General features: G+C 43.8%; 6 protein-coding genes and 1 long non-coding RNA gene across 7 annotated transcripts; 6 read left to right on the forward strand and 1 right to left on the reverse strand.

Moving 5' to 3' along the window:
* Positions 1-2,075: 2,075 nt before the first annotated feature.
* Positions 2,076-54,545, forward strand: LOC130070090 (neoverrucotoxin subunit beta-like). The gene is made up of 3 exons (XM_056234376.1): positions 2,076-2,166; positions 14,860-16,581; positions 54,004-54,545. Exons 1-3 carry the CDS (start codon positions 2,076-2,078, stop codon positions 54,543-54,545), a joined length of 2,355 nt encoding a protein of 784 aa, XP_056090351.1.
* A 7,850-nt stretch (positions 54,546-62,395) lies between these two features.
* On the forward strand, positions 62,396-73,242 carry LOC130070566 (ras-related protein Rab-19-like). The gene is made up of 3 exons (XM_056234991.1): positions 62,396-62,649; positions 64,069-64,252; positions 72,943-73,242. The coding sequence occupies exons 1-3, from the start codon at positions 62,467-62,469 to the stop codon at positions 73,215-73,217; spliced, it is 642 nt and encodes a 213-aa protein (XP_056090966.1). The 5' UTR covers positions 62,396-62,466; the 3' UTR covers positions 73,218-73,242.
* A 397-nt stretch (positions 73,243-73,639) lies between these two features.
* Positions 73,640-96,186, reverse strand: terfa (telomeric repeat binding factor a). Its single transcript, XM_056235179.1, has 21 exons — positions 96,017-96,186; positions 95,299-95,394; positions 95,111-95,235; positions 94,460-94,552; positions 93,647-93,787; positions 93,334-93,458; positions 91,500-91,850; positions 91,307-91,387; positions 89,363-89,443; positions 88,173-88,253; positions 87,362-87,442; positions 86,936-87,016; positions 84,406-84,486; positions 84,243-84,296; positions 83,674-83,739; positions 83,456-83,536; positions 82,297-82,383; positions 76,701-76,790; positions 76,545-76,618; positions 76,021-76,052; positions 73,640-73,934 (listed from the first exon to the last, which is right to left on the reverse strand). The coding sequence occupies exons 1-21, from the start codon at positions 96,135-96,137 to the stop codon at positions 73,776-73,778; spliced, it is 2,181 nt and encodes a 726-aa protein (XP_056091154.1). The 5' UTR covers positions 96,138-96,186; the 3' UTR covers positions 73,640-73,775.
* A 964-nt stretch (positions 96,187-97,150) lies between these two features.
* Positions 97,151-100,912, forward strand: ckap4 (cytoskeleton associated protein 4). Its single transcript, XM_056235189.1, has 2 exons — positions 97,151-97,673; positions 99,873-100,912. Exons 1-2 carry the CDS (start codon positions 97,323-97,325, stop codon positions 100,884-100,886), a joined length of 1,365 nt encoding a protein of 454 aa, XP_056091164.1. The 5' UTR covers positions 97,151-97,322; the 3' UTR covers positions 100,887-100,912.
* Positions 100,913-103,298: 2,386 nt separating this feature from the next.
* LOC130070418 (uncharacterized) lies at positions 103,299-105,593 on the forward strand. The gene is made up of 2 exons (XM_056234799.1): positions 103,299-103,762; positions 104,486-105,593. The coding sequence occupies exons 1-2, from the start codon at positions 103,449-103,451 to the stop codon at positions 105,390-105,392; spliced, it is 1,221 nt and encodes a 406-aa protein (XP_056090774.1). The 5' UTR covers positions 103,299-103,448; the 3' UTR covers positions 105,393-105,593.
* Positions 105,594-125,879: 20,286 nt separating this feature from the next.
* Positions 125,880-127,251, forward strand: LOC130070748 (uncharacterized). Its single transcript, XR_008803916.1, has 4 exons — positions 125,880-126,128; positions 126,427-126,555; positions 126,808-126,948; positions 127,139-127,251. It is a non-coding gene; the product is annotated as an uncharacterized LOC130070748 (long non-coding RNA).
* A 5,530-nt stretch (positions 127,252-132,781) lies between these two features.
* On the forward strand, positions 132,782-142,589 carry LOC130070099 (mucin-1). Its single transcript, XM_056234388.1, has 5 exons — positions 132,782-132,869; positions 137,988-141,201; positions 141,263-141,723; positions 141,804-142,042; positions 142,146-142,589. The coding sequence occupies exons 1-5, from the start codon at positions 132,782-132,784 to the stop codon at positions 142,563-142,565; spliced, it is 4,422 nt and encodes a 1,473-aa protein (XP_056090363.1). The 3' UTR covers positions 142,566-142,589.
* Positions 142,590-144,179: the final 1,590 nt, after the last annotated feature.

A 144,179-nucleotide genomic window follows, 5' to 3' on the forward strand; every position in this document is an offset into this window, starting at 1 on the left:
ATATCAAAGCAATCCGATTGTTTTTTATAAGGAATAGTATCGAGGATAAGTTCCCATGATATAAAATAGAAAGTGCTTGTTTATAAATGAGTGGTAAAGAAGAAAATCAAGGATTAATCACACGTGCATATAGACTATTAATTTTACAGGCTAAAAAATACAGTGTTTGGAAAACTCTTAATTTAAAAAACAATGAATGCATTTCATGCCAATCAGATTTAGCCCCACCCACAGGGGAAAATCGGAATATCAAGTGGTTTCTCTGATTGCCGTGCAAAAACGAGAAAACCAAAAATCAAGTCAAGGAGTTGTTTTCTCGTTTTTTCGTTTTCATATATGAAAGCAAAAACAAATGAACGAACGATACCCGGACCAAACACAAGACACTTCTCACATGCGACGTAACAGCCGGCTGCGGATTATGAGGAGTTTAAATCTCAACAGTATTGCAGGAAGACTCAACATGGGTTAGGAACAAAAATATGTCTTTAGACTAATCAGATGCATTAGGGATGGCCCGATACCGATACTGGCATCGGGTCGATACTGTCCTCATATACTCGTCGTACTCATAAAAATTCGCCGATACCACCACGTACATTTTGCGAAACGAAACTGGCCGTCGCGAGTACTTTGTCGAGGTGAACTGAGGCATAGGGACGTGCACTCCCAACGCAATAGAGTGCGGCGCGGCGCTAGATCTGATGGCCGAGTGCGAGCGCGGGCAGTAATGCACTCACTCGTGTGTGCGGGTTACGGGAGAATAAAACGATTCGCGGGAGAATAAAACGATTCGCGGGAGAATAAAACGATTCGCGGGACTCCCGCGAACTAGAAATATCTATGAATAAAACATATACAAACTGATAGATGTTTATTCATCTGTTGCAGAAAAGCAACAAGAACAACTAAAACAAAATAGAAACGATTTATAGGCCGGAGTTTCTATTCATAACATGTTTGCAGCGTTGAGCGATGTAGCCAATCACAGACATATGTGTTGAGTTCTTGAACGCAATGGCCAATCAGAAGCATTTAAGATACTGTAGACTTCCCTCACCACTCAAAACTTTTTTGTTTAGTGCTGAATTCTGTATGCTGGCAAATCCTCTGATTATATCAAACAAAGTGTGGATATTATGAAAGATTCATTGTGCAGTCAGCTTTATTGATAATAACAGAGATGTGTGAGATCGCGATGAACTGTCAGCTTTTAGGAATTAGGCTAAGTGAGTGCACTTTGCGCGCATTCAGTCATGCCAGACCATGCACACAGTCGCCTGCTTGCTTTTATGTTAAATTAACAGTGGTTTGTGTGTTACATAAATGTCTAAAAGTAAATAATAATGAGTAAAATAATAAATATTTTACTCATTATTATTTACTTTTAGACTTGTTAAAACAAGCAGAGAAGAAAATAAAAACAGTCTTCTAACCTGTGTTCTAAAATAGTCTTCTGCCGTCTTTTCTGTGAGCCTATAGTTACTTTTGAAATATCGGTATCGGCAAGTACACAAATGTAAATACTCGTACTCGTATCGGTTTAAAAAAAAAAATGGTATCGGGCCATCCCTAAGATGCATATGTAATTTCACCACAGGTATTTTTTTTTTTTTTACATGAACAATAAATAAAGTGATCGGATTGAAGTGCGCGTTTTTATCTCACTGAATTGATTTTTAGACACACTGCACGGATTTACAGAATTTTTTGCCGTTTGCACATTGAATTATCATACATTGCTTATTTTCTTTGTTTTAATGTCTATTTGTGGTCATGAGGAGACGACAAGCACATGAACCATAATGCTGTGCTGCTTATATTTTTCAAACCGTAAAAACACCTCATTCCACGGCAGAAAAAGCATCTGTGGATGAGAGTCTGAAACAAGGACAGGCAGGATGTTGTTCTGCTACACTTCACAGACGATAGTGATATTTTAGTATAACAGCATTTTACTTAACAGCAACAGCAGCAGCAGTAACAAGTAAAAATAATTTTAGAATGATAAAGTAGTCATTATCAATCTTCAAATGTATAAATATCCCCATTGTTCATTGTTATTTCTTGCAGGCATGGCATCACAGACCATTGATGTGGCAGCTCTAGGAAGACCTCTGTATCCTGGTATGCTGTATGACTGCCGCAAGGACACCTTCATTCCAGGTGCCGTACAGTAGCTACTTAAATGTTTTTTATTCTCTTTTTCACCCAAATGTGAATCAACAATGTGGTAATTTAGAGATTTAAGATAAAGGACACAACTCAGTGTTTCCTCTACATTCATTCTGTGGTGCCCGAACTGGACATAACAGGTTCAGTCGTTCCTGATCTGGGGTATTGAAAGGTGGAGGATAAAAGGCCTGCAGCACTATTGGGCCCCCAACATTAACTGGGACCTTAGGAATATAACCCGGGCTAGGGTAAAGAAATGCTTTCACCACACCAGGTGCAAATTCCAGAAATGAGGGAGCAACCGACAGGGCATGTAGATCTCCAATTGTTTTGATAGAAGTAATAGCAAGGAGAAAAAGAGTCTTTAGAGTGAGGAATTTTTCTGAAACCTCTTCAATGGGCTCAAAGGGAGCCAAAGCCAGACCTTCAAGTACAACAGCTAAATCCCAGGCTGTTGCTCTAGAGTGCAGTGCAGGTCTCAACCTCAATGTACCATGGAGAAAACGAGTAATAAGAGGATCTCTCCCAATAGAAATACCCCCCATAGGGGTGGGTGTGGTAGGCAGATATAGCCGCCACGTAAACCTTTAGGGTGGAAGGAGATAATCTAGCAGAGAAACTGTAACAGTTCTGAAAGAATGTTCTATTTCTTGTGCTGTAATTCTACTCCCCACCTCAAGGGGGAGCTATGGGGGGAGCTATGGAGGTTTCTTTGGGAAGGGCTATCCTTTTAAGAGAGACAAGTAAGAGTGTTTAGAGGGGTACTGGCATGGCTTTGAGTGTTTGCTCAACTGAGCCGTATGCAAGTAACCCTATTATGAGGAATCTTTTTGGTTCAACAGCTCAATGTAAGTTGTATATATTTTGTAGTTCTATGTTTATTATTTGTGTAAATTGCATATTTTGATTTGTATTTGCCTATTTGTTTAGAGGGTTCTCTTTTGGCTTCATTCAATATGAACGCTTCATCTGGACTATGTTGTGCTCTGATTCTACACCTTTGTTGATTACACGGACTGGTTCTGGTCATGATTTGAAACACTTTTTGTTGGACTTCTACTCCAGGACTTCTGATGAACTTTTGGATTATTGGAAATGCTCGCTTCTAACCTGAACTGCTTGTGGTGTGGTGAGAAATTGACTATATTTCTGCCTGGACTCAAACATGTGGTGAACTGAAATGTTCTGACATAATGAAGTGATGATTTTCTTTTTCTTTGGATGCGATGATTTGCTGACAATATTGCTGTTGTGTATATATCTATATAGTTTGGGTTTTCTCACAAAAATATAAATACACTTAACTGGCAAGATGGCGGCGCGCACAGTCGCAGCGGCCAGGAGCTCCACAAACGTGCATGTTTTTTTCACTTTTCTGGTGTTATTGTGTATTACGTCGCACTTTTTAAGTACAGCGGCACTTCAGTACAGCCGCACTGAACTTTTGAACTTGAACACTGGAGTACAACACCTGTTAACCGAGCACTTCATTCCTCTCGAGATCACCAGACCATCTACCGGGCTCCCCGCAGGAGCAGGCCGACGAAGAAGGCGCTGTGAGCGGCGGCAGAAGAGGGGTAAGCGAGGGGGCGCATGGACTAGGCTAAAGGCTAATCCGTTTAAACCACCGCTCCCTACAATCTTCCTCTCAAACGCCCGGTCGATCCGTAACAAGATGGATGAGATCCGGTTGCATATAGCAGCAAAGAGGACTATTTATAACTGTTGTTGCATGATTTTTACTGAAACTTGGCTGAACAACACCACTCCGGATGCTGCCATCGAGTTAGCGGGACGCACCACCTACCGAGCCGACAGGACCGCAGACTCTGGTAAGAAGATCGGCGGGGGACTGTGTATCTATATTAACAACTCTTGGTGCACAAATATCACCATTATGAACAGACTATGCAGTCCAGAGGTGGAACTTATGCTGCTGAAGTGCAGACCGTTTTATCTTCCGAGGGAATTCACTGCTGTTTATATCTGTGCTGTTTACATTCCACCGGACGCTAATGCTAAGCTAGCGCTCGCACAGATTTCCAACAGCATTAACAACAGCTTGGTAGCACACCCGGACAGTGTTTTTGTCGCCGCTGGGGATTTTAATCATGCTGACTTAAAAACTGTTCTTCACAAATTCCATCGCAATGTGAAATGTGCTACGAGGGGAGATAAAACGCTGGACCAGGTGTATACTAATGTAGCAGAAGCATACAGGGCCCAGGCCTACCCCCACCTGGGTCTGTCAGACCATCTCTCTCTGTTGCTACACTCACGGTACACACCCAAGATCAAGAGCACTGGGATCACAACCAAGACAGTGAGAATGTTTTCAGAGGACGCTATCCCTATGTTACAGGACTGTTTCCACCACACAGATTGGGATGTTTTCAAGGGGCAGGGTACGGACACTCGTGAGTCACTGGATGAATACACCTCCACTGTCCTGTGTTACATTAACTTCTGTGTGGACAATGTTACATCTTGGAAACATTTCCGTGTGTATCTCAACAGGAAACCGTGGATTACACACGAAGTTGAACAACTGATCCGGGCTAGGAATAGAGCGCTGGGTTCTAAAGATCATGACTTATACAGCAAAGCCAGGGCTGCATTAAGGAAAGGAATCAACACTGCCAAACAACAACACCGGAGGCGTATTGAAGCCTGTTTTAATAACTCTGCAGATCCCAGGCAGGTATGGGAGGGCATTAGAGCTATCACGGATTATAAGAGTAAATTAACATCTCCCTCTGCTGATTACATCTCAGCTGAGGATTTTAATCTCTTTTATGCCCGTTATGACAGGGAAAACACTGATCCAGTGCTGCCCCCCCTCCTGTCTATTGACCGTGCACCAGTCCTGAGCAACCATGAAGTAAGACGGGCTCTCTGCAGCATTAACATCAGGAAGGCAGCCGGACCGGACGGTGTGCTGGGCCGTGTGCTGAGAGACTGTGCTGCGGAGTTAACTGACGTCTTCACTGGAATTTATAACACCTCGCTATCCACTTCATGGGTTCCTGCCTGCTTTAAGGCAGCCACAATAGTCCCAGTCCCCAAGCAGTCAAATGCCAGCCTTTTAAATGACTATAGACCGGTAGCACTCACTTCCATTCCTGCTAAGTGTCTTGAGAGGCTGGTCATCACTCACATTAAAAGTGTAATACCATCATCACTTGATCCACACCAATTTGCTTACAGGCGAAATCGGTCGACTGAGGACGCCATCGCCATCGTGCTTCACATGTTACTGGAACATCTTGAGCACAAGAACACCTACGCAAGACTCCTCTTCGTCGACTTTAGCTCTGCCTTTAATACAATCCGGCCGTTTAAACTCCGAGCCAAACTGCACCACCTTGGCTTCAACAACTCGCTGTGCAATTGGATTGTGGATTTTCTGACAGATCGAACACAGAGGGTTAGAGTAGGCAAGCACTTGTCCTCCACCCTATCAATCAACACCGGGGCCCCCCAAGGGTGTGTGCTTAGCCCTTTGCTCTACACTCTTTTTACACATGACTGCTCTGCTTCTCTCTGCTCCAACCTCATTGTTAAATTTGCAGATGATACAACAGTGCTGGGATTTATTAACAACAACAATGAGGCAGATTATCGGACTGAAGTGCAACATCTAGCGTCATGGTGTGTCAAGAATAATCTGTCCGATAAAGGAGATTATCGTGGATTTTCGCAAATGCAGACCCAATCACTCCCCTCTCTACATAGGAAATGAAGTGGTGGAGAGGGTGCCATTTTTCAAATTCCTGGGAGTAACGGTGAATGAGGACCTGTCCTGGGGAACCAACATCATCTCTGTGATAGGGAAGGCTCAGCAACGCCTCTACTATCTGAGGCAACTGAGGAATGCCAGGATTCCTAAACAGCTGATGGTAAACTTTTACAACTGTGCCATCAGCAGTGTTTTGACATATGGATTCTTAGTGTGGTATTCCAGCTGCACTAAGGCCCATCAGCAGGCACTCCAACGAGTGGTAAATACAGCTGGAAAAATCATTGGGACCACTCTCCCGAATATTAGTAACATCTATGATAGCCGTTGTTTGAAGAGAGTAAAGCGCATCTTGCGGGACCGGCATCACCCGGCCCATCATTTGTTCCGTCTGCTGCCATCAGGAAGAAGGTACAGGTCTATTGGTGCCAGTAAAACCAGACTGGCTAACAGCCTGTACCCTTACGCAGTAAGGCTGCTTAATGATGCCCTTCCCACTCTCTCCCTACCCTCCCCACTTCCTTCCAATGGACAGTAAACTATATCTCATCGTAAAATAACTATGAACTGGACTTTGCATTGCTGCATTAACCATATCCATCCTGCTTAATTGATATTTTCCTCACTGCCCCCATCCCCCTCCCCCTCTCCTCCTCTCATGGACAGTAAATCATACCTCTCTGTGAAATATCTGTGAACTGGACTTTGCATTGCTGCATTACCCCATCCATATCCACCTCTGATCATACTCTCTGTTTTTGGTTGTCTCTTGTTTTGTAAACCTTTTGCTGCTATTATATACTTTGATGGGTCATGTTTACACGGGGGATATTTATTTATTTATTATTATTTATTTATTAGTGCACTTTAAGATACCATGTACGGTTGTTATATGCTCCGAACACAATTTCGTTGCTGTCCTTTGGGATAACAATGACAATAAACTAAACTGAACTGAACTGAACTGAACTCTACTCTTGGAAGAATGGATCCCCTTCATTTAATATGTGATCAAAACAAGAGTGTTACAAAACGGTCTTGCAAAAAATCGAGAACTGAGCCAACAGGGCCGTCAACAGGATCTAAATGACGTACACCACACCAGGTGGAGAATAATTTCCATTTCAGTGCGTCTTCTCGTGGAAGGGGCTCTGGAATGGAGAATGGTCTCAACGACCTCAGTCGAGAGACCGGATTCTTTGAGCCGGGCCCCCTCAGAGGCCAGGCCCACAGTTTCCACAACTCCGGTCGAGGGTGAAATATCGTGCCCCCTGCCTGGGACAGCAGGTCCCTCCTGAGCGGAATCTCCATGGGAGAGCCGTCCAGAAGAGACATTCGGTCCGAGAAACAAATTCGAGTCGGCCAGTAAGGGGCTACTAGTAGCAGATGAGCCCCTTCCCGGCGAACCCTCTCCAGAACCCCCGGAAGCATAGATATTGGGGGAAATGCGTACAGGTGTAGCCTCGGCCACACCTGCACCATCGCATCCAGTCCGAGAGGAGCTGGCTGCGTGAGGGAGAACCACATGGGACAATGGGTTGTATCTGACGATGCGAAAAGGTCTACTTGAGCTCGACCAAACTTCTCCCACAGGAGCTCCACCACCTCGGGGTGAAGTTTCCACTCCCCGGGCCTCAGCCCCTGCCTCGACAGGATATCCGCTCCCACATTCTGACGCCCCGGACATGTACACTGCTCTGAGAGATAGCAACTTCCCCTGGGCCCATAGGAGGATCTGATGGGCCTGCTTGCAAAGGTGACGTGACCTCAGACCCCCCTGATGGTTGATATAGGAGACCACCGATGAGTTGTCCGTGTGGACCAACACATGATGGCCTCTCAGGTCTGGCAGGAAATACTTGAGAGCTCGAAATACCGCCATCATCTCCAAACGATTTATATGCCAGGAACGTTGATGGTCCTGCCAAAGACCTTGCGCCGAGTGGCCACTCATGACCACCCCCCATCCCGTGAGGGAAGCATCCGTCGAAAGCGTGACGCGTCGACAAGAAGCCCCCAACACTGGGCCCTGGGCGAGGAACCAAGGTTTCTTCCACATGACCAAGGCACGAAGGCATCGCCGCGTGACCTTGATCCTGCGGAACGGATTTCCCCTCGGAGAAAATCCCTTGGTCCTGAGCCACCACTGCAGGGGTCTCATGTACAGAAGGCCGAAAGTAATTACGTTGGATGCAGCTGCCATGAGACCCACCAGTCTCTGAAACTGTTTTACAGTGAGTGACTGGCCTAGTTTCACATTCTTTACGGCTGTGAGAATCGCAGAAATACGTGCAGGGGACAGACGTGCCTGCATAGTGGTCGAATCCCAAATTACACCTAGAAAAGTGGTCCTCTGAGCTGGGAGGAGCACACTTTTTTTGGTGTTGAGCCGCAACCCCAAATTCTTTATATGGGACAGAACGACATCTCGATGACGAACTGCCAACTGCTCTGACTGAGCTAAAATCAACCAATCGTCGATGTGGTTTAATACGCGAATGCCCTGGAGTCTCGAAGGAGCCAGAGCTGCATCCACGCATTTTGTAAAGGTGCGGTGTGATAAACCTAGGCCAAATGGAAGAACCCGATACTGGTATTTCTCGCCCCCGAAAGCGAACCTCAGGAACTTCTTGTGATGAGGATGGATAGATACATGGAAGAACGCGTCTTTCAAGTCTATTGTGACAAACCAGTCCTCGGACTGAATCTGTGATACAATCTGTTTGAGTGTAAGCATTTTGAACTTGAGTTTCTGAACTCTGCTGTTTAACTGGCGCAGATCTAGAATAGGACGCAACCCTCCATCCTTCTTTGGAACAATGAAATAACGGCTGTAAAACCCTGACTCTCTGCTTGGAGGAGAAACCCTTTCTATAGCTCCTTTTTGAAGAAGTGTCAGTATTTCCTGCTCCATGACCAAAGCCTGTTGTGAGTCCAATACTGTAGAGAGGACCCCTTGAAATCTGGGCGGACGAGAACCGAACTGAATTCTGTAACCCTTTTCTATTATGTGCAGGACCCATATAGAAACATTTGGCAGAAGTTTCCACGCTGCCAGAAATTCCGATAAGGGAACCAGCCTCTCGAGACTGGCCTCTGGATTTGATTGAACAATCATTTCGGCGCCCTGAAGCGGCGAACCGGCAGGAAACAACCGAGCTGACCGTTCTACAACCCTCCTCAGAGGATTGTACGGGGACGCTGACACCTCGGTGCCCTGAAACGGCGAACCGGCAGGGAACAACCGAAGTGGCAACGCTGCGACTCTCCTCGGAGAATCGCCCCTCGGAGGGCGCCAAGGAGGGACGGTTCCTCGGAATCGTTAAATGCCCCCTTGCGCCACCTGGCGGTCATTTCGCAAACGACTTTGAAATGCGACTATTATTTTTACCGTGGTGGATTTGCTGTGGCACAAGTCGCTGCAGTAATAGTCATTCTGGTTGAGTACCTACTGTGGCTGACGCTACGGAAAAGATTAATCTTTTCGAGATATTGAAGCCAAAAAAATTATCCTTAATTTTGTATTCATTGTCAATGCAGTGCACCAGCTAGCAGACCTAGAGCAGGCTGTCTAGCGTGCTCATAGGCTGCCGTGCGGGAACTGCAGCAGCCTACCACTGAGCCCGGCATGACGTCGCGTCCAATGAAGGGCGCTCGCGCCTTCACAGCGTCACAGCCTGCCAGAATGGTCGTGGCTTAGCGTATATAAGAGGGGCTCGGAGGCTGTTTCTCTGGTTTTCATCGACTGAAGCGAAAGTCGCTCGTGGCACGAGCACGGCAGGTTACGCAATACCCTCTTCTAGAGAGAACCGAGGTTACGTTAGGTAACCGATACGTTCTCTTACGAGAGGTTCTCTCGTATTGCGTAAGTTAGCTTACGCTACGGGAACCCTTTGTCAACGCTGTGCGCGCCAGCATCCACTCCATTAGTCCCCGAGAGTCTCGGGGAACAGAAATAAGTGGGAAAAATAGGCGGCCAGCATAGCGGGCCGACACATGTTTAAGCACCCTATGGGAATTCAGAGCAGCGCAGCCGGTCTGGCATAACAACCCATTATAGTGCAGCTTAACCAGAAGAGCTTAGTACGAAACAAAAAGCTGCTCCGAGCGCCTGAAGGGGGCGGAGCGCGCAATGTAAACCTTCAGCGCTCTGACAGGGCAGAGGAGGTTAATATCACTCTCGCTATCGGATGCTGGCAGAGCCGATAAAATGACCTGTGCTCTGAAGGGAGTGCCAATCACCTTCGGGACATAGCCATGCCTTGGTTTGAGGATGACTTTAGAGTCATTTGGCCCAAACTTGAGACACGCAGCGCTAACAGAAAGCGCGTGTAAATCCCCCAAACGTTTGACTGATGACAGTGCTGTCAGAAAAACAGTTTTGAGCAAGAGGTATTTCAGATCCACAGAATCTAACGGTACGAAGGGATATGTTTTCAGGGCCTCCAAGACCAAGGAAAGTCCCAGATAGGAACTGACGGGGGACACTACAGACATGTTGTCTGAACGGACTAGAACATGGTGGTCCTGTAAAAACAGGAGGAAGCGCCTCAGCGCGTTCTCGACCGCCAACATTTCCAGACAGTTTATGTGAAGGAGCTTCTCCTGGTCTGGCCATAGGCCAAAGGCCGGTCTGCCCTCGAAGAGAGCGCCCCAACCTGAGTTGGACGCATCTGTCGAGATGACCTTTCGATATGAGACAGCTCCCATCATCATTCCCCGCTGATACCAATCGGCCGCTAACCAGGGCTGCAGAGCTGTGACGCAGCTCTGAGTCACTCTGATTCGTTCGCAGCCGGCAGTCCAGGCCCAGCGAAGCTGGAGCACTGCCGCGGCTGAGGCCATATAGCCCAGCATCCTCTGGAATGTCTTCAGAGGAACCATACTGCCTTTTTGGAAAGAAGCGGCTAGGTGACGAACACGGCGTGTGCGCTGTGTCGATAAATGAGCCGTCATGGCCACAGAGTCCAGTTCTATTCCCAGAAAAGAAACTGACTGACTGGGCGTTAATGAGCTCTTGGTCCAGTTGACCGTGAGACCCAAGCTTTCCAGGTGACTGAGAAGCACTGTTCTGTGAGACAAGAGTTCCGTCTCTGACTGTGCCAGAATCAGCCAATCGTCCAAATAGTTAAAAATTCGCATGCCCTGATTTATCAAGGGCGCGAGGGCCGCGTCCATGCACTTCGTGAACGTGCGAGATGCCAATAACAGGCCGAACGGTGTATTGATATACCTGACCATCGAAGGCAAATCTCAAGAATGGCCTGTGACAGGGTATTATCTGAATCTGAAAATAGGCATCTTTCAGATCGAGATAAATAAACCAGTCCCTCGGGTGAACGTGCGCGAGGATTTTTCTGGTTGTGAGCATTTTGAACGGTCTTTTCACAAGCACTTTGTTTAAATGTCTCAGATCTAAAATAGGTCTGAGGGCTCCATCCTTCTTGGGTACGAGAAAATAACGGCTGTAAAAGCCTGACTAGCTCAGAGAAGGCGGTACCAGCTCTATGGCCCCTTTGCACAACCGCTTCGCTATTAGTAGATACTTGTGCTACTTCCAAATTCACTGTTGGCGCTGTCCGAGCTCGAAAGCCCGGGGGACGGCAATCGAACTGTAGCGAATAGCCTTGTCTTATTGTGCTCAGCATCCATTCTGAATCCCCTGGGATAGCTTCCCATGCTTTTATATGTACAGCTAGGGGTCGAATGGCCTCAGGGTTCTGATTGCCACACTGCGTGGGGTCCCTCGGTGCTTGAATACGGCGGCTCGCTTAAAGCGGTAGCAGGCTGTTTCATACGTGACGTCCTGATTACTGAGAATGGGGAGCGTTTTGTGTACACTTTGTGATGCGCGAGCAGCGCCCTGGGCGAAGCGTTTATTAGTAAGCGTGAGCGCTTGAGAGCGGGCACAAGACTTACATTCATGTGTGATGCCCTGATCGCCTTGGATGGGGAAAGTTTTGTGAAAACCCTGTGACGGCTGTCCGAGCACGACCTAGGGCGGGCTCCCTGGCGTCGCTGCAAAGGCAGGAACAAGTTCATGGCCTGCGTGGTCTTCTGTACCTTGGAAAAGCGGTTTACGATCCCGTTCACTGCTGGGCCGAAGAGACCAGTAGGGGAGAGCGGCGCGTTGAGAAAAACGGCGCACTCAGACTCCCTCATATAAGCAAGCGTCAACCAGAGGTGCCTCTCTGTGGCGGTTAGCGCGGCCATGCATCGTCCTAAGGCTTGAGCTGCAGACTTGGTAGCGCGAAGGGAGAGATCCGCCGCGCTTCTCAGGTCCGTGACGGCAGCTGGATCCCGACCTCTCTCGTCCCAATCACGGAGGAGATCGGCTTGAAAGATCTGAAGCACAGCCATATAGTGCAGGGCGGATGCGGCCTGTCCGGCGGCGGCGTATGCGCGGCTGATAAGGGCAGAAGTAGTCCTGCAGGCCTTTGACAGGAGGGCAGACTTTGAGCGCCATCCAGCGGAGGGCGGACAAAGGTACACTGCAACCGCCTCCTCCACAGGGGGAATAGAGGTGTATCCCTTCTCGGCGGCGCCGTCCACTTGGGAGAGCGACGCGGAGACATGAGACTGGAGCCTCGCGGAGAATGGAGCATTCCACGATTTTGCCAGTTCTGTGTGGAGTTTGGCAGGATGGGCGCAGACCTGGAGGCGGGCGCTTGATGGCGGCGACTCTGAAGAAAGCTGCCGTCGAGTCTGTTAGGCGCGGGCTCCTTAGGCGGCTACCACTCGAGGCCGAGGCGGTCGACGGCCTGTGAAAGGAGGCGCATCAGGTCGGCGTCCACTCCAGCACGGGTACGGCCGGATTCCTGGATCGAGGAGGAGGCGGAGTGATGAAAACCCGACCACTCCTCGCTGTCCGATGCCAGGATAGAGCAGATCTTTCGTAGCGTCTCCATCCGCCTCGTCATCAGAAACGACGGCAGCGCGGGTCGTAGCCGGCGGCTGCGAGTCCGTGAAGGGGGGCGGCGAGGGCGAAGCTCGAGGAAGGAACTCCGGCGAGCGTTTCGTGGTGGCCACAGGCTCTGGGGGCCTTTAAGAACGCGCTTCTTCTTGCTCGGTCCTACGAAGGGCGGAGTGACAGCTTCGGGTTTGAAAGCTTCGAGTCGAGCCCGCAGGGTCGACATCGGAAGCTCCTCGCAGAGCTCACAGCCTCCTGACGAGAGGGTGAGAGCTGCGTGTTCCTGGCCCAGGCAGAGAGCGCAGATCACATGGTGGTCTCCGGCGCTGAGTGGGGCTCTGCACGAGCCGCAGGAAGTGCGAGGCATCTTGAAAAAGACGTCTCGCGCTCTTTTAGAAGGTGGGTGTCGCAGAGGCGTACACACAGAGAGCTTTGAAAAAGGATACGTCACCGGATAGCGTAGCTCGCACGGATGGCCGAAGGCGGTGATGACCGGCTTCCTCAAGGGCAAGGCGCTGTCCTAAGCTGACTTTTCGCTACCTCGAACGGCGGCGCGGCTTATCTCGGATCCAACGATGCGAAGAGCTTCGCTGAAGAGATAAAAATCAGAGAAACAGCCTCCGAGCCCCGCTTATATACGCTAAGCCACACCCATTCTGGCGGGCTGTGACGCTGTGAAGGCGCGGGCGCCCTTCATTGGACGCAACGTCATGCCGGGCTCAGTGGTAGGCTGCTGCAGTTCCCGCACACGCTAGACAGCCTGCTCTAGGTCTGCTAGCTGCTGCACTGCGTTGACAATGAATACAAAATTAAGGATAATTTTTTGGCTTCAATATCTCGAAAAGATGAATCTTTCCCGTAGCGTAAGCTATACGCAATACGAGAGAACCTCTCGTAAGATAACTTTTTCTGTTCTATCATACCGTGTTTCTACTGTACCGCCTGTTTTGAATGTCAACATTACTGTACATGTGGACATACAGTTCCCAACCAAGAAATTTCGTGTAAAAACGGTGGATTGCATGTTTTGCATGCAAATACCTGTAAAACTGAAACATCAAAGTCTATGCATATTTTTGTTTATGTGTTCTATTTTGAAATGAAGAGTTAGTATATATTTAACAAAATGTGTTTTTGAGAAGAAAATTATCCATTTGACCAATTGTGTTTTGTAGGTGTTAGTTTTGTGTTAAGAGTTTAGAAAAAGTATCTGAAGTATGGGTAAGCGCTTGTTAGCGATTGAAAAAAACTGTAATTGCGATTAATCATAGCAAATTGTGCAATTAATTAGTTAAATTGTATATGTATGTGTGTATATATATATACTGTATGTACTTGTTTTTCATAAATGTATTTTGTAACAATACAAATAGCAAGGTGGAACATTTTACCATTTATTTGTTCTCTTCACTTAATGTTTTTTTCACTTTATATAGAATATAACATTCTCTTACTATGGCACTTTATATCATTGCAAATATATATCTTGCGTAATTTGTTTTGATGGAGATGTTTTAATTTTTCAATTCTTCAGAAAGTGGCCTGTGTGTGAGTGCTCGTGATTCTTGGGTAAGGTTCAATGGGAATCACTCATGGGCGATGACCCCTCCCCTGTGGAAATAGGCCTGCCACCACAGCTGGAAAAAATCCTAGAGGAAACACTGCAACTATTAAATTAGAAGTCTTATAGATACAAAATAGGCATGTTGACTTGAACAGTACATTGCGTCCTCACACGTTAATATTCAACAATATTTATGATCTCCTGCATTGACACTATTATATGAGAACTGAACTGAGCTGGACGATGACGTAACGTTTTTTTTTCCAGAGCAGCTATATATATATATATATATATTATCTAAATTAATAACTTTTTTTACAACAAAGATGAACCATCAATGAACTTACTTAAGCTGGACGATGGCTCTATTTTCTTCTAGAAACAAACTTTGTTGCATTATTTTCCTGTTATTACTGTAAAGCTGCTTTAAAACAAACTTGACTTAACTGTTGAAGCTATTTCTCATTTCAGGTGTCACTCTGTGGGATAAGAAGTCACTGACTGAAGATTTGGACACCCGTCCACAGCCCATGACAGATGTGAAGTTCAGTAGCTCCGACTCTCTCTCTAGTAAGTCCAGTCTCCTGGATGTAAGTGATTCCCTGAAGGCCAGCTTCTTGGGAGGGCTGGTGGAGGTGGGAGGATCTGCCAAGTTCCTGCGTGACACCAAATCCTCAAACCAACAGTCCAGAGTTACAATGAATTACAGTGAAACCACAAGATTTGATCAGCTCACTATGACTCAGCTGGGACAGATCACTTACCCTCAGATCTTTGACCAGAAAACTGCAACTCATGTGGTCACTGCTGTACTGTACGGTGCTCAGGCCGTCATGGTGTTTGATCGGACATTTTCAGAAGATGAAGTTAAGCAGGAGATTGAGGGAGAACTGAATGTCATGGTCAAGAACATCCCTAAATTTTCAATTGAGAGACAAGGAGCTTTACAAATGACAGATGCTCAAAAGAATATGGCTGAAAGCATCGCCTGCACATTTTATGGTGACGTCCGCCTTGAGCAGAACCCCACCACTTTTTTGGAGGCCCTAGAGGTGTACAAGAAGCTCCCCTCTATACTGAAGGAGAAGCCAGATAATGCAGTTCCAATAAAAGTCTGGCTCTATCCTCTTTTTCTACTGGATAAAAAAGCTTCTCAGTTGATGAGAGAAATCACCACACATCTGGTTTCCAACACTCAAGATATAATAGAGGGGCTGGGAGAAGTACAGAGGACATGCAACGACCTGTCAAGACAAACTCTGGTAAATGTTTTCAATGACATCAAAGAGAGGCTACATTCGTTTCAGGGTTCTCTTAACATTTACAAAATGGTTCTCCTGAAAGCAGTGGCCAAGGTCTTGCCTGCTATACGAGGAGGAGAGATGGAGCAAAATTCACTGGAAGACATCCTGAAGATCCACTACAGCTCCCCCTTTAATGCTGACATGCTAAACCAGTGGTTAGATCATGCAAAGGCTGAACTTAACATCTTGAGTTCTCACACCGAGATGCTGGAGGAAATCAATACTGAAGACTCAAACCGTCTCAACACCATCCTCCTTGATCCTAATATTGATGTTGTGATGTGCTTGACCTTCACATCTCTGAAGTATGAAGACTCGTATCTTTCAACCCTGAAGAAGTTTCTGGAATCTGACGAGTTTAAAGAGCTAGACGTGGGAATGAAACACAACTCTAGCACGTTAGTATCAGAAGAGTGGCTCAACAATCCTGGTGTCAGCTCAAAGATGAGAGATAACTTATCTGTTTTCAGAAGTTCTTCAGAGGCTAATAAAGATGAAAAGAGATATCGATTCATTATTTCTGCCATCTCCGATCCCTCCAGTCCAGGCTCCTCTATCTATCTGTATGAAAAAGGGAAGCTGACAGACACACAGTTCCAGCCCGTGTCGAAGCCTCCCCCAGCAGAAGTGAAGAAGGTCCTGGAGGATAGTGTGTCCCTGAAACTACAGAAGTCCCCAACTGGAGAAACTGTGCAGTTCAGAGTGGAGTACCAGCAGGTGAAAGCAGATTCTGGCGCTGAGGAACAGTGGATTATAATAAACACTGCTGATGAAGACTTTACTCTGACTGGATTGGAGTCTGGAAAGCAGTACTTGATCCGCTACAGGATAGTGGGTAAAGTGGGAGTGAGTGAAGCCAGTGACACTATCGGCCCCATACAGTCTTTAGGTGAGTGTTGTATGCACATTTCTTTGCATTAATCTTTATCAAAAAATAATAATATATATAATATATATATATATTGGGCAACGATTAATCGTGATTAATCGCATCCAAAATAAAAGTTTGTGTTTACATAATATGTGTGTATTGTATAATGATTTTGTATATATAAATACACACACATGCATGTACATTTTTAAGAAATATTTGCATGTTTATACTGTATATATATTTATACATAATTTATATGATATATTAATATACATTTTTCTTAAATATATACATGCATGTCTGTGTATTTATATATATATATACGAAATAATTATACACACATATTATGTAAGCACAAACTTTTATTTTGGATGCGATTAATCGTTGCCCAGCACTAAATACCTTCACACAGTCAATGTTTGTAATGGCAACCATATTTCCTAACAGATGTGGCTATAATTAAACATGTAACATGTTGGAAAGTGTTTCCCATTTGACTGTATATATGAAAGTATTATTTCATTCGTTCATGTTGTTACAAATGGCGCTTATCCAGTGCTTAATTTGTAAAGTGGGAGGTCCCGGAGCGCAGAGGGGGGGTGGATCCGGCGACTAACGGTACAAAAAAAAAAAAAGCTACGTAGCTTCTCTGACTAAAAAAAAAACCTTAACAACGCTGTGTGTGTATCAGGGCAAAGTTTATTTTAATTTCAGAACATGCACTACATGTGTGCAAAATGTAAAAAAAAAAAAAACGTTTTCACAAGCAGCAAGGGGGTCGCACACCGGACGAGAAGCGCCGCGTAGGACAACTCGAGGTATCGCACACCGGACGCGCACTTTCTCAGTTTATGGCCAGCAATATTGTTATGTTTAAGGACATTATGGAATTAAGATAATGTCTGTATTATGTTACGATTGTACTGTACAATCGTTGCTAGTCTGCAGACTCTGAAGAGCGTCCGTTAACTGAATTAATTGAGAATCTCACCTGAAAATCCGATAATATAGGCAATTTTCATTCAAGCAACTGATTTCTGTAAATTAATGTAAAACTAAATGTATATTGTATGCAGCACAGGGTGAAGTCAGACAGTATTTACATTAGCAACGCCGAATGGCGCTGCCGGTGTGTCTACATAGAGAATAATGTGTTAGAATTTTAAAGATGTGGCACTGCACGATGCTGCGCGACGCTTCTCGTCCGGTGTGCCGAAAATTCACCTCAAAAACGCATCGAAACTGCAAACACAAGATTTTTGTGAAACTTCAGTGGGGATAAAGACTAACAAGACAGATATCAACATTGAACACTACACAAACAGTAATTATTAATTTTCCATAGTGACACAGGAGGTGCCGGATCCAATAAAAAAAGGTTCCGGATCCAACGTCGGAGGTGCGGGAACGTGTTCCGGCGTGTTCCGGCTCAAATTAAGCCCTGCGCTTATCCACTGCATGGTACGGCTCGGTTCGGCTCGGTATAATTCGACTCGGCGCGGAACAGTTCGGCTCGCTTCAATTTTCCACTGCGTGGTACGACTCGACTCGGTACGACTCGACTTGGTACGGCGCGGTTCAGTTCGCTTTAGCTTGGTTGCTTTTCCACTGCAGTTAGTGCCGCTTCAAAGTGGGTGGGACTGATCGAGCCGTACCGTACCATGCAGTGGAAAAGCGGCAAAATAGTCCTTAGAGGCGCAGAGTATGTTATGTATTTGATGTCTAATGTAGGCTACTGTTCTTAATTATATGCCATTCACAATAAACAATACAAAACCTTGAACAAGTGACATGTACATTGCTCTGTATGAAAACCAATCTGACATTTAAAAATATAGCTGACATAAAAATAAAATAAACGAATAAACAATAACAATAATAAACAAAATCAACTTAACACACAAAAACTGTTGACTCTTAAGCCCACTGTAGAAAGACCTCAGTCATCCCTGAAAACAAAATTATTGATTAATATAAATAATATATTTAACAAATGCAAATCTCATTATTTATATTCTTTGATAATAATCATTATTAATTACTCTTAATAAATGCAAAGCATACAGAAGTTCATTGTAAAGGAAGTAATTGAACTGACCACAGGAAAATAAAATCTATAAATTATAAGTTATGACAACAAATTCAAGCTTCAATGCAACGTGATCTCATGAGAATACTTATGTATTTTTACGTAAAGTGTAGTTCTACCACACGTACATTTATTTATGTTTTAATACACAGAGAAACGTATAATACTGATGTATTTATAGCACTAATTCGTAATATATATATATATAAATAAAAACTTTACTGATATACAAATTTTTACGTATTCCTATTTATGAATATAAAAATAGTGCCATTAATGTTTTGAATCTATTGCATTCAATTGTCTTATCAGTTACGTTTTCAGTCACATTTATTAATTGCAGTTTACTCATTTACTTAATAAGAAATAACATTTCGCTCTGTTTGTGACTTCTGCTGCAAAATCATTTCGGATTATTACATGATAAACAAGACTACACTTTAAAACCTTAAAATGAATAACGTTTCTTTAATCGTTTAACCATTTTGTAATATTTTAAATTGTTTGCCGTAAGACATAAAAGCCATTTTCTCCTATAGAACAATAGTTGACAATAGAACCATAAAACACACCTGTACGAAAAACCAACAACGCCCCCTTGAGGTATCTTTATGTATGTGACTTTGTTGGTGCTTGTATGGGCATGGACATGGACAAGTCAGGGCATTTCTGAACCAGTATCAGAGGGCAGTCTATATACACAGACTGACTTGATTTCTTGACTGCTGCATGTTTATAGTTTCCGTGAGTGATTGATTAAGAAGTAAGTTATCTGTTTTACATTCTATGCTGTTCAAACTTTAATATTCTGTGTATTCAGTTACTGTCATCCATGAACTGTACTAGTTCAAATAATAATTTAAATAATAATATTTTCGTGTAAATTGCATGCTGCCCAAGTCCATGTCAAGTCATGTTGGAGCTAGTTTGATACTGTTTAGTTGTATATGTTCTGCAGTATAATTTAAATATGTAAGCTACATTTTTTTATGCTATATATTTAGATTCTAAATTCTCTTGAATGCAACTTGCAACTTGAAGTGTGATGGGGACACTATACTGAAAGAGCACCGTCCTTCGGATGAGACGTTAAACCGAGGTCCTGACTCTCTGTGGCCATTAAAAATCCCAGGATGTCCTGTGGAAAAGAGTAGGGGTGTAACCCCGGTGGTCCTGGCCATATCTGCCCCTTGGCCTCTGTCCATTATGGCCTCCTAATCATCCCCATATACTGATTCACTCTGTCTCCTATCCACCAATAAGCTGGTGTGTGGTGGGCGTTCTGGCGCACTGTGGCTGACGTCACATCATCTAGATGATGCTGCACACTGGTGGTGGTGGAGGAGATTCCCCCTTCCATGTAAAGTGCTTTGAGTACCCAGAAAAGCGTTATATAAATGTAATGACTTATTATTATTATTAACTTGAATACTCTTTACTTAAGTACTGCGAACGTATGGTTTACAGATACTACCTAATATTTAACATTTAATAACGTGATTTACTGTAACTTCTGTTTTGTATAGTGACTATTCTCGTTATGCTAATCTAAATAAAACCCTTCTGCTGGGACACTCTCACTTGCTCCAGTTTCTCTAACCGGAAACCCCCACCACCATTTCTACTAGTGCTTAACCGAACCCTCTGAGTGTCCCATATGCTTGTATAACACCAAAACACAATATAAATTCACAAAAGACATCCATTTTATTCACTCGTTGTAATCCAAATCTTTAGAATCCATACGTTTGCAAGAAACAGATCCAAATTCAGCCCTTTATCCAGCGATCTTCAGGCCCTATCTTACACAATGCAGCACCAAGCAAAAACGCAAGGTTATTGCTAGTTTCAGCCCGAGGCAGATTTCATTTTCACGTCCTGCGCCACGTTGTTTAAATAGCAAATGCATTTGTGCGCCCATGGGCGGCTGGGCTGAAAACGTCTCGGTTACCATGCTTGCTGTACCTTAGCGGAGGACTGGACACCGTCCGGCTCCTCAGCGTAAAGCATATGTGTGTGCGCTCGCTTCCGCTTTATACCCGCACTGGCAGGCGGGGCGCGGAATGCAAGTCTTGCATGCCAATGTTCATTGGCTCGTTTTAATTCACTCGAAGGCAATTGGTCTCCCTAGCGTGATCCCAATTCATTGGAAACTCCTCCGTCGAGACGTAGGAGTTCCCGAACGAAAGGGAACCAGGTGTGTGTTCAGGCGCATTGTTGGCGCGTTGCTATTTTGAGGAACAGAAATAGACTGAGCCATTGACCAACCTGGTCTAAAGTCAGTGGTCCAGCATTTTTTATTATTATTTAAAGGCGGGTCCACATCGCGCGTACACTCTGCTTATTACTCACACACTCTGCTTATTACACAAACATTTTGCTTATTACACACACACTCTGCTTATTACACACACACACACTCTGCTTATTAAACACACAGGGACGCACAGCAGCACACAAACATGCCAAATATTTAAAATAAAAGGATTACAATGTAAAAGATTATTATTGTGTACGTAAAGATATGGAGGAACAGGAACCCGGCTTGTCCTGTAGATGGTCTGCTTGCGCACTTTAACCTTGCGCACGAGCAGATCCGTTTGCGCTCTGGAGACGCGTTCGGTCTTTTCACTATCAAATTCCTCCATGTAAATAGCTAATCTGCTGGCATTTAAATGGAATGAGGGATGAGACTCTGATTGGTTTAACGCACGTAAATCCCAAAACACACCCATTACTCATTAAGAGAATAGGGACAAACTGTAATTGTCAAACTGTAATTATAAATTACCTTTAGTATTATTTAGTGATTTTATTTGGTAAGAGTAAAGTGCTTTTATTTTGAAGTCTCCGCACAAGGCCTTTTGGGACGCTCGTGAGTGAGAGAGTCGGAAAGCTAACAGCAAGTGAAGCACGGACAATTTAATGCTCCGATAAAAGTGTTAAGGTTGTTATAGCGGTTGTTATAGTTTTGTGTCTGTATTTTACTTTGGTGAACGTTATGTTACATCTGCGCATGTCATTGTATGTTCATATTAAGTTAATGTGGTCTTTATTTTCTCGTTATACTGTATGTTTAGTTTTCTTACGAGAGGTTCTCTCGTATTGCGTAAGTTTAGCTTACGCTACGGGAAAGATTCATCTTCTCGAGATATTGAAGCCAAAAAATTATCCTTAATTTTGTATTCATTGTCAACGCTAGACCTAGAGCAGGCAGTCTTGCGTGCTCATTGGCTGCCCTGCGGGCATCTGCTGCAGCCTACCAGTGAGCCCCGCGTGACGTCACGCCCAATGAAGGGCGCCCGCGCCTTCATAGCGACATAGCCCGCCAGAATAGGCGTGGCTTAGCGTATAAGAGAAGGGGCTGTAGGCTGAATTCCCTGATTTTCGTCTCTTCAGCAAGCTATTCGCATCGCTGGATCTGAGAGAAGCCACCGCCGCCGTTGAACAGCGAACAGCCAGCTTAGGACAGCGCTGAGGAAGCCGGCCGTCTTCGCCACCTTCAGCCATCCGTGCAAGCTACGCTATCCGGCGACGTATCCTTTTTACATTGTTATTGTATTTTCATACTCCTAAAAGAGCAGCGAGCGTCTTTTTCAAGATGCCTCGCACTTCCTGTGGCTCGTGCAGGGCCCCGCTCAGCGTCGGAGACCGCCACGTGATCTGCGCTCTCTGCCTGGGCCAGGAACAGGCGGAGCTCGCCCTCGCGTCCGGGGGCTGCGAGTTCTGTGAAGCGCTTCCGCTGTCGACCCTGCGGGCTCGACTCGAAGCCTTCAACCCGGAAGCAGTCACTCCACCCTTTGTGGGACCGCGCAAAAAGAAGCGCCGTTCCCAGAGACAGCCGGAACCTGTGGCCACAGCGACGCGCTCGCCGGAGAACCTCCCTCGAGCCTCGCTCTCGCCTTCCCCGCCTCCCTTCACCGACGCGCAGCTGCCGCTCACGAGCCTCACTGCCGTCGCGTCTGAGGATGAGGCCGAAGGACACGCCACGAGAGACTGCTGCTCCATCCTGGCATCGGATAGCGAGGAATGGTCGCTAAACGCCGCCTCCTCGTTGATCCAGGAATCCGGCCGTACCGCGCTGGAGCTGATGCGTCTGCTGACGCAGGCGGTTGACCGACTCGGGCTCGAGTGGTCGCTGCCGAAGGAACCCGCGCCGAACAGGCTCGATGGATGTTTCCTGCAAAGTCGCCGCTGTTCAGCCCCAGCAAGCAGGCACGCTCTGTTCCTACCGGAGCTTCACACGGAGTTGACAAAGTCGTGGAACACACCCTTCTCTTCGAGGCTTCAGTCTCAGACCTCCGCGTCGCTCTCCCAAGTGGACGGCGCCGCCGAGAGAGGATACACGGCTATTCCTCCTGTGAAAGAGACGGTCGCAGCGCACCTTTGTCCGCCCTCCGCGAGATGGCGGTCAAGGTCAGCCCTCCCGTCCAAAGCATGCAGAGCCATGTCCGCCTTAGTCGGCCGCGCATATGCCACCTCCGGCCAGGCCGCGTCTGCGTTCCACTCCATGGCTGTTTTACAAATCCTGCACCATGACCTCCTCCGTGAATGGGACGAGAAGGGCCAGGACCCAGCTGAGGTTACAGATCTTGCCGCGACGCTCAAACTGCGCCACAGGCCGCTCTCGCGAGAGACAGAGCCAGCCTCCGGCGCGAACCAGCACCCAGCGTCCAGCACAGCCTCAGCCTTCGCAGCGACGCCAGGGCGGCCGCCCTAGGTCGCGCTCAGACAGCCGTCACAGACCGCCGCCCCCCAGAGGGCCTCGGCAAAAGATCACGCTGAAGTCTGAGCACGCGAAGCCATCCTAACCAAGAGAGAGAAAAGACGCGCGCGTCCCGCTGCGGCCGGACCGCCATCAAAGGTTATTTCCCTGACAGTCCCCTTCAAACAGGCTACTGCAGTGGTTCATTTGGCAGCCAACGAGCCGGTTCATTTACCCTCTCGCCTGCATACAAACGCCATTTTCACGGCGACCCAGAGAAATCTCAAAAAGAGTATAATGTCTGGTCCAGCTCACGCCGTTGGTGTTTTAAGTGTAGTGAAAGTGCCCACGCCCCAGTGTTCACCCCTACACACAAGCACATCAAATCTCGTGTCACTCACAGAGCACACTCTCATAAAGCGCAGAAAAGCCGCTCGAGTGTTGAATATAAGAAATGTGTCCACAGGTCTGTGCCCACTATCTGCCCGCTCTGTTACACGGTCAATAAAACAGGTTATGAATGTAAGTCTCGTACCCGCCGGAGAGCGTTCACGCTTACTAACACACACCTCCCTCCGGGCGCCGCCCGCGCGTTTAAATGTTATCACAAAACGCAGGGCATTGATAACGCTCCCCATCCGTTATGATCGGGGTGTCAAATACACTTGTAAGTCTCGTGCCCGCGCACACGCGCTCACGCTTACAGAAAGCTTTTCCGCCCAAAGCACTGCTCGCGCGTCAAAAAGTGAGAATAAAATGCTCCCCATCCCTTATGATTGGGACACCTCACATAAATCAGACGGTCTCGGCTTTCAGCGAGCAGCCATTGCCCAGAACCGAGAGAGCGCGCGCCACGCTTTCGGCTCCGGCTCAGTTTTACAAGCCCGCAATGGCGGCGATCTGAACCCGGAGGCCATTCGCCCCCTAGCGGCTCACATAGCTGCGTGGGAAACTATCCCAGGGATTTCAGAATGGGTTCTGAGCACAATAAAGCAGGGCTATACACTTCAATTCATTCGCCGTCCCCCGCGCTTTCGAGCCCGGACCGCGACGATAGTGAATGCGGAAGTAGCACACCTACTTCACGCAGAAATAGCAAAACTGCTGTGCAAAGGGGCTATAGAAAAACTACCGCCTTCTCTGAGCGAGTCAGGTTTTTACAGCCGATATTTTCTCGTACCCAAGAAGGACGGAGCTTTCAGACCTATCCTAGATCTGAGACATTTGAACAAGGTGCTTGCAAAAAGACCGTTAAAAATGCTTACAACCAGAAAAATCCTCACGCACATTCGCCCGAGGGACTGGTTCTCTAGATCTGAAGGATGCCTATTTTCAGATTCAGATATTACCCCGTCACAGGCAATTTTTGAGACCGTCCTGCCGTTCGGCCTGTCTCTAGCACCCCGTACATTACGAAGTGCATGGACGCGGCGCTCGCCCCCCTGAGAACTCAGGGGCTGCGAATAATGAACTATCTGGACGATTGGCTGATATTGGCACAGTCAGAGACGGAACTGTTATCTCACAGAGCAGTGCTTCTCAGTCACCTGGAAAGCTTGGGTCTCACGGTCAACTGGACCAAGAGCTCATTAATGCCCAGTCAGTCAATTTCATTTTTAGGAATAGAACTGAATTCTGTGGCCATGACGGCTTGTTGACGGCTTTGTCGACACAGCGCGCGCGCCGTGTCCACCCCCTAGCCGCGTCTTTCCAGAAGGGCAGCTTTCTCCCTTTGAAAGCGTTTCAAATGATGCTGGGCTGTATGGCTTCAGCGGCAGCGGTGCTCCAGCTGGGCCTACTGCGCATGCGCCCGCTCCAACGCTGGTTGAATGCTCGCGCGTCTCGCCGAGCCTGGGTTTCTGGCGGCCAGAAAATCAGAGTGACTCAGACCTGTATAGTGGCTCTGCAGCCCTGGTTATTAGCCAACTGGTACCAGCAGGGAGTGATGATGGGAACCATCTCTTATCGGAAAGTCATTTCGACAGACGCGTCCAACTTGGGTTGGGGCGCGCTGTTCGAAGGCAGACCGGCCTTTGGCCAGTGGTCAGACCAAGAGAAGTGTTTTCACATAAACTGTCTGTAAATGATAGCGGTCGAGAACGCGCTGAAGCGCTTCCTCCCGTTCATACAGGACCAACATGTTCTCGTCCGCTCAGACAACATGTCTGTGGTTTCCTATGTAAACCGTCAGGGCGGTGTCAGATCCAGAAACCTCTGCAATCTGACGGAACGCATCCTTATTTGGTCCCAGATGCACCTGCGCTCGCTGAGGGCGGCGTATGTGCCTGGCCATTTGAACGACGGCCCAGACAAACTGTCCAGGGACAACGTTCCCCCAGGGGAATGGTCCCTGCACCCCCAAACAGTCCAGAAATCAAAGTCCTGTCAATCAGCGCGACGTGTCTTGAGTTCGGGCCGAATGACTCTAAAGTCATCCTCAAACCTAGACATGGCTATGTTCCAAAAGTGATGGGCACTCCTTTCAGAGCGCAAGTCATTTCACTGTCGGCTCTGCCAGCGTCAGACAGTGAGACAGACGTGAATCTCCTTTGCCCGGTCAGGGCGCTGAGGTTTTACACTACGCGCTCCGCCTCTTTCAGGTGCACGGAGCAGCTGTTTGTTTCGTTTGGTGGGCGCACCAAAGGTCTCGCTGCCTCGAAACAGACTCTGTCCAGATGGATAGTGGACGCTATAGCGGTCAAAAGGTCTGCAATGCCCTCTGGGCATCAGGGCTCATTCCACTAGAGGCATGGCCTCATCGTGGGCGTGGTCCAGCGGGATTTCTATCCACGACATATGTGTAGCGGCGGGCTGGAGCTCCCCATCTACCTTTGTCAGGTTCTATAACCTAGAAGTTCCCGCCCTGTAGGCTAAACCTCTGTCAGTCTAAGCGAGTTGTGCGTTATGCCCAGACATATCATGCTCAGACCACTCTCACGTGACTCAGCTCTCCTGGTTGAGCTGCACTAGTAGGGATGTGCTATATGCTTATACAGACCAGTGCTCTGCTCTGTATTCCCTATGTGTGCTTATGTACGAGTGATGGCCCACGTGGCTGGCCACCTTATTTTTCCACTTATTGGGTTCCCCGAGAAACCTCGGCGACTCATGGGTGGTTGCATGGCGCGTACGGCGTTGACAAAAAGTTCCCGTAGCGTAAGCTAAACTTACGCAATACGAGAGAACCTCTCGTAAGAGAACGTACTCGGCTACTAACGTAACCTCGGTTCTCTCTAGAGAGGGAACAAGTATTGCGTAACCGGCCGTGCTCGCGCCACGAGCAACTTCGCTTCAGTCGACGAAAACCAGGGAATTCAGCCTACAGCCCCTTCTTTTATACGCTAAGCCACGCCTATTCTGGCGGGCTATGACGCTATTAAGGCGCGGGTGCCCTTCATTGGGTGTGATGTCACGCGGGGCTCACTGGTAGGCTGTAGCAGAGGCAGCCAATGAGCACGCAAGACTGTCTGCTCTAGGTCTGCTAGCTGCTGCACTGCGTTGACAATGAATACAAAATTAAGGATAATTTTTTGGCTTCAATATCTCGAGAAGATGAATCTTTCCCGTAGCGTAAGCTAAACTTACGCAATACTCGTTCCCTCTCTAGAGAGAACCGAGGTTACGTTAGTAACCGAGTACGTTTTCACGGTGGACTGTGAGAATAAGCTTCAAATAAACCTGTAGCAAGAAAACCACTTGTGTCTGCCAGTGCTTCGAGGGAATTACACAAACTTTTTAGCGCCGGGAGCGCCGACACAAAAGTGGATTTGGACACGCCCTAAGTGAACTTGCACCCTGCGCTTTAGACCATGCGCTTAGATCGTTACAATTAGGGATGTCACGGTACCAAAATTCCAGTAGTCGGTACCGATACCATTAAAATGTTACGGTTCTCGGTACCAATTTCGGTACCACAGCAAAATCAGTTTGAACAATTTTAATAATTTATTTAACTATTTGAAAAAAAATATATATATATATATATTAAATTCAATTCAATTCAATTCAATGACTTTATTATTTATGATGGTAAATTTGTGAAAGGATTGAAGGCTACATGCTGTTTAAACGAAAATATTGATGATATTGAGAAATATTGCTTGTAAAAAAAGTCAAGTGAAAAATAAGCAACCCTTTATGCACACATTATTATTATTAGTAGTAGTATCTTTAATTAATGGAGACGTAGTTAAATCTATTGTACAGTAGCCTAATATAATTATTTCTGTCAATTTCTTTAAGTTAAACCAAACTTTTAATTTGACGGGTTGCCGTGAAGACCTTTGAGTTTCTGTGTGTGTATGATATGACGATAGTTTTTCTCAAATGAAACGGTAAAATGCTCATGAAGTGACTCTCGGAGATGAATGGAATCATGAATCATGTCATCACATCGTGAGGCAGCAGAGACTGAAAACAGCGCGAGCGTCACGTCGTGTTTCTGTGTGTGTGTGTGTGTCTGTGTGTGTGTGAGGTAAAGTTAACGTTTAATGAAACCGCGTGTCTGCGCCGTTCATTCACACAGAGACAAGCAGAACATGAATGGTTCATATTTAAATAGTCTTTTTGCAGTTTAATATACACAGACACCACATCAGCAGCGCCGCTGGTCGCCATGTCTCAGCGCTTTCATGAAGAGGACGCAACTTCACGCCCTTCGTGCATGCGCATCCAGAACCGGGTTTGACTGGCCGGGTACTCGGTACCACCGGGACTTGGTACCGTGACGTTTACAATTTTTTAGTACCGACTTGGTACCGAAGTACAGAATATTTTGACAACACTAGTTACAATAGGGCCCTATATCTCCATTCTCAGCAGCGACCGTAAACATCAAATCCCACGCTCGTTATGATTAATTTAAACTCAAAAAACGGTGCCCTCAAGAAGCGTTACCACATGTTTTTACAGCATTGATCATTTGGGAAATGTGTACGCCTTCACGGAGTGAAGCCGGATGAACATTTTCATGGATAAATAACATAAATTCTCCTCTGTACCTCATACAAAACTATGATATACCGCCAGCAAGGACTGCAACTGCAACGCATCGACATTTGGTACCACTTTAGACATTTTCGCAATAAACAAATATAGTCATTACACTTGTCTGTCTGTTATGTTTTTCTTCATAACGTTACATAGTTTGAGGAAATGGTTATGGGTTAGGGGTAGCGGCCTAACCTAGTGGCTCAAAACATCCTGTTAATGATATAATGTTACTAAAATTGTCATTAGGATAAACCTCTTGCTGTCTGTCGACGTGCAATAAATATCGAAAGTTACGTACAAACACCTGTCTGTTCTACTCATTTCAACTGACTTGTGAAAACTGCTAAAAAAAATCCAAATTCTTTGACATATAGCAACTTTTTTTTTAACAGTAACGCAAATAGTTACTTTCCCTGGTAACGAGTTACTTTTATTATAGAATAATTCAGTTACTAACTCAGTTACTTTTTGGAACAAGTAGTGAGTAACTATAACTAATTACTTTTTTAAAGTAACGTTCACAACACTGCTGAAGAATTAAGAGCATTACTCTGCTCTTTCGTTGTATGTAATTTTGAACAAATTGAACAGGTTTGTCTATTTTTGCAAGTCAAACTCATGTGCCCTTTAGCAAGACACCTAAGCAGACACCTTTAGTCTTTAGCAGCTCAACTTGTGTGTTGTGAGACTTCTTCATCAGCTCTTGACATGACACAATCTCATGCTCACCATTACAGGCAGGACAGAGTTTTGATGAACTGTTTTTGGGCACATTGGATACTTGCATTGTGCTTTGTTCTTTGGCGCAACTGCTACTGTTGTGGCGAAACTGCTCCCTCTGCTCTTCTGCATGGAACTCATTGGCTTGCTACTGTTAGCGGCTGTTTTTGGTGACCTTCTGTTTGAGGAGCCGTCTTGGAGCTTACCAAAGACTGGGTCTTGTAGAATCCTGGCCTGCCTTTCCAGGAAGAGGACAAAATCGGCAAACATGGCTCTTGCTCCTGTTCGTTCCCTGATGTCAAAAGCACTTTGTAAGGCACCTTGGAGATTAGAAGCCTCAGGTTTAATGGAAAGTTCAGCTCATCCATGTACCTTAAGGTACGCATTACATTACAGCATCCATGGAGGAAAAGAGCATAACTGTACAGAGCTTCTCCATTGTCTGATGGGATATTATTCCAATTTAAGGCTTTATCCATTGTACCATTAGTCATTTTAAATTCATCTCCAAAATAAAGTTCCAATAGCCATTTTGCCTTTGCATACCATCTATCTGCATCCATATGAAGGCAACCTCTGACCAGCTCCTTAGGTTGGCCAGAGGTGCATTGTTCAAGGTTATACAGTCTGTCTTGGCTATTGCTGGTGTTTTTCTCAATACAGTGTTCGAATGCCTGCATAAATGGTCTGAAGTTCAGAGGTTCACCGTTAAACATGGGTAGGTGCCTAGTTGGAAGTAAAGTAATTTTCTGTTGCTGTGCAATAAGATCAACAACAGCACCCAGGTTGCTGGTATCTGAGCTTAAAGGCGCATGTGGAAAGGAAGTACATGCAGCTGCTTGACTGGTCAGATTCAATTGTAAGGTCTGACTCTGAAAAGGCCTTTGTGACCTCCGCGGTCTTGTATCCTGTATTAAAACCTTTTGCAATGGTATTGCAAAAGGTTCTGGTATATGCAATTCTGGCATATTCCACTGATGAGGGTTCTGGATGAACATGTTTCTTGATTCTGTCATAATTGCTCTCCAGATACGCATTCATGCCATCTCCTGGCAATTCTGAAACTTCTGTCGATATGAGTTTAGAGTTCATAGATTCAGCATTAATGCTCCTTAACACTCACACTTTTGCATTAGCTGCAGCCAACTCTGTTTCAAGTTCAACTCTTTCCATTGCATTTTGCACTTTAATTCTTTCCATTTCCAAGGCGTGTTTTTTCTTCAGTCCTTCAGTACGTTGCAATAAAGCTCCCTTTTAAATAGAGCTCAGCTTTTAAACGTATGAAAGACACTGACGAAGATTTTGAGGCAACACTGGCACCAGACCGTGAAGGTTCTACTTTACTGGCACGTGCTGCCACAATGGATATACTGTCTAGAAAATACACCACAGTTTGGGGTTCATATCTTTGAGCACTCTTCCACATTTCTACCTCATTCAAAAATGTTTCAAAGGTTTGCATCTTTGGTTGGTACCAATCATTATTGTCACTTTTCCTTTCCTCTTCCTCATACAGCACTTGCACAGATTGATGCACATCTTTAAATTCGTCCAATGACACATGGAGCTGTTCAATGCCTGTGTCAATGGCTTCAATATCTCCACCTTTTAATAATTCCTTTAATTCATTCATTCTTCGTTTACCCACGCCAAGTTTTCCTCTGCGTGTTGTGTAAAGCTCTTTAAGTTTGTCATCAGCCATATTTTAGCTTTTTTGAGAACTCTAACCTGTTAACATGAAAGCCGAAATAAAAACGGCCACGCAGCTCTCACGCCACGCAGCCAGTGTGTCCCTGGCTTAAATAAATGGTAAAGTACATAACAAGTTTGGGAAACATCTCTAAGACTCAATTCCTACCCACCGTGAATCCATTCTATTAAGAAACCAATTTATCATATTTTTGGGCAGACCAAAAATATAACTGGAAGATAGGGAGTGAGACCCCTCCTAGTTCCCTGGGTTTCAGTAAAGTAGAAAATTTGAGTCTTGGCTTTTTTTATTCCAGAGGAATTTTGATATGATAGAATTACATTTTTTAAAGAAAAGCAACAGTCAAAAAGCAGGGCACCTCGACACTTGGTTAGGTGGAACCGGGGATTGAACCACCAACCTTCCGGTTTGTAGACAACCTACATGAACCACTGAGCCACTGCCGCCTGTAGAGCCTCAGTTAAACCTCTGGGGTCTGAGGTGTTTTTGGGGCCCTTGAGATGTTTTGACATGCCCTGACATTTGTGCTTATTTCAGCTACTTAAAACATACTATTTGCCAACATATAAATTTGCTGTATTCAGCACAAACTCTGCTACAATAATATGTGAGCAAAATGGATGTACATGTTTGCATTTTATAGAAAATAAATATTATGCGTGGTTAGTACGTTTTGGGGGAAAATAATTCACCGCAATAAGGCCATTTAACACATACTGAATAATTGTCCACAAGACTTTTGAGTTACTATTCTTGTAGGCTAGAATTTTTACTTCAAAATGAAGTGAAAATCATTCTGACCACTCTTTCACAAACAACAATATAATGATTTAAATTTCTTGCGTCAGTTTTTGGGTCAGCCCTGCTATATGCGTGGGAGTGTGAATGGCCATGAATATTAATGAGATTTACACCTGGGAAGACTAAAGACACTCCCCCAATGGCCCATCAAGGTGCTGTGAGGCAGCCTGAACTAAGAATGATTCACTGATGAATAAAAAGTTAAAAAGAACAGCATTTATTCAATATAGAAATCTTTCCTAAGAACGTAAAGACTTAAAGTCATTACTATCACATCCTTTCAAAAAAAAAAAACATAAAAAGACCAAACTTGTTTTTTTATATATAAAAAAGTGGACTGCCTGTTGCTTGCCTGCTTGTTTGCCTTGGCTCTCTTCGGAACTGGTGGATGGACGTGTTCATTGTCACATCTGTTATAAAAACTAAAAAAGCGTGAGCATGCTGATAACACAATCAAATAAACTGTATTATTATCATTATCCATCACTAATTGCCATGGATAAAAAAAAGCCTACTTTTACATTATGACGATGTAAACACAATTAGGCTAAATTTCTTCTGTAAAATATTACGTCTGTGCACTTACTCAGTATGATTCTCGATCACACTGAGAACTGAACGACACCTGCGTGTCCCTCTGCGAGGTGCTCGCGAAGGAGAGCATGATGCAGACACATTCCTAAAATAAAATAAATAAAAAAACTGTTAGCATACATTATCCAAAGTAAACTGATGGACAATTAATGGGTATGGATGCACAATGTATGTATATATCTGTTGATGGGCCATGGGACGGATAAATATCTGTTGATGGCCCATATAGACCGCACACATATAGTGATAGGCCTACACGCAATGAACGGATCGTTCGCGAACGACACATCACTACATTTCAAACATTTACACCTGCATTCAGTTATTTAGGCATGATATAGTGTCATAGGCTAACCAAAACTGAACATTTAATTATATAAAAAATATATTGTATTTAGACCTTACCGGAGCCTGAAATATTTCTCGTTATATAACCTAAGCAGTTATTCACAAACAAAATACATTACGCATAAGGCACTATTTTAGCATAAGTAGCCATAAACCCATTCATTTTGGCGTCACTTTGACAGCGAATAACTTTACATCTGAGGCGTCCAAAGACTATTTATTTCTAAAGAAACACGACAATGTATAAAAGGCTCCATTACCTTGTATCTTACGTTATGGCCCCGTAGAAGCAGTTTTTGTAAAAAATAGGCTAACGATTGCATCATAACACGCGACTCTCTGTCGCTCAGTAGAAAAATTACCGTATAGACAGGAGGAGAAGCTCGCGGGCGATCGGGGGACATGGAGGCATAAAGTCGAGGGAGAAGCCCATAGAGAGTCATAAAATTGCTCCTGCTGCTCACGCTCTCAGCTCTGTGAGATTCGGAAGGGAATGATTCAGATTTCTCTCGTCACAGCTACTAGAAGACGTGCAACTGACAGGTTGCTCACGTCACATCTCCGTGGTCAAGCTCAGTCCGTGGTCAAGCTCACAGCGGTCTATGGGGTCGCTGTGTCCATCTTATATGCTGTCTATGGTAAAATCACAGGCTTCGCTTATCCCGTGCGAATGCGCCACACGAAATTTCTAAATCACACAAGGTTTCCAGATAATACTAATCCAGTGCGAATAGGGCTTAAGACATATCTGAGAATCGAAATATCATATTTCACAATAAGAAGACAATTGTTCAAGCTAAAAAGCAAACACTGTAAAAAAAAAAAAAAAACGTAAAATAACGGTAAGATGTCTGGCAGCAAAGTTGCCAACCACTTACCGTCAAATTACAGTAAAAAAACGTAAATTATTTTACGGAAAAAAATTTTGTGTTTTGAAAACGGATAATTATCGTAAACATTTTCTGTATTTTTACAGTCAAACTGCTGTAGAAAAAAAAATCTCATAAAAAGCAAAATTCATTTTCTTTTAATATATAGTTTTTCTGTGTAAAATAACAATGAAATTATGTATACAAATTCAATAAGTACATAAATTCAAATACAAATGTTTGTAAATTTACAGCTTTAATTTTTATTTATACAGATCCAATTTCACAACTTTGACCAATCTCTAATTAAGTACTTAATAATAGCAAATTTACAATCAATTTCTGTTAAATTAACTAAATGTATGAGTACAGAATACCTGCACATTTACAGTATTAGTAATTGAACAAACACTGAACGTCAAGATAAGTGATTGATAGAAAATACAAGCTTAGTATATAATTTAGAACATAAAAATATCCACATTAAAAGGCAATTGCTGTATACCTTTATACTCTAATATAACTTATTATATCAAACCTTTACAATTACATTTTATCCAAAGTGACTTACCAATTAAGATAACAATAGAAGCAACATGTGCAGTGACAAGTCCCAGTTAGTCTAGCACAGTACACATAGCAAGTTTTTTTTTTTAAACAAAGATTTAGTATTATTGGGTCAAGTGTTTACAAAAAAGATGGATCTTTAGCAGTTTCTTGAAAATGTGTTGAGTTGCGCCGGTCATTCCACCAGCAGGAAACGTCTCAGGTTACGACTGTAACCATAGTTCCCTGAGATAGGGAACGAGACGATGCGTTGATGACGCTTTGGGAACGCCTCCAGCGTGAATGCGTCTGAGGCATCTATGTCAACTAGTCCAATGGAAAGAATGAGCGCCACGGGCGGGTGACGTCATGACCAGGAAGAGATAAAGCGCATCCGGTGCAAACCGGCATTAGCTTCGAAAATTGCCGAAGCAAGTCGATCGCAGGGATGCAGGAAGTATGGCAGGGCGACGCATCGTCTCGTTCCCTATCTCAGGGAACTATGGTTACAGTCGTAACCTGAGACGTTCCCTTTCGAGGGAACTCGCAATGTGTCGATGATGCTTTGGGAACGAGAATACCCAAAACGCCAAACTTTCAAGTACCTGAGTGTCAGCCTGTTGTCAACTAAACACTAAGCACCTGGGACCCTGGGGCAGCATCCAGGTCCAAGCTGTAAAACCTCACGAACGTGAGCGGTGAGGACCAGCCCGCCGCATCACAAACGTCTTGGAGAAAAACCCCAAATAATAAGGCTTTAGAAGCCGCCATACTCCTCGTAGAATGAGCTCTGACCGCCAAAGGACACGGCTGGTCAGAGTATTCATACGCAAGTGAAATAGCCTCGACTATCCACTTACTGACCGTCTGCTTAGAAGCAGGAAGACCTTTCTTGGGTGATCCAAAGCAAACGAATAGCTGGTCGGATTTTCTCCACGGAGAAGTCCGATGAACATAAGTGTCTAGTGCTCGCACTGGACACAAGAGGTTCAGCTTTTCCTGGTCCGAAGAGGTAAAAGGAGGAGGGCAGAAAGCCTGCAGCACAATAGGCCTCGGAATCATGGTCGGCACCTTAGGGACGTATCCCTGTTTTGGATATAAAAATGCCTTGACCATCCCCGGTGCAAACTCAAGGCAAGTGGGGGAAACCGAAAGGGCCTGAAGGTCTCCGACTCTTTTGAGGGACGAAATAGCTAGCAGAAAGATAGTCTTAAAAGTAAGACATTTCTCTCAAACCGAATCTAAGGGCTCGAATGGAGCCCTAGACAGGCCTTCTAAAACTATAGGTCCCAAGCCGGCACCTTAGTGCGAGTTGCAGGCCTCAGCCTCAATGTGCGACGAAGGAAACAAGTGATCAGGGGGTCTCGACCCAACGATGTACCACCCACCAGGGCGTGGAAAGCTGCTATGGCCGTCACGTATACCTTGAGCGTGGATGGACATAAACCTGACGTAAAGCGCTCTTGCAGAAACCCAAGTACTGTGTTCACTGAACAGTTAACTGGATCCCACTGACGCTGGTGACACCAAGAAGTGAAACTCTCCGTTTTAGTGCATAAAGTTTCCTCGTAGCGGGAGCTCTGGAGCTTAGAATGGTCTCAACAACCTCAGTTGAGAGAACACTCTCTATGAGTTGGGCCCCCTCAGGGACCAAACCCACAGCTTCCAAATCCCCTGCCGGGGGTGCGATATTGCGCCCCCTGCCTGAGATGGAAGGTCTCTCCTGATCGGGATCTCCAAGGGAGGGCTGTCGAGGAGAAGAATTAGGTCCGCAAACCAAATTCAGCTCGGCCAGCATGGTGCTACTAGCAGTAGGCTTATTCCATCCTGGCGGATTAACTCCAGAAGTCCTGGGAGCAGAGCAACAGGGGAAATTGCGTACAGACGCAGCCTCGGCCACGTCTGCACCATAGCATCCAGCCCCAAGAGTGAGGGAGAACCAAAGTGGACAGCGCGTCGTGTACTGAGACGCAAACCGATCCACTTGTGCCTGGTAATAAATCTCCCATATTTGCTCCACCGCCTCGGGGTGGAGTCTCCAGTCCCCTGGCCTCAGCCCCTGCCTCGACAGGGTGTCTGCTCCCATATTCTGGCCCCCTGGAATATACACTGCCCTCAGAGAGCGTATTTTCCTGAGGGACCAAAAATAAGAGGCCACCAGCGTGTTATCTGTTCAGAGCAACACATGATGGCCCCTCAGGTCTGGGAGGAGATGTCTCAACGCATTGAAGACGACCATCATCTCTAGGCAATTCATATGTCAAGAGAGATGATGACTCCTCCACAAGCCCTGAGCTGAGCGGCCTTCCAATACCGCTCCCCAGCCGGTGAGGGAAGCATCTGTCGAGATTGCAACTCGATGGCAAAGAGCTCCCAAAACCAGAACCTGGAACAAGAACCAGTGTTTCCTCCATATAACCAAGGCACGGGGATACTGCCGCGTGATCTTGATCGTACGGAGTGGGTTTCCCCTCGGGGAGAACCCTCTGGTCCTGAGCCACCACTGCAAAGGTCTCAAGTACAGCAGGCCAAAGGGTATCACATTGGACGCTGCTGCCCTGAGGCCTAACAGTCTCTCGGACTGTTTCACAGTGCGTGGCTGGCCTAGCCTTAGCTCTTTTGTGGCAGTAAGGATAACAGCTACACGAGCGGGAAACAGAACGGCTCGCATCGTGACTGAATCCCAAACCACTCCAAGAAAAGTGGTCCTCTGTACTGGAGAAAGCACACTCTTCTTGGTATTGAGCCTCAACCCCAACCTTCGCATATGAGCGAGGACGACATCTCGATGCCGAAACGCTAACTTTTCTGATTTCGCAGAATCAGCCAGTCGTCTATGCAATTCAGAATGCGTATGCACTGCAGCCTGGCGGGGCCAGAGCTGCATCTACGCGCTTCGTGAATGTCCGGGGTGATAGAGCTAGACCGAAAGGAAGTGCCTAATACTGGTGTTCTTTGCCCCTGAAAGAAAACCACAGGAACCTCTGTGCTGAGGGAGGATGGAGATATGGAAGTATGCATCTTTCTTATCTATCATGACAAACCAGTCCTCGGATCTGATTTAAGTCACGATCTGTTTGAGTGTCAGCATCTTGGACTTGAGTTCCAGCACCAAACACTCCAACAGACGAAGAGCTAGTATGTGACGCAGCTCTCCATCCTTTTTTGGAACAATGAGATAACGACTGTAAAGACCCGACGCAATGTCGGGTGAGTACACCTGTTCTATAGCTTCCTTCGCTAACAGGGCCTTTACCTCTTGCTCCATTACTAGAGCCTGCTCGGGATGCACTACTGTGAGCAACACCCTGTTGTAGCGTGGAGGACGAGAACCAAACTGGATTCTGTATCCTCTTTCTACTATCTGCAGGACCCAACGAGATATAATTGGCAGAAGTTTCCACGCTGCCAGAAAATCTACTAAGGGAACCAGCCTCTCGAGGCTGGTCTCTGGTGTTATAGGGACAGCCAGTTCGGGAGCCTGAAACATAACGGCAGGAACTACCTGAACTGACCGTCCTTGAACCCCCCTCAGAGGGCGCGAGACTGATGCAGTGACACACACTCGCTCTGTGTTGTTTGTTTGGGAATGGAGCATGCACAGGCAGCACTCGAGGGTGCTGTCTGTGCAAACTGTGATCTCATGCCCATGAGAACGCTCCATTCCCGTCTGTGCCTGTTCAGTGAGTCAGGACAGGCACGCGTTCCCCAGGGATCGGGTCCCGCATCTGCCGAGGCAGCGCGGCGCCTGCATTCCTGGGGATCGCAAAGGGATCTGGTTGGGGATGTTGAGACGGCTGAGGCCCTTTCTCAACATTCATCAACCAGTTCCCATGGTCCCGCTCGCGGGCCGGGAGCCCGCCCTGCGGCTTCTCCCGCCCGTGATGAGGACCAGATGCTCGAATTGTCTGCCTCTGAGGAGGTGGATGATTTGAGCATCGGTGCAGGGGAATGTGGGGATCTGCCACCCCATTCTCCTGCATCTGAGGAGCTGCTGGAGGTTGTGACTAGGGCTGTGGCCAAACTAAACATCAGTTGGCAACTAGAAGTGCAGGAAGCGACAGTAAAAAGCAAACTCGATGAGCGCTTCCTGCAAACCCAGTCACAGCCGTCACGCCGGAGTCTTCCATTTTTCCACGATCTCCACACCGAGGTGTCGAGATCGTGGGATAAGCCCTTCTCCTCTCGACTTTCCAGCCCTAATGTAAATATATATTCCTCCATAATGGGGTCGAGAGAGATGGGCCATGGGACGATGCCTCAGGTTGAAGAGACTTTTGCTTCTCATCTCTTGCCCAAAGCTGCATCGTCCCTGAGGGCTCCGGCGCTTCCCTCCAAGCCCTGCCGTACAACATCGGCCTTGGTTGGGAAGGCATATATGGCGGCAGGTCGGGCTGGTGCATGTCTGCACACAATGGGGCTCCTGCAGGCGTACCAGGCCGACCTGTTAAAAGAAGTAGACGATAGCGGGGAGGTCGCCCTCGACGATATTCAAGAGATGCGTCGAGCGGTTGACTTGTCTCTCCGTGCTACTAAGGAGACGGCCCGTGCAATCGGCCGTTCTATGGCAGCCTTGGTAGCAACGGAGAGGCATTTGTGGCTGAATTTGTCGGGCGTCGGGGACAGGGACAGGGCCTTCCTCCTCGACGCCCCGATTTCGTCTTCTGGCCTCTTCGGCGACGCAGTCGACACTGTCGTCGAGAGGTTTCAGGAGACGAAACGACAATCAGCTGCATTAAAACAGCTAATCCCCCGCCGTCGTCCCAAGTCTCGTGGGTCTGCTGCCAGGGGGCAGTCCCACGAGGCGGTCGCGAGCTCCTCCCACATGCAACAACAAAGAGAGAGTGTTGCTTCTCGTGCTCCCCCGAAGAAGGCTTGGAGCCAGAGGCAACACTCTCAACCGAAGTCTTCCCTGCCGAAAACGGATCTGAGGACCGTTATTCAGGCGAGGAAGGCTTCGACGAAGAGGTCCTGACGTGTTGCGCAGGCCTCTGAGGGCGTTCCCCCCCCCCCCCCCCCCCCCCCCCGCGATCGAGTGTCAACAACTCGCTCCTTCGCGGAGCCCTCAGGAAATCAATGTATGCTTCCCGCCGCCAAAGGCGCTTCGGGACGCATCGGTTTCCAGCGAACGCAGATTGCAGTGTCCACCCGTAATATTGGTGGCCCGGTCGAGTTCGCTTCCTCTCAAGAGGCCTGCAGAAAAAAAAATTTCGGTTAAGACCTGCCAGTCATCTGCTTCAGGTCACCGAGGTTTTAAATATAACACCAGAGGTCAGTCTCGAGAGACTGATCCCCCTAGTAGAATATTTAGACACCTGGAAGGGTCTTCAAAATATATCTCAGTGGGTCCTGCATATAATAGAGAAGGGGTACAGAGTCCAGTTCGAATATTGCCCGCCAAGATTCAGCGGGGTCGTGCACACACTGGTCAGGCTCCGAGCAGGGTCAGGTCATGGAACAGGAAGTCCAGTCCCTCTTAGCAAAGGAGGCCATAGAGTATGTTCCTCCTCAAGAGCAGGAAATCGGGTTCTACAGCCGGTACTTCATAGTTCCCAAGAAGGATGGGGGTTTACGTCCCATATTAGATCTCAGGGTATTGAACCGGTCTTTGAGGAGATACAGGTTCAAAATGTTGACCATACCTATTATCGTAAGTCAAATCAGGTCCGAGGACTGGTTTGTAACGATAGATCTAAAAGATGCGTATTTCCATATTTCCATCCTTCCGCAGCACAGGAAGTTTCTAAGGTTTGCTTTCGGGGGAAAGGCTTACCAATACAAGGTTCTTCCGTTCGGTCTAGCACTGTCACCACGCACCTTCACCAAATGTATGGATGCTGCTCTTGCTCCTCTCAGACTTCAAGGCATTCGCATCCTCAATTACATCGACGACTGGCTAATTCTAGCAGAGTCGGAAGTATTAGCAGTTCAACATTGAGATGTTGTTCTGCACCATCTAAGGTGCTTGGGACTGAGACTCAATGTCAAGAAGAGTTAATTGACTCCTCTGCAAAGGACTCTTTTCCTGGGAGTAGTTTGGGACTCATTTACGATGCGGGCACAGTTGTCTCCTGCTCGTGTAAATACCATCTTGACCACAACAAGGAGTTTCAGGCTGGGCCAAACCATCACTGTCAAGCACTTTCAGAGAGTGCTGGGTCTCCTGGCGGCAGCGTCCAACGTAATTCCTTTTGGCCTGCTGCACATGAGAGCCTTACAGTGGTGGCTCAAGACCAAGGGGTTTTCCCCGAGGGGGAACCCTTTTCGCGTTATCAAGGTAACGCGCAGATGCCTTCATTCCTTGATAATGTGGAAGAAACCTTGGTTTCTCTCCCTAGGTCCTGTGTAGGGGGCACCGTGTCAGCGAAAGATTGTGACCACGGATCCTTCCCTAACAGGCTGGGGTGCGTTAATGGAAGGCCGCCTAACCAGGGGGCCTTGGAAAGACCACCATCTATCTTGGCACATCAACTGCCTGGAGATGTTGGCGGTAATTCTGGCTCTCAAGCACTTTCTTCCGGACCTCAAAGGCCATCATGTTCTGGTGCGAACAGACAATACGTCAGTGGTCTCCTATTTGAATCGGCAGGGGGGCCTGAGATCGCGCCCTCTATGCAGACTGGCGCACCATGTCCTCCTGTGGGCCCAGGGCAAACTTATTTCAGTCAAGGCTATGTTTATCCCTGGAAGCAGCAATGTGGGAGCAGATATTCTGTCGAGGCAGGGGCTGAGGCCCGGGGATTGGAGACTCCACCCAGAGTTGGTGGAGCTAATATGGAAGGAGTTTGGACAGGCAGAAGTGGATCTATTTGCCACTCACGAGAATACTCACTGCCCACTCTGGTTCTCCCTATCGCATCCATCTCCCCTGGGGCTGGATGCCATGGTACAGATGTGTCCGAGGCTACGTCTGTATGCGTTTCCCCCTATCGCTCTGCTCCCAGGGGTTCTAGAGAGAGTCCGGCGGTACGGGATCAGCTTACTCCTAGTAGCCCCGTACTGGCCGGCCCGAGTATGGTTTTTTCCGGACATCATGGTTCTTCTAGCAGGCCCTCCTTGGCAAATCCCGATCAGGAGGGACCTTCTTTCTCAGGCCGAGGGCACGATATTTCACCCTCAGCCGGAGTTGTGGAAGCTGTGGGTCTGGCCCCTGAGGGGGACCAGCTCATTAATACTGGTCTCTCAACTGAGGTTGAGATGTGGCACGGTCTATAATTCTTCAGCCGTTTCATCCTCCACCGCATGTGTCGGATGAGCAAGCTAAGCAACATTTATTGTGCCCGGTCCGAGCACTGGAGGTCTATACTCAGAGGACCTTGGGCTGGAGAAAGTCAGACCAACTTCTTGTGTGCTTTGGGTCAATTAAAAAGGGCTCTCCTGTTTCTAAACAGACTATCAGTAGATGGATAGTAGAGGCTATATCTTCAGCTTACGAGGCGCGCAGTTTGCCTTCGCCTCTTCTGGTGAAAGCCCACTCGACTAGAGGAGTGGCTTCCTCTAAGGCTCTACTGTCAGGAGTTTCTCTTCAAGAGGTCTGTGATGCCGCAGGCTGGGCCTCCCCTCACACCTTCATAAAACATTACAGTCTGGTTCTGCCCTCTACACCGGGATCACAAGTTCTCTCGTCTTGAGTATGCCAGATTTCATACCAGGGCGTTTCTATCGGAGTGGCGCAGTGGGCATTCGTTCCCCATAGTGTCGATTTTCGACGCAGCGAAAGTTCCCTCGAAAGGGAACGTCTCGGGTTACGACTGTAACCCTCGTTCCCTGAGAAGGGAACGAAACGCTGCGTCCCTCGGCCACTCCTTCGCGCTCCTGAGAACGACTTGCTTCAACCAATTGAAAGCTGGCGCCATTATGCTGCCGGTGTCCTTTTATAGTTTCCGGTTCACCGTCACATGCGGCGTCACGAGTGACGTCATCACGCAGCACCAATCAAGATTGGACTAGTTCCATACAGGCTTCAGACGCGTCACGCTGAAGGCGTTCCCCATAGTGTCGATTTTCGATGCAGCGTTTCGTTCCCTTCTCAGGGAACGAGGGTTACAGTCGTAACCCGAGACGTTAGTCACGTTAACCATTACGAAAATTAGCCATGGTTTAACTACAAACAAAAAAACACGGTAGGCCTATTTTTAGTAAAACTGTGGTTATTAAAATGGTAATAAATCCACCAAAAATGTGGTTACTACAATTGTACTATAATAAAATATAATAAAAGGATGTTTTTTAAGAAAAGAGTTTTCAGTGTTTCAAAATGTCTCGCCGTTTAAGAGATTGATTGACTGACTATCATAACGAATATTTTATACACAATTGGACGGACTTTGATACGCATAACAAATCTAATAAAGCTTGTTTTAGGTCTTTAGAGATGTGGGTTCAACTGATCTTTCTTAAAACAGATGGGAAATTAAAAGAAGCATGCTGCAGTGTTTTGCCCTCCAGCTCTCGACGCCAGTTATATCTGAACATTTAAGAATGCTAACGTTATCTTGGAAACGGTCAACTAGCACAAATGTAATATAAAATATCATTCATTTTATGTAGTATGAGACTCTTACCTTAAGCCGGTGATCGGTTGTTGGCATGATGTGGCTGTGAACCAAGCTCACTGAAAAAGGGCACGTTATTTCCGAACGACTGACACCCGGACTATAACTCATGTGTTCAGCGCTCCTGCTCATGGCTGCTCCTGACGAATACGATTATAGCTTTGAACTGTGATCACCATCCACTTCACGAGTGTAGACTGAATTCAAATCTCCCGCTTGCCCTTGACACAGATCCAAACTTGACGACAGATCTGACCAGCTAACCGTTGTGGGCGGGACTAAACAACGGAAAAGTAATGGCGGATAATTTGAATCTGCGTCATCGCGCGTGCGCGAGCACACACACACACACACAGTCACACGCACACAAAGCCACGCAATGTGCTGCAACGTAGATTTGGAAAAATATTCATAAAAGACATAAAATATACATGAAAATAGGGGAGAATAGTACAAATGATGATCAAAATGAGCATTTATTTGCAAGACAAGGTTAAAAGACTTTAAGGATTCAATGGGCCTGCCTACTGTATGTAGCCTGTATGTATATTTAACCTGTTATTTAACCTTAAAACTCACTTCAACACCCACACGCTTAATGATCTTCAAGGAAAACATGTTAAATGACTGCTGATTTCTGCAGTTATACCTTCTTTTCTTTGTTTTCTAATTTCACAGAAATAATCTGTAAAGTATTACTTAATAGTTTATGTAAAATTACACATAACCCTGTAAAAATACAGACAATGTCCTTTAAAAAAACGTAAAATTGATGTAAACCCAAAATACAAGCAATTACCTGTAAATTTAATAGTGGACCTTTAAATTACAGCAAATATCTGTAAAATAACAGGCATTCACTGTATAATGACACTGTACAGTGAAAAAAACAGGCCGTTACCTGTAAATTTACTTTTTTTTTTTTTTTTTTTTTTTTTACAGTGTAGGGTTTACCAAAGTGTAGAAAATTTGTGTTATGCAGTTTAAAGTAAAATAAATCTTAATCTTAACAGTAAAAAATATTACTGTAGTGAAATTCAGAGTAAAATGTTATGCAATGTTGGGGTGTGGGGGCCTGAGATCCTGACTTTGCTTGGGGCCCCAAAATGGTGAACCCGCTCCTGATGATAATCTCACTCTTCATGTCTGTTGATTTCCACAGATGTTCCCAGGACCAGGACAGAGTTCCTTCAATGTAAGTCACTAAGAAAACAAGCAGAGAATCTCACTGAGTGTGTACATGTTCTTTCTGTAGAAGGTGAAAGAAAACATGACAGAAAATGTTTAGAGTTGATCATGGAGACACTGCAGATTTATTGAACATGAAGAGTTCAGATACATTACACACTCACTCACACTCTCTCCCCCTATCTCTCTCTCTCTCTCTCTCTCTGTCTCTCACACACTCTCTCCCTCTCTCTCTCTCTCTCTCTCTCTCTCTCTCTCTCTCTCTCTCTCTCTCTCTCTCTCTCTCTCACATAAACACTCTCTCGCACACACTCACATATAAACACACACTCACTCTCTCTATCTCTCTCACACACACTCACATATACACACACACTCTCTCGCACACACTCACATATAAACACACACTAACTCCCTCTCTCTCTCTGTGTGTGTGCGCATGCGTTGAGTGAGTAAGGTGCGTGGATGGAGAGTGTTTGAAAACTTTTTCTACCCTTTTCTATCTTTGGTAATTTTTTTGCAACATGACATCATGACTTTGCGTAAACATACACGCCACTTTCAATTCAAGTGGCGTGTTATCTATACGCATTTTGAGCTATCCGCGTGTATGTCCACGCCGAAATCTTTTGCGTGTATGTCTACGCCATTAAATGTCCGAGTGATTCCGCGTGTATGTGTAGGCCGTTAAATGTCCGAGCGAAACGAAGCAAAATCTATATCTACATCTGTGGAGCGATATTTCTGTTCCTAGGATGGTAGGAGAAGACTCATAAATGGTATTAACCCCAGTGACGGGTAGGTTTAGGGACGAGGTTGGGGTAGGTCATATATCTATATATACATAATACATTAATATAACGTTAAGTCAAAGGCGTTGACAAACACGCTGAAAAGCGATAATGCGTGTTGATAGCACGCCAAAAATGGAAATACGAATTGGCGTGTCATACATACGCCATTTCATGAGATCAGTCTGTTTTTTTTAGTCATTTATATTGAGGTTAAGGTAACATTGGTAAGGAAGGTGATTATTTTTGGGGAGTTTTTACTCCCAGTCGGTGTACTGGGAGAATGTCAGCTCCAAGTGCGGAAATTTTGGAGTTTCTAACGAGGCGTCATGGTGTGAAAATCGATGTTACTGCAAGTATAGAAGAATGTAGTTTAGCGGTGAGTGCAGTAATTGGTCATGAGAATGTTTTATCGGCATCGCGAATAAACAACGCGATTGTTTTGTTCGTTAAGACGATCGAATTGGCGAACTTTTTGGTGGAGAGTGGTGGTATTTTTACCTCAGTGCTACCTCTTTCTACGCCGTCTAAGAGAGTAGCTTTATCTAATGTTCCACCGTTCATCAAGAACAAAGTTCTAGTTGGAATGCTCTCAAGGTATGGGAAACTGGTCTCTCCAATTAAAATGATTCTAATTGGAAGTAAGTCATCTTTGTTGAAACATGTGGTGTCTTTCAGGCGTTATGTTTATATGGTATTGAAAGATAACATTGAGGAACTGAAACACGACATGAAGAATGTCGGTCTATCACAGTAATCAGTGGGACTTGAGCGCACAACTCCTCCAGTCTCCACAGCACAACACCACTGGTCCCCGTAACGAGCCGCCACACAGCAGCAAAACAACAGCGGGCAGATATCTATAAAATAATTACCCAATTTAGCCCTTAACCCCACATACACTATCTAAAATTACATCTTCGGTTAAAAAAAACAACTCACAAAGTACTATATAAACTTACCTGCAGCACGATTGACTGGCCCTCAGTACGATCGGTAAGAACGGTGAACAACCACCAATACGGCCTTGATCACACTACATAAACGAGCAATCATTAAAACCGAGACTACTACCCAATGCAACATCATATCAATGCAGTAGCGTACCTTAAAATGTTAATGAAGTTGGACATTCACAGGCCCACGGCAAGAGTCAAAAGAAGTGAATTTCCCACTTATGCAGTCTACTATCTCGCTCAATGCTTAACGCATATTAGGTAGCTTCTTTTTGCGACACCATGACGCTACCTGCATAGCATGCCGGAGGGAAAACGGAAATAGAAGTAAATCTCCGCGTTTTTAAAGGGGCCGTGAGCTTCCGCCTTAAAGGGCCACCCCATTACATTCACATGGCAACAGTGGTGGGATTTTGTGAAAATACTAATCAAACAATTGTGTCAACAATATACTCACAACACCACAAAAGACATAAATAGCTCAATGAGTGTGTTAGAAGAAGAGTTGATGAAGCTACAGGAGCTTGCTGAGTCCACTAAAGATGCCACGTACTATATATAGAGCACATAAAAAAGAAAATGAATATATATGCTAGGTTGTACAACACAAGGTGCTATCATTAGATCCCGTTTCCAAAGTGCAGAATTAATGGATGCTCCTTCAAAATTCTTTTTTAGTTTAGAAAAAAAGAATGGTCAGAAAAAGTTTATTCATGCCTTGCAGTCTGAGAAAGGGATTTTGTTGACAAATCCCTCAGATATTAGAAAAAGAGCTGTACATTTTTATAAAGATTTGTATAAAAGTGAAATTTCCGAAGAACAAGATGGTAATTCGGATTTTTTTGAGAATTTACCACAGATAACTAAAGATGCAAATGAGGAAATTAGTAAACCTTTGAGTTTAGTTGAGCATGAAAATGCCCTTAAACAAATTGAAAATGGAAAAGGACCAGGTATTGATGGCATTACAACTGAATTTTATAAATCCTTTTGGTTAGAAATGGGTCTAGAATTGGTAACAGTTTTTTAATGAGAGTCTGGTAAATGGACAACTGCCAAGAAGCTGCCGGAGAGCAATTATTACTTTATTGCCAAAAAAAGGAGATCTAAATGACATCAAAAATTGGAGACCAGTAAGTTTATTATGTAACGACTATAAAATATTGTCTAAAGCTTTAGCAATCAGATTGGGTGAAGTCATTGAATCTATTGTTCATCCAGATCAGTTTTATTGCGTACCAGGAAGAAGAATCTTTGATAATGTGTGTTTTATTAGAGACATTTTGGACTGTGGAAAAAATTTTGACGTAGATTTTGGTATGATATCAATCCATCAAGAGAAGGCTTTCGACAGAGTCGAGCATATTTATTTATGGAGTGTTTTAAAAGCCTTTGGTTTTAGTTCAGATTGTATTGCAATGATTAAAATGATGTATTGTGGTGTTGAGAGTATATTAAAGATTAATGGTTACTTATGCTCTCCGTTTAGTGTGTACAGGGGTGTCAGACAAGGCTGTGCGCTGTCAGGCATATACACCTTAGCTATAGAACCTCTGTTAAATAAACTAAGAACTGATGTGTGTGGACTGTGCATGCCAAATTGTGCTAATGTTTTTAAGTTATCAGCGTATGCTGATGACGTCATTATCATAATCAGTGAACCCAATGATGTCAATGTGATGTTGAAGATTGTAGATGATTTTAAAACTCTTTCTTCGGCAAAGGTTAACTGGAAAAAAAGTGAAGCCATATTAGTTGGAAAATGGCTAAAAGGTGATGGTTCCTGATGGTTTAAAATGGACAAGAGATGGTTTTAAATATCGAGGAGTCTTTTAAGTGGAGGTTTTGACTCCCTAAAATGTCCTATAAAAGAAGAATTTTGATCATAAACAATCTGGTTGCCTCTGCAGCCCCCTAGCCTATAGATCCCCCAGTAGATGTACTGATGAAAATCCAGTCAATGTTAATAGATTTTTTTCTGGGACAGAATGCACTGGGTATCAAAAAGTGTTTTGTATTTATCAAAAGAAGGAGGAGGACTTGGTTTGATACACTTGCAGAGCAGAACGGCTGCATTTCGTCTGCAATATGTACAGAGACTTTTACAGTGCTCTTCAGAGTCAAGTTGGATGGGTGCTGTCTGTGCAATTCTCCGGAATATTGAAGGGCTAGGATTGGACAAAACATTATTCTGGTTGGACTCTCAAAGATTAAAACTATCTAAATCTCCAGTTTTTTTATCGTAACTTATTTAAAGGCGGGTCTCTATTTAAGAAAAATAGGGAAAGCAATGTTGCTTCCCTGTTTTGGTTACTTCAAGAACCATTGGTCTGTGGCTCACGCTTGGACTTATCACGTGAGATTTATTTTGCCATACCAGAAAGGACTTTGTGTAATGCCAAGTTGACAGTAATTGATCATCTACATTAAATAGCGGGATCTGCTTTTAAGAATGTGACTACGATTGCTGAGCATTTAGGACTCAAATCATGCCGTATAGCAGCAAAAGCACTCGAAAAATGGTGATCAGCTCTTACTGAGGAAGAGACAGAACTGTTGGATCAATACTCAAAGGGGTTAATAAACCCTGATTGTAAAGACCCTTTTCCGAAGTTGGGTATCTCACAACAGTATGTTTTTAGATTGTAAAGAATTAATGATTGTGGGTTCAAATGTTGTATTTGGGAAAGAATTGTATAAGGTTTGTGTAAAAGCTTTTAATAAGAAATCTTTAGACAACAAGTGTGATACACCATGGCGAAATATACTCAATCTTGCTGTCGATGAAAATCCAGAATGGAGACGCGATGTAGCCTCTTCCTCAGCCGATATGAAGACCAGTTTCTTTAACCTGTACTTCATTGTACTCTAGATATGTGGTGTGTCATGGCCACCTTGGACCTGTGTTAATTGAAACGGGCCCTTTTTCGAAAGCCTCCGTTCAATTACTAACACAGAGATGCATTTCCAAATGCTCCGTCCCCAAGGTTGGCCTGCAGCGTTCGACCTGAAGGACAGGACTTCACATCCCTATCCTTCCGCTCCACAGACCTCTGTGTTCTTGCGTTCGAAATTGCGAAGTATCAGTACAAGTCCTACCCTTCGAGTGCTCCATAGCCAGTTGGGTCTTCAGGTCAACTGGGAGAGAGTAATCTCGCCCACGGGCTGAGTATCTCTTTTTCAGTTCAGGAGATGGACTCGGTTCAACACTTCTCTTCAAGAAGAGTGTGTTAGACTAGTGTTAGAAGTGTGAAAGGGTCCCCAATGAAAAGAAAAGAAATTTCAGAGGCTCCTGGAGCATATGGCAGCATAGCCGCTTGGCTTCCTCCATATGAAGACCGCTTCAGCACTAATTTTATGATCGAGTCCCGAGGTGACCGTGGCAGAGCGGCACGCCCTGTGTGATAAAGAATCACCCTGGCCTGCCGCCAAACTCTCAGACTGTTTAGACCTTCAGGTCCACTAACATCGACTGAGGGGCCATGTACAAAGGGCATGCTTTAACGGAGGCCTGGGCGACCTCCGACTGCATTGGTATTCGTTACCTCGAGTTGGCAGTTCACCTCGCTTTGAGCCACCGCTGCTCAGCGAGCTGGTACTGGTCTGAAAAGACAACATCGCGACCGTTGCGCTAAGCTTCCCTCGCATGTCACAACTCGCCCGTCACCTCATCCTTAGAGTCAGAAGCTTGTTCGTGCCGCCAACGAGCCTCACGACAGCTATGGCCAGGAGTGCCGTCTGGGCTTGAGGAGTTACTAGTGCGTGCATCCACTTCCGTATTTATACCCGCGCCGCGGGGGCGGAGTGTGTGATGTCATCACGCACGCCAATTCCCATTGGCTCATTCAATAGTACTCGAAGATGATTGGCTCCCTGGGGTGATCCCCATTCAGTCGACGTTGACTATGTCCTCCGTTCCCTACTTCAGGGAAACTTTTTGCTTCTTTTGATGTGGTTTTCTCAATGAAAGTGTTTATTTGTGGGTTTAAATATGTGAAAAAAATCGTCATATGTGTCAATTGTTAAATTTCTTGTTGGGTCAGGCAAAAGTGGCGATGTATACCACAAGAAAAGAGAAAATTGAGCAAAATGTTTGTAACAGTTTGGTAGCAATTTTTGTAAAATTGGTAAAATCTAGGATTTTGATTGATTAGCATTACTACAGATTAATGCATGATATTTTATCCTTTGAGGTAATATGGTGTTTAAAAAAGGTCCTTTGTGAAATTGTTGAAGAAGAGTTGTTTTTTCTCTTTTAAGATTTGTATTAGTCTTAAATTAATGATGTTGTTTGGCAGTTTGTAATATTGGTTATTGTTATGTAAATTGTAATAAAAGGGGTTTTGAAAATAAAAAAAATCTCTGTCTCCCACACACTCTCTCTCTCTCTCTCTCTCTCTCTCTCTCTCTCTCTCTCTCTCTCTCTCTCTCTCTCACACACACTCACATAAACACACTCTCTCGCACACAGTCACATATAAACACACACTCTCTCTCTCTCTCACACACACTCACATATACACACACTCTCTCTCTCTCTCTCTCTCTCTCACACACACACTCACATATACACACACACTCTCTCGCTCACACACACACACTCACATATACACTCTATACACGCTTTTGGGCAGCAGCTCAAGATGTGCTCCAATGAACCTCCTCTCTGACAAGAGTGGGCACAGTGGTGTGTCTGCCAGGCCCCAGTGAAAGAGATTGGATGGACTGGGGAGGAAATCATAGACAGACTGAACCAGGAATTTGATCCGGTGTGCCTCAGACTTCCACAATTCTGTCCACGATATTTTCCGGTCTGCCACCTTCTCCCATCGGGTCCATGCTCCCTGCTGCCGCATCCCTACTGTCCTACTGCAGCGGGCTTCTTCCACCCCAGCTCGGACCTCATCTTGGATCAGCTGTTGCCTTTCCTTTCCCTGGGCCTTGTTAAAGCAAGGTCTTGGATTGCCCCCGAGTCCTGCCCGTCCAGATGCCACTGCCCCCACCAGCTCACTGTGTTGCAGCCGTGACTACTGCCTCTTGGGCCTTCCACTTCCTGCCGTTTCTGACCTCTATGCCTGCCGAAGAGACCTTGATGTCACTGGAGTCTCTTTACAGTAGCACCTCTCTTGATCGGGTAACCATAAACTCTTCCTTCAGTCTGCTGAAGGGCAGTTTTAGCTTGTTCTTCCTCCCGTACAAGGCAATATTACTGAGGCTAACCACTTCCGCAGGGAACAGCTGACTTTCCTCTCGAAGCATTCAACGGTGGTTATTGGCACGTCATAGACCAGCAGTGGCCAGAGCAGTCGGGGCTTTATTATCTTTAGTGTTTTATTATCGTTGAAATAAATGAGCTTGTCAGATCTGAACTTAACTCACTGGGGTCGGCAATCACGCCGGCGTGATCTGCTCGCTTTTTTTCTTATCAGTGCAAAAGAGACTAAAAATACTCGGTTGATTTTGATCTTACATATAAGTGTTGTACATCATTAGATCCTGTTAAGTCTCTATTTTTTTTGTGGATTCTCACAATAAAAACAAAGTGTTGTGCTTTCCGTCAAATAAAGAAAAATAAACATAATGTGAGTTTTGCGTTCTCTCTGTCAGTGAAGTCCATTCTGAAACGCGTCCGAAAAATGAACTGTAACTAAGTCAATACTTGTCACAGAGATACGAGAGATATGTCCTTTTTAAAGCTTGTATTCTCTTCTTTTAAATTAAGTAATTTATTAAAAAAATAAATATTTCCAGTTTATGTAATCCGTTTGAAACCAAGGAGAGGTACAGATTTTTCGCTCTCCCCTCATTATCTGTAATGAGCCGAGGCCGCCACGCCCCCCGCACTGTTCACATGTAAATCGGTGATCTATGCATCTCACACGCGGACACGCCCAGCGATCAATGCCATAAACACACGAAGTTTCTTCATCAGATTCACTGATAGTTCATCGCGTTTTGAAGAAGGCACGCTACTCTGGTAAAGAGGCCCGTCAGATGATTCTGGACAGCGAGGAAGAATTCACCTTTTCCTCAGAGGAAGATTGCAACTCGACGAACGGCTGCATTTTGAAGAAATTGACCCCGCCGAGGATACAAGGTCGGAGTAAGTTGTTTAGTGTTATATAATTCCTTTTCTGATCATATAGAGCTCAAATGAATTTTCAGACTATATTTTGCCTAGTTTTGGCTAGCTTTTGACATAGGAAAGATTACCTCACAATATCCCTAACATTCGTGTACGCTCGTGTAAACTTTTTAAATGTGATACTCTCTAAACACATTTGTATATATATATATTACATATATTTCACTCAGTTTTGATTAGCTTATGACACTGATTATCATGCTAAAATACTGCCTTATGCGTAATGTATTTTGTTTGCAAATAACTGCTTAGGTTATATAATGATTTAGTGAAATATATTTCAGCCTCTGGTAAAATATGTGATAGCCTACTGTCTAAATACAATATATTTTTTATGTATAAATGTTCAGTTTTGGTTAGCCTATGACACTACTTATCATGCGTAAATACTGCCTTATGTGTAATGCATTTTGTTTGCGAATAACTGCTTAGGTTATATAATGTGATTGAGAGAAATATATTTCAGACTCCGGTAAAATATGTGATACTGTCTAAATACAATATATTTTTTATACATGTTCAGTTTTGGTTAGCCTATGACACTACTTATCATCAGTAAATACTGCCTTATGCACAGATGTTTGTGAATACAGCTGCAAATGTTTGAAATGTAGTGATGTGTCATTCGCGAACAATCCGTTCATTGTGTATCCCTAAATGCGTGCGGTCTATATGGGCCATAAACAGATACTCACGGTGACGCGTTTTACGGCCCATCAATATTTCTCCGTCCCATATGGCCCATCAACAGATATATAAATGTTCAGTTTTGACACTACTTATCATGCTTACTGCCTTATGCACAGATGTTTGTGAATACATGTGTAAATGTTTGACATGTAGTGATGTGAAAATGTTTGACATGTAGTGATGTGTCGTTCGCGATATCCGTTCATTGAGTGTATCAGTAAATACGTGCGGTCGGGCCATAAACAGATACTCGCGGTGATGCGGTCTACGGCCCATCAATAGATATGTCTCCGTCCCATGGCCCATCAACAGATATATACATACATTGTGCATCCATACCCATTAATTGTCCATCAGTTTACTTTGGATAATGTATGCTAACAGTTTTTTATTTTTAAAATTTTTTTTAGGAATGTGTCTGCATCACGTTCTCATTCTCCAGCACCTCGCAGAGGGACACGCAGGTGTCGTTCAGTTCTCAGTGCGATCGAGAATCATACTGAGTAAGTTTATAGACGTAATATTTTACAGATGAAATATAGCCTATTTGTGTTTACATCGTCATAATGTAAAAGTTCCTATTCTTGTGTGAAATTAATGATAATAATCATTAATAATGATAATAATACAGTTTCTTTGATTGTGTTATCAGCATGCTCACACTTTTTCTTTCTTCTTTTTTATAACAGATGTGACAATGAACATGTCCAAGCAGTTCCGAAGAGAGCCAAGGCAAACAAGCAGACGAGCAACAGGCAGTCACTCTGTCATGGAAAACAGAGACGGATGTGGACATGGCTCCACAGACACTGCGATTCCTTCCCGCACGGGAAACTGGACCGCAACTGAGCTCTGTAGACTCGCATTCGCCCATGAGTCTATTCAAACCATTTTTTCAGAAAGTGCTGTGTCAATTCTGTGCCACAACACCAATGCTCAGGCTGCTTAATTTTTTTTTAACCTGTGATAGTTTTATCAGGATTCTTAGATTAATAAAAATATTTTTTTTTATAAAAAAAAAAAACAAGTTTGGTCTTTTTTTTTTTCTTGTGATGTGTTGAGTGATAGGAATGACTTTATGTCTTTACATTGTTAGGACATATTTCTATTTTGAATAAATGCTGTTCTTTTTATTCATCAGTGAATCATTCTTAGTTCATCATTCTTTGTTCAGGCTCACAGCACCTTGATGGGGCATTAGCCATTGGGGGAGTGTCTTTAGTCTCCCCTGGTGTAAATCACATTAATATTCATGGACATTAACACTCCCACGCATACAGCAGTGCTGACACAAAAACTGACTCACAAATTTTAAATTGTTATATTGTTGTTTGTGAAAGAGTGGTCAGAATGATTTTCACATCATTTTGTAGTAAAAATTCTAGCCTACAAGAATAGTAACTCAAAAGTCTTGTGGACAACTATTCAGTATGTGTTAAATGGCCTTATTGCGGTGAAATTTTTCCCCCCAAAACGTACTAACCACGCATAATATTTTTTTTCTACAAAATGCAAACATGTACATCCATTTTGCTCAGATATTATTGTAGCAGAGTTTGTGCTGAATACAGCAAATTTATATGTTGGCCAATGGTATGTTTTAAGTAGCTGAAATAAGCACAAATGTCAGGGCATGTCAAAACATCTCAAGGGCCCCAAAAACACCTCAGACCCCAGAGGGTTAAGACTGAAGATAGAAAGTGTCTGTAATTCACTGATGTGTTTTCTCTCCATCAGATTCTCTTCCGCTCACTCTGGATCTGAACACTGTGAGTAAATACATCCGTCTGTCTGAGGAGAACAGAGTGATTACTAACTCTATTACGGAGCTTCAGTCGTATCCTGATCATCCAGACAGATTTGACGTGTGTCTTCAGGTGTTGTGTAGAGAGAGTGTGTGTGGACGCTGTTACTGGGAGATTGAGTGGAGTGGGAGTGTGTGTATATCAGTGTCATATAAGAGCATCAGCAGAAAGGGATCGGGTGATGAGTGTGTGTTTGGACGTAATGATCAGTCCTGGAGTTTTTTCTGCTCTTCCTCTGGTTACTCATTCAAACACAATAACATAAAGACTAAACTCCCTGTAAAGCCCATCAGCAGCAGAATAGGAGTGTGTGTGGATCCCAGTGCAGGAACTCTGTCCTTCTACAGCGTCAACAGAGACACAATGAGCCTCATCCACACAGTCCAGACCACATTCACTGACACACTCTATCCTGGGTTTAGGTTTTATAAATGGTTTGGGGTTTATTATGGATCATCAGTGAAACTGTGTTGATGAGTGAGAACAGACTGTAGAGAGATTCTACCCATAATGCTTTGGGCTGCATGATAAACCAGTAACACTGAGATGTTATAGAGTCTCTTATTGTCTCTTCATTACATTAATAACACAGTAAAATATCATGTCAGAATAAATGTGTGTAATGAATCCTCATATAGACAGAAAGATCAGTGTGTGTGTGTGTGTGTGTGTGTGAGTCACGGTGAGTGACAGTGTGTATCTGTGCTTTTCTCAAACTATATTCAGTTCTTATTGTAGTGTCACATAAATCATCTTTATTATTACTATCAAAATTACCTTTCAATGAAATGTATCATTCGATAAAACATGTTATTTGTTGTAAAATTGATAAATGTCAATTTATTGATAAATGTGAAATATATAAACCCAGATCATCTGATCATACTGTAAACACTTGATCAATTATTGTAATATAATCCAGTTTACTTTAAATAAACCTGAACAGAACTGCATTTACACACCTGGTGTTATTGTTAAAATGTCTCATCTTGAAATATGATTTTGGTCATATTGCCAATCCCACAATGACACATAATATGCACTTTTCTTTATTAATTCATACACTGTTTTAACATGTATGTTTAACTTGTTAACAACATTTGTAGCTATTGCATATTAATACTGTAATATATGGTATAAATGGTTTCTGTCCAGTTCTCTATTATTTGCTATAGCTCAATAAACTCCCCACTGGAAGGGTTTCAGAACAAGTACGGCGGAGTCACTGAGGTTTTATTGCGCACACATAAGTTACACAATATAAATACTCATCCACAAACTAGGTAGCCTGAATGCTACCGCTACGCTAGACTGTCAGTTGGATATTAGTGACATTAGTTAGGTTAGGTTGTAAACTTGCAATGAAACACAAACACCAGAATTAACTAATACAATTACACAATCATGTGATATACATTTTTGACCTGAATTACTAGCAATGCTATTTTATAGTCACTCACCGGCAAGGCGTACCAGTCCTGAACATCAACTAAATGAAAATGAAACTTAAAGGCGAGACGCCTGCACACTGTAACTATTAAGCATACGCAGACAAATAGTCTGGAGAAATATAATATAATATATATTATCTTATATTTCATATCTTATATGAAATATAAGATAATATATGCCTTCATTTGGAATAAGTTGGTAAATGTACACACATATTTTCTCAAATACCCCAGAACATAATAATACCATCCATCACTTGTAATATATATTTATATACAGGTATATATAAACACTAGTTATACCTGCTGGAAAGTTCTACAGTTTCTGCTCCCAAACATTACAGTTTTGCCTATTAGAATCTCATACTCTTTCATTGTCAGTTATTGATATTTTCTTGGAAAAAAGAAAAAACAGCATCATGTGAACTTTTTTTTTTTTTTTTTTTTATTACTTGAAACTCAATTTTAACAGACAAAATAGGTATTGAACAAACACTATTAATTTACAATTCTCAGAGGGCAGACATAATTGCAAGATACAACAAGTAACAGCAATGAGGTCTCAAAAATCTGCATTTGTGAATGAAGTATTTAGCAAGTAGTGCTGTGAACAATCTTTCTTTAGTATACCAAATTTGATTTGTTTGTATTCAAGGTGGGTTTACACATGTAATAATAATACATGACAGTTTACTGTACAATTGAGACCAAATTAACTTTGAGTGATTACAACAATAAAAAATATGTTCTGTGGTTTCAATTTCAGTTTCACAAAATTGACAAGAGTTTTCTCCGATATCAAATTTAGATTTCAGGAATTCTTTAGATGGGTATATGTCATTTATAATTTTAAAATGAATTTCTTTCACTTTAGGGAGACTTGGAAAGGTAAGATAATTCATTCTCAATTCCTTCACCTTGAGAATCTCCGGGTTAAAATCTTTAAAAATATAGTAATGTTTAATTCTACTCGAATGAAGTCTATCAATAAAAACACTTTGAATATATTTGTTGTTGCATTTATGATCTCTAATAGATAATTCACCCAGAGAAGGAGAATGTCACAGAGCAGTGTGAAAGAATTTCCTTTACCAGTAACAACATAAGATACTACAGCGTTTCAATATGCAAGACTGTAGGACCAGAGAAACACCCTGTGAGCAAAAGCTCGAGTATACTGCGGATGCAGTAAAGATGGAAGATAGCAGGGTGTACAGAGAGGCCGTGGGAAGTCTTATATACCTGACTACGTGCACCAGACCAGATTTGAGCTTTGTAGTGAGCAGGTTGTCACAGTATTTTGCTGAGCCTACAGAGGAGCAGTGGGTCACGGTGAAACACGTACTTAGATATCTCAAAGGCACAGCAGAGAAAGGGTTAAGTTTCAGGAGAAACGACCATGAAAAGCTAGGTATAAAGGCCTACAGTGATGCTGATTGGGCGGCTGATACCAGTGACAGACGCAGTACCACGGGATACTGTGTGAGCCTTAGTCAGAACAGCTCCCTAGTCTCATGGAAGACTAGAAAACAACCTACGGTTGCACTATCAACGTGTGAGGCAGAATATATGGCACTGGCTTCAACCATACAGGAGTGTCTATACCTAGAGCAGTTACTGGGAGGTATAGATAACTATGAGTACACACAAACGATAGTATATGAGGACAATCAGGGAACAATCGCTCTTGCCAACAATCCTGTAAACAGGCGAAGATGTAAGCATATCGACATAAAGTACCACTTTATCAGGTCTACTGTGGATGAGGGAAGAGTGATTTTAATGTATTGTTCTACTGACAATATGATTGCTGATGTAATGACCAAACCTGTGAATAAGTTGAAACTGAAGAGGTTTGCAGGTGCTCTGTTTTCTGATTGATGTGTATAACAGAAGTCCACATTCATTTCATTTTATTTATTTTCTTTGTTTGTTTAAGAATATAACAACCTGAGTACAAGTGGGGGTGTTAAAATATGCTCATTATGTCCTAAGTTGTATATTGTGTAATGTAAATCCTGTTCTGTGTATAGCATATGTTTATGCCACAAGAGGACACTCAAGTACAAACTATGTAGGACGCGTTTGCGTTATTATGTTTGTCCTTTCTGACTTTATGCAGTTCATTCAGGCTGGTGAGACTGATGTGTCTGCAGCGCGAATAATAAATATGCCGAGATCGGCTAAAGATGATTCATCTCTATCGTCCACTTTTTCTTTTGAATGCAACGCTAGCTGAAACATAACAACACTCTCTCTTACACACACACACACACGCTCATGCTCTCTCTCTCTCACACATACACACACACACACACGCTCATGCTCTCTCTCTCTCTCTCTCACACACACACACACACACACACACGCTCATGCTCTCTCTCTCACACACACACACACACACGCTCATGCTCTCTCTCTCTCACACATACACACACACACACACACGCTCATGCTCTCTCTCTCTCTCTCTCACACACACACACACACACACACACACACACACACACACACACACACGCTCATGCTCTCTCTCTCACACACACACACACACACGCTCATGCTCTCTCTCTTAAGCCCCGTTCACACTACACGCGACCAAGCGACGCGATACCATTCATTTCAATGGTGAGTGGGCGACTTCCGGCGACAAGCGCGACAGCGACCGGATGGGCGTGTCTGGCGACGCGACAAAGTTGAGATCGGTTTAACCCTCTGATTATCTTCATTTAGGGTCTACACTTGTTATCTTTGGGGTCTCCAGGGACCCCAGACAATAACATTGCATTTTGTAACAGTATAATAAAAATTTTTTTACAAATGTAATTTTACTCTGTTTATTAATGTTTTTACTCAACATTTGTGCAGTTTTGGGAGGATTTTTGATATTTTTTAAATTTCTAAAAATAAATAAATAAATATTTAAATAAATAGTTTTTTTTACAAAAAACAGCATTTTATGTAAAATTCACTTTATAAAGGACCCAGATTTCTAACTTTCATTTATGGGGATAACATGGATAATTGTATATGATTTAATGTAAGATTTTTGCCCTTTTTTTGGAAAATGAAGTTTTAAAATAAAAAAATTCACTTTAACCACTATATTGCTATAGAGCTCCATTATATGCTATTTGCTGTTTGATTAACCAAAATACATCTTTTCACAAGTTGGATTCAGTTGGATTGAGTTGGATTCATATATAAATATTTTAAAATCAAAATTATAAAAAAGAATTATATACTTTTGGTCAAAGTTTAGCATATTTTGTATTAAGTTTAGCATATTTTGTATTGAAAAAAGTTCTTCAATAATGTTACTTTATGATTAGAATCAAACCTGAACAAGATGTTACAAAAAATCTTGGAGTCTTTAGATTTTATCATTTATTTCAATTATCTGTTTTTAATATAATTCTATCATTTTTAATCAACGTTTCAGTTACAAACTGTAACAGAACAAAAAATAACAGAAATGAACAGTTATATTACATATTGAGAAAAAAAAACAAAAGTGCAATGAACTGAACAGCAATAACAAATGATCAAATAAAGCAGTAAAAAAATAAAATGGTTGTAATATAAAAATTATTTTGTTAAAAAAACTGATTGGGAAATTTTTGTTTTTTGAACAAATATGAACAACAATTGGTGGTGCACTGGAGGTGTTCACGAGTCAGTGCACTGCAGGCAGTATGCGTAGTACGTTGCATGACTTCTGCAGACACACATTCTGTGTGTGTGTGTGTGTGTATTTTCGTTGTGTCAGTGTCACCAATTTATATTTGTGGTGGTTCTGCATTTTATTTGACAAATTATAAGACTTTTTTTATAGCCTTACAAATGTATTTCTGTGTGTATGTGTATGTGTGGTTGTGTGTGTGTGTGTGTGTGTGTGTGTGGCGAGCATGATAATTTTGCATTGTGGATGTTTTTTACATTGTTGGAAGTGTGCCATTTCATTTCTGTCCATGTGATCTGCGTTGTTTCTGATTTTGATGATGAATATTATATATTTACTATGCGGGGTCTCCAGGGACCCCGAAGACAACAAGTGTGACTATTTTTTTCACGGCAACATAATAACAGATATCATTCCAATTTTTTTTTTCTTTTGTAGATCTATGAAGTGTTAAGAGCTGTAATAATAATAATTCATTACATTTATATAGCGCTTTTCTAGGCACTCAAAGCGCTTCACATGGAAGGGGGAATCTCCTCAACCACCACCAGCTGTAGAAAGTTTCATACCATTTGGACAAAGAGAACATTTTTTTTAATTTGACCAAAAGTCATTTGCGGGTTAAAAAGACCCCAAAGATAACCAGAGGGTTAACTTTATGCAAATGGGGAGCGACTTTCGGGAGCGACAACCAATAGGAGCGGAGCGCGTGTGATCCTTCTCCACATCATTGGATGTCATTCATAAAGGCAACCAGTAGTGGGAACTCCCACTAGCGACCTCATCGCCAGCCACTGGCGACATGCAGCGACAAAGTCGCTTGTAGTGTGAACGGGGCTTTACACACACACACGCTCATGCTCTCTCTCTCTTACACACACACACACACTCATGCTCTCTCTCTCACACACACGCTCATGGTCTCACACACACACACACACACACACACACACACACACACACACAGTCATGCTCTCTCTCTCTCTCTTACACACACACACACACACACATGCTCTCTCTCTCTTACACACACACACACACACACACACACACACACACACACACACACACACACACACACACACACACTCATGCTCTCTCTCTCTCTTACACACACACACACACATGCTCTCTCTCTCTTACACACACTCATGTCTGGCTTACTACCTTTGTGGGGACTCTCCATAGACGTAATGGTTTTTATACTGTACAAACTGTATATTCTGTCCCCTAACACTAACCCTACCCCTAAACCTACCTATCACACACAACTTTCTGCATTTTTACATTTCCAAAAAAACTAATTCTGTATGAGTTATAAGCGTGTTTACCCATGAGGACCTCAGTTTAGGCCCACAGTGACACGAGTCCCCATGAGTCTGTGTGCATTCAGGTTTAAGTCCCCACCGGGATAGAAAAACATGTACACACACACGCTCATGCTCTCTCTCTCTCTCTCTCACACACACACACACACTCATGCTCGCTCTCTCTCTCTCTCACACACACACTGTAAACCCAGATTTTGCTTCTACTTAAACTTACGAGTGATCATTACTTATTCTTTTATGTTTAGTAAAAACCTGCTATCATTACTTAACAACATTAGTTGTTTGTACTATTTAGCTGAAATATTCATTGCACTAATCAGGTTTAGCAGAGATTACTTGGTATGTTTAGTTTCATAAGGAAGGGGAGGGGTTCAAACACCACACAAATCAAAAGGCAGAAACCACTGGTATTCAAAAACCTGCCTGGTCACGTGAAAAGACCCGCGTCTAACGTGCTTCCAAGGGGCTCTACACCTGGCGGGACGAGCACAGGTCTCGGCAGCAGACGGTATTGAGATGTTGATGAATTATTGTTTAATTTAATTAAAAAATAGTCACCATAATGGTGATAAGTGTAGGCTTTAGTTGGGCTCTTGCCCTTGAGATTTGAATTAGATTTTCTCTGGCTGCTTTACCTGTGTGTTCAAAAGGCACAATTGTTATAGCAAAAACGCCAAGAGTAAAGTGATCCAGTGATGACTGCATACTGATGTTGTCATCAATAAAGAGTAAAAGTCATGAAAAGTGAAAAATTAAAATTGCAATGAATGCTGGGTACCTAGTACACCTGTACTCAAAACATTTTTAGAATATGAACTAATGATTTTCAGTAAAGACTTCTAATGTAAACTTGATTTGTCTACTGCACCCACTTAAGATTATATGTTAATACAACTCAACATGTTTAGTTTCAGCTTGTGTAAACAGTTTTTTTCCCTTTTTCTTCAGGAAAACAGTGTAGAGGCTTCATTTAACTGATAGAGTAACATGTGGCTGTGAATTGGACAATAAATAAAATAAATAATTTGTGAAAAACATTGTTGTGAAGTTATTTCCCCGGCATGTATCCAGCAGAAGACAACTTGCAAAGTCCTGCATAATCACATGTTCATGTTCTGCAGGAACTGTGATTATTATATTTTAAAACCCTGCAGGGATGTAATTCCCGGATCATAACTCATGCAGGCATTCCTTCAGGAAAATGAGCTGAGAATCCTGTAGGAAATCTGCATAATAATCCTGCAGGTTACTTTCGTAAGGGACTTGACGCAAGTGACGCGTAACCTATAGCAACAGGTTATTGCAGCGACGCCTCACACTGACAGACACGTAAAAATAAACGTGAATTGTACACATTGTCATGTTAATTATAATCAAATGCATTTTGTTTTATTGACCTCAATATTATCATTGATATTTGTTTGAGAAGGGCACTTTTGATTAATTTTGAAAAAGGGCAGGGGTTATATATATAATATTATTAGCTACAAGGTACATCGAGGTCATTCAAGATACAAAAGTCGTATCAAATTGCAAAATAATTTACACAAACATGTTTCATAACCAAATCCATACTTGTTTTACATTAAGAACGTAAATACAATATTTTTAAACAGTTAAAATGCAACAAAAAAAAAAGTTACCTCTCATAATTTTTAACATATAAGGTTTAGTTTGAGAATGATCAATATTTTCTGAACTATTTAAAGGCAACATTTTCTTTTGCAGGATATTAAATTCATGTAAACAGCAAAACATGTGCAGGCAGTGGCTGCACTACGTTACCCAGAATGCACCTGAGCGGGTGGCGGTCACACCTGTGGAACCGGGTTGAGGAGGAAGGTGAGAGCAGCAGCGCAGCGAGACTGACAGCAGACCTCTCTCTCTCTCTGTGTGAGTGTGTGTGTGAGAGAGCTATGGGATCCTGACCCATGGATCCTCAGGACGACTCCTTCGACTTCCTCTTCAAGATCATCCTCATCGGGGACTCGAACGTGGGCAAGACCTGCCTGGTGCAGAGCTTCAGCACGGGCCGCTTCTGCGAGAGCCAGCAGAACACCATCGGCGTGGACTTCACCGTGCGCACGCTCAGCATCGAGGGCCGCAGAGTGAAGGTCAGGGGTCACGCCGCCGCTCGTGTCCGTGATGTTAGTGTGTGTATCCGCAGGTCAGTGTGATCCTGCTGCTGCACGTGTGGCTGTTACACTGAGCCGGCTCAGCCAGTCGAGCAGGTTTACCCTCTCAGTGTGTGTTAGTGTCGCACGTCAGGGGGAAAACACTGCTGCTTCCTGCATCACACGCAAACATGCTAGGCTTTATCTCTAATATATGCGTGTGTGTGAATCCAGAAGTATAAAGGGTTGCACTGTATTTTGATGGTGCCTTTTGTACATTCTGTTGACTATAAGTGACTTTGTAACTACATGTGAACTTACTCTAACGCTACCAGTCTACTAATACTCTAATGAGAGTTATGTTACTTGCTTTATATTACTTATAGTCAATAGAAGGGTTTACCAAGTGTAAACACCTGACCAAGTGTCGAGGTGTCCATGAGCAAGACACCTAACCCCAGCTGTGTGTGTGTGTGTGAGACACCTAACCCCAGCTGCTCCCGACGAGCTGGATGTAGCCTTGTATGGCTAACACCATGGATCGCCGTCGGTGTATAAATGGGTGAATGTGAGGCAAATTGTAATGCGCTTTTGGTGGCTTTGAAAGCGCTATATAAATTCAGTCCATTTACCATAGTGTACAGTGGTAAATGTACCATAAGCAGTGTACAGTGTTCTGCAATGTAGTTTATTACAGCATTAGGCCGTATACAATGTTCATGAGGCAGAATGTAGTGTACAGTATTTACTATGTCATGTAGTGTACAGTGTTCAGTATGTCATGTACAGTGTTCAGTATGTAGTACTTTAGTGTAGTATGTAGTGTTCAGTATGTCATGTAGTGTTCAGTATGACATGTAGTGTACAGTGTTTAGTATGTAGTGTTCAGTATGTCATGTAGTGTTCAGTATGTCATGTAGTGTACAGTGTTCAGTATGTAGTGTTCAGTATGTCATGTACAGTGTTCAGTATGTAGTGTTCAGTATGTCATGTAGTGTACAGTGTTCAGTATATAGTGTTCAGTATGTCATGTAGTGTTCAGTATGCAGTAGTGTAGTGTAGTATGTAGTGTTCAGTATGTCATGTAGTGTAGTGTAGTATGTAGTGTTCAGTATGTCATGTAGTGTAGTGTAGTATGTAGTGTTCAGTATGCAGTAGTGTAATATGTAGTGTTCAGTATGTCATGTACACTGTTCAGTATGCAGTACTGTAGTGTAGTATGTAGTGTTCAGTATGTCATGTACACTGTTCAGTATATCATGTTTATTGTTCAGTATGCAGTGAGCCAGTGTTCTCTCACGTGAGGCCACAGCGCCGCAGGTGTGTTTGGTTTCCATGCCTCTCTGTCAGAGGAGCAGCAGTGATCAGTGAACCTTGTGCACTGACTCTCTCTCTCTCTCTGTGTGTGTGTGTGTGCAGATGCAGGTGTGGGACACGGCGGGGCAGGAGCGCTTCCGCAATATCACGCAGAGCTACTACCGCAGCGCACACGGGGCCATGATCGCCTACGACATCAGCCGCCGGGACACCTTCAGCTCGCTGCCGCGCTGGATCGACGAGCTTAAGAAGTTCGGGGCCGCTAACGTGCTCACCGCGCTCATCGGTACGACTGAACGCTAGTCCTCCACACGCTGAACGCTGAGTCACTGAACGTAGCCGCTAACGTGCTCACCGCGCTCATCGGTACAACTGAACGCTAGTCCTCCACACGCTGAGTCCCTGAACAGAGCCGCTAACGCGTTCACCGCGCTCATCGGTACGACTGAATGCTAGTCCTTCACACGCTGAGTCCCTGAACGGAGCCGCTAACATGCTCACCGCGCTCATCGGTACGACTGAACGCTAGTCCTTCACACGCTGAGTCACTGAACAGAGCCGCTAACATGCTCACCGCGCTCATCGGGACGATTGAACGCTAGTCTTCCACACGATCAGTCATTGAACGGAGCCGCTGACATGCTCACCACGCTCATCGGTACAACTAAACACTAGTCCTCCACACGCTGAACGCTGAGTCACTGAACAGAGCCGCTAACGTGCTCACTGCACTCATCGGTACGACTAAACACTAGTCTTCCGCACGCTAAAAGTAATTGAACGGAGCCGCTAACGCGCTCATCGGTATGATTGAACGCTCGTCCCCCACACTATCAGTCATTGAACGGAGCCGCTAACATGCTCACCGCGCTCATCGGGACGACTGAACGCTAGTCTTCCACACGATCAGTCATTGAACGGAGCCGCTAACATGCTCACCGCACTCATCGGTACGACTAAACGCTAGTCCTCCACACGATCAGTCACTGAACAGAGCCGCTAACATGCTCACCGCGCTCATCGGTATGACTGAACACTAGTCCTCCACACGCTGAACGCTGAGTCACTGAACAGAGCCGCTAACGTGCTCACTGCACTCATCGGTACGACTAAACACTAGTCCTCCACACGCTGAACGTTGAGTCACTGAACAGAGCCGCTAACGTGCTCACCACGCTCATCGGTATGACTGAACACTAGTCCTCCACACGCTGAACGCTGAGTCACTGAACAGAGCCGCTAACGTGCTCACTGCACTCATCGGTATGACTGAACACTAGTCCTCCACACGCTGAACGTTGAGTCACTGAACAGAGCCGCTAACGTGCTCACCGCGCTCATCGGTATGACTGAACACTAGTCCTCCAAACGCTGAACGCTGAGTCACTGAACAGAGCCGCTAACGTGCTCACTGCACTCATCGGTACGACTGAACACTAGTCCTCCACACGCTGAACGCTTAGTCACTGAACAGAGCCGCAAACGTGCTCACTGCACTCATCGGTACGACTAAACACTAGTCCTCCACACGCTGAACGTTGAGTCACTGAACAGAGCCGCTAACGTGCTCACCGCGCTCATCAGTATGACTGAACACTAGTCCTCCACTCGCTGAACGTTGAGTCACTGAACAGAGCTGCTAACGTGCTCACCGCGCTCATCGGTACGACTAAACACTAGTCCTCCACACGCTGAACGTTGAGTCACTGAACAGAGCCGCTAACGTGCTCACCGCGCTCATCGGTACGACTGAACACTAGTCTTCTGCACGCTGAACGCTAAAAGTAACTGAATGGAGCCGCTAACGCGCTCATCGGTACGACTGAGCGCTAGTCTTCCACATGCTGAACGCTAAGAGTAACTGAATGGAGCCGCTAACGCGCTCATCGGTATGACTGAACGCTAGTCTTCCACATGCTGAACGCTAAGAGTAACTGAATGGAGCCGCTAACGCGCTCATCGGTACGACTGAACGCTAGTCCTCCACACGCTGAGTCACTGAACAGAGCCGCTAACATGCTCACTGCGCTCATCGGTACGACTGAACGCTAGTCCTCCACACGCTGAGTCACTGAACAGAGCCGCTAACGTGCTCACTGCGCTCATCGGTACGACTGAACGCTAGTCTTCCACACGATCAGTCATTGAACGGAGCCGCTAACATGCTCACCGCGCTCATCGGTACGACTGAACGCTAGTCCTCCACACGCTGAGTCACTGAACAGAGCCGCTAACATGCTCACCGCGCTCATCGGGACAACTGAACGCTAGTCTTCCACACGATCAGTCATTGAACGGAGCCGCTGACATGCTCACCACGCTCATCGGTACGACTAAACACTAGTCTTCCACACGCTGAACGCTGAGTCACTGAACGGAGCAGCTAACGTGCTCACTGCACTCATCGGTACGATTAAACACTAGTCTTCCGCACGCTAAAAGTAATTGAACGGAGCCGCTAACGCGCTCATCGGTATGATTGAACGCTCGTCCCCCACACTATCAGTCATTGAACGGAGCCGCTAACATGCTCACCGCGCTAATCGGGACGACTGAACGCTAGTCTTCCACACGATCAGTCATTGAACAGAGCCGCTAACATGCTCACCGCACTCATCGGTACGACTGAACACTAGTCCTCCACACGCTGAACGCTTAGTCACTGAACAGAGCCGCAAACGTGCTCACTGCACTCATCGGTACGACTAAACACTAGTCCTCCACACGCTGAACGTTGAGTCACTGAACAGAGCCGCTAACGTGCTCACCGCGCTCATCGGTATGACTGAACACTAGTCCTCCACACGCTGAACGTTGAGTCACTGAACAGAGCTGCTAACGTGCTCACCGCGCTCATCGGTACGACTAAACACTAGTCCTCCACACGCTGAACGTTGAGTCACTGAACAGAGCCGCTAACGTGCTCACCGCGCTCATCGGTACGACTGAACACTAGTCTTCTGCACGCTGAACGCTAAAAGTAACTGAATGGAGCCGCTAACGCGCTCATCGGTACGACTGAGCGCTAGTCTTCCACATGCTGAACGCTAAGAGTAACTGAATGGAGCCGCTAACGCGCTCATCGGTATGACTGAACGCTAGTCTTCCACATGCTGAACGCTAAGAGTAACTGAATGGAGCCGCTAACGCGCTCATCGGTACGACTGAACGCTAGTCCTCCACACGCTGAGTCACTGAACAGAGCCGCTAACATGCTCACTGCGCTCATCGGTACGACTGAACGCTAGTCCTCCACACGCTGAGTCACTGAACAGAGCCGCTAACGTGCTCACTGCGCTCATCGGTACGACTGAACGCTAGTCTTCCACACGATCAGTCATTGAACGGAGCCGCTAACATGCTCACCGCGCTCATCGGTACGACTGAACGCTAGTCCTCCACACGCTGAGTCACTGAACAGAGCCGCTAACATGCTCACCGCGCTCATCGGGACAACTGAACGCTAGTCTTCCACACGATCAGTCATTGAACGGAGCCGCTGACATGCTCACCACGCTCATCGGTACGACTAAACACTAGTCTTCCACACGCTGAACGCTGAGTCACTGAACGGAGCAGCTAACGTGCTCACTGCACTCATCGGTACGATTAAACACTAGTCTTCCGCACGCTAAAAGTAATTGAACGGAGCCGCTAACGCGCTCATCGGTATGATTGAACGCTCGTCCCCCACACTATCAGTCATTGAACGGAGCCGCTAACATGCTCACCGCGCTAATCGGGACGACTGAACGCTAGTCTTCCACACGATCAGTCATTGAACAGAGCCGCTAACATGCTCACCGCACTCATCGGTACGACTGAACACTAGTCCTCCACACGCTGAACGCTTAGTCACTGAACAGAGCCGCAAACGTGCTCACTGCACTCATCGGTACGACTAAACACTAGTCCTCCACACGCTGAACGTTGAGTCACTGAACAGAGCCGCTAACGTGCTCACCGCGCTCATCGGTATGACTGAACACTAGTCCTCCACACGCTGAACGTTGAGTCACTGAACAGAGCTGCTAACGTGCTCACCGCGCTCATCGGTACGACTAAACACTAGTCCTCCACACGCTGAACGTTGAGTCACTGAACAGAGCCGCTAACGTGCTCACCGCGCTCATCGGTACGACTGAACACTAGTCTTCTGCACGCTGAACGCTAAAAGTAACTGAATGGAGCCGCTAACGCGCTCATCGGTACGACTGAGCGCTAGTCTTCCACATGCTGAACGCTAAGAGTAACTGAATGGAGCCGCTAACGCGCTCATCGGTATGACTGAACGCTAGTCTTCCACATGCTGAACGCTAAGAGTAACTGAATGGAGCCGCTAACGCGCTCATCGGTACGACTGAACGCTAGTCCTCCACACGCTGAGTCACTGAACAGAGCCGCTAACATGCTCACTGCGCTCATCGGTACGACTGAACGCTAGTCCTCCACACGCTGAGTCACTGAACAGAGCCGCTAACGTGCTCACTGCGCTCATCGGTACGACTGAACGCTAGTCTTCCACACGATCAGTCATTGAACGGAGCCGCTAACATGCTCACCGCGCTCATCGGTACGACTGAACGCTAGTCCTCCACACGCTGAGTCACTGAACAGAGCCGCTAACATGCTCACCGCGCTCATCGGGACAACTGAACGCTAGTCTTCCACACGATCAGTCATTGAACGGAGCCGCTGACATGCTCACCACGCTCATCGGTACGACTAAACACTAGTCTTCCACACGCTGAACGCTGAGTCACTGAACGGAGCAGCTAACGTGCTCACTGCACTCATCGGTACGATTAAACACTAGTCTTCCGCACGCTAAAAGTAATTGAACGGAGCCGCTAACGCGCTCATCGGTATGATTGAACGCTCGTCCCCCACACTATCAGTCATTGAACGGAGCCGCTAACATGCTCACCGCGCTAATCGGGACGACTGAACGCTAGTCTTCCACACGATCAGTCATTGAACAGAGCCGCTAACATGCTCACCGCACTCATCGGTACGACTGAACACTAGTCCTCCACACGCTGAACGCTTAGTCACTGAACAGAGCCGCAAACGTGCTCACTGCACTCATCGGTACGACTAAACACTAGTCCTCCACACGCTGAACGTTGAGTCACTGAACAGAGCCGCTAACGTGCTCACCGCGCTCATCGGTATGACTGAACACTAGTCCTCCACACGCTGAACGTTGAGTCACTGAACAGAGCTGCTAACGTGCTCACCGCGCTCATCGGTACGACTAAACACTAGTCCTCCACACGCTGAACGCTTAGTCACTGAACAGAGCCGCAAACGTGCTCACTGCACTCATCGGTACGACTAAACACTAGTCCTCCACACGCTGAACGTTGAGTCACTGAACAGAGCCGCTAACGTGCTCACCGCGCTCATCGGTATGACTGAACACTAGTCCTCCACACGCTGAACGTTGAGTCACTGAACAGAGCTGCTAACGTGCTCACCGCGCTCATCGGTACGACTAAACACTAGTCCTCCACACGCTGAACGTTGAGTCACTGAACAGAGCCGCTAACGTGCTCACCGCGCTCATCGGTACGACTGAACACTAGTCTTCTGCACGCTGAACGCTAAAAGTAACTGAATGGAGCCGCTAACGCGCTCATCGGTACGACTGAGCGCTAGTCTTCCACATGCTGAACGCTAAGAGTAACTGAATGGAGCCGCTAACGCGCTCATCGGTATGACTGAACGCTAGTCTTCCACATGCTGAACGCTAAGAGTAACTGAATGGAGCCGCTAACGCGCTCATCGGTACGACTGAACGCTAGTCCTCCACACGCTGAGTCACTGAACAGAGCCGCTAACATGCTCACTGCGCTCATCGGTACGACTGAACGCTAGTCCTCCACACGCTGAGTCACTGAACAGAGCCGCTAACGTGCTCACTGCGCTCATCGGTACGACTGAACGCTAGTCTTCCACACGATCAGTCATTGAACGGAGCCGCTAACATGCTCACCGCGCTCATCGGTACGACTGAACGCTAGTCCTCCACACGCTGAGTCACTGAACAGAGCCGCTAACATGCTCACCGCGCTCATCGGGACAACTGAACGCTAGTCTTCCACACGATCAGTCATTGAACGGAGCCGCTGACATGCTCACCACGCTCATCGGTACGACTAAACACTAGTCTTCCACACGCTGAACGCTGAGTCACTGAACGGAGCAGCTAACGTGCTCACTGCACTCATCGGTACGATTAAACACCTAGTCTTCCACACGATCAGTCAATGAACAGAGCCGCTAACATGCTCACCGCGCTCATCGGTACGACTGAACGCTAGTCTTCCACACGATCAGTCATTGAACAGAGCCGCTAACATGCTCACCGCGCTAATCGGGACGACTGAACGCTAGTCCTCCACACGATCAGTCATTGAACGGAGCCGCTAACGTGCTCACCGCGCTCATCGGGACGACTGAACGCTAGTCTTCCACACGATCAGTCATTGAACGGAGCCGCTAACATGCTCACCGCGCTCATCGGTACGACTGAACGCTAGTCTTCCACACGATCAGTCATTGAACGGAGCCGCTAACGTGCTCACCGCGCTCATCGGTACGACTAAACACTAGTCTTCCACACGCTGAACGCTGAGTCACTGAACGGAGCAGCTAACGTGCTCACTGCACTCATCGGTACGATTAAACACTAGTCTTCCGCACGCTAAAAGTAATTGAACGGAGCCGCTAACGCGCTCATCGGTATGATTGAACGCTCGTCCCCCACACTATCAGTCATTGAACGGAGCCGCTAACATGCTCACCGCGCTAATCGGGACGACTGAACGCTAGTCTTCCACACGATCAGTCATTGAACGGAGCCGCTAACATGCTCACCGCGCTAATCGGGACGACTGAACGCTAGTCCTCCACACGATCAGTCATTGAACGGAGCCGCTAACGTGCTCACCGCGCTCATCGGGACGACTGAACGCTAGTCTTCCACACGATCAGTCATTGAACGGAGCCGCTAACGTGCTCACCGCGCTCATCGGGACGACTGAACGCTAGTCTTCCACACGATCAGTCAATGAACAGAGCCGCTAACATGCTCACCGCGCTCATCGGTACGACTGAACGCTAGTCTTCCACACGATCAGTCATTGAACAGAGCCGCTAACATGCTCACCGCGCTCATCGGTACGACTGAACGCTAGTCTTCCACACGATCAGTCATTGAACAGAGCCGCTAACATGCTCACCGCGCTCATCGGTACGACTGAACGCTAGTCTTCCACACGATCAGTCATTGAACAGAGCCGCTAACATGCTCACCGCGCTCATCGGTACGACTGAACGCTAGTCTTCCACACGATCAGTCATTGAACAGAGCCGCTAACATGCTCACCGCGCTCATCGGTACGACTGAACGCTAGTCTTCCACACGATCAGTCATTGAACAGAGCCGCTAACATGCTCACCGCGCTAATCGGGACGACTGAACGCTAGTCTTCCACACGATCAGTCATTGAACAGAGCCGCTAACATGCTCACCGCGCTAATCGGTACGACTGAACGCTAGTCCTCCACACGATCAGTCATTGAACGGAGCCGCTAACATGCTCACCGCGCTCATCGGTACGACTGAACGCTAGTCTTCCACACGATCAGTCATTGAACAGAGCCGCTAACATGCTCACCGCGCTCATCGGTACGACTGAACGCTAGTCTTCCACACGATCAGTCATTGAACAGAGCCGCTAACATGCTCACCGCGCTAATCGGGACGACTGAACGCTAGTCCTCCACACGATCAGTCATTGAACGGAGCCGCTAACATGCTCACCGCACTCATCGGTACGACTGAACGCTAGTCTTCCACACGATCAGTCACTGAACAGAGCCGCTAACATGCATCACCGCGCTCATCGGTACAACTGAACGCTAGTCCTCCACACGGTGAACGCTCAGTCACTGAACAGAGCCGCTAACATGCATCACCGCGCTCATCGGTACAACTGAACGCTAGTCCTCCACACGGTGAACGCTCAGTCACTGAACAGAGCCGCTAACATGCATCACCGCGCTCATCGGTACAACTGAACGCTAGTCCTCCACACGGTGAACGCTCAGTCACTGAACAGAGCCGCTAACATGCTCACCGCGCTCATCGGTACGACTGAACGCTAGTCTTCCACACGATCAGTCACTGAACAGAGCCGCTAACATGCTCACCGCGCTCATCGGTACAACTGAACGCTAGTCCTCCACACGGTGAACGCTCAGTCACTGAACAGAGCCGCTAACATGCTCACCGCGCTCATCGGTACGACTGAACGCTAGTCTTCCACACGATCAGTCACTGAACAGAGCCGCTAACATGCATCACCGCGCTCATCGGTACAACTGAACGCTAGTCCTCCACACGGTGAACGCTCAGTCACTGAACAGAGCCGCTAACATGCTCACCGCGCTCATCGGTACGACTGAACGCTAGTCTTCCACACGATCAGTCACTGAACAGAGCCGCTAACATGCTCACCGCGCTCATCGGTACAACTGAACGCTAGTCCTCCACACGGTGAACGCTCAGTCACTCAACGTAGCCGAGGTGGTGTGACGCTAACATATAGCAAAGAAACAGCTATTAGTGACATCAGCGGCAATCCACGTCACTCAAGTGGCCACACCCTTAATTATGCACAAATTTAAGCCTTAATGTAAATTAAACTGATGAGTTATAAAAACAATTCACCCCCCTCACAGTCGTCATGAAGGGCAAAATTAGCTCTATAGACCATAACCACTTTTTGCTCCAGGCTGTAAACATGTTATCTTCTGCTGTAAAGTTGGGCATTTTAACATGCGGGTCTGTGGGATTGAGGCTCTTCTGCAGCCGGCCTCTAGTGGCCAGTGGAGGAACTGCAGTTTAACTCACTCAGTGTTGGTTTCACGAGAGAGATGTGAAGGTCTAAACGTGTGTTTCCTCAGGTAACAAGCGAGACCTGGAGGCGGAGCGCGAGGTGCAGTTCGAGGAGGCGTGCAGGCTAGCGGAGGAGAAGGGCCTGCTAGCGGCGGTGGAGACGTCGGCGAGAGACGCCTGGAGCGTGGAGGAGGCCTTCGTCGTGATGGCTCGCCGGCTGCTGATGCAGAACGACACCAGCGTCACTGACGACCACACACACGCCGTGATGCTGCGGAGCAACTCACACACCGTCAGCCTGACCTCAGCATCAGCCGACGAGAAGAAGCCCTGCGCGTGCTGACACACACACACACACATACACATACACATACACACAGTCCACTCTCATCGCATCGACCTGAAGCCCTGCGCGTGCTGATACACACACACACACGACTGCTTCACTGCCGCTCTGAACACGAGGCTTGGAGATCACGTGACCTGTGAACTCCTCATGTGTGTTCTGTTACAGTGATTTCACCACACCACACACACACACACAAAAGCACATTGAGCCAAAGCTGACACTTGTTTCCCCCCCTGAGTCCCGCATCATCAGCTGTGTATGTACTGTGTGTTCTTGTGAGATGTTCCTGACCCCTGACCCCAGACTCTGCTCTTGTGTTAAGCACTCAGGAACCAGACCTCGTATCTCTACTGATCTGATAGTGTGTGAGTCCAGGTGTGTGTGTGTGTGTGTGGAATGACGACAGCAGCCCTTGCTCCAAAATAACGAACATTTAATAAGGAACCAAAACCTCTCTCACACACACACACTCACACACATACGGTGCTATAAAACAGTTTGTGAACAAGAACATGGGTATAAAAAGCAGGTGATCGGGCGTGTGTGTGTGTGTCACACCATCTTGAGCTTGACCATGGTCCTCCAGCGGTCCTTCAGGTTGCAGGCGGAGCGGCCCGTGAAGGGGAAGGCGGAGCGGATCGGCTCCCAGTGTCCCGCGCCGAAGCGCCGCACGCCCTCCTTCAGCCAGTCCGACTCCTGCACCGTCCACAGCTGACACACACACACACACACACAGATGAGGGCTTTTGGGAACACTATATTACAGTGGCCTTGTTACATATGTAAATGATGCATAATTACATGCAACCAAACCTAACCCTATAGTAAGCACATGTTATTAATTAATATTACTCAGTTCTTAAATGTATAACTACACTGTAATAATGACACATTCAAATAAAGCGTAACCGGGCTTTTCCTACTGTGGTTGAAATGTTTACTTGCCCTGCCAAAATTGTCATTGGCCCCAACACAAAAAAGTAATAAATACATCTAGTTATTATTTTAGTTGTTTTTGATCCATATAACCTTAATAAATAAGGTTATGACACCAAAAACTGCTAGCCTAACTCATATACATTGTAAATATTGTTAAATCAAGGAATAGCACAAATAAATGTAGGTCTAAACTCGATGTTCAGGTACAGAGATATGAATCGATCTTCAGTGTATAATTATAGATTAAGTCTGTCTTTAGTTTGACTAGCCTGTAATAACGGACGGCGGCAGGGATATTAGGCGCCTGTCCCTTTAAGAGCTTCACGGATCCTGTATTTACACATGCACCTCATCTCACTCATGTTTAATCTCACTTAAGACATAAGCCACTGTGTTTACGGTGATACTCCACAAGGCAGCATTTTCACAAGTTTGTGTTCAGGCTGGGCGATATGGCCAAAACATCATATCATTTTGGATGAATGGCAATATAATTTTTAAGGTCAACTTTTTATCACACTCCATATGCATTCATATATATTATGTAAATGATTTTAAACAAGAATAAGGTGTTTTTTTTCTTCATTTGTAGCACAATTATACTGTATATACAAATAAAAATCGTTTTTTAAAAATAAAAAAAAGTTTCAAGTGCTTCACTGAGCTGCCAAACTAAAACATTTTAAGCAAAATGAAACATTTGAAAGTAGAAATAGAAAGTGCTGCTGTTTAAAGCTCTTCCCTGAACAGATCTGCGCTCTTCTCTGGCTGTTGTCGGAGCGCTGACCGGGAGTGTGTGTGGGAACAGGCCTACTTCTCTCAAAGAAAACTCTGTCTATTTCTGTTCATTCGTCGTCTGTTCTCCTGCGTTTGCTGATGGCCGTGGCCTCGTTTACACTGCAGGTCTTGATGCCCAATGCTGATTTCTTGCCTTTATACGTTTTCTTTGGACCGTCCGTTCACACGTTGTTTAAATTGTGACCCATATCCGAGTCATGTGTTTACACTAGCCAGAGATCTGAAACATCGCGCATGCTTAAAGGGGTTCAGCGAGCAGCGAGAGAGATCTCAGGACTGTGGGAACGTACAACACGATCTCATGGAAGTGTGTGTCTATAGCACGATTCATTTCTCCTGCCATTTATACGACAAAAATAGTTGTTGCGTGAGAAAAAAACTATTTTTGGCGTGAGAAATAAAACTCGTGCTATAGACACACACTTCCATGAGATCGTGGCGGCTTTAACGAGGAGCATGTTGTCCACACACACCTGGAAAAGACAAGAGTAACCGCAGTGTTATGCTATCCCACCAGCGTGTCCAGATTCGGAGAGAGCTAGTCGACGACGCAGTGTGATATTTATCATGGAACACATCCAATCTGTCACATATGAGCAAAACATCGGCACTCGGACACATTTACTGACAGATTCTGGACTTTCTCACGGACTTTCACAGCCAATCAGAGGCAAAGCCCCGCCCCACCTCTGTCTCCGATTGGCTTACACCACGATATGATCCACCAGGAGAACAAGCGCCTCGTTCGTGGAGATGCGAGCGGGGATGTTAGGAAAAACCTAGGAGTAATTTTGGTCTCTCTCTAGAGTCCTGATTGGAGTGCAGTAATTCTGTGTTTCGCACAGCGGCCCGCGTTCACGGACATCACCGAAGTTTAGCGGACATTCACTCAAATCAAGTTTCTGACATTTACAGATGAAGAATATAGTGCGTTATGCACCGAGGACAACACTACATCTCAAACACATTAAACAGCGCAAGTATCTGATGGGACAAGCCCACACACACACACACACACACACACACACACACACACACACGCACACACGCACACACGCACCTTCCTGGTGTACTTCTTCTTGTGGGACGGACCTGCAGACACAAACGTGAAGCAGAAACGTGAGTGTGTGTGACATATGCACCGCCAATCCTAACTTCGTGATTCGTGATGATACACAGAGGGATATGATCAGGTATAATTCAGTCCGAAACACAAGCTGTGTGTGTGATGATCCATATATGAAGGGGAAATGCAGTCAAGCAGAACCACACGGGTAAGTGTGCTGTCAGCACGACTGCTGATGAGATATTGACTCTGCACAACAGTTCATACTGGGAGTTATATTTCAGAAACAGTATTGTGCAAACAAAAGAGTTCATTCCGGAATAAATCAGTGATTCATTCATCAATACAAGAATCGGCCTTTTGAGCGAATCGGTTGAGTGGATGATTCAACGACTCATACTGGCGGTTTCAAAGTATCATTAAAAAATCATTTCAATTTCTCATGTCCGGCCCTACAGCTGTGTGTGTGTGTGTGTGTGTGTGTGTGTGTGTGTATGTGTGTGTGTGTGTGTGTGCACCTGAAGCGCCGCTGAACAGAGACTCCTCGTCACTCCAGTCCTCCTGAATCCCTGACGCGTCCTGCCATCGGGCCCTGAGAGACACATCGTCAGTCAGTGTGTGTTCACACTCACACACACACTCTCACACACACACTCTCACACACACACACTCACCTCTTGGCGCTGCGCTTCCCTGAGGACGACGAGCGGCTGTCGGCTGGAGAGCTGCGCACCTGCGGGCGAGTGCTGTGAACCTCAGACTCACTGCACACAGGAGGAACACAGCCGTCACACACACACACACACACACACCTGCGGGCGAGTGCTGTGAACCTCAGACTCACTGCACACAGGAGGAACACAGCCGTCACACACACACACACACACACACCTGCGGGCGAGTGCTGTGAACCTCAGACTCACTGCACACAGGAGGAACACAGCCGTCACACACACACACACACACACACCTGCGGGCGAGTGCTGTGAACCTCAGACTCACTGCACACAGGAGGAACACAGCCGTCACACACACACACACACACACACCTGCGGGCGAGTGCTGTGAACCTCAGACTCACTGCACACAGGAGGAACACAGCCGTCACACACACACACACACACACACACACACCTGCGGGCGAGTGCTGTGAACCTCAGACTCACTGCACACAGGAGGAACACAGCCGTCACACACACACACACACACACCTGCGGGCGAGTGCTGTGAACCTCAGACTCACTGCACACAGGAGGAACACAGCCGTCACACACACACACACACACACACCTGCGGGCGAGTGCTGTGAACCTCAGACTCACTGCACACAGGAGGAACACAGCCGTCACACACACACACACACACACACCTGCGGGCGAGTGCTGTGAACCTCAGACTCACTGCACACAGGAGGAACACAGCCGTCACACACACACACACACACACACCTGCGGGCGAGTGCTGTGAACCTCAGACTCACTGCACACAGGAGGAACACAGCCGTCACACACACACACACACACACACACACACCTGCGGGCGAGTGCTGTGAACCTCAGACTCACTGCACACAGGAGGAACACAGCCGTCACACACACACACACACACACCTGCGGGCGAGTGCTGTGAACCTCAGACTCACTGCACACAGGAGGAACACAGCCGTCACACACACACACACACACACACACACACCTGCGGGCGAGTGCTGTGAACCTCAGACTCACTGCACACAGGAGGAACACAGCCGTCACACACACACACACACACACACCTGCGGGCGAGTGCTGTGAACCTCAGACTCACTGCACACAGGAGGAACACAGCCGTCACACACACACACACACACACACCTGCGGGCGAGTGCTGTGAACCTCAGACTCACTGCACACAGGAGGAACACAGCCGTCACACACACACACACACACACACACACACCTGCGGGCGAGTGCTGTGAACCTCAGACTCACTGCACACAGGAGGAACACAGCCGTCACACACACACACACACACACCTGCGGGCGAGTGCTGTGAACCTCAGACTCACTGCACACAGGAGGAACACAGCTGTCACACACACACACACACACACACACACACCTGCGGGCGAGTGCTGTGAACCTCAGACTCACTGCACACAGGAGGAACACAGCCGTCACACACACACACACACACACACACACACCTGCGGGCGAGTGCTGTGAACCTCAGACTCACTGCACACAGGAGGAACACAGCAGTCAGTCTAACACACACACACACACACACACACACACACACACACACACACACACACACACACACACACACACACACACACACACACACACACACACACACACACACCTGCGGGCGAGTGCTGTGAACCTCAGACTCACTGCACACAGGAGGAACACAGCCGTCAGTCTAACACACACACACACACACACACACTCTCGCTAGAGCTTAGATTTGTTATGACAAACAAAGTGTGTATATTATGAAAGATCATTGTGCAGTCAGCTTCAGTGATAATAACAGATGTGTGTGAGATCGCGAGGAAGTCATGCCAGACCGCACACGCAGTAGCCTATGCTTTTCTGTTATAACAGTGGTTTGTGTGTTAATGCTTTAATAACACATAATTGATATGCTGATGTGTGTGGTGGCGACACGTAGCCTAACCTGAAAGTATTTGGAGGTGCAGAATAAAGTCTGTTTGCGGGCGGGAGAAAGTAACAGAGAAAGTTGAGAACGTCAGTTATAATAATGACCCACGTGTTAAAAAGTGTCCGGGTTTAAATCGGGCTCATAGTTATAGTTAATGTGTCGCCTCGGGCTGGATTTCTTGGGCCCGATCTAAGCTCTAGCTCTCTCCTCGTGGCGGGTCTGATGATGATGTGAACTAGGGAGGTGCATTATTAATTACTATTAGAAAAATAGAAATACTGCTTGAATTTCAGTCCGCGGCTTCACTGGCCGTAACGCATGATGAACCCCAACACTAACTCGCAGTTATAACTCAATGCACTGGGCGGCGCTGTGGAGCGTGTGATCAAGCTCACTCTCTGTGATCACATGATGTCGTCTCTGCCTCTGGAGTGTGGAAGTACTTCGATGAAAATGATCTTACTAAATTATATTACAAAAGGGAATTACTTTTAATCAAAGTAATGAATAAAACTGAGTTATTATAATACTATCACCACCATGAAATCTAAACCTTATCACCCTTATTATGATCCTTCTCAGATAGCAATTTGATCGAGACGCTTCCTTTAGGTGTCGTCGAGGGAGTTTAACAACAGAGAACACAAACTTCTCTTCGCACACCGTTGTGTGTGTGTGTGTGTGTGTGTGTGTGTGTGTCTCTCACTCGAGCATGGGGATGTTACTGGCTTCCTCAACATGAACACGTGAAACAACACAAACACGGCGATAATCATAGGCTGACGAGTGTATATGTGTGTTCTGTGTGATAGGTGGCGCGGCCTGCTTTATTAGCGCTAGCGCTGCTTGAGCTTAAATGCTCGTGTTCTTTATATTTTTTGTTTACACACATTGTTTAATGGTTTCCACTCAAAGAAAACCTAAAGATATATCGTAAGCTTGATCAGAAACAGTGACAAAAACTGAAAAAACGTCATTTAAATAAACGAATATTAGATATTTATGAGCCCATATGTTTGTGAGAAATGTCCACCCTAACACACACACACACACACACCTGTGATTGCTCCGAGCGGCTCTGCTGTGGCGCGCAGGACTCGAGCTCTGGGGCGCTGCACGCTCCTCCAACACACACTCTGGGTCACTGAGAAACACACACTCTGGGTCACTGAGAAACACACACTCTGGGTCACTGAGAAACACACACTCTGGGTCACTGAGAAACACACACTCTGGGTCACTGAGAAACACACACTCTGGGTCACTGAGAAACACACACTCTGGGTCACTGAGAAACACACACTCTGGGTCACTGAGAAACACACACTCTGGGTCACTGAGAAACACACACTCTGGGTCACTGAGCAACACACACTCTGGGTCACTGAGAAACACACACTCTGGGTCACTGAGAAACACTGAGAAACACACACTCTGGGTCACTGAGAAACACACACTCTGGGTCACTGAGAAACACACACTCTGGGTCACTGAGCAACACACACTCTGGGTCACTGAGAAACACACACTCTGGGTCACTGAGAAACACACACTCTGGGTCACTGAGCAACACACACTCTGGGTCACTGAGCAACACACACTCTGGGTCACTGAGAAACACACACTCTGGGTCACTAACAAACACACACTCTGGGTCACTGAGAAACACACACTCTGGGTCACTGAGAAACACACACTCTGGGTCACTGAGAAACACACACTCTGGGTCACTGAGAAACACACACTCTGGGTCACTGAGAAACACACACTCTGGGTCACTGAGAAACACACACTCTGGGTCACTGAGAAACTCACACTCTGGGTCACTGACAAACACACACTCTGGGTCACTGACAAACACACACTCTGGGTCACTGACAAACACACACTCTGGGTCACTGACAAACACACACTCTGGGTCACTAACAAACACACACTCTGGGTCACTGAGAAACACACACTCTGGGTCACTGAGAAACACACACTCTGGGTCACTGAGAAACACACACTCTGGGTCACTGAGAAACACACACTCTGGGTCACTGAGAAACACAAACTCTGGGTCACTGAGAAACACACACTCTGGGTCACTGAGAAACACACACTCTGGGTCACTGAGAAACACACACTCTGGGTCACTGAGCAACACACACTCTGGGTCACTGAGAAACACACACTCTGGGTCACTAACAAACACACACTCTGGGTCACTGAGAAACACACTCTGGGTCACTGAGAAACACACACTCTGGGTCACTGAGAAACACACACTCTGGGTCACTGAGAAACACACACTCTGGGTCACTGAGAAACACACACTCTGGGTCACTGAGAAACACACACTCTGGGTCACTGAGAAACACACACTCTGGGTCACTGAGAAACACACACTCTGGGTCACTGAGAAACACACACTCTGGGTCACTGAGAAACACACACTCTGGGTCACTGAGAAACACACACTCTGGGTCACTGAGAAACACACACTCTGGGTCACTGAGAAACACACACTCTGGGTCACTGAGAAACACACACTCTGGGTCACTAACAAACACACACTCTGGGTCACTGAGAAACACACACTCTGGGTCACTGAGAAACACACACTCTGGGTCACTGAGAAACACACACTCTGGGTCACTGAGAAACACACACTCTGGGTCACTGAGAAACACACACTTTGGTTCACTGAGAAACACACACTCTGGGTCACTGAGAAACACACACTCTGGGTCACTGAGAAACACACACTCTGGGTCACTGAGAAACACACACTCTGGGTCACTGAGAAACACACACTCTGGGTCACTGAGAAACACACACTCTGGGTCACTGAGAAACACACACATTTTGGGTCACTGAGAAACACACACATTTTGGGTCACTGAGAAACACACACTCTGGGTCACTGAGAAACACACACTCTGGGTCACTGAGAAACACACACTCTGGGTCACTGAGAAACACACACTCTGGGTCACTGAGAAACACACACTCTGGGTCACTGAGAAACACACACTCTGGGTCACTGACAAACACACACTCTGGGTCACTGAGAAACACACACTCTGGGTCACTGAGAAACACACACTCTGGGTCACTGAGAAACACACACTCTGGGTCACTGAGAAACACACACTCTGGGTCACTGAGAAACACACACTCTGGGTCACTGAGAAACACACACTCTGGGTCACTGAGAAACACACACTCTGGGTCACTGAGAAACACACACTCTGGGTCACTGAGAAACACACACTCTGGGTCACTGAGAAACACACACTCTGGGTCACTGAGAAACACACACTCTGGGTCACTGAGAAACACACACTCTGGGTCACTGAGAAACACACACTCTGGGTCACTGAGAAACACACACTCTGGGTCACTGAGAAACACACACTCTGGGTCACTGAGAAACACACACTCTGGGTCACTGAGAAACACACACTCTGGGTCACTGAGAAACACACACTCTGGGTCACTGAGCAACACACACTCTGGGTCACTGAGAAACACACACTCTGGGTCACTGAGAAACACACACTCTGGGTCACTGAGAAACACACACTCTGGGTCACTGAGAAACACACACACACACACACACACACACACACACACCTGTGATTGCTCCGAGCGGCTCTGCTGTGGCGCGCAGGAGTCGAGCTCTGGGGCGCTGCACGCTCCTCCAACACACACTCTGGGTCACTGAGAAACACACACTCTGGGTCACTGAGAAACACACACTCTGGGTCACTGAGAAACACACACTCTGGGTCACTGAGAAACACACACTCTGGGTCACTGAGAAACACACACTCTGGGTCACTGAGAAACACACACTCTGGGTCACTGAGAAACACACACACACACACACACACACACACCTGTGATTGCTCCGAGCGGCTCTGCTGTGGCGCGCAGGAGTCGAGCTCTGGGGCGCTGCACGCTCCTCCAACAGACACTCTGGGTCACTGAGAAACACACACACACACACACACACACACACACACACTGAGTTACAGGCAAGCACTGTCTAGGTGATAGGCAATAAGAACACACCCAAACACACATTAGCACTGCACTCTGCATCTGTACATGTCAATCCTTCTCTTCAAAGGCGGCGAGTTCGAGCCAGAAAGCTTGACTTCAGCACTTCAGAAGCGTAGCGGAGGACGAGAAGCAACTTTAGTTCAACATCCTCATATGCTGTGTGTGTGTGTGTGTGTGTACGGTGCTTTTACAACAGTGAAGTACAAATACTTATCAAAAAAACCTTGTTTGGTCCTTTTTTAGAGGAATTCGGTTTTCCTGTTGATTGCTTAGCATTTGGTGTGCGTTGAGTTTTATAATGCGCTGTGTGAGAGAGTGTGTGTGAGTGACTGAGTGAGAGAGTGTGTGTTTCACAGTTTGAGATCATCAGCTGGAGATCCTGTGTTTTCAGCATCACAGTTATCGGTGAACGCTGTCAGCTACATCTCTAGCATGCCTTAGAGAGCATCAAATGAGTACAGTGTGTGTGAGAGAGTGTGTGTGTGTGTAAGAGTGGGTGTGTGAGCGTATGAGTGTGTCTGTGTGTGTGTGTGTGTGTGAGAGAGTGAGAGAGTACGTGAGTGTGTGAGTGTGAAGGTGATGATACACAGGGCAACTTTTTGAGCAATGTTGCTTGGGCACTTTGTGTGTGTGTGTGTGTGTGTGTGTGTGTGTGTGTGTGTGTGTGTGTGTGTGTGTGTGTGTGTGTGTGTGTGTGTGTGTGTGTGTGTGTGTGTTCTGAATGCACCTGCTGTCATGCGGCTCCTGTCCGGCTGTGTGTCTGTCAGACGGAGGATCCTCACACTCCTCATCACTGGACACAACGACCCTGAGGAGAACACACACACCGCATCACATCAGCCGTTTACACGAGCACTATGGGAATCACATAGAAGCCTCCAGAGGGATCATGTTCATCCGATAGCAGTGCATCATGGGTTCAGAGATGATGTAACGTGTTCACACCTGCGGCTGTTGTGTGTTCCCTTCCCCGAGCGTCTGACAGACGGAGTCGAGCGCGATTCACCACTACTACACACACACACACACACACACTACAGTCAGCTACTGGACATAACACATACACAAGAATACTTCTGTGCTAAATAATTAAATCTTAATTAAATAATAATTAAAACAGAATCTTATACGATGTAAATGATATTAGGTGTTCACAACACTGCCAGAATGTAAGCATATAAACCAGGGTTCATATAAATATATATTTGAGGCAAATGTTTCATGAAAGTCTATGTACACCTGTACAAGCAGAAGGAAAATGCATGCTCAAATTTATTTGTGCAGCCGATTTTATCAATTAAACATGTATTCTATGATAAAGACATTTGTGTAACAAATTTCCAAAATTATTTTTTTCCCCAAAAAACTTTTCCAGGGGTTTCATGACTGTTCGAATCGAATATTTTCCAGTATATTCCTGTCAATTAAAATTTTTTTTTTTTTTTTTTACTTTTATTATTATTTCTAATATTTGTGTAAATGATGTGTGACAGGAGAGCAGTGAACAGACGCACCTGTGGGTCGAGCGCTGAGCCGCTGAACACACCTTCGACACACTCGCGGATTCACTGGCACACACACACACACACACACACTACAGTCAGCTGATATTACAGGACCACATGACTTGAATCATACGGCGATCTGAAGCACTGCTAGTAAAAGTCTTTATTTCACCTGTCATCACGCTGGTTGTCTGAGGATGTTCGTCTGACAGTCTCGAGATCCTCCGACTCTGGATCACTGCGGATGATGAGCCTGGAACACACAGTCTGCCTTTAGAGAAGCGTTCAAAACTGAGAGATATATATATAGCACCATGATGCTAGCTATACCGAAAACTAGAGACGCACCGATACCACTTTTCCAGAACGAGTCCGATACCGTAAAACCCATACCTGTATTTTCACTGCATTTGTGATTTTTAAAATAATATTAATCATATTATTTGGCTTAATTTGTTCATCAAATAAATCTTTCCTTCAGTTCATGCTTAATTAAGCCTGCTAAAATATGAGCTTCTGTTACTGTCACTGTGATCTTTCATTTAACAGCGGATCACATGTTTATGGCAGCTCCAGCAGGACTCATGTTTGGACACCAATTCTTTATTCCAAATTTGATACTACAAAAACTACAGTAATCAATCAAATGTGGAAAAAAAAACACTGCATATCCATTACTGAATAAATAAAATATATATGGATCTTTTTGTAAAGTTTAAAAGGTAGCCTATTTAGTCAAGAGCAGTGAGTGATGTATGTGTGCTTAGTTTGATTAGCATTAAAACACAGCCGAGGGTTATAAGACTGCTGCCCCTTAAAGGGATAGTTCAGCCGAAAATGATATTTAACACATGCATTACTCACCCTCAAGCCGTTCGAGATGCATATGTCAATCTTGTTTCAGACGAACACATTTTCAGTTATTTTAGAAAATGTCTTAGACCCTTCAGTGGATATAATGTGAAGCAATGGGGTCCTCCTCCTTCATGTCCCAAAATGTGCATACATCCTTCACAGAAGTAATCCATCCGGCTCCAGGGGGGTAAACGAAGGCCTTCTGAGGGTAATCCGTGCGGTTTTGTCATAAAAATATACATATTTAAAACTTTATAAATGAAAATATCTGACTTCCGGCAACGATCGACGTGAGTAATGCATGGTTTAAATATCATTTTTGGCCGAACTATCCCTTTAAAGGGTTAGTTCAGCCGAAACTGATCTGAGAGCTGGATCTCCTCCATAGGCTTCTAAGGGACTGAAACTTCAGACGAGAATACTTTTTGTGCGCAAAAAAATTATTAATTTCCTTCTCTGTGGGCCTCGAGTGAGTTCGCGTAGTGTAACAGCGCAGCGCTTCTGTGGTGTACGTCACACGCAGGCTCACTATTGGCCGACGCTGGTCATGTGTGTGTGTGTGTGTGACGCACAGAAGCGCTGCGCAGTTACACTACGCAAACTCACTCGAGGCCCACAGAGAAGGAAATGAAGAGTTGAATAAAGTCGTTATTTTAGTATTCTCGTCGCTTGATAAACTTAAGGTTGAGCCACTGTAGTCACTCGGACTATTTTAACAATGTCTTTAATAGCTTTTCTGGGCCGGCCAGTTTCAATCCCTTAAGAAGCCTATGGAGGAGTGATCCAGCTCTCAGATTTAATCACAAATATCTTCATTTGTGTTCTGAAGATGAACGAAAGTCTTTCGGGGTTGAACAGCATGAGGGAGAGTAATTACTGACAGAGTTTACATTCAGTATTCGCTTTGTACGTTGGTGTTCATGAAACTTCTTGACCTGCACACGTCCTGTAATAATGTAGGGAACCATGCATCAGACTTAGTTTTAATCCAAATAACTCGTGCGGAGTGAACGATCAGGCCTCGTTTTACTATCTTTGACATTGACATCCGCCTGAACTACAAACTTTCCACTGACATCTGTAAAAAAGTGATGCGCTCGACCAGCTAGCGCTCAATCCACTGCGCGGTTTCTCTTATCAGCTGGCGCACCACAGCTATGTGCTACAAGTGTTCACACGCTGCCTGGTGTCGGTTGTTGGTATCGGAGCATTTTTACGAGTACATGAGCTCAGTATCGGGCCTGATACCCATCCTGGTATCGGTGCGTCCCTACCGAACACTATCTATAGCTATAGCGACAACTATAAAACGGTTAGTTCCAATCCTTGATTCTGATTGGTCAATAGCTGTGCTTTATTCACGATAAAAAACGGCTATGACCGCTTCACCCAACGGCTCTATTTATCACTGCGCATCACTGCGGTTCCTATGTTGTGTTTATTTGAGCTTTCCTGCATATTACACACTGGAACGTTGTTGCTGCTCACGGTCAGGGACTATTTCTTTTCTAGCGGAAGGAAGGCTTTTAGTGATTTTACTTCATGAAAGTTGCACTAATACATTTTTGTTTTACTTTAATATTTGTATTGTGTGGTAACCGTTTTATAAAAGCAATAAGGTACTCGAGGCAAGTGCTGTATGGTGAATAAGTCACGGCTGAAGGGGTTACTCCGCTTCACATCGAGCCGTTACTTATTCACCATACAGCACAGCCTCTCGTACCTTATGGCTTACATATAACACTATGACGATGACTATATTGATAGCTATAACGACAACTATAACGATTACTTTAGCGATAAGTATAATGATAGCTATACCGACTATAGTAAAGTCTTCATTTCACCTGTCATCACGCTGGTTGTCTGTGGATGTTCGTCTGACAGTCTCGAGATCCTCCGACTCTGGATCACTGCGGATGATGAGCCTGGAACACACAGTTTGCCTTTAGAGAAGGACAACACTATGAGGATGACTATAACGATAACTTTAGCGATAACTATAATGATAGCTATAACACCCACTATAACACTATGACGATGACAATAACGATAAATATAATGATAGCTAAAACAACCACTATAACACTATGAGGATGACTATAACGATAACTTTAGCGATAACTATAATGATAGCTATAACACCCACTATAACACTATGACGATGACAATAACGATAAATATAATGATAGCTAAAACAACCACTATGACGATGACTATAACGCTAACTTTGGCGATAGCTATAACGACTACAGTAAAAGTCTTCATTTCACCTGTCATCACGCTGGTTGTCTGTGGATGTTCGTCTGACAGTCTCGAGATCCTCCGACTCTGGATCACTGCGGATGATGAGCCTGGAAAACACAGTCTGCCTTTAGAGAAGGACAACACTATGAGGATGACTATAACGCTAACTTTAGCGATAACTATAATGATAGCTAAAACAACAACTATAACACTATGACGATGCCTATAACGATAACTTTAGCGATAACTATAATGACAGCTAAAACAACCACTTTAACACTATGATGATGAATATAACGATAACTTTAGCGATAACTATATTGATAGCTATAACAACCACTTTAACACTATGATGATGAATATAACGATAACTTTAGCGATAACTATATTGATAGCTATAACAACCACTTTAACACTATGATGATGAATATAACGATAACTTTAGCGATAACTATATTGATAGCTATAACAACCACTTTAACACTATGACGATGACTATAACGACAAAATTTGCAGCCGCGAGGGACTAAACACTGAGAGACTGAAAACACTGCGACGCGCAGAAACTCAGTTCCACTCAACGATCCAAGTTCACTCATTTATTACACTTGCACGTAAAAGTGCAACTGGTACTGCAGTTACCAAGTCATAAAAGTGCTGTGTGAGTGCGGCCAACAGAAAGTGTTCGCTCCCAGGCTCACTCCCTCTTTCTGTCAAAGCCCCACTGAACTCAGGTGAACAGGTGTAGCAAACAAACAGACCACTATGACTATAACGATAACTTTAGCGATAACTATAACGATAGCTATAACGACTATAGTAAAGTCTTCATTTCACCTGTCATCACGCTGGTTGTCTGAGGATGTTCGTCTGACAGTCTCGAGATCCTCCGACTCTGGATCACTGCGGATGATGAGCCTGGAACACACAGTCTGCCTTTAGAGAAGGACAACACTATGACGATGACTATTCATAGATGCCACCTACGTCACTACCGAATAGAACACCGCCATATTTATGCCCGATCTCGCCCCGGTACGGCCGCCCAAACTGCCCATTTGAATGAGAGAGAGAGACAGAGATACCTGGAGAAAAGTTTAATTTTAGGCTCCGATCCTTATTTGTTACCCCCAGTTTTCTTTTGTCCATTATTATCTGCCCCACTTTGCCTTCCATGATCTTGTGCATAACCCCTCCCATACAGTGGGGATCGCTTGAAGGCTTTCAAGAGTACCGATGCTTATCAATATGCTGCGGCTGGATGGGTAAAAGACGTAAAACTGCGGCACCTGGCCACCAAGCATTTATATTTAATCACGGGAAATTGTAGGTATTATAATTTTTTTTTATAAATGTATGATTATGTTGGTAGTTTGCTCTGACTAGGAAGCGAGTTGTTAGCTAGCCCCGGCTCACGGCTAGCTGTCATTAATCTGGATTAGGCCTGTCGCGATAGTCAATAAATCAATTAATCGCACGATAAAAAAAATGAGCTCGATCATTTTTCCGGCCTCTCTCTCTCTCTCTCTCTCTCTCTCTCTCTCTCTCTCTCTCTCTCTCTCTCTCTCTCTCTCTCTCTCTCTCTCTCTCTCTCTCTCTCTCTCTCTCTCTCTCTCTCTCTCTCTCTCTCTCTAAGAGACTGGATGACAACTCTGTTTAAGACATAACCAACACATTTTACGTGGATACTCTCCAAAACGGACATTTAAACACAATGTTGAGTGTATTTGTCCATTCAGACAGGAAACAGAGCTCAGTTCATCACTCGTGCGCTGTATAGGGGTCTATGGCTGCACGCTTCGGCTCGGATGTGTGCGCACAGAGAGATGAGGCATGATACAATATGATCTCTTCGAATGACAGCTAACCACTTCTTTCTTCTATCCTTTTCTTCTGGTATAGAATAAAACATTACTGGGACCGTCGGTCGTAAAGATGGCGGCGCAAAGCTACAGTGACGTCATGTGACCCGAACGAATAACGATAACTTTAGCGATTTAACGAGTATAGTAAAGTCTTCATTTAACCTGTCATCACGCTGGTTGTCTGAGGATGTTCGTCTGACAGTCTCGAGATCCTCCGACTCTGGATCACTGCGGATGATGAGCCTGGAACACACAGTCTGCCTTTAGAGAAGCGTTCAAAACTGAGGGATAACATGAGATGGGAGGCCCATTATTGTTCATAATCATTTAATACTATGACGGTAGCTTTACCGAAAACTATAATTCTAGCTATAGCAATAATTAAAACACTAGGACAATAACGATAACTTTAGCGATAACTATAATGATAGCTATTACAACCGCTATAACACTATGATGATAAATATAATGATAACTTTGGCGATAACTATATTGATAGCTATAACAACCACTATAACGATAACTTTAGCGATAACTATATTGATAGCTATAACAACCACTATAACACTATGACGATGAATATAACGATAACTTTAGCGATAACTATAATGATAGCTATAACAACCACTATAACGATGAATATAACGATAACTTTAGCGATAACTATAATGATAGCTATAACAACCACTATAACACTATGACGATGAATATAACGATAACTTTGGCGATAACTATAATGATAGCTATAACAACCACTATAACACTATGACGATGAATATAACGATAACTTTAGCGATAACTATATTGATAGCTATAACAACCACTATAACACTATGACGATGAATATAACGATAACTTTAGCGATAACTATAATGATAGCTATAACAACCACTATAACGATGAATATAACGATAACTTTAGCGATAACTATAATGATAGCTATAACAACCACTATAACACTATGACGATGAATATAACGATAACTTTGGCGATAACTATAATGATAGCTATAACAACCACTATAACACTATGACGATGAATATAACGATAACTTTAGCGATAACTATATTGATAGCTATAACAACCACTATAACGATGAATATAACGATAACTTTAGCGATAACTATAATGATAGCTATAACAACCACTATAACGATGAATATAACGATAACTTTAGCGATAACTATAATGATAGCTATAACAACCACTATAACACTATGACGATGAATATAACGATAACTTTGGCGATAACTATAATGATAGCTATAACAACCACTATAACACTATGACGATGAATATAACGATAACTTTAGCGATAACTATAATGATAGCTATAACAACCACTATAACACTATGACGATGAATATAACGATAACTTTAGCGATAACTATAACGATAGCTATAACAACCACTATAACACTATGATGATGAATATAACGATAACTTTAGCGATAACTATAATGATAGCTATAACAACCACTATAACACTATGACGATGAATATAACGATAACTTTAGCGATAACTATATTGATAGCTATAACAACCACTATAACGATAACTTTAACGATAACTATATTGATAGCTATAACAACAAATATAACACTATGACGATGAATATAACGATAACTTTAGCGATAACTATATTGATAGCTATAACAACAAATATAACACTATGACGATGAATATAACGATAACTTTAGCGATAACTATAATGATAGCTATAACAACCACTATAACACTATGACGATGAATATAACGATAACTTTAGCGATAACTATATTGATAGCTATAACAACCACTATAACGATAACTTTAGCGATAACTATATTGATAGCTATCAACAAATATAACACTATGACGATGAATATAACGATAACTTTAGCGATAACTATAATGATAGCTATAACAACCACTATAACACTATGACGATGAATATAACGATAACTTTAGCGATAACTATATTGATAGCTATAACAACCACTATAACACTATGACGATGACAATAACGATAAATATAATGATAGCTAAAACAACCACTATGACGATGACTATAACGCTAACTTTGGCGATAGCTATAACGACTACAGTAAAAGTCTTCATTTAACCTGTCATCACGCTGGTTGTCTGAGGATGTTCGTCTGACAGTCTCAAGATCATCCGACTCTGGATCACTGCAGATGATGAGCCTGGAAAACACAGTTTGCCTTTAGAGAAGCACAGCACTATGAGGATGAGTATGGCGATGACTAGCACACTAGCGCGCCAGCTCTCTTTGGTGTGAACAGTCGTGTCAGTGACCTCTGAGGTGACCTCTGGAGGGCTGCGCAGCCGCTGCTCTGCGAGAGGTTGTCCTGGGAGTCGTCTCCGCTGGGCTGGCTGTCCTCCTCCGTGACCAGGCGGGATATGGTCATGCCGGTGTAACGGTGTAAGGTGACGCGCGGCTCGCGGGCGCTCAGGCTCTGCGTCGGCTCCATGGGCGTCTCGGACAGAGCCAGGTGCAGCTCGTCCCCGGGCGGCTCTCGGCTCTGCTGCTGCGCCTCCAGCTCCAGCTCCTCCAGCAGCCGAGAGAACGGCACGCTCACGCCACACTCCTCGCTCAGCTCGCCGTACACCTGCCGCACACTCTGCAGACTCACACAGCACACGCCGCTGACACACACACACACACACACGCGGCTCACGTCACACAGGGGCACGCGCACTTCACTTTACAAGTAAAGTTTCCTGATCATTTACTCTCCCCCACATCATCCAAGATGTTCATGTCTTTCTTTCTTCAGTGGAAAAGAAATAAGGTTTATTTGAGGAACACACTCCAGGATTTCTCCATATAGAGACTTCAATGGGGTCCAACTGGTCGAAGGTCCAGATGTGAGTTTCAGTGCAGCTTCAAAGTCTCAACACGATCCAGCCGAGGAATAAGAGTCTGATCTAGACAAACCAGCCGACATTTATAACAAAAATATTTATTTACTTTTTAACCACTAATGCTTGTATTGCACATTGATGCGACACACATTACATAATCAGGTTGAAAGGTCAAGCGGGACGTAGGCGGAAGAACAGACCTAGTGTTTACAAAGAGAACGTGCAAAGACTAAGACAAACGCCATTTACAAAACAAAAAAAGTAAAAACAGGAGGAGAAAATGAGAGGGAGTTTTTCACCTTATCTTACATTTTTGAACCAGAACACACCTTTCAACGTGAATACATAATGCATGAAGCCGTGGACGTGCAAGATGAGCATTTGTGGGATCGTGTCGAGACTTTGAAGCTGCACTGAAACTCACATCTGGACCTTCGACCAGTTGGACCCCATTCAAGTCACTATATGGAGAACATCCTGGAGTGTGTTCCTTAAATAAACCTTATTTCCTTTCCACTGAAGGAAGAAAGACATGAACATCTTGGACGACGTGGAGGCGAGTCAATTCTGAACTGAACTAATACTTTATTTTTGTTATATGCTTTTGTGTTCCTTTTAAAATTTTCTACTTAGATTTTATTTATTTTTATTCCAGTTTTAGTAATTTTATTACATATTTGATTTAAGTTAATTGCCAGGGCAACATTTTTAAAGTTTTTTAGTAGTAATTTAGATAGGGATGCACCAGATTCCACTTTTCCCAGATGAATATGAATCATATTAGTTGGCTTAATTTGTTTAGCAAATAGATGTTTCCTTACGTTATTTTCATGTTTAATTGAGCCTGTTAAAATGCCAGTTACTTTCACTGTTCATTCTATAGCCATCTATCGTATGTCTTCTGTTATTTAATAGCACTGCACACATCTAGAGCCGCTCAAATACAAATAATAGTTTGTTTTTACCATATTTAGCACTATTTAATTTCTGCATTTCCATACCTGTTTATTTCACGCCAACAAAATGAAGTAGAATCCGCACTGAAAGATCATTAATAACCCATCTTGTTCTGTCATATTTATCATATCTTGTCAAAAGCTGTGCAATACATTTTAATAAACGTCTTTTAATTTATAGTATTTTTTTAAATAAATTGTTTCTACGGAAACTTTCTAGTAATTCAATTATTTTAGTAATTCAGCTTGAACTGATTTTATTTCAGTGAACAGGGGTGAAGCTGAAGCGGTGCAGCATGTGTTAGTACCCATGATCCTCTGCCGCTGCTGTGCTGGGCTTCTGCGTGGAGCTCCGCCCCCCCCGTGAGGACGATGAGGATGATGATGTCGTCGGCTCAGCGCTCGGGCGGAGATGTCCAGAGCGCTTCAGCATCTGCAGAGCAAACACACACAGTCACCAGCGTCTAGAGGTCCGGTACACTTCAAGCTGGGTGTGTGTGACATATTATCAGATAGAGATATATCACACACCCCTACAACCGAAGAACGAATGTGGTGACGTGGTTTCCCACTGAAAGAGCTTGTGGCGTTTGAGGAGCTGGTGAGGAAGAGGAGTCAGACCTGCGTGAGGAAGGGCTCGGGCACGCGGTACAGCCGCTCGATGAACTCCAGCATGTCCTGCTTGAAGTCGCTGTAGGAGATCAGCTGCAGAACCGAGTGTGACGAGCGCCTCCGCTGGATCAGACTCGCCAGCAGCTTCTTCTGCCACACACACACACACACACACACGGGATGGGCATTTCAAGCTAAAATGATATCCGATGATTGCTGGGAATTATCTGATTATTATTAGGAAAATCGCATCCCTCCCCCACATGCTCGTTCGCTCCGACATTTCTCTGTACTTTTACAAACACATTTAGTTTCATATTTATGTTTAAATAAATGTTTTATAATGTTATTTTTTAACTTCCTCCACAATCAGGAGACACATGGAGTGGGTCAGACATGATGTTGACCACTTCATTAAGTTTTGTTTTGTAGAAAGCCTTTCTTTAAAGTGAATTTGATTTTGTATAAATTGCATCTTAATTTTAATCAATGTTTCATCAACCAATTGCCTGGATTTAATAAATAAGAAGTAAATATAGCAGACAATATAATCAGGACATGGAGGCGCCGGCGTGTGAACTGGAGCTCGTCTCAAAAATGAACCGAAACTCAGCGTATAAGGTACCGTACTTGCCTCACAGACCTGAGAAATATATCTACAGAAAGCTTGAAATGTCTAAAATGAAAGAAAACAGACTGCTCTCTGCTTATGAACGCGTCGACACCACATCAGCACAGAAAACATGTTTGTTTAGACAATAATCGCACAACCTATTGGATCTTGTATAAATAAACAAATGTAACATTAGGAGCGGCCCTCACCTTCCCAGCTGAGTCTGCGGCTGCGCTGAAGTGCCTGTGCAGGATCTCCTCCGCCTTCTCGAACTCCCCACTCCTGATGCACACCACTATGAGCTGCACACACACACACACACACACGTCACTGATCGCTTCAGAGAAACAGACGACTGAGGCTTGCTGTAATCATGCATGATCCCGTATTTAAGAGCTCAAAGAAGCGAAATAATGTTATTTCAAGATATCAATATGATGTTATGTTTGCTGGCAATAAGGTTGTTACAAAACTAACACTTGCCTAATGTACAGTAAAGCCTGGAACACACCAAGCCCACGCGCATGAACTAGCTATATCTGTCCCTCCATTGACAGGCTACGCAACGACCACTTTCAGACCCCACAAAGGCATAAAGTAATCCATGTGACTCCAGGGCATTTTTATGAAGTTACGCGAGTGCTTTGTTTGCACAACATAATGTGCCACTTTATTTACAGAATATTAATCTCCAGCACACGTTCATGAGAGTGTCGCGACACATGCATGAGAGTAGACGTTGGTGCGTGACCTCTTTCGCATTCAGCTGAGCTCGAACGGCTTAAAAACACAGTAGTGTAGGATATCTGAGATTGGTGTATTGCACTACAGGCGTGTGTGTGTGTGTGTGTCGTTCTCACCATCTCGGTGATGGCGTTGTGCACGCGCTGCTGCTCTCGCTGCGGGACGTCCAGCTCTCGGCACAGCGAATCCAGGACGGCCAGAGCCGACTCCAGCGGCGTCTTCGGCTCCTCGAACGTCAGATCTGAGGCACACACACGTCAGCACCAGAAACACACATCAGAGACACACACACACACACACTCACCCAGCTTGTCCCCGTTGTTGACCCTGGACAGGAACTGCATGCAGCGCAGCTTGAGGACCGTGTCTCCGCGCCCGTCCATGGGCAGCACCACCATACCTGACAACACCACGTGACATGTGTATTAATGACCGGCATCACACACACTCAACATCAATCCAGTTTCATATTACAAAATTCACCATCTAATATTGACACAACACACAGTGGAGGATCCAAATCTGTGATCATAATATGGTCAAAATCACTTAATTTTTGTGCACAATAAAAATGAGCAGCATCACACATATCAGCTCTACACACACTTAATATTCATCCTGTGAAAACATATAATTTCACATTACAAAATTCACTGCACTATATCGTTTCTAATCTTGACACAGCACATAGTGTTGGGAAGACTCGAGGATCCATATCTGTGATGGTAATATTGTCCAAATTGTTTTGTTTTTGTACAGAATAAACAACTTTAGTACAGCACATTCGCTTTACAGTAAACTCAAACTTCTAGAAATCTGTTAAACTTTCATGAGTGCTTTTTTAAAGAGAGATCAACCTTAAGTCTGTATTCCAAAGCACTACATTTATTCCATTAAATAATTTGTCATTGTAAAAAAAAAAGGACTTTCACAGACTTCGGACGGAGTTTGTGTTTTTAGCTCCGCGCTAAAGCTAACATGCGCGCGCCGATGTAAACAAACTCGGCGCTCGCGCCACTTACTCTCGATAACGTTGGTGATTTTCGCGAAATCCGTGTAGTCTCCATTTCTGAAACTCTCGAGCGCCTTGAACACGCAGACGTCGAAAAACCACCTGTTGATAATGCGCTCGTCTTCACTCATTCTGGCCGATTGTGTTCAATATTAGCAGCAGTGGCAACGCGCATCACTCACTCCCTGACTCCCGCTCGCGCGTGCAGAAGGGAGGGGGCGTGGCACAGCGTCACGGCGGAGCCTCTGATTGGACAGGAGCGACGGGGACGCCATTAACGTCACTTGAAAGTAATATTTAAATAATAAATAATACAACGCTCTTACATATTTGATTCTGCAAGTTTTGACACATTCAGTTTAAAAGACATTATGTTTTATTATAATGACGATAGAAATAAACCCCTAGAGTACATTGTTAATTTTTTTTTTTTTTATATGGCAAATTCTTCATTCATAAAGAAATGTTTGCAAATGGTATTCTGCCCTATCCTTATTTTGACACTGAATTTATCTCACTTCTTAAATACCTTCGTTATATAAATAATAAAAAATCCACAAAAAAGCACAAATTTTAGAAATTAAATCATGTTTCAGTGTTTGCATAACTGTTTTGTTTAATAACTTATTTTATATGCTAAAGAGTAAAATAACCCAACTATTTCAACTACAACGTTAATTTGTAATAAAACTGGCTGTACAAGTCATTTCAACTTAAATTATTAGACCGGCTTACGTTAAATTAAGTTGGATCTCGTTGAAATTGTAAGTTGAAATTGCTTAAATAATGTTGATGAGTTGCTGTTAAAAGCGCATGCAGTTTACTGATTCGTGCTTGTGTTTTTGGATTGTTTTCTAATCCTGATTCTGTTTGGGAGAAATGCTACAATATGATTATAATCGAAAATGACCAAAAATCAACGGTTTCATTAAAAAAGTTTTCTATATCAAATAAATAGTTTTTATTGTGTATTCTTTTGAACTTTCTATGCATAAAAGAATCCTGAAACATGAATTGCATGGCGTTTAACGTTAAACCCGTAATGATGGGAGGATGCAGATGTTTGAGGAAAATCAGTGCCACGTCTGAAGAAGGGTGGAGCAAACGACAGCACGACACGACAGCCTTCATCATCATCATCAGCAGCAGCAGCAGCACTGGGGTTACAGTGAGCGTTCGCGTCGTACAATCGAGTGGGAACGCATCGGCTGGGAGAGTTCAGCAAACTTATCAAGTGAGTGAAGGAATGAGAGCAGATCCCGCGCGGACGCAACGCGACGCTCGGTGACGTCACAGACCGCTGGACACACGGAACGATGACCGCGAGGAACAGAAGCAAGAACAGCTCGAACTCGAACTCCAGCAGCGACAGAGCCGTCGCGAGCCAGCAGCCTGAGCATGACGCGCCGAGGAAAACCCCGAGTAAAGTCGCGGTGAAAGCGGAGAACGCGCCGCTCGCGAGCCGCGGCTCCGGGTCCGACGCGCTGATGATGGTGATGAAGTGTGTGTGCGCGTTGTTTTCCCTGGCGCTCGCGGCCGGAGTCGTGTTAGCGGCCGTGCACTTCCAGCGCGAGCTGTCGGAGATCAAACACGCGAGCGTCAGGCACGAGGAGTCCGCGATGAAGTGCGCGGCGGCGGCGCGCGAGGTGGAGCACGCACTCACACAGGTTAGTACCGGACTTCATCAATTCGCGTTCCTGTTGGGGAAACAACACACACACAGTCCCAGCAAACAAAAGTATGCTCTAAGAGCGATTGGATTGCTATTAAGTTATAAAAAGGTTATTTTTGATGTTCTCATTAACTATTTTTCTTGGTTACGCGAACGTTAAAGGAACATTCCATTTGATCATTCGGTTAAAAGTTATGGAATGTTACTTTTGAATGTTCTCTGAACGTTCTGAAACAAGTAGCCAAAAAAAAAAGCTCCATGAATGGTGCTATAGGCTAATGTGTCCACTAGAACATTATTAAGGAACAGATACCTTTGAACAAACGCTCTATTAGAGTTACTGGATGAACAAAACTAAACGTTAATGGAACATTCCATTGTATCATTCCGCAAACGTTATGGAATGTTACTTTTGAATGCTCTGAAACATTTAAAACACGTTAAATGGACGTCCAACTAAACGTTTCAGACAAAATCTCCATGAATGATAATGTTAACATTATTAACTTTGAACAAACGTTCTATGAGCGTTACTGGAAGAACGTTTTTCGTAACGTTGAGAGAATGTTCCCTGTTAGCTGGAGCAACACTGCACTGACTGAACTGAATAAACTTGATCAGTCAGATTCAGATGTGGTCTAGTAGAAGAGCTTGAGTCTTAATCACACACACACACACACTAGCTGCTGTTAGTGTGGACGGACGGGAGTTAATCCACACACACACACAGACAGACAGAACTGTGTCTTCTGATTGATCACACAAGAGAAAGACAGTTTATTTGAGGATGACGTGGTCAACTGTGATTGGCTGACAGAGCAGCCTAAATGGCTTGTAGTGTCCAACACAACAGGAAGTGGATCAGAGAGTGTTTGATTTAAAGAAGACTAGGCATTTGTCTCATCCTCATCCACACCTGTAATAATAGAGCTGTTCTCGAGTGTGTGTGTGTGTGTGTGTGTGTGTGTGTGTGTGTGTGTGTGGCGCTCGATCAGGTTCGTCAGGTTCCTCTGGCCTGGGGGAAAGTGCTCTAGAGACTCTCACTGTGACTGAACTCAGATCAGCCTGAAGAGTGTTGAAAACTCACAAATTCATTGTTTTTATTTACTTATTGGTTTATTTGAATAGAAAAACAAACAAAAACAAAAATTCAGCCAAAACATGGGTGGTGCATAGAGAATATTGTATGAGATGCAAATGATGATTTGCATCTCTGGTCTCTAGAGAGGCTTTTCTCTAAATCCACCAACCCAACCTACCGTTGGCTAACACCTTTAACACCTGCACATGCACACCTAAACCACTAATGCCTATTGGTAAAGATACTCCCTGGGAAAACAAACAGATTAAAACAATAATTTGTAGTATAAAGTGCGAGGGGAGGAAGAGGGATAGATCTGAGTCGAGAACCCTAGAGTTCTCTGTAGAACTGATGTTCTAGATCTTGAAGGCCTCTTCCAAGGAAAAAAACGTTTAAATATGTAATTTTGGTGATAAAGATGAGTTTTAAGCATAGACTGTAAAACATATGTTTGTAGTGTGTGTGACGTCACGTGTAGTGTTTCTGAAGATCGATTTTGAAGCCCAAAGTGGGCGGAGCCGGCGGTCGCCATTTTGGTGGCGTCTCCCGGATAAACGAACAAGTTTAAAGAGGCGGATTAGCCGAGGTGACGTGACGCTAACACACAGCAGACAAACGGCTAGCAGTGACATCAGCGGCAATCCACCTGTCACTCAAGTGGCCACGCCCTTAATTATGCAGAACTTTAAGGCTTAATATAATTTAAACGGATGAGTAAAAAAAAAAAAAACAGTCGACATGAAGGGCAAAATTAGCTCTATAGACCAAAACCACTTTTTGCACCAAACATATTTTATTCTGCTGTAAAGTTAGGCATTTTAACATCCGGGTCTGTGGGATTGACTCTCTTCTGCAGCCGGCCTCTAGTGGCCAGTGGAGGAACTGCAGTTTAACTCACTTCAGTGTTGGTTTCAAGTCAAGTCACATTCATTTATATAGCGCTTTTAACAATATAGATGGTTTCAAAGCAGCTTTACAGTGATAATAAAGTTAAGGTTTCAAGAGAGAGACCGGAAGGTTTCCGCTTGGTTTTAAGGGATATAATGTTTGACTATGGGGGGGGGACTTTAATCCTGAGTCGAAGCCTAAGCGTGTGCTCTCGTCTGTCTCCAGATCAGGTCCATGCAGGCGTCCCTGGAGGGTGTGGAGAGCGCGGTGGCCAGTGCCAGGACTCAGCAGGAGAGCACCAGCCGCGCGCTGCAGAAGAGCGAGGCCGACGCCCGGCGCGTGGAGGAGGCGCTCCCGAAGCTCCAGAAGCAGCTCCTGCGGGACCTAGCGGAGAGCATCCGCGAGCTGAAGGAGGAGCGGGAGCGGGACGTGTCCTCGCTGGAGCAGCGCATGAGCCAGAACGCGGAGGAGAGCACAGCCGGGTTTAACCGCGAGATCCTGGAGCTCAGAGCCCGTCTGGAGGAGGCGGAGGCGCCGGCGCTCCTCGCGCAGGAGCTAACGTCCGTCAGCAGCGCCGTGGCTAACCTCAACACCGCTAGCGAGGTGTGCGCGGGGAACGTGGCGGTGCTGCGCGAGCAGATCGCGTCGGTGGGCTCCGAGCTGCAGACGAGGAACGGGGAGGTGGCGTCGTTGTCGGAGGAGCTGGGCGCCGTGAGGACGCTAGTGCAGAGCGCCGTGGGGAGCCTGCGCGAGGAGGTTAGCGCAGCGAGAGCCGGCATCCAGGCCGCGAGCGACCGGCTCCAGGGTCTGAGCGAGCGGCAGAGCCAGGCCAGCGCCGAGACCCAGAGTCTGAGGGCCGAGCTGAAGGAGGAGCTGCAGGAGCGGAGACACGGGCTGGAGGAGCGACTGAGGGCCACGGAGGAGAGCCGGGACGCCCTCGAGACCAGGCAGAAAACACACGAGGACTCGCTAGCCGGCTGCAGGACCACGGAGGAGGCGCTCAGTGCCCATCTGGAGGAGATGAGGAGCCGGCTGGGGGAGATCAAGACCAGAGTAGCCGATCTGGAGGAGCTCAAGACCAGTGTAGCCGATCTGGGAGAGCTCAAGACCAGAGTAGTCGATCTAGCAGAGCTCAAGACCAGAGTAGCCGATCTGGTAGAGCTCAAGACCAGAGTAGCCGATCTGGAGGAGCAGAACCAGGAGCAGGAGACCGTTCGAGATGAAGAACCGCTGAAGTAATGAGCCTGAGATCAGATACTGAGAGCTAAGGGCTTTTTTTAGGAACGATGAAGGGGTGAACTGCTGTTTCTTCTATCTATAAATACCTGCACTGTGTTTTTTTCTTCACCAGCTCAGCTGTTTTTCACAGGGTTACTGCACGTCTCAGTGGCAGTTCAGTTTATGAATGTTCAGGATGATAGTTGTTTTTCAATAAAATGTTTATAATCCTTCCAAACTATGTTCATATCTTTTACCTGATCTATAAAACACCTAAAAATATATAAAATTGCAATATTAATATTAGAACATTTCACACATTCAGTCATTTCCATAGAATTGTTTTATTTGTTTAATCACCACTAGGGGTATATGGAGGACCAGGAATGCCACTTAAAAATAAAATGAAGATTCAATATATCAATTTAATAATTCAAACATAAAATGTATATAAATAAATCACTTTTAAATGGACAAATTAATAGACATTTTTAAAGTTGTTTATTTAATTCGTGTTTTTAAATGTATTGCAATAAAACCATATAACAATAAATAAATAAAAACATTTTAAATGTGTAAATAAATAGACAGATTTAAAATTGTTTATTTAATTCATGTTTTTAAACGTAGATTAATGAAACAATAAAAAGTTCTTTAATAAATCGTTTTAAAGGCACATGTTAAATCGCTTTTTTTTAAAGCATTTGGCAAACCATTTCTCTATCTATTTGCCAAATGCTTTTCTTTATCCATTTGTCAATCGAGTTAAAAAATATGGAAGTCAATTTCTGCCAAAATTAAATAAATCAATTAAATGTTAAAAATGAAAACTAAAACCAGTTTAACCATTTCATTATAGAAAACTGTACGCAAGATATGTGACAAAATTGATAATGAAATTAAATTATTTCATTTTCATTTTCACCATGACAGTGCATCATCCCTGTCAAATTGAAAAATAAAATGCAATTGGTGATTTCACGTTTCATTTTCACTACAATCTCGAGGCAAGACTGCCAATACTAAAATGAAAAGGCAAACGTGCAAAAGAAACTGCAAATGCAGTTTTTACAAAGCTTTTTATTAACACTCACGCAATAATAGTGACAATTCAAGTTCAAATGTAAAGTTTAGTTGTCATTTTATTTACTCTTTTATTTCACAGTTTTAGTTTTCGTTTTCATTTTCAAAGACAACCTGTATGCAAATTATATGTTAATGAGTGGGTGGAGCTTATTCAAGTTACGGTGCTACAGACACGCCTTCCATAAAGCAACGTCGTCGACGTCCCGTGTGAATGAGGGTGATTGAGTGAGTGTGATACGCGATACGAAGTCATGGCGAAATCTGTTAGTCAGCTTTTGCGGGAAGCCGCTGCAGCATTGGAACGAAAGGAGGTTGAGAACAACACAAACCATACTGTCCAGCAGCAGCAAGTGTCAAACCCTCGGCCCACTGCAGTTCCTCAGCCTGAGTCGCCGGCATCTTCAGTTGCCAGAGAAACTGTTCAGCGTAAGTAACGTTAAGCCATGTTATGATGTTAGAGTCACTAGACCATAATCGATGAGGTTCATTCATGTATTAGCCTATTTTGTGATGTCAACCCCTTAGTTAAAGGGATAGTTCACTTTGAAATTAATTTTTGATATGTTTTAGCTCAGTGGCGGATGCAGAACGTGACAGATGGGTGGGCCTGGATTAAGTCGAGGTGGGCCTGAATCTAGGGTTTCTAGATTTTGTATTAGCTACTAGATAGTTATGGCGATGAGAAATAAAAACCGCACTGTACAGCTATGATCAGCTGTTTGGCCGAGCTTTCGAAGTTGTTTCGGAAACTGAATACGGCCGAAGCTGAACGGTTGGTTTTTGTCACATCACATGACACGCTTGCGGCACTCTCTGAAAAGTTGAGATGTTTTCATCTCGTCGCGGCATAGAAAAACGAGCGCGCTGCAGCCTGCACCACTTGCGTATGGCAAGCAAAAGTGTTCATAAACGCCTGGTCAGGCGTCTGATTGCAAACTGACCCGTCAAAAGCAAGCGGGACGCGCGATTTGTCATAAAAGCGCGCGTTCTTAACGTGCACTTTGTTGTCACGGAAAACGCGCGTCAGAATCTCGTGGTTTTTGCATAAAAAAATAATAAAAAATAACGTATGAAACCTTATTGTAAAGTGTTACCAGAATTACAACTGGAAAATTTGCGAGATGTGTCTCGAACGAAGCGATTAGGGGTCTGTCCGAGGTGCTGAAATAAAAAAAACAGTGAACGTGAAACCGAGAGTTGTTTTTCTTTTCTTGTTACAAAAACACTTCTGATGCATAAAACACCTGCAGACAGAAACAATCTCATTTAAATAGCAGACGTCCAGGACGCACGTTTTGATGCAAAAACCACGTGTTTCTGACGCGTGTTTTCCGTGACCACAAAGCGCACATTAAGGGCCCGTTCACATATCGCGCCTAAAAACGCGTAGAAAACGCTAGGCGCACGCGTTTTCTTTTTTCCAAAGAAGCGCTAGGGCGGTTGCGCTCCGGAGGCGTCTGTCGTTGCTAAGCAACCATCAGCTGCTCTCTCCGTTACATGAAAGAAATTTCAGCAATGGATTTCCACCACCGAAAAACCCTTGCTGTAACCCTGTTACAAGACTTATTTACTCAGAAAAGTAAAAAACGCAGTGTTTGGGTGCACCCTATACTACAGAAACGCAAGAACCATGGGGAATTTCACCATCTGATTCAGGAACTCCGCCTGGACAATGGGAGGTTCAAAGCCTATTTCAGAGTGGACAAGGACCAGTTTGATTATATTTTAAGAAAAGTTGGCCCAAGCATTGGTAAACAGAGCTTCTGCCGTGAAACCATCTCTCCTGCCCAACGGCTCTGCATTTGTCTGAGGTTAGATATAACTGAAGTGGTCATAAAACACCAGAAATAGCAAACATACACATTTATATATAGAATATAGAACAATTCGTTATAAACAATGATGGATTTAACAAGAAATCAGTTGTGAGCATTCATATTTTTAGTAAATATATTTTTTACTAGTAGTGCAGCAGTTTACAGCGTTGTCCATATGTATAAAAATACCACAATTAAGTTATTCATATATAAAGTCATTTACGAATACTAGTAGACCTAATGCCTATGTCAAAGCATGACATCACAGTGGTGAAAGAAGTATTTCATTTCAGTACAAGCAGAGTTGAGTAAGTTACTCTTAAATATATGTAATTTCTATCAGTAAAAGGGATAGTTCACTTTGAAATTAATTTTTGGTATGTTTTAGTTTACCTCAAGGGCATCCAAGATGTAGGTGTCTTTGTTTTCACAGTATTTTCAATTTTGATATTTTTAGGTCAAAGCGTTCTTGTCTGTCAGTCATATAATGCAGGTCTATGGTCACCACCTCAAAGAGCATGTCTGCGCTCGTTGCATTGATACACGTTGCATTTATACACATTGATAACCCCTCGTTTCATGTCTTAGGCCAGTCATGCTTTGACATAGGCATTAGGTCTACTAGTATTCGTAAATGACTTTATTTATGAATAACTTAATTGTGGTATTTTTATACATACTTTACACACACTAAATATAAATGTACATTTGTTACAGATATCTTGCAACTGGGGATTCATTTAAGACCATCGCCTTCAGTTATCGCGTGGGTCATTCTACAGTTGCAGGCATCGTAAAAGATGTGTGTGAAGCCATATGGGACAACCTTGTGGAAGAATACATGCCACCACCTTACAGGGAACGCTGGCGAGAAATCGCAGCTGATTTCCAGCAGATGTGGAATTTCCCTAACTGTGTTGGGGCAGTAGATGGCAAGCACATAGTGATTCAGGCCCCTGCGTCCAGCGGTTCCCTTTATTTTAACTACAAAGGCTCCTTCTCAATTATTCTCCTTGCTGTTGTTGATGCTCGGTATCGCTTCCAGGTGGTGGATGTTGGAGCTTATGGCCGAAGTAGTGATGGTGGTACATTGGCTGTTTCAGCATTTGGAAGAGCTCTCTGTCAGGGCAGCCTTGGCATACCAGAGGACAAACCTCTCCCTGGTGCAGAGCATCTGGGGCCTATGCCACATGTGTTCGTTGCGGATGAAGCCTTTCCCCTCAGACGCCACATGATGCGTCCACATCCTGGCCAGAACATTGGGAGAGAGAAAAGGCTGTACAACTACAGGCTTTCCCGGGCCAGGCGAATGGTGGAGTGCTCATTTGGAATCCTAGCGGCACAATGGCGGCTGTACAGAAGAGTGCTAGGAGTGACCCCAGAAATGGCAGAGAAAGCTGTTAAGGCTACCTGCATCCTCCACAACCTTCTGAGGGTAGATCAGGCAGAGGATCATCCACAAGCCCTGTCATCAGAACCTGACTCCACTCCAAGGGCAATGGGAGATCTCCACAGGATGAGCAGCAACAACTCGTCTCGCGAAGCTATAACCATCAGAGAGAAATTTACCCAGTATTTCTCATCTACCGAGGGTGCAGTCCCATGGCAGGAGAACATTATTTGATGTTACATTATAACAAAGAATAAGTGAATAACCAAAGAATAAACTAATCTACTTAATAAAATAATTACATTTTAATACAACTTGCCTCATTTTCTAATTAATTAATTTATTGATCAGTTCAATTGTTTTAGAAACATTCACATGTATTAATCAACATTGTAAAAATACACGTTTTAGTTAAACAATGAACAAAAAAAGTAAATAAAAATAACAATAACATATCAATAACAATAATGTAATAGACAATCACCTCTGTCTCCACTGACTAACCCCCCCCCCCACCCCCCCACCACCACCACACACACACACACACACACACACACACACCTCACTCAAACTCAGCTTCATAAAGAACTTGCTCGATTTTCATTCGCACTTCTGCTTTTCTCTGCGGAGGAAGTCTCTTAAATGTTCCAACGAGACTCATGAAATAGAGTTCATCGTAGTCTTGAGGTTTACTCAGGTTACTTAGAATGCTCTTCTGGAATTCAGAGAGGTCTGGCTCTGCACTTCTCCTCCTTTTTCCCATTGAGGAACATCTAGAGACCTGGGTGACAGGTGTAGGACACATAGACTGGATGTTTGTTGGCTGACTGCTGTTGCTGCTGCTGGTCGATGCCAGGGGCTCTGGCTCTACAGGAAGTAGGGTCAAGGTAATGAGACCCTCACTTTGGCTGTCCTAGGAGAATAAAATAAAGTTATTTTAGCAGAAAAACAAATCATGACTTAAGATTGATGAAGTATGTTATTATGTATTAGCTTTTACTCCAGTAAATACTGCATATTTCAATTATCCAAATACTAACAGCTACTCGTACTTTCTATATATTATCCAAACTTCTGACTTCAAACTTCTGTAGAAAGCTACCTCATTACGTTCAGAGCCTAGCTGATCTGAGGCCTGTGGGATGTTGGATGACGTTGGCCTCTCCTTCACAAATCGCTCCAGAAAGCTGAGAGCATTTGTGAACTTCCATTTTCTCTGACTTCCTCCCTCAGAGCCACTTCTCTTCTCCCTTTCTGCTTTCCTCTCCTTTATATACTTATCCCTCAAATATTTCCACTTCTTTCTGCCCTCATCCTCTGAATAAACATAATGATTAATGTTCAGAGGACAGATAGATGCATGTAACATTACCACTCTCAGAAAAAAAGGTACAAAAGCTGTCACTGGGACTGTACCTTTTCAAAAGGAAAACTTTTGTCCATTTTAGGTGCTAATATGTACATTTTAGGTGCCAATATGTACATTTTAGGTGCTAATATGTACATTTAGGTTCTAATATGTACATTTTATGTGCTAATATGGACATTTATTTGCTAATATGTACATTTTAGGTGCTAATATAATAACTGACAGTCATTTTGCATGACACTGAAAAATGTTATCGGCTAGCATGACTGACAAACCAATTAGTAAACATTAATGTAAAACAGTATTATACTTACCAGTTATTCCAAGCTCCAAGGCTATGTGTCTCCATGCATTATGCCTCTTATTTGAGTCAAAATAATGAGGGCTTGACAAGTCATAAATTTCAGGAAATCCCTGGACCGCAATGATGAGCCGTTCCTCCATTTAGTTCTGCTGAGGTAACAAAAATGGCGAGGAAGCTGATTGGTTGGTTCGTGTCACGTGACCTACGGTGCGCTTGCGGCATTCTGAAAAGTTGAGATGTTTTTATCTCGATGCGGCGCGGACGCGCCTGGAAAAAACGAGCGCGTCGCACCAGTGCACCAGTCTGCGTACACGTCACACACGGAAGCGTCCGCGCCCTCAGATAACTTGGACATGGCTGTGGTTACAAGAGGTAAAAACAATATAAATACTGTTCGTTTTCTCACAAAAACCACTCGTTTCGTGTCTTAGGGCATCAATGTGTACTTACATTTACGAGTCATTAAATAATGTTTAATTTTGACTGCTCTTTGAGGAGGACCCCCTTCACCTCCATTGTATGACTGACAGACAACAACGGTTTTACCTAAAATTATCAAAATTGAAGATACTGTGGAAACAAAGACACCTACATCTTGGATGCACTGGAGGTAAGCTAAAACATATCAAAAATTAATTTCAAAGTGAACTATTCCTTTAATCTTAGCAAAGCCCGTCTACGGAAAGCCTGGCCACTCCCTATTAAGTCCTATTGTACCGACTTTTTGTTTGTAGTTCCACCAGAGTTCCACTGGGGGCAATAGTCCGAGTGCAAAATGAATGGGAGTCTATGGGGCTAAACGGCTAAATTTGTCTTTTTCACCCGATTGTCATTGATAAATTTTAGATTTGAATGTAGGTTTTGCAAGTCCAACATGGGTTATAGGTCGAAAGTTGAATGAACGAGTACTTATGTCCTTTCGATTTCTTACAGGTTGAGTTGTTGTTGCCCATAACACGCTAGCATTCTGCTAATGGACGCTGATTGGTCAGTGAAGGACTGATTACGACCAGAGATACCGCTTGATGGCATCGTGGCATCCGAAGCGGGACCACACATGTATTTACCTGTGTCAGTTGTGTAGTAGATGCCTCGAGAGAAAAGAAAGTGCAGAACGCAAAAGCATAGACATAATAAATACATAGACGCCCTATTGGCCGCTTTGGAGCGTTGCTGCGATAGTTTTCTTATTGTGGAAAAAGCATTTTCTGTGATTGACCCTGATTTTAGCAATAACAAAGATAACTGATGGATCCTTTATCTATGGTAATACGATATGGTACAACTACAGTGCAGTGCAAATAGTAAATATAAGATAAAGTGAGAAGTAATAGTAAATAGTTTAGTCAATAAAATAAACAAACAAACAGTACAGCAAATAAAATAGTAATAACACATATAAAATAAAATGACACAACCCTGTCTATTTTTCAGTTTTATTGATCAGTAAGAGACATTATAACAGTATAAGTAGCCTAAAAGGTATAAGAAGAGTAATACAAGTGTTACGTCCTTTGGGACGTTTATAGTGTTTTCTTGGGGGTTTGTGTTTCTCTTTTTGGTCTCTTGTCTCTCTTACTTTCACTTTCACAGGCTGTCGCTGATTGGCTGTGTTACCTGTCAATCACTCGTAATGAGTTGAGTGGGTTTGCCTTGTGAGGCGGGATCCTCATCATCCTGATGCTTGACACCTGGAGAAGCCCTACTTAAGACGCATGCTAACACCAGGAAGAGAGAGAGATTTTTGTTTTTGCTTTGAGATGTTTTGGTTTTCTCTCCGGTTGCTTTAGTTTTGTTAAATGTTTGTTTTGTCTGTCATGTTACGCTTGCCTTTTGTTCTGAGTGCTCCCTGACACTTCTCATTCGTGAGCTCTGATTTTGTTAAACAGCTTTGCAAAGCTGGGTTAAGCGGGAAGGAGGAAGGGAATAGGTAAGATTGTCACGTGACATACATTTTGCACACTCAGTTTTCTTTTGTGTCTATATTCATTAGGTTAGGGATTTGTGCCACCCCCTGTATTTTTGTTTTCATTAGTCAGTATAGTTTATTTACGACGTCTCGGACGTTGAAGACTTTTTCTTTGATCTTTCGTTTTAGTTTAGGCTTAGATTGAAATGCTTTAGTTAGTTTCGTTTTGCTTATGTTATTTTCGTTTGTTTGGCACAAGTCCTGTTTTCCCTTTCTTCCTTTTTGCCCTGCTCACATGTAATATAAATTACTTTATCCTTATTAAATTACTTTTTATTCTATTTTGGCTGTGTCTCTCGTGATTCTCAATTCGTACAGTGTTCCATAGAGACGTTTGTCTGAACTGGTCTTGTGTTCCCCTTCTAACAATCCCAAGACGGATGAGAGCCAAAGAGGGGTCGTAACATAATGGGGGCTCGTCCGGGATCCAACTGAATTTATAAACAACCAGTTCATGACACTGTCTCTTGTATCACTGTGTGTGTTGAGAACTCGTACGTGCGGTTGTTCGGCGTCATAAGGATGTTTATTTTGGAAAGGTTTCTTGAGAGTCCCTCGCTAGAAGAATTAGATAGTTGTAGGAAGGATGATTTGGTGATGATAGCAAGTCACTTTCAGTTTTCGGTAAATAAGCAGTCTCTTAAAAAAGAGATTAAGTCTGTGGTATATAGTCGATTAGTAGAGATGAATGTGCTTGCGTTGCCGGAGGAGGTAGCTGTAGTTGCGGACAGTGTGGAGGTGGGTACGTTTGGTAGGAGTGAGAATGTGAGTGAGGAGGGGCTAACGCCTACGGCGGAGGTTGAGGCTGAGGCTAGGGCGGGGTTGCCTCCCTTTGATCCGTTCTCCCCTATGTCTGTTTGCTCAAAAGGGGAAACGAGACTGAAAGTCCGTTTGGCCCGTTTGCAATTTGAATCGCAGGAGAAGGTGCAGGCTCGGCAGGCGGAGATGGATTTGAAATTACAAGTGCGTAAACTTGAGATCGAGGCGGATACGCAGGTCAGAATGCGACAGCTGGAGCTTGACGCAATGCGAATTGTGGGGGGTTCCGCTGCGCGACCAGATCCCCTCCGAGTTAGTTCCGCTGCCACTGTTGACCATTCTCCCATTGTGGTGCCTACTCCTACTGTTGCTCCAGCGCCTGCTTCCTCCGTAGCAACCGAGTCATTCGATGTTGGTAAAAATATTACATTACTGCCACATTTTCGCGAGACCGAGGTAGATTCCTACTTTAGTGCCTTTGAGCGCATTGCTGTGTCTTTTCGTTGGCCAAAAGATTGTTGGGCTTTATTACTGCAATGTCGGTTAGTTGGTAAAGCGATGGAGGTTTTCTCTACTCTTTCCTTAGAGGACAGTTTGAATTATGACGCTGTAAAATTAGCAATTCTACGTGCCTACGAGTTAGTTCCAGAAGCATATAGACAGAAATTTAGAGGTCATAAGAAGAGCTCGTCGCAAACATTTGTTGAATTTTCAAGAGAGAAGGCTCTTCTCTTTGATAAATGGTGCAGTGCAACTAAGGTTGATGATTTCAATTCCTTAAGGGAATTAATTCTGCTTGAGGAGTTTAAGGGATGTTTATCCGAACGTGTGGTCGTCTATTTGAACGAACAGAAGGTTAATGCGTTGGCGCCAGCTGCTGTTTTAGCAGACGAGTTTATGCTCACTCATAAGGGTACATTTTTCGTGACGCGTACTGAAAAGAGCATGACTGGTGGTCCATCTCGAACTCAGGGTGTTCGGGAAAAATCTGGTGTGCCGAGTTCGAAAGAGCTAAGGGATTGCTTTTATTGTCATAAACCCGGACATTTGATTGCTGACTGCCCTGTGCTGATGCGTAAACAGCAATCTAGGGACCCGAAAAGTGTTGCGTTCGTAAAGACTGTACCACCGTCGGAACTATCGTGTTGTACTGAGGGTTTTGATGCAAATTATGAACCTTTCGTTATGCCAGGATTTGTTTCGTTGTCTGGAAAGGAAGAGGATCGGAGAGAAATCTCTATTCTCCGAGATACCGGCGCCATGCAATCAATTATGCTGTCTGATGCGTTACCGTTCTCTGATGTATCATATTGTGGCTCAAACATTTTGATTCGTGGGATAGAAATGCAAGTAGTGTCTGTTCCTTTGCATAGTGTGTATTTACAATGTACACTGGTTTCAGGGGTCGTGCGAGTTGGAATTCGTAGTTCACTCCCTGTAAAAGGAATTACACTCATCTTAGGAAACGATTTGGCTGGAGGCAAAGTTTTGCCAGCTCCAGAGGTGACTGATGTTCCGTATATTTGTCCAATTGTTGATGACGTCTGAAATGGTAGTTTCTTCTGATTCTTCTGTACCACCTTTTGAAGTCAGTCTAAATACAACCAGTATTTGAAACACGAGCAAAACAAGTCTTCCTTTTAAAAGTTTACTTCCAAAACATAAAATTATACATAGACATGGTACGCACGGTCAAAAAACTGTGTTGCTTCCAACGTCTCTAACTTCAAACTGAAACTAACTACATCCAATCGCTTACGCTATGACGTAGCGCTATCTGACTGGAAGCTGAAATATTGAAATGTTATCAGATCTAAACATTACTAAATTATGCATTTCAAACAATACATTACTTATGAATTTTCATAAAATAGTTTTTACTGTTTTTAAACAAAATTATTATTTCAGATGAACTAGTCCTTATGTGGCTCTTACATTACCCGGCCCCTAATTGGATAGGCAGGAGGACTAAGCAATTATAAACTTAAACACTGAGAGCCAAACAATTTCTAAATGTCCATAAACTATCAACTTATTTCTTCACTCTTCTGACGTTGCCTCTTCCAACAAACACAGTTTATTTACAGGCCTTTCCAGAGTGTTGGTCTTGGTCTTTATCTTCACTCTTCGTACTGTTCCACTGGAGTCCGGCAACGTTTCAACAACCTTTCCCATGAGCCAGGAGTTCCGTGGGGAAGAACTATCCACTAGTAGCACAACATCTCCTGTCATGAAGTTTCTTCTTGGCTTTAGCCATTTCTGGCGCTCCTGAAGAAGTGGAAGGTATTCACGCGTCCATCTTGTCCAAAACAAATCCACAAGATATTGAACTTGTTTCCACCTCTTTCTTGTGTACATGTCATCTTTGTTGAAAATCCCTGGAGGCATGTTGGGTTGAGATTTCAACAGCAATAAGTGATTGGGTGTTAGAGGTTCTACGTCGTTCACATCATCTGAAACAGTTGTAAGCGGCCTGCCATTGATGATGCTTTCGACCTCACACATTATTGTCAGAAGACAATCATCGTTCACTGCTTGCTCTTTCAAAAGGGAGTTAAGGATTCTTCGCACAGTCCGAATTTGTCTTTCCCAGACCCCGCCTTGATGCGAAGCGGCTGGGCTGTTGAATATCCACTTTATTCCTTTTGGTTGCAAGGCCTTTTCAATCTTGTCATTATCCAGCAGTTGAACGGCTTCTCTTAACTCTCTTTCAGCGGCCACAAAATTTGTGCCGTTGTCAGAACGCATGATGGTAACTTGACCTCTCCTGCACATAAAGCGACGAATTGCATTAATGCAGGAGTCTGTGTCGAGGCTATCTGCAACTTCGATGTGCACCGCTCTGAGAGTGAGGCAAGTGAACATCACGCCGTAACTTTTGACTGTACTCCGGCCCCGCTTAACATCAAACGGCCCGAAGAAATCAACACCGGTATTTGTGAAAGTAGGCTTATCTGGCAAGAGCCTATCTTCCGGCAGGTTTGCCATCTTTTGCTCACCAACCTTTCCATTAATCCTGCGGCACACTGTACATTTGTTTATTATCTTTCGAATTGCAGAATTGGCTTGTGGGATCCAGTACCTGCATCTCAGTTGTGCCAAGACATAACTGCGTCCGCAGTGTCCTGTTCTTTGGTGTATATCTCTCAAAATCAATGTAGCAACTCTGCTGTGCTTTGAAATAATTGTTGGATGTTTAGCGTTTTCTGGCATGGCAGACTTGTTAAGTCTTCCGCCAACCCTTAACGTGCCATCTTGAAGAATCGGATCCAATTTAAACAGCTGACTGCTGCAACTAAGCTGTTTACCTTTCTCCAGTACTTTGATTTCTTCTCCAAACTGCTGTCTTTGACTGAATTTGATTATTTCCGATTCTGCGACAACCAGATCATCCAAAGTAAGTGATTTCTTTTCTGTTGCTTTGAATTTCTTAATTTGTCGTTCTAATTTCGATCTCACCTTTTCAGGGTCCTTTTCAGTTTCCCTGATCTTTCTTGATACTTCCTTTCTTTCCTCTTTCATTTTCCACAGATTTTTCTTCACCTTTAAAATCCAGGCCACTGATCTTTTTAGTTTATGCCAGTCCGAATAATAGTTGATTAGTTTGTCGATTGGTTCCATGTTTTCTTCAACTTTGATCACATTGACTGTAACTCCATTCTTGACTTCTGGATCATTTTGAAGGCTTTCTTTGCCTCGCACAGGTTGTTCCGACCAATCACTTTCATTGTTCAGCAAGAAGACGGGCCCATTGATCCAGGTTCCTCCTGGCACCAAACTCTTAGCTTTCAGGCCCCTGCTGGCTTGATCTGCAGGATTTTCCGTTGTTCTGATGTACTTCCATTGCGATGGCTTTGTTGCTTCTCGGATCAACGAGATTCTGTTCGCAACAAAGGTTTTGAAACGAGCAGTTTCACTGTCAATGTATCTGAGCACTGTTGTACTGTCTGTCCAGAAAATAGATTGTTGCAGTGGAACTTGAAGCTCTTGATGTAACATCTTGTCTATTTTAACAGCGACAACTGCTGCGGTCAACTCGAGTCTGGGAATGGTGACCAGTTTGAGTGGGGCCACTCTTGACTTCCCCATAAGGAATGCACAATGCTTCTCCCCTTGACTATTCTCTAGCAGCAGATAAGACACAGTGCCGTATGCGGACTCAGAAGCGTCTGAAAAATGATGTAACTGTGCTGCGGCAGTGCATCCAAAATCTGTAGGCTTCAAACACCTGCTCACATGAAACGTAGAAAGATGACTGACATCTTCAATCCATTTTTTCCAATCTTCAGCGTGTTTTCCGACAATGTTCTCGTCCCATCCGTATTGTTCTTTACAAAGATCTTTTAGCAAGAGTTTAGCGGGCAAGATGACCGGAGCAAGAAAGCCAAGGGGGTCGTAGATGGAATTCACGACTGATAAAATGCCTCTTCTGGTCATCGGCTTGTCTTGCAGCTTCATACTGTAGGTGAAAGTATCAGTTTCTGTGTCCCACTGTACACCGAGAGTCCTCTCGACTGGCAAAGCGTCATGTCTTAGATCCAGGTCTTTCACTTCGCTGGCTCTATGTACTTCAGGGATTGACATTAACACCTTCCTGCTATTGCTCATCCACTTTGTTAAATTGAAGCCTCCGCTAGCACACAGGGTACGAAGATCTTTAGCCAAAGTCACCGCTTCTTCTTCTTTAGCTACACTCCTCAGACAGTCATCTACATAAAAGTTGCGCAGAACTGTCTGAACAGCTTCTGGAGATGCATCATCCTTGTGATCTTCAGCAGTTCTTTTCAGTGCATATGAGGCAACACTTGGTGAAGAAGTGGCTCCGAAGAGGTGCACCGTCATTCGAAATTCCTCCATAGGCTCATTCAACTTGCCGTTGGGCAACCATAGAAAACGGAGTAGGTCTGCGTCACGCTCCGGCACCTTGACCTGATAAAACATCGACTCAATGTCCGCCATTATAGCTACTGGCTCCTCACGAAATCTTAAAAGCACACCAACTAACGTGTTGGTCAAGTCGGGTCCTTGGAGCAGTTCACTATTCAGAGACCTATCCTGAAACGAAGCTGTGCAGTCGAAGACCACCCGCAACTTTCTTTTCTTCGGGTGATACACCCCGTGATGTGGTATGTAAAACAGCCTGTTGTCGTCACGGTTCAGCTGTTGGACTGGAACTTGGACAGCGTAGCCTTTGTCAATGATGGTCTCCATAAAGCTCTTGTACTCTTCAAAGAATTCAGGATTCTTCTTGAACTTTCTAAGCAAACAGGCTATGCGCTGTTCCGCCACACAACGGTTATTAGGCATTTGTAGCTTCTCATTCCTGAATGGCAGTCCAATACTGTAATGGCCATTCTCAAACAGTGTCGTTTTCTGCACAGACTGCATAAACTGTTTGTCTTCACGAGACATCTCCTCTTGATCATCGTAGTTACGCTCTGAAAAATCAGTGTTATACTGTTGAACCAGTAGCTTCTCAATCTCCATAACAGAAATTCTGTTTACTGAAAATGTAGGCATTTCATTCATTGCATCATCCATTTCCTTTCTTATGGGCCCATTCACAACCCAGCCAATGGCAGTCTTCACGGCATAAGGGCCTCCATCCTCAGCATTAATAACATGCCATGGTTCCATTGCTCTTGAACAGTTAGCTCCAATAAGCAGGCCTACATCCGCTTCTATCTCTGGCAAGCGTACTTCATTGAGATAAGGCCACTTCTGGATATCTGACTGTTTAGGTATGTTCTCGATGTGAACAGGTATGTTGCTATGAGTGAACACCTTAGGTAGCTCAATGTACTTTATGTCTTCCAGCCCGCACACTTCCAGGTCTGATATGACAAAACTGTTCATGAGCTTCTGTTCTCCAGGTTTGTCTTGACCCATGGTGCTAAGAAGTATTCGTGTCGGTTTCCCTTTGATGTTTAGTTTCCTTTGCAGGTCTTCTGTGCAGAACGTTGCTGTGCTTCCCGGGTCCAGAAAGGCGTATGTTTCAACACACTTGTCACTCCTTTTCGACTTGATCTTCACTGGTACTATTGACAGCACACTTTCCGCTTCTCCGGCCCCCGTGAGGCTACAGGACTCTTGCAGAATAGAAACTTGAGCACACGATACTTCACTTCCATGACGACCATCTTTCTTTTCAGGTGAGACAGAACCTTCTTCTTTTATTATGTGCAGAATGTCTGGATGCTTTAAAGCACATTCTTTACACTCAATTCTTCTTTTGCAGAATTTGCTAAGATGACCCGGAACTAAGCATCCAAAACACAAGCCTTTCAGTTTTAAGAAATCCACACGCTCCTTATGTGGTTGGTGTTTGATTTTGCTGCATGAGGCGAGGGTATGTGATTGCTGGCAGTACAAACACGGCTTCTCAAAGGCACTCACAGTTTTAATTGAATTTGTTGGCTTAACATGCGTTTCTTGAGGCCCTTTGCTTTCGGTGAAAACATTTGTTGCAAAACTGCTTCCACGAACCTCTCTTTTTCCATGATGCTTTTCTTTTTGGTCAATCTTTCCACTTGAGATTGGACGGCTGTCTGAGATATTACCAAAGAGGGGATCCATCGCTATTCTAGATTGGCGGTCTATGTAGCTCACCAAATCAGCAAACTTTGCTCTCCTGCCTCTTCGCTCTTTTATGTCATAAGCTTCAGCACGCCAACGTTCCTTCAGTTTGTACGGTAGCTTAGACACCACTGTCCGTAAGTTGGTAGGGTTGTCCATCTCCTCTAAGAATTCGATGTCTTCCATAGTATTGCGACATCCAATCAAAAACATTGCATAAGCGCTCAATGCTTTCCCATCATCAGACTTCACTTGAGGCCATTTGAGTGCTTTGTCAATGTACGCGCTGGCAATCCGTAATTCATCCCCATAGTGCTTATGAAGTTGTCGCTTCGCTTCGCAGTAGCCTTTGTTAGGCGTCATATGAGCACAGCTGCGAACAAGCTCTTGCGGTTCACCGGCCGTAAATTGTTCCAGGAAGTACAACTTGTCTTGATCATTGCTGGTTTTCTGATCTATTGCGTGCTCAAACGCCCTCATGAAAGATTTGTATTGTAGCGCATCACCCTTAAACACAGGAATGTCCTTGGTTGGTAGATGAGATAGCTGCTGTTGTTTTACAAGTAGCTCAGTTATTACATTCTGTTTTTGCATAACCGCTAGTATGTCATCACCTCTGTTAGGCTGAGCATTAGGCACATAATCGAAGACCGGTTGAGATTGTTGTTGTATTCGGGAGTGCCGTGTATGTGATTGAACATGAGTGTTCGTATTAGCTTGTTGTGGAAGCATAATACTAGTTCTTTCCTTCACGTGTCCACCTCGTGGCTTTTGCACTGCCGCGTAGCTACTTAAACCATCTTCAGATTTTTCATATTCTTTAAGCACCCTTATTTTTGCTTTACTCTCGGCTAACGCAGTTTCTAGCTCTAACTCTTCCTTTTCAGCTTTGATTCTAGCTGCTTCAAACTCAAGCTGTTGCATTTTCTTTAGCATTGCAGCACGTTCGAGCAGGGCTGCATGTTCCGCTTCCTGCCTAGCTCTTGCTGACGATACTCGTGACACAGCTGAGGTGCGACTTACTTGTGATCCACGTGGGCTGGCATATGTGACATCGTTGACCCCAACCTGTGAAACGCTGTCATTTGGTTTAACAGTTTCTTGCAGATAATCAACCACATTAGTTTCTTCTTGCAGCACCTTTTCCACTGGCAGTATGGATTCATGCTCAGCTGCAATCCAATTTTTTGTCGTTTTCATAAATCCTCTAATTGTTGCCATTTTAGGGTCGAACCAGTTCTCTTGATCACTTGTTTTTTCATCTTCAGTCAAAAGATTTGCAACTTCGTTGTTGAGACGTTTAAACTCATTTATTGACGTTGCAAAGTCATTTTCCATCATATTTTTTACCCTTTGTAAATTTTGAACATCACTCATCAATGTTTCTAACTCTTTTCTTTTGCTTGTAAGAGTTGCTAATGTTCTTCTTCTCAATGAAATGCACCTCTGCAATTTCTCTTCTAATGCCTTCTCTGTCAGCTTATGTGACCTTCCCTGTTCCATTGTATCTTCGATACATCTACGTTCATCTTCCTCAGCCATCTTACAAATAGCGGAGTTAATGCTCTAGTTGTATGCAAACGTTTCAAGCACTTTCTTCAAACATACCTTTCTTAATAAACCGAGTGCAAAACAACTTCTTAAAGATCGCCAAAACTCCACACTGACTGAATCAGAGCTTTCTATATAGACTTATGTTTTGCAGGGAGAAGTTGACCTACTTTTTTTTCTCTTCCAAACTCACTCATATCTTCGTGCGTGCGTCCGTCCGTCGGCACCCACTTCAGCGCGCGCAGCTTCACTCACTTCTCTGTTAACAAACAGGCCAACGAAACCCGACAAACGGAGAAACTGCCGCCTGATGTCGGTCCGTCACGAGTCTCTGTCGCTGACTGGCCCAATCCTTTGTCTTGATTGCGGCGCTAAAGTCCTATCCTTTGCTCCCTCATCCAACAACAAGCTAGACACGTCCGCTCCGTTTTCCAGCTTCGTTTCGAATTAGCGAGTTTTTTGACTAATGAAATGGTAGTTTCTTCTGATTCTTCTGTACCACCTTTTGAAGTCAGTCTAAATACAACCAGTATTTGAAACACGAGCAAAACAAGTCTTCCTTTTAAAAGTTTACTTCCAAAACATAAAATTATACATAGACATGGTACGCACGGTCAAAAAACTGTGTTGCTTCCAACGTCTCTAACTTCAAACTGAAACTAACTACATCCAATCGCTTACGCTATGACGTAGCGCTATCTGACTGGAAGCTGAAATATTGAAATGTTATCAGATCTAAACATTACTAAATTATGCATTTCAAACAATACATTACTTATGAATTTTCATAAAATAGTTTTTACTGTTTTTAAACAAAATTATTATTTCAGATGAACTAGTCCTTATGTGGCTCTTACAACGTCATTAATTTGCACCCTGAAGTGTTTTCTGCTTGTGCAGTTACTCGTGCTCAGTCAGCTAAAACAGGGCGCGAAGTTGATTTGGCTGACTCGCTGATGGGATCCGTCTTAGCGGATGATGCGAAAACCTCTGAAACTAAGATGGGTTTTGGGAGCGGTCCTAATGTGAAAAATTCAGAAAATTGGCTAGAAAGTTTGAATTCGTTAGATCTACCCATTACTCGCTCTCAGATCGTTGTTGCACAAAACGATGATCCCTCTTTGAGAAAGTGTTTGTCAGCTGTAATTAGCTCTGAGGCTGCTAAGAAAAGAAATATCGCATACTTCGTAGACAATGGTTTACTAATGCGTAAGTGGTGCTCTAAGGTTGAGGAGGATTTGGATTGGAACGTGGTATTTCAAGTAGTAGTTCCAATCAAATATCGTTCTCATGTATTGTGTTTGGCGCATGAACATTTGCTTTCGGGACATTTGGGGGTAACGAAAACTTACCATCGCATTCTTCAGCATTTTTTTTTGCCTGGGTTGAAGCGAGACGTTGCAAAATTTTGTCGTACGTGTCATACTTGTCAAATTGCAGGAAAGCCGAATCAGGTTATCTCACCCGCTCCACTGTCTCCCATCCCGGTTATAGGAGAAGCGTTTGAAGAGGTACTGGTTGACTGTGTCGGACCATTACCGAAAACGAAAGCAGGTAATCAATATCTATGTACTATAATGTGTAGAGCGACCAGATTTCCCGAGGCTGTTCCATTGCGGAAGATAACGGCTCCTGTTATTCTGAAAGCTTTGACTAAGTTTTTTTCTACTTTTGGACTTCCGAAAGTGGTCCAAACAGACCAAGGTACAAATTTTTTGTCGCGAGTTTTTACCCAAACGCTAAAGTCTTTGTCCATCGAGCACCGAGTTTCTAGTGCATATCACCCAGAAAGCCAGGGTGCGATCGAAAGGTTTCATCAGACCTTAAAAACCATGCTTCGAAAATTTTGTATGGACACAAATAAAGATTGGGATGAAGGAATTCCTTTAGTATTGTTTGCGGTACGCGAGAGTGTGCAAGAATCGCTCGGTTTTAGTCCGGCCGAGTTGGTTTTTGGACATACTCTCCGGGGACCGCTCAAGGTTTTGAAAGATCAGATGATGGAGAGTAAAACAGAGAAGAAAACGAATGTCCTTGATTACGTTAGTCGATTTCGAGAGAAGCTGCACAATGCATGTGATCTTGCGCGTAACTTTTTGAAAAATGCGCAGTCGGAGATGAAGGATCGATTTGACAAGCACGCTGTTGCGCGGTCTTTTCAGCCTAATGACAAGGTAGTGGTATTATTGCCGATACCTGGGTCTGCATTGTCTGCTAGATTTACTGGTCCGTATAGCATAGTTAGGAAACTCAGTAATACGGACTATGTGATATCCACTCCCGAAAGAAGGCGTAAGACGCGTGTTTGTCACATTAACATGCTCAAAGCATATTATGCTCGTGATGATTGTGCACCTGTTAAACCGTTCCCAGACACTGCCGCTGTTTTAATAACGTCTACAGCTTCTTCTGTTTTAGAAGGTGACCTGAATGAGGATGAGGATGGACTGGTATTGAGAAATACTCCACAACAATGTAGTAAATTGGGAAATTCCGCTATTCTGTCCAATCTGTCTTCTCATTTATCTTCTCTACCTAATGGGCAAAGGCAGGACGTGGTTGCTCTCATTACATCATTTCCCGTTCTGTTTTCTGATGTCCCATCCCAGACTGGGGTGTTACAGCATGATATTGATGTTCGAGATGCAAAACCGATAAAACAACATCCTTATCGAGTTAACGAGGTTAAGAGGTCCGCTATGAAGACAGAAACTGACTATTTGTTAGAGAATGATTTAGCTCGTCATAGTTATAGTCCGTGGAGTTCCCCATGTCTTCTCGTTAAGAAACCTGATGGTTCTTTTCGTTTTTGTACGGATTACCGAAAAGTCAATGCTGTCACCGTGCCTGATTGTTATCCGCTCCCTAGAATGGAGGATTGTGTCGACAGTATCGGTTCCGCTAGATTTGTTAGCAAACTTGACTTACTTAAAGGGTACTGGCAGGTACCGTGCCTGATTGTTATCCGCTCCCTAGAATGGAGGATTGTGTCGACAGTATCGGTTCCGCTAGATTTGTTAGCAAACTTGACTTACTTAAAGGGTACTGGCAGGTACCATTAACCCCACGTGCGTCCGACATATCTGCGTTCGTAACTCCGGATTGCTTTCTACAATACCATGTTATGGCGTTCGGGTTACGAAACGCACCTGCTACGTTTCAGCGATTGATTCAAACCGTTCTCGCTGGGGTACCAAATTGCAAGGCATATTTGGATGACTTGGTGATCTTTTCTGGTGACTGGAAAGAGCATTTGTCTTTGTTGCGGACTGTGTTTGAACGTTTAGAACGTGCGTCTTTAACACTTAACCTTGCCAAGTGTGTGTTTGGTCAAGCCACCGTGACCTATTTGGGAAAGCATGTAGGAAATGGGCAAGTAAAGCCGGTAGATGAGAAAGTTGCTGCCATTACTAAGTTCCCTGTTCCTGTTACACGGCGAGAGTTAAGACGATTTTTGGGTATGATTGGTTACTACCGAAGTTTTTGTAAAAATTTTGCTACGGTAGTAACTCCTCTCACTAACCTCCTCAGCCCTAAGCTGACTTTTGTCTGGACTGAGGAATGTCAGGTTGCATTTGAAAATGCTAAGGCTTTGATGTGTACCAGTCCAGTTCTGGCAGCCCCACAGTTTGATCAGGCGTTCAAGCTGGAGGTTGACGCGAGCGCAGTCGGCGCTGGAGCAGTCCTGATTCAGGAGGGTACGGATTGTGTGGACCATCCAGTTTGTTTTTTTTCTCGTAAATTCAATAAACATCAAGCAAATTATTCTACCATCGAGAAGGAAACCCTAGCTTTACTACTAGCCTTACAGTTCTTTGAGGTCTATTTGGGTTCTTCCAGTTGTCCTACCATTGTGTTTACTGATCACCATCCCCTTGTGTTTTTGTCGCGCATGTATAATGCAAATCAACGCTTGATGCGTTGGGCTTTGTTTGTGCAGAATTATCACTTGGAAATTCATCACAAGAAGGGTTCCGAGAATATTCTTGCTGATACTCTTTCTAGAGTTTGAATGTAGGTATGTGGGTATGTTTGTGCTTCTGCTTAGTCTATATGTTCAGGTTTTTTTTTAGTTGTTGTTTTTTTTTTGTATCAAACGATGAGTTTGATCTTAAATGTGGGGGTGTTACGTCCTTTGGGACGTTTATAGTGTTTTCTTGGGGGTTTGTGTTTCTCTTTTTGGTCTCTTGTCTCTCTTACTTTCACTTTCACAGGCTGTCGCTGATTGGCTGTGTTACCTGTCAATCACTCGTAATGAGTTGAGTGGGTTTGCCTTGTGAGGCGGGATCCTCATCATCCTGATGCTTGACACCTGGAGAAGCCCTACTTAAGACGCATGCTAACACCAGGAAGAGAGAGAGATTTTTGTTTTTGCTTTGAGATGTTTTGGTTTTCTCTCCGGTTGCTTTAGTTTTGTTAAATGTTTGTTTTGTCTGTCATGTTACGCTTGCCTTTTGTTCTGAGTGCTCCCTGACACTTCTCATTCGTGAGCTCTGATTTTGTTAAACAGCTTTGCAAAGCTGGGTTAAGCGGGAAGGAGGAAGGGAATAGGTAAGATTGTCACGTGACATACATTTTGCACACTCAGTTTTCTTTTGTGTCTATATTCATTAGGTTAGGGATTTGTGCCACCCCCTGTATTTTTGTTTTCATTAGTCAGTATAGTTTATTTACGACGTCTCGGACGTTGAAGACTTTTTCTTTGATCTTTCGTTTTAGTTTAGGCTTAGATTGAAATGCTTTAGTTAGTTTCGTTTTGCTTATGTTATTTTCGTTTGTTTGGCACAAGTCCTGTTTTCCCTTTCTTCCTTTTTGCCCTGCTCACATGTAATATAAATTACTTTATCCTTATTAAATTACTTTTTATTCTATTTTGGCTGTGTCTCTCGTGATTCTCAATTCGTACAGTGTTCCATAGAGACGTTTGTCTGAACTGGTCTTGTGTTCCCCTTCTAACAATCCCAAGACGGATGAGAGCCAAAGAGGGGTCGTAACACAAGACAATAAATAAAGTAAACGATTCAGACACAGCAGGATACAACATTAAAATAGCCACAATATAAAGTTATGAAACTTCACTTTGCCGTCAGCCAAAACGATTTGCCAGGGAACAAGATTAATGAGACCAAAGATCGCCCGTTAGATATACACAAGACGAATTATATGTCATGTTTAACCACAAACGTCATAAGCACTAACCGAGTAAAGGCTGTTCCAGGCGGGGTGCAGAGCGCTGAGACCCCGGTAAAGGCTTGGATATCACAACTCCGAAAACGTCAGATCAAATTTTTAAATAAGCGCTATCTTTATAAATAAACCACAGATTTGAGCTTTCAACAACTACATTGTCGACTGAAAAACTATTAAAACTACATTTCGTGACACAATAACAGTAGTATTTTTATATTTCGCGGCTTCTCTCGTCTGTCTATGCGCGTAAGCACCAAAGTGTCTGAAGGATTGCCGTAAAGCAGGTTTCTGGTCGTACGATGTGTATGACGTCATTGACATTTTAAAAGACTTTTTAAAGCAAATAAGTGACTCTAAAAAATCTAACACCCAGCAATGTGTAATTTCTTTGCATCTTCTTTCGAATACAACATTCAAATTACTAGACAAAAAATTATATCCTGAGAAAAGTGGATTTTTAGGGGTATTGCTCCATAGACCTCCATTCATTCTGCACTCCGCCTGTGAGCGCCCTCATATGGACCCAGAGTGGAACTGCAACAGTTCAGAACCCGGAAGTTTAATGTGAGTGGGAGTTCTCCCCATATTAGACTTTCTCTGATCTTAGTAACACAACTCTACATCAATGGGCTCTATGCACGGCGGTATTTCCGGTGAAGGTCTAAGGATGCTGGATTACTTCCGCCGATCGTAGAGTCCAATGCTATACCGAGAATTTATATTGGTTTTTATACTCTATTGCTATACTAAAGAAACGTTAGTCACAAAAACAGACACTCCTCATTTTGTTTATGCTTCTGTGTTTATTATATTAAATAAACATAACTATATATAAAATTACATCTAAACGTATTAAAGTTTCGTTTCAAAGACGAGAGGACAGTAAATTTTGAAGACTCTGCCATAATACCGTTTTCCTCGGTTTTCCTCCGCTTTAAATCTCCCCAACCGGAAACGCAAGAGCAGCCTTGCGTCAAATGCGGATAGCCAGACATTATCACACGCAATGGCTATGCCGATAGATAACGTATCTAAGTTAACTGTCACCGAGGACCGCACCGGACCTCGGCAATTGTTTCATATTTAAAAAAATATTTGAAACTGGCAGCATACTGCATTCAGTATTATGATAATAACTTTATATACATGTATAGATTGGGTTGCATTGTAGGTTTAATTATGGTAAAATTCTTAACAACCCAGACCTTGCTAATTTTAAAACTGGGGTTATATGTGGAATGGCTGTTTATACAGCCAGGTCTATGTACAAACATATTTTATAACCCTGCTTTTCATGTCTCCACAGGCGAGGTGTCAAGACTGTTTTCCCAGGTACATGTTTTCTTGCTTCTTGTGTTTAGCAACACATGTTGTCACAGTTCATTTTATGCTCTTTTTTGTCATAGTTTGTCATTGTTTAATTGACCATTTCTGTTGCAGATAAGCACTGCACATCTGGAGAATTCAAGTCCACATTGCTTATGGAGTTTCCAAAACTGAAAGATGGTGGGGGGTTTGAATTGCTCAGACCATATGGTGCTACGAGGACAAAAACTTTGCAAGTCGTCCCCTGTCCATCAGAAGGGTATACACCGCATTATCTTCAAGACACCATTGGAATACATGCAGCAATTGTGTATGTAAGGCCTCTTCAGAAAGACCTTGGCATGGTATGTAACCATAAATGCCACAAGCATGCAGTAAATGAGTTTGAAAATGGAGGTGACAGTTTTTCCACTGCTTGTTTTAAGGAATCGTGTGAACCTAAATGTGGATCTGGGCCCCCTGTACAGTGCATTTACTGTGATGAAACATTTAGCCATGTAGAAATCCAGGACCATGTGGACAAATGTATCTTGTGAGTAAATGGTGACCTATGGAATTTAAGATATTGGTACCGCTATATTTCTGTAAGTCTGCATTATGTATAGTACTATATAAATGAAAAACTGATTTAAGTCATATTGAACATGTTTTCTTGCTTCTTGTGTTTAGCAACACATGTTGTCACAGTTCATTTTATGCTCTTTTTTGTCATATAACAGAAAATTTCTTCTAAAAAATAGGTCAGCAAAAGAGAAGAGCATTGAAAGAGATGAAAACAGCAGAGGTCAAAACTGTGACAGGCAGGAGATTATTGACCTTGACGTCAGTGACGAGGTTTTAGAAGAGACCTGTAGCAGCAGACAGGAGAATGATGAGCAGGTTACAGAAAGGAGTCATAGCAGCAGAGAGCAGCGTCATGATCTGGCTTTTGAAGGGACGAGTAGCAGGAGACTAGATAGCGGAGATTTGAAATTCAGCAGTGAGGATACTGAAGGTCTTTTTATGAACATAAATTTGGCAACTTGCAAATTAACATTTTATTTTTTCTGCATAAATAATTTAATACTACTAATCATATGCACATTTTTGCAGACTGGAGAACTGAGCCTGATTTGAACCATGCTGCTTACATCTTTAGACGTTTTGTACTGCAAGAAGCGGAGGATCAGCCAGATCTTGTGGCAAAGATGGATCTACGTAAAAGTCCCGAAGAGAGAGAGAGAGAAATACTGACATTTTACAAAAATTCAATGACTAACTGGGCCCGTCCATTGTCTGTTCTACTTGGAGGTAGGGTTTAATTTAGCGAAAAAGTACAGTATGGTTTCAGCCATTTACTCACCCTCATGTAATTTCAAATAAGTATGATTTTGTTTTTTATTCTTTGGAGCAAAAAAATTTATTTTAGAAACGGTCAATTACATAGAACAAAAAGTCATACATGTGTTGAACAATATGAGGTCTCATATTTCTGTGTGAATTATTCCTTTTTCCTTTCCTTTGTTTTACTTATTAAATATAACTACACAGTTGGCTGGTAAGTTCTGAAATATTTATTAGCCTATTTAATTTTGATGTAAGAGACATAAAGAAAGAAGGTTGTGTAAAATTGTTTTATTAGCATCTGGACATTTCTATATATATATTGTTTTTTAATCATCATATTTTCTAGAAAACTGTGGTAAAACATTGTTCTTTAATGGACAAGAAGACCATTTGGTGCCTTCCACTTCTCGGCTCTTACTGGATAGTGACCTTTTCCGTGTCATTGGGCGCATGATTGGACATTCCTTCCTGCACGGTGGACCCTTACTCACCGGTTTGAGCCACTCATTTTTCAATCTGTTGATTGAACAGAAGGATGAGATAGCTGTTGTAGAACTAGAGGACTGCCCTGACACCGATGTGACTGATATTGTTTTACTTGTGAGTTTAAATTCAGCATCATCTATAATGTCATGTTCAAGTAAAGGATAATCCACGGCTAGATGTGCATTAAACAATTTTAATGCACGATGTGGAGGCAAAAAAGGTTGTGTATTAAAATCGTTCAATGCACAGCTAGCCGTGGATTATGCTTTACTTATCGCACACCTTCCTAACCCAGAATCAAATATTCAGACAGACCATGGTATAATGACAAAATTTGTTATATATTGCATGCTTTAAGTGTGTCTTGAAGAACATTCTACAAATCATTTCTGATACATATCTGCTGTCATAGCTTCAAGGGTCTGGAAATTTGACAGAAGATGAACATGACCAAGTAAATAACTTGGCAATCAACTGGGATCTCTCACCAGTAAATGAGAACAACAGAAAATGGTTGGCACAAAGCATCCTTTACCATGCAGTAAGTGCCATTGATTCTAATGAATGTTTTACTCTTGACACATTATTAAAAAAAAACATTATTTATATCCTTGGAGTGGTGATATTTAGTATAACAGCACTGTTATGCTTTACTTTCTGTATCATTCTGCTTGTCTGTGTTCCTGACTTCCCAAATAGTTGGGGATTCATCGTTTATTTACTTTTGTTTAGTGACCATTTTTACAGATTTCATATTTTACATCATTAAATAATGCCAAATGAATTAATACAGGTCATTGGTCGGAGGGAAAAGCAAATTCGACAGATCAGACTGGGGTTAAAAGACACAGGAGTCTTGCATATGATCAAAGAACGGCCTGCCCTGACTGATGTTCTTTTTCCAAGAGCGTAAGCTCAAATGATTGAGCGAGAGGTATTGTTGCATTTATACCATATACGTTTCATCCATGAATTGCATTGTGTGGTTTAAATAGAGAATTGATACAGTATATACTAGATAAATCTTGGCTAGGTAATCTAATTAATTTAATTTGTCACCATTAACCCTAATTCAGGTTTTTTGATCAGATGGAATGTATAGTATTTCTTTGCTTTGTTTTTAGATGGTCCTCGACAGAATTATATGGCCAACAGTTGACAGTGACGATGAAGACTATGGTGGCTATAGTCTGGAGGACACATTCAAGATAACTGGTTTCTTTCGTCAGTACATTGAAAATGGTAGGTAAAAAGAAACCACCTCTTAATACACAATTATGAAGCATGTTTACTCTTAACTTGTACAAACCCATTTTCAGAGATGTAAAGAGTACCTTAAAACCACATTTAAGTGAAAGTACATAATACCTTAAAATGACTTCAATTCTAACAGCACTTGAGTAAAAGTCTAAAAAAAAAAGTACTTAAAGGGATAGTTCACCCAATAAAATAAGATAAAGTTTAGTAAAATTAAGTAAAGTGGGCATGCTGGTTTGGGCCTCATCACTGGCTACAGCTATTGCTGCCTTTACATGCTATCGGAATTAACATAAATACTAGTTTCCTAGTTTAAAAAATTTGACATGAATACCCTCACATGTCAAAAATTTAATGTGATGAGCTCATAATCCAACTTTAGAAGTAGAACATTTCCGAAAGCACGTGAAGGCAGCATATGTCCTCATCTCATATATGAAACACCTGCGATTCAGAAACTACCTGCTAATGCACTCACATTTGCATAAAGTAGCCTTATTGACAAGTTTGGGTGATAATAAATACATTTACTCGAATACTTTACACCACTGCCCATTTTTAAATGCGGTATTCAACCTATATGATCTTATTTTTTAAGTTGCATTCTCAATTAAATAATTCTTTTGGCAGATTATAGTGACTCCAAAAAGGATATGTACACCATGAAAGTACTCCATATGATTTGCACACTATATTTACAAGTCTTCTGAAACTATACAATGTATTATATTGTTTTATTGAACAGACTTTTAGTAATAATTCACTCTCTGAAAATCAAATATAATTGAAGATTTCTATTTTTACACAGGCACACCAGAAGAGCTGATGCCACTCATTCAATTCTGGGTGGGTTGGGGAATTCATCCTCAGAATCTATATGTAGAGGTGTCCTCTGATGTTGCAATGCCAACTGCATCCACTTGTAGAGAAACCATCAAACTCCCAGCAAAATAAAGCACTTATGAGAGTTTCCATAAGGACCTGAAAGCTGCTGTATCATCAATAGAGAGTGGGTTTGGTTTGGTGTAATTACTGTTCTGTGTACTAACATGCAACTCTTCAGCAAAAAAAAAGTTAAAAGTTACACTACCTAAAGGTCACAGTTGAAACTGCAGGTTTGCTTATTTTTGGCTGTAACAATGACGCGGTCACAATACTGGGGCATGTTTCCCCTGTTAAAAAAAAATACAGTGTTGCACCCTAGTTTGAGAAAGTAATTTATTTATTACATATGAATTATATTTTCTGTCCTATTACAATGGTAAATTAACTTCATTAGCTGTTTTGTTCAACAGTATGAAATGTCAGACAAATAAAAGTCTTTTAATTCGGATTTAATAAAATCCAGTGTTTTGTCTGGTTTCTTGAATCAACGTACAATAAACTGGCTGGAGAGTTTATACCAACATACGAAATGCTGTAAAATACAGTGCTATTTACAAAATGTCCAGTAATTGGTGAATTTTAGTGATGTGTTGTAGTATGTGTCAATGGCTTCTGAAAAGGGCACATTAGGATTCGGCAGACTACCCAATTCCTCTTCGGTCAGTTGTCGAGGTAGAGCCACTTCTGGAATTGGCACTCCATCATTATCGTGACTTGGGGGTCCATCCCAGTCGATCCCATAATATTCATCCACCTGTGTTCATTAATGAAAATCAGTCATATTGTGGGTGGAAGGAGAAAAAAAAGTTGTTATAGTCTAAAAGTATAACAGAAAAAGACGACATTAAGACATTTATGATTTTTCCTAATACAATGGCTTAAGAATTAGAGGTGCAGTATGTGATTTCTAAGAAACAAATAATTTTGTGAATATTTGCTAGATGTCTATTCTGTGTGTGTGCTGAAAAAATATGTTTGTACATAGTCCTGGCTGTTTAAACAGTAGGAAAAAAGTGGATCTGACCGAGCAACAAAACACTTTTATAGGCAATCAGCAATAGGGATGTTGATTTCAAAAATCAACAGTGTTTCTCAGAAATCGCTTATGCACTTTTAAGGGTAAATATATACCCTATATACTCCATAATATACATACATAATCTGATGTAAAAAATTATAATATATACATACATAATCTGATGTCTTACTTGAATGGTGTCGTCAGTATTGTTGGAACTGTATCTTAACCAAAGCTGGACAGGTGACTGGCTCCCAGCAGTTCTGATGCGGTGGTTGTTCCATGCATCTTTAAAGAAGGCAAGATGCCTCTGCAGTTGACACAAAAAACTCCAGTGAAGGGCAAAAATGTCAATCTCAGAATCTGGATTGAGTATTCCCTCTGTCTCCATGTTGTAGAAGATGTGATAGAACATGCTTAAAACATGTTCATACACATCTCTCCAAAGCCTCTCAATTCTGTGGGGGAGAGAGTTTAGATTTAAAACAAAACAAAAATGATGGGAATCATGTTTAGTCTGGTGTATTATACCATTTAACCTATTCAATATAGTCAGGGCTTGACATTAACGTTTTTGCTCACCAGCCACTGTGGATAGTGGTTTTTCAAAGTTACTGGCCACAATTTTGACATCGATAACATGGGGAAAAACTGCCATATATATATTTTTAATATTATCTCATTATTTGGCAGCCGGTATATTAGGCTGCTGTTGCTTTAAGACATGACGCACGGACCCATTATACTGTTTTAAATAGCGAATACACTTGTCTTTATGTGCAAGCACTTTAGGTGTGAGCACAAAATCTGCGGGAATGACAATATGCGCAATCCCTCACCCTGTAACCAACAATATTCACCCGGAGCAAATTAAACGAGTCAGTAAAGGGACGCGGGTTTGTGTGTCAACCATAGACTGTAAAGGGTGTCACTCGCTGTCGAAGTCATCATCATCCGAAATGCTTGCTAGCTGGTTTAATTCTGCTGCTATACTGGTCATAACCGCCATTTTCGCTCCTCAGCGTAACAGCGTAATTGAACCCCACCCACTCATTAACATATAATTTGCATACAGGTGTCTTTGAAAATGAAAACGAAAACGAAAACTGTGAAATAAAAGAGTAAATAAAATGACAACTAAACTTTACATTTGAACTTGAATTGTCACTATTATTGCGTGAGTGTTAATAAAAAGCTTTGTAAAAACTGCATTTGCAGTTTCTTTTGCACGTTTGCCTTTTCATTTTAGTATTGGCAGTCTTGCCTCGAGATTGTAGTGAAAATGAAACGTGAAATCACCAATTGGATTTTATTTTTCAATTTGACAGGGATGATGCACTGTCATGGTGAAAATGAAATAATTTAATTTCATTATCAATTTTGTCACATATTTTGCGTACAGTTTTCTATAATGAAATGGTTAAAGTGGTTTTATTTTTTATTTTTAACATTTAATTGATTTATTTAATTTTGGCAGAAATTGACTTCCATAAAAAAATGCCATAGGACAGTACACACGTGGGAGCAACCAATCACCTTTCGCCTGTCTCCCACTTGTAAATGTAACACGCACTGTCATTGGACAGTTAAAGAGACCATACGTCATTAGCGGGAGTTTGAAGACGGTTCGACGCAGAAATGGCAGGAGGTGAATGTGTTTTCAGAGGGATTGCGGATGATTTGTTGTCTTTACCTGATTTCTACGAAATAAATTCTCCTCTCGATTATCATTTTATATATAGAAGAGTTTCACAGTTGAGGGAAGACGTTGCAAACGCAGCGGATAGCATTCTTGAACACCAGTCGTTGGATGTAACGTTACCAGCAGAAGAGACGGCAAGATGTGTCGGTGTGTCGCTAAGGACAGTCCGATGAAAACTTGCTCATGATGGTTTGAGGTATGTAAAAGAAAATGTTGTATAATTCTTTCCTGAAAGAATAGCCTCCCATCGTCCCGTGCCTTGAACGGCCCGCTCGCTAGTTTTAACTACAGCGGTCAATCTTATGATCCTTATGAGTTTCAGCATGTCTAAACTAAACATTAGGCTGGATATTTAACGTTAAGTTACTACAGTTAAGTTGGTTACGGGAAGGTGGAAAATTCGATTGTAACTTATGTGAGTGCTTTAAAGTCCCTGTGAATTAAAGTCCCCTTACAAAATAAGCCTACAATAGCAGAAGTAAGCCCTGCTGATGAAATTAAGGTTTTAAACACTCTTCAATAATTAATAACACTGTGACGTTAAAAATCAGTATGAACGGGTCGGTGTCATTGGCTGCTGAAGACTTGGGTCTAACCATTTCTGTGAGCTTAGAGGGGTGTACCTTTCTTAGACTAGGCTACCACCAGTTTACATTCTATAGATCAGCTTATTCAGGTTTTTTGTATAACCTATATGAATAATATATTTAAATAGCAGTTTTATGACAATTTAGATAAAAATAAAATTAACTTGTTTTTCTCCACTCATGCCTTTTTGTAAATAAACACATTAGTGGACATTCTAGCTTTAACATCAAAGCATTAACGTGTGTGGGGAAATCAGTTACAGTGGAGGTAACCAATGCAGGTTTATGATCACTACAGGTTTAAGATGCAGACCACTGTAATCAATAGGCTTGTTTGAGATGAGCAAAATCTGCGCAGAACCGATCACCGGTGATCAGCGCGAGATGCATGCCGGTTAATAATGTGTCCGACTGCGTTCCGCCTGGCTCTGATGTCATGCTGACGTATGTCAAAAATCTCTCGCGAGCGCAAGGCACACCTGTCGGATTCTGCAGTCGAGCGCAGTTGCTCTCCACCGACTGCGCGGATCAAAAGCATGATGGGAAACGACTTGCTGACGACACAGCTTAATGCTCATTGGCAGCGAATGTCAGCTGATATTTTTTATCCCTTAATTCCAAGAAGTCCATTAGCCTACCTATAGCATAATACTTTTTTTTTTCTATAGTATTTTATTAGTAATTAGGACATGTGCTTTATATACCCTTTTATTTTCTTGGTTTAAAGTTCTGTTTGTTGTCATTTCTCTTTATTGTATTGCATGCTTGTGTTAATTTTGTACATTTCATTTTTGTACAACATTAATCCATTAAATAAATTAGTCAATCAAACATGCATATCTAATGTGACAGTTTTACAATAAGGCCTCATGTTTGTGTTTTTATCTGAGATCTTTATCTAGGGATGTCTTATTCCAGGAGTGCAGTAAACAAAACCCACACATGCTTGCTAATTTCTTAATTTAGAATGTGTTTTTTATATATATATTTTGAATATTAATTAGTTGTACACACTTTTATTTGTCATTAAACATGAAATCCAAATTTACATTAAGGTGACACACAATTGTGTAATATATTTATATGGACTATTTTTCACGTAAAAAAAGGGATAGTTCACCCAAAGATTTTTTTTCTTTGGGTAAACTATCCTTTAGGATAGACATCAAGTTAATCAGCTGTGCCATGTCCCACTCTGAAATGTTTAACCTATAATTAGGGATAACAATATAAATGTAATGCAGCATCTGTTTGCTCATTATTTCTCATTATGGCTTTGATTATAAAAGGCATCCACAAAGTTAACAATTGTAGCAAGATGGAGAATATGTTACTAACACTATCAGACTCCCAGGGAGCAATCACATTAACCGTAAGCAAAGAAATTGCTGAGAGAATAAAGAATGGTAAGTAAAAAAATATATAAAATTGGTTGCTTGATGATGTAAAAATAATGAATTTTATTTTTATTGATTGAAAATAGTTTTTTATAGACAAAACATATGCAGCATATATAATGCAACAAGTGAGATCTGCAACACAGAAACAAGGTAAGGCATTTTTCTTTTAACCCTCTGGGGTCTGAGGTGTTTTCGGGGTCCTTGAGATGTTTTGGCATGCTCTGACATTTGTGCATTTTTCAGTTGCTTATAAACATATTAATGGCACAGGTGAAATTACACTCTATATAGCACACACAGGGCTACCATTATATGTGAGCAACATGTATGTACATGTTTGTATTTTTGAGAGAATATTGTTTATGCGTGGTTATTGAAAAAACTAAAAAATAAATTTTCTAATATATGGCCACAAATAACATACTAAATATCTGTCCACAAGACTTTTGACTAGTGGATGTTGTCGCCTAGAGTATTTGCTTCAAATTGATCTGAAAATCATTCTGGCTAATCATTCACATAAAACAATAGATTGTTTTAAATTGTGAAAAACATTTTTTTGTTTGCAAAGGCAATATGCGGATGGGCGGATCGGCCCAACCCCCTCATGAATAATTAGGCAGTTCTCACCTGAGCAGACTGCATACTAATGAGCCTTTCATTCAGGGGTGTCACACAAGAAAGAATGCAAGGACAATATATATATATAAATAAATAAATATTTATATACACACACACACACACACACACACACATATATATATATATATATATATATGTGTGTGTGTGTGTGTGTGTGTGTGTGTGTATATAAATATTTATTTATTTATATATATATATATATTGTCCTTGCATTCTTTCTTGTGTGACACCCCTGAATGAAAGGCTCATTATATATATATATATATATATATATATATATATATATATACACATATATATATATATATATATATATGTATATATATATATATATATATATATATATATATATATATATATACATATACATATATATATATATATATATATACAAACAATCAAAATATAAATGAAAGCCAAAAGCACATTTTTAGTCACACATTTTAGCCATCCACATACCATTTTTAGCCATCCACCGCGGTAAAAATAAACCAGTCGCATTTCAAAGTCGTACGCGAAATGACCGCCAGGTGGCGCAAAGGGACATTTAGCAAAACGTAAGTGGGGCTAATGTCTATTAACAGTAGCCTAAGGATGAAATACTACAAGTTATGGTAATTTCCAAATAAGCCTACAACAAATTGTTCGTCATACAGATAAGATATAATCTTTTAAAACTGTAAAAGGTTAAAGTAGGCCTACACTCACAGGCTAAAGACAAAACGTTTTCTCGCTCATGTGAGAATCAAACGTTTGGTTATTTCTCAGTAACAAAATTCATAGCCGAGCGGTAGAACTGATGGTTCATCATCAAGATGACACAGGTTCAAATCCCGCACAAACATGGTCTGCTGTATATTTTATATTTATTATTGCAGAGAGATTTGTCTAGCTCTAAAACTCTGTTACACCATACAGTTTTGTTTTATATAGGCTATATATATTTTTTTATTTATTTATTCCAGGCTCTCACGCCACCCCCCCGATTTCTCACGCTGAAGTGTCAACCCGGTCGGTCAAATTCCTGAAAGATATAGTTTATCTATAGATCTACCTGTTGAGCCACTCGTGATCGACTAGTTATACCGTAAATTAGTTAAAATATCCCGTAATCTATTTAGAGCGAGCGTGCATGCGAGACAGATATTGTGCTCCAAACCGTGCGCGCGCATGGCAGAGAGGTCTGTTCCCTACAACCTAGAGTTTTTAAAAACATGGTTTTAAGTAAAGTGTGATTTGCCAGGGGGGACTGGGATTTCCTTCTGGTCTAAACATCCCTACTTCTGCTGAATTATTTTAATCCCCACACCCCTCCCTCCACAGCTAATCAATGCTATAGGCTACTTCACCAATATCAAATATATAAAATAGAGATATGCAACAGGCACGTTTAAACGAAAAACAATAAAATCAAAACCAGCGTTTCAGTTGTTCATTAGTTCCAGTGGCCTTAATGCATGCACGGCTTTTCAAAATTTCACAAAGCGTGTTGAGATTATTTTGAATGAAATATTGAAGTTTATAATTAAGTGTTTTGGCACACCACGCCGAGTGACCCTATGCATTTTTCTAAAGTCGGGTTTTATTCTGGCATCGTGAGTTAGTGTTCGACAAACGCGGCGGCGCGTTCATTTAGATTAATTTATTTATCTCATTATTACAGCTAAAATAACTTAATAGGCGACTCCGTAATTTTTTGGTCATACAGATAAGAGTAGAGTAGCTTACATCGTTCAAAACTGTAAACTTGTATTCATATTAGGCTAACGACAAAAACAGTATATCTGTCCTCTCTGTCTCCGGGAACTGCGCGTCACAAAAATGAACCGAAAGCCACTTCAGCTCAGTCACGATAAGAAATCGGCTATGTCTAAAGCCTTTAAATGTCTAAATATTTAGGCTAATAAATGTTATCTGATTATGTAGGCTAATCCATATGAAAACGAGAGGTACAGAGGATCTACTCAAACATGCGCTTCCCAATGAGAAAATGACAAGACATGGGTGAAAATCTCGCTCTAATTAAATGTAGGCTAAATCGCCCTGAATTAAAATGTAAAAACATAATAATGTATTTGTCGAAATGTTGCGATATTGTTTCATTTAAGTTCATAATTATTCTATAAATGTTATTTAATTTAGCAGCATTACCACGAAGCACCGTGTTTCGATATTTATTTGAATAATACAAAATAAAATAAAAACTTAATTCACAAATTGCATGCCTGGTTGTAAGGATCCAAAGATCCCTGTAGACTTTAATATTAAGTGACAACAAATTCACAAGCGTTTTTTCAGATTATATTTAGTTTTGCTTGGAAAAAGCTGCCCCAAACCAGTTTTATTTCATCAATTATTGAAATAATGAAATATTTAGTAATAAACTTTTATGACAGAAATATCACTAGGCTACATGTAACTTAAATCATTTAATTCCTTCATTATCAACACTGTCTAGAATGGCGATTTAAGTGTGAATTGCGACTTCTCTTTGTGTTAAGTCAGCCTCAGACTCCGATAGCCTGTGGGGGGTTGGAGGGACAGTTGCTGGACAAAGGTGTTAATGTTCCTCTTTCATATGGAGAGTGTCGGATAGCCAGCCTGATGAGCAGGCAAAATTATTGTAAGGATAAATCTGTGTCCAAATGTAGGCCCCATATCTTATTAAATTATAAATATTGTAGTTTATTTATTGTAGCCTATTTAAAGTTTTTTTTTCACACAAAATTTCAATTGAAGTTATTGTAAGGTGAATTCAACAAGGCATGCTGTGTCTTTGAAGCAACAATTAAAGGTTAAATAATTTTTTCGTGATTTGTATGGCTGACACGCAGCGACATATACAGTATTATCAGCTGTATGATGTGTTTTTACCCTGAAATGATTAATTTCGAGAGAGAGACCCGCGCGCGCAGCGAGGGAGACTAAATAAACTTGTTAAAAAGAGATCCAGCGCGAGAGAGGCAAAGAGAAACGCATGTTTTTAATTTAATTATGTTTCTTTGGACAATTTTCGTTTTGTAGGCCTACTGTTTTAATTGTTTAATTTAGCTGTAATTTCTTTGGCAATACAAATTTAAAATGTCGCAAGAATAAGATTAGCCTAGTGTTTCTTATTTTGCATCGCAAAAGAAATAAACTCTAAACAAGATGCAACCCTGTTTTAAATTAAACAATTTAAACCTTGAAATGTTCGAACTTGGTTTCAAACTTAAGTAATTTTAGTGTTCTTTTACATTACACAATAATTTAGCAGACTAAAGACGAGCTTCTTCATTTTCATTTTCTGATCGGCTGACAATCTTCATCAGTTTTTGTCGTTTGTGCAGCGGCTGCGGTTCTACAGGAATGTAGCAAATTTATGTTGTAATGATAATCAAACAAAACTCTTGACTTTAAATAAGTAAACAGATATAAACAGTTACCTATTTAAGCATCAAGGTGGGAAAATATAAACGTAGGACAACATCGGTTAACAACATCTATGCTACATTGAGATTCGATCTCGGGTCTGTTGAAGCTCCTCGAAGCTCGTGTCGTTGCGTTGATCACTGAGCTATCGTCTGTACGCTGTTAAAGTTGTAAAGCCTCGTTCATGTAGCCTAAATGTTTTTATTGCAATGTTTTATGTTGAAATGTTTTCATTATTTATTCAATTACATTTCAGTAGCCTAATTTCAGTATTGTGATTATGAATTATTTTAACTACGTTTCACTTGTTGAATTCTTCTGCTACCAGCTTTCAATCGCTCTGAATCAGCGCGGTGCGGCAGCAGATTACGCATTAGAGAGAATAAACCGGAATAAACGAACACTTTTCAGAGTCTATGATTGTAGCGCCTCTTAGCGGTAAAAGGCAGCAAATACACCACACATTTTACCGCCGCGGTGGAACAGCTGATGTGGGCGTTGTCATGGCTTGCCTCGACATTTGCGTTTGAATAGCGCGCGTCGTCCGTGGGCGTGTCAGATTAACGCGTAATGAAGTGTAATGAGCTGGGGGAAAAAATACTGACAGCACTCTCTTTTCATACAGATTGCATAAACTGAGAATATTTGTTTTTTATATAAATTACTTCATTTAAAAGAAGAGAATTCAAGCTTCATAAAGAAAAACCTCTCGTGCCTGTGTGACAAGTAATCGCGGAGTTACAGTTAATCTTAGGACGCGTTTCAGAATGGACTTCACTGACAGAGAGAACGCAAAACTCGCATCATGTTTGTTTTTCTTTATTTGGTGAAAAGCACAACACTTTGTTTTTATTGTGAGTATCCACAAAAAAAATAGAAACTTAACAGGATCTAATGATGTACAACACTTATATGTAAGATCAAAATTAACAGAGTAATTTGAGTCTCTTTTGCACTGATAAGGAAAAAAGTGAGCTGGTATCGCCGGCGAGACCGCCGACCCCAGAGAGTTAACCATTATAACATTTAAAATGATCATGGGGATTTTTTTTATTATTGTGTTCTCTTTAGCAGATACTACCCACTGTCCAGCATCTCTGTCTCAGTGTGGCCCTTCTGTTACTCTGTCTCAACTTGCCCCTCCACGTCCAGCATCTCTGTCTCAGTGTGGCCCTTCTGTTACTCTGTCTCAACTTGCCCCTCCACGTCCAGCATCTCTGTCTCAGTGTGGCCCTTCTGTTCCTCTGTCTCAACTTGCCCCTCCACGTCCAGCATCTCTGTCTCAGTGTGGCCCTTCTGTTACTCTGTCTCAACTTCCCCCTCCACGTCCAGCATCTCTGTCTCAGTGTGGCCCTTCTGTTACTCTGTCTCAACTTGCCCCTCCACGTCCAGCATCTCTGTCTCAGTGTGGCCCTTCTGTTACTCTGTCTCAACTTGCCCCTCCACGTCCAGCATCTCTGTCTCAGTGTGGCCCTTCTGTTACTCTGTCTCAACTTGCCCCTCCACGTCCAGCATCTCTGTCTCAGTGTGGCCCTTCTGTTACTCTGTCTCAACTTGCCCCTCCACGTCCAGCATCTCTGTCTCAGTGTGGCCCTTCTGTTACTCTGTCTCAACTTGCCCCTCCACGTCCAGCATCTCTGTCTCAGTGTGGCCCTTCTGTTACTCTGTCTCAACTTGCCCCTCCACGTCCAGCATCTCTGTCTCAGTGTGGCCCTTCTGTTACTCTGTCTCAACTTGCCCCTCCACGTCCAGCATCTCTGTCTCAGTGTGGCCCTTCTGTTACTCTGTCTCAACTTGCCCCTCCACGTCCAGCATCTCTGTCTCAGTGTGGCCCTTCTGTTACTCTGTCTCAACTTGCCCCTCCACGTCCAGCATCTCTGTCTCAGTGTGGCCCTTCTGTTACTCTGTCTCAACTTGCCCCTCCACGTCCAGCATCTCTGTCTCAGTGTGGCCCTTCTGTTACTCTGTCTCAACTTGCCCCTCCACGTCCAGCATCTCTGTCTCAGTGTGGCCCTTCTGTTACTCTGTCTCAACTTGCCCCTCCACGTCCAGCATCTCTGTCTCAGTGTGGCCCTTCTGTTACTCTGTCTCAACTTGCCCCTCCACGTCCAGCATCTCTGTCTCAGTGTGGCCCTTCTGTTACTCTGTCTCAACTTGCCCCTCCACGTCCAGCATCTCTGTCTCAGTGTGGCCCTTCTGTTACTCTGTCTCAACTTGCCCCTCCACGTCCAGCATCTCTGTCTCAGTGTGGCCCTTCTGTTACTCTGTCTCAACTTGCCCCTCCACGTCCAGCATCTCTGTCTCAGTGTGGCCCTTCTGTTACTCTGTCTCAACTTGCCCCTCCACGTCCAGCATCTCTGTCTCAGTGTGGCCCTTCTGTTACTCTGTCTCAACTTGCCCCTCCACGTCCAGCATCTCTGTCTCAGTGTGGCCCTTCTGTTACTCTGTCTCAACTTGCCCCTCCACGTCCAGCATCTCTGTCTCAGTGTGGCCCTTCTGTTACTCTGTCTCAACTTGCCCCTCCACGTCCAGCATCTCTGTCTCAGTGTGGCCCTTCTGTTACTCTGTCTCAACTTGCCCCTCCACGTCCAGCATCTCTGTCTCAGTGTGGCCCTTCTGTTACTCTGTCTCAACTTGCCCCTCCACGTCCAGCATCTCTGTCTCAGTGTGGCCCTTCTGTTACTCTGTCTCAACTTGCCCCTCCACGTCCAGCATCTCTGTCTCAGTGTGGCCCTTCTGTTACTCTGTCTCAACTTGCCCCTCCACGTCCAGCATCTCTGTCTCAGTGTGGCCCTTCTGTTACTCTGTCTCAACTTGCCCCTCCACGTCCAGCATCTCTGTCTCAGTGTGGCCCTTCTGTTACTCTGTCTCAACTTGCCCCTCCACGTTCAGCATCTCTGTCTCAGTGTGGCCCTTCTGTTACTCTGTCTCAACTTGCCCCTCCACGTTCAGCATCTCTGTCTCAGTGTGGCCCTTCTGTTACTCTGTCTCAACTTGCCCCTCCACGTCCAGCATCTCTGTCTCAGTGTGGCCCTTCTGTTACTCTGTCTCAACTTGCCCCTCCACGTCCAGCATCTCTGTCTCAGTGTGGCCCTTCTGTTACTCTGTCTCAACTTGCCCCTCCACGTCCAGCATCTCTGTCTCAGTGTGGCCCTTCTGTTACTCTGTCTCAACTTGCCCCTCCACGTCCAGCATCTCTGTCTCAGTGTGGCCCTTCTGTTACTCTGTCTCAACTTGCCCCTCCACGTCCAGCATCTCTGTCTCAGTGTGGCCCTTCTGTTACTCTGTCTCAACTTGCCCCTCCACGTTCAGCATCTCTGTCTCAGTGTGGCCCTTCTGTTACTCTGTCTCAACTTGCCCCTCCACGTTCAGCATCTCTGTCTCAGTGTGGCCCTTCTGTTACTCTGTCTCAACTTCCCCCTCCACGTCCAGCATCTCTGTCTCAGTGTGGCCCTTCTGTTACTCTGTCTCAACTTGCCCCTCCACGTCCAGCATCTCTGTCTCAGTGTGGCCCTTCTGTTACTCTGTCTCAACTTCCCCCTCCACGTCCAGCATCTCTGTCTCAGTGTGGCCCTTTTGTTACTCTGTCTCAACTTGCCCCTCCACGTCCAGCATCTCTGTCTCAGTGTGGCCCTTCTGTTACTCTGTCTCAACTTCCCCCTCCACGTCCAGCATCTCTGTCTCAGTGTGGCCCTTCTGTTACTCTGTCTCAACTTGCCCCTCCACGTTCAGCATCTCTGTCTCAGTGTGGCCCTTCTGTTACTCTGTCTCAACTTCCCCCTCCACGTCCAGCATCTCTGTCTCAGTGTGGCCCTTCTGTTACTCTGTCTCAACTTGCCCCTCCACGTCCAGCATCTCTGTCTCAGTGTGGCCCTTCTGTTACTCTGTCTCAACTTCCCCCTCCACGTCCAGCATCTCTGTCTCAGTGTGGCCCTTCTGTTACTCTGTCTCAACTTGCCCCTCCACGTTCAGCATCTCTGTCTCAGTGTGGCCCTTCTGTTACTCTGTCTCAACTTCCCCCTCCACGTCCAGCATCTCTGTCTCAGTGTGGCCCTTCTGTTACTCTGTCTCAACTTGCCCCTCCACGTCCAGCATCTCTGTCTCAGTGTGGCCCTTCTGTTACTCTGTCTCAACTTGCCCCTCCACGTCCAGCATCTCTGTCTCAGTGTGGCCCTTCTGTTACTCTGTCTCAACTTGCCCCTCCACGTCCAGCATCTCTGTCTCAGTGTGGCCCTTCTGTTACTCTGTCTCAACTTGCCCCTCCACGTCCAGCATCTCTGTCTCAGTGTGGCCCTTCTGTTACTCTGTCTCAACTTGCCCCTCCACGTCCAGCATCTCTGTCTCAGTGTGGCCCTTCTGTTACTCTTGTCTCAACTTCCCCCTCCACGTCCAGCATCTCTGTCTCAGTGTGGCCCTTCTGTTACTCTGTCTCAACTTGCCCCTCCACGTCCAGCATCTCTGTCTCAGTGTGGCCCTTCTGTTACTCTGTCTCAACTTCCCCCTCCACGTCCAGCATCTCTGTCTCAGTGTGGCCCTTCTGTTACTCTGTCTCAACTTCCCCCTCCACGTCCAGCATCTCTGTCTCAGTGTGGCCCTTCTGTTACTCAGTCTCAGTGTCCCCCTCCACGTCCAGCATCTCTGTCTCAGTGTGGCCCTTCTGTTACTCTGTCTCAGTGTCCCCCTCCAGCGATTGATAATCAAGTATCCCTTGTCAAGTGCCCTGTTGAAACAAGGAAAATAAATGTCACACAAACACACAATCTTCAATCCCCTTCCCTGCAGTCAGAATTTCAAGAAACCCAACAAGGTATGAACTGTTTCTAATATGTATAAAGTTAACTATGTATAAAGTTTATCTCTCACAATTTTAAACTGCTGTTTTCATAGAATTCACACACAGGACCACGCTGCTGCTGCTTGACCTCACACAAATGCATCTGCATTTGTACTACAGAAATAAAATAGCATTTTACAAAAAGCTGGAGCAAGCCTTCAAAGAAAAAGGTTACAACATCACCAATGAAAAATTGCGCAAAAAACTTGGCAACATGATCACTACTTACAAAAGGGCTAAAGACCGGTGTCGATCAACAGGAGAGGGAAACGTTACATGGGAGTATTACAAGGTTGGTGTACTTTTTGTATTGAAATTACTGCAAATCACTGGGTTTACATTAAAAAAAATTCTAAAGCATCTCTATTTACATTGTTTTACATGTTTTCTCACAGGAAATGGAAGACTTATTTGGCAAATCTGGAGTTGGGAGTGCACCATCAGGCACAATCTGCTCAACTCCTCTGTTCAACACGACCTCATCCCAGACCAAGTCCTCAATTGCACAGGCCACAGGCTCCCAAGAACAGCCTCTCCCAGAAGCACATTCTCTCCCAGAAGAACAACCAGGTCCCTCCACTGCTATGCCCTCCAAAGAAATGCACAGAAGGAGACAAACATCCACATTCTGTGAAGTATATGAAGCACATTCAGAGAGGAGAACAGCTGCTCTTGAGTCACTAGTGCGGCCTGACTTGGAGCGCCGAAGAAGGCTTAAAGAGAGGCGGAGAAGGATGTTTGAAAAAAAATCTCTTACCTGCCTTGGAGAAATCCTTGAACAACTAAAAAAAAAATCAGTAAATCCCAGGAAATGATGATCGATCTATTAAAAAATAAAGTTTAACTATATAATCCAGGGGTCTCAAACTCAACTTAACTGGGGGCCGCTGGAGGTAGAGTCGGGGTCAGGCTGGGCCGCATCAAGTATTCCACAAAAAATAGTATTCAAGTATTCCAAAAAAGGAGCACAACTGATCCAATCTTCTCAATATTTATTATTAACGTTTCTTCTGAACTGTTCCTCTGAATTTGAACATTCCTTTCTGTACATGATTGGTTCTTCATGAGCTGTCCTTCTGACAGTTGAAGTTCATTTTACAAACTTTCTTTGTCTATAACACATATTTGTGATATTTATATTTGCTTATGTCCTTTTTATTTCCTTTATACAACACATTAATGATATTGATTTTTTTTTTTTTGGAAGGCACATTTCCTATTATACTTAGAAAAACAATTATTGCTTTGAAATACAAATATTTGCAGTCATGTCTGCCCGTCTTATTGAATTCTTTCTACACATGTATAGTGTCTCAAATTACTGACTGCACAAATCAAAGCAAACCTTCTTATCAACCTGTTGGACACATATTACAAGCTCAAAATGATTATTCTCACATTGTTTTAGAGCAGGGGTCTCTAACACGTCGCTCGCGAGCTGCCAGTAGCTCGTGGCCTGATTGGTGGTAGCTCGACAAGGGGCCGTTCACATATCGCGCTCACATATTTTGTGCGCTCAAGTTCGTTATTTCAAATATAGGCGCGCGGCAAGCGCGCTCATAATTGAAGCGACGTGCTCATTCTTTCCAGGCGCAGTATGTTTGTACTTCGCGGTTGTCTATGACAACTATTGACAACAAACCCACCGTAAGCTGTCACGAGACTATCTATGGTAAGGGATAAAAAAAACAAATTAAAAAATTTTAAACGCGGCACACGCAACGACGGGTTGCGTCAAGTAGGGGGCCACAAAATATTGGGCCGCGAGTTTGAGACCACTGATATAATCCATTTCCATGTGTATCATCATTTTATTGCTTATCACATCATTATTATAGAGAACACTAGCAGAATATGTCAATCATTTGATAGTAAGTGCTTAAAATAATCCTGTAAAATCCCATCTACCAGTTCACAAAACAGTCAAATCAAAAAGCTTCTTAAGAGAAGTTTAAATAAGTTCTTATGGAGGGAATTGTTGAAGGTGAAACAAGTAAATGTGACGTTCACAGGCGGCCACAGATTGCATCTCTATGATGTGATGCATCATTGTGAATGTGGGCTTCTGGTGGGTATGGGTCATCCTCCATAACATCTGCCTGCTGATCCTCGTCAATTTGGTCATTGGATTTCAGGCAGATGTTATGGAGGATGCAACAGGCTGTGACTGCAGAAGAAATGTTCTTTACTTTTTTCATGTGCAGACATCTGAGTCTCCTAAATTTTGATTTTAAAATTCCAAATGCATGCTCAATAACTACACGCGCAGAATTCAGTTTCCTATTGAAGTGTCTCTGCCTTACAGTCAAGTGGCCATTGTCTCTGTATGGCTTTATAAGCTGAAGCGAGAGAGGGTATGCAGAATCTCCAATTATATGCATGCCCTCAGGAACCAGGGAATGTGGATCTTCTCAAGAAGGCGGCCTACC

The sequence above is a fragment of the Rhinichthys klamathensis genome, unplaced genomic scaffold (genome assembly GCF_029890125.1).
Source record: "Rhinichthys klamathensis goyatoka isolate OS25496 unplaced genomic scaffold, OSU_Roscu_1.1 h1tg000018l_1, whole genome shotgun sequence".
NCBI lineage: Eukaryota > Metazoa > Chordata > Actinopteri > Cypriniformes > Leuciscidae > Rhinichthys > Rhinichthys klamathensis.

What these genes read in the sequence shown, in the direction of transcription:
- LOC130070090 (XM_056234376.1), top strand. Translation starts at nt 2,076, where the DNA reads ATGGCATCACAGACCATTGATGTGGCAGCTCTAGGAAGACCTCTGTAT. An exon ending in CAAGGACACCTTCATTCCAG is followed by an intron (nt 2,167 to 14,859) that starts GTGCCGTACAGT and finishes TTCTCATTTCAG; the next exon opens with GTGTCACTCTGTGGGATAAG. An exon ending in CGGCCCCATACAGTCTTTAG is followed by an intron (nt 16,582 to 54,003) that starts GTGAGTGTTGTA and finishes TCTCTCCATCAG; the next exon opens with ATTCTCTTCCGCTCACTCTG.
- LOC130070566 (XM_056234991.1), top strand. Translation starts at nt 62,467, where the DNA reads ATGGATCCTCAGGACGACTCCTTCGACTTCCTCTTCAAGATCATCCTC. An exon ending in TCGAGGGCCGCAGAGTGAAG is followed by an intron (nt 62,650 to 64,068) that starts GTCAGGGGTCAC and finishes GTGTGTGTGCAG; the next exon opens with ATGCAGGTGTGGGACACGGC. An exon ending in CGTGCTCACCGCGCTCATCG is followed by an intron (nt 64,253 to 72,942) that starts GTACGACTGAAC and finishes GTGTTTCCTCAG; the next exon opens with GTAACAAGCGAGACCTGGAG.
- terfa (XM_056235179.1), bottom strand. Translation starts at nt 96,137, where the DNA reads ATGAGTGAAGACGAGCGCATTATCAACAGGTGGTTTTTCGACGTCTGC. An exon ending in CAACAACGGGGACAAGCTGG is followed by an intron (nt 95,236 to 95,298) that starts GTGAGTGTGTGT and finishes TGTGTGCCTCAG; the next exon opens with ATCTGACGTTCGAGGAGCCG. An exon ending in GACAACCAGCGTGATGACAG is followed by an intron (nt 87,017 to 87,361) that starts GTGAAATGAAGA and finishes TGTGTGTTCCAG; the next exon opens with GCTCATCATCCGCAGTGATC.
- ckap4 (XM_056235189.1), top strand. Translation starts at nt 97,323, where the DNA reads ATGACCGCGAGGAACAGAAGCAAGAACAGCTCGAACTCGAACTCCAGC. An exon ending in TGGAGCACGCACTCACACAG is followed by an intron (nt 97,674 to 99,872) that starts GTTAGTACCGGA and finishes GTCTGTCTCCAG; the next exon opens with ATCAGGTCCATGCAGGCGTC.
- LOC130070418 (XM_056234799.1), top strand. Translation starts at nt 103,449, where the DNA reads ATGAAAGAAATTTCAGCAATGGATTTCCACCACCGAAAAACCCTTGCT. An exon ending in CGGCTCTGCATTTGTCTGAG is followed by an intron (nt 103,763 to 104,485) that starts GTTAGATATAAC and finishes CATTTGTTACAG; the next exon opens with ATATCTTGCAACTGGGGATT.
- LOC130070099 (XM_056234388.1), top strand. Translation starts at nt 132,782, where the DNA reads ATGGAGAATATGTTACTAACACTATCAGACTCCCAGGGAGCAATCACA. An exon ending in CGTCCAGCATCTCTGTCTCA is followed by an intron (nt 141,202 to 141,262) that starts GTGTGGCCCTTC and finishes TCTCTGTCTCAG; the next exon opens with TGTGGCCCTTCTGTTACTCT. An exon ending in ATTTCAAGAAACCCAACAAG is followed by an intron (nt 141,724 to 141,803) that starts GTATGAACTGTT and finishes CTGTTTTCATAG; the next exon opens with AATTCACACACAGGACCACG.